Below are 110,826 nucleotides of genomic sequence, written 5' to 3'. Positions count from 1 at the left end.
GATCTGGCTCCAATCAGTGCATCTGACTGAGGTTGACTCTGCACCCACAGGAAGGCCGAGCCCGAGGCCACAGCGGGGAAATCAAACCCATCTTTCTCAATTGTTCATTCCAGATATAAATATCTTTTGACAATGCAAAGACCCAGGCTAAAGGTGAGCCGTGTGCCACTCTGACCTCCCATTTGTATTTTTACCCTCATAGGTCAGAGATTACTGAGGATACATGTAAAAGTAAATGCACATACACACGTATCCACTGTAAATCATATGCAAATGCACGCACACACATGAATACACACACCTTCATGGCATGCATAGTGTCAACACCTGGATGCAAACACATACATGTGCATTGATCTCCCAATGCACATATGCATTCACACTTGCAACACAACTGCTGAATGCAAACATTCACACACCCCATGATAAATAAATGCAAGACACACAAATAAACACCTACACCTAAATGTGCTACAGGTACATACAGATGCACAAAAACAGACACATGCATGCACATACCAATGTTTCTTAAATTAAGCCAGATATTAACTGTAATAAGGCAGCAGTGAGGTGACTAGTTGTCTATGTAGTGCTGCTCAATCTGTGAGGAATGCTTTACGTGACAAGACAGAAAGACTTCAAAAGTCAATGTCTCATCCTCTTCCTCCCCCATGAACAGAAAAGAATGTGTGGCAAGGCGCAAATATAAAACACAAGTGTTTCTCTGAAAAAAAAATAAAAATCCTGCAACCCCCATGGACTGTGCTGCACTCTTGCCAGCACATGAAGTTATTCATTTTTCAGCTGAAACCATCTGACTTATCATGACTGAGCCAAGTTTGAAGCTGGCCTCCTACCAGAGCATTGTTTACCAGCATCCTATTTAATTGCACTGAGTAGATGAAATCGTGCTAAAAATACCCGAGCACAGCAGGCTTCAAGGAAGCGAGTCGGCAAGTCAGCAGAGTTCTTCTTTACAGGGTGAAAGGCCAAGTGCTTGATGAGGCGACGTCGAGGGTAACATTACCTGCACGCTCCTGTGTTATCATCCCTTCCCTAAATACACACCCTTTCTCTTCCTCCGGGACAAGTGTGTCATCAAAGCACAACTGAAGCTGCTATTTATGACCGCAGCGTAACACAACCTGCTTTGTTCTCCTGTCAAAAAGAAGAGATATGATTCAAAGGAGGGAATGGCACCTCATCTTAACTGCCATGATCCTCCTACAGTAAAGACACCAGGCCTCCACTTCCACACTTCCCTTTTATTGGCTTTGTCAAATTACCACAATTCATCTTGAAAATCATTCTGAGTTCAATGTGACTCCCTAAAATGGTGGATAATAAATGATTCATAATTCTTTAGACAATTTGAGAGTTTTAGTAATGAGACACACCCACTAACATTATAAATCCTTTTCAGACCCGTGCCTCATTGCGCAAATGTGATGTCAATGTGACATGTTGCTCTTATGTCTGGATAGTCCTTCAAATAACTCATCTCGAGTCTGGTAACATTTCCAGAACTATTTAAGTTTACTGAAGACGAAAGATTTGAGAGAGCATAAATCAAATTCTGAGCGTGCAATCTCAATCATGCTTGCCCTCGTCTGCTCTCCAGTTTTCTCCAGCTGTTTTGGATGATTCTGAGCACTTGATAGCACAAGAGGTCGCTTAACAACTATTTTTGACTTGCAACAACAGGACACACCCACATCCGGATGGATTTATCCATTGTTTGGAAATATTTTGGATTTAGGGCAAGTGATGTTAAGCAAGAACGACTCATATGCAAAAAGTGTGTCTACGCTGTAACACAACTAACTTGTTCAACCACCTGAAAAAAATCACCACAAACTGCAGTACGCCGAACGCATGATGGCCAAGAAAAACAACAATGCTAACACTGCCTTGCTGATTCCTCGTCAAACATCAACTCAGACATTCGTAACAGTGTCGCTGTACAGCGCGACATCATATTTATGCAGTGGAACATGAAAGTAAAAACAGTTACGTTTTGTCCCTAAAATCTATGAATAATTGCGATGAATAATGAAGATCTCAATATTGATCAAAATAATGGTTATCATTTTGGCCATAACCGTGCAACCCTACCTTACAGCATGTTAGCAGTTAAAAATGACTCCCTGCTAAATGTCTCGCCACAGAACGTTTGTGTACTTTTGGATTAGATAGAACCATGACAGTCAGAAAAGGGCTGCAAGTAATGATTATTTGCTTTGTCAATACATCAATTACTTGTTCAATTAATCGATTAATTAATCACGTCACAAACTTGTCAGTTGAAAACAGGCCCTATAACATGTTTGGATCTATTTTTAAAGTCTCTCCTGTGATGATTATTTTCACTGTCAACTAATCTGTTAATCATTTTCTCAATTAATCAAGTAGTTTGGTCCATAAAATGTAAGAAAATTGTGAAATGGTCTATCAGTGTTTCCCAAAGGCAAAGATGACATCCTCAAATGTCCTATTTTGTCCATAACCCAAAGATTTTTTAATTTACCATCAGAGTTAAGAAGAGACTGACTCAAAACAATTAATCAATAATCAAAATAGTTTGCAATTAATTTAATACAATTAATCACTGCAGCTGTAAATCAGAGGCTAATCAATTAGTCTATTGACAAGTATTTTAATATGAATTCATTATTCAAGCAAAACTTCAAAAGAAAATGATGTTCACCTTGAACTCTACCAGGATGTTATTATGGACATTTTTTGCAGTTTTCTGATTTTCTTTAGATCAAACAATTAACTGAGAAACTAATCTACAGATTAATTGCTCTCCACAATCATTAGTAACGGCCCTATTTCAGACATTATAATTTAGGTGGCAGTATCCACATGTCCTGTCTTGTCTGCATTAAGCCATGAGGAACATTTACATAAGAGACAAAGATACCGGAACAACAAAAATCCCTCACTTTAAGAGATATATAAACATATTCCGTGTCTGAAAGGGGCTCAACAAACCATCAGAACCACTAAAATGAGAGAGGTGAGGTATTATTTAAAAGAGCGTGTCTAAAAAAAGTAAAATTCCTCAAGTTACCTAATCAATCTCACCACATAATCAGAAAGTGATGAAACATGCCTTAAACTAAAACGCTGTAATGAGTACAATGTGACAGTAATCCTTTGGCTCCAAAACTGGTGATAAACTCCCACATTCTAATGAAGTGTTATACCATTATTTAGCACACACACAAATCCCAGGGACACATTTCAAAGGGCCTGAATCACTCAGTGGGGAGACCGGGGTGAGTGATGGTGAGTGATACTGGCCAGATTTAGTTTTTTTTATTATTATCAACAATCAACGCAGCATCAGACAAAGACTGTGGCCTTTCAGCATGCGATTCCTCCGTGACAGCAGATGACTCACGGCAGCAGAATGTGATGGAGCAGGAAACATCACTTGCAATTACAACTGTTAACATCCCCGGGATAACTATAGTAAACATGCTATTTTCGAAACACTTTTATGGGCCACTCGAGGGACATCCATCTGCTGGAATTGGAGAAGACAAGGTGGAATAAAACCTCAAATCATCTTGGAAATGTGATCTACATTTGCTCTCCTTGTTGCCCTAGTACAAAAATAAAAAGGATAAACAACTGTAGACAGTGACTTGGGATGCATGGTATTGGATTTTTGGTGATATGCTGATACTTTACTAATTGTTTTGGACACTAACTGATACAGATAAACGCACATTTCTTCCACCTAACTGTACAGAACTTCATGTCTCTCTTGTAGTGGAATAAACATATTATTATGCCTATTTATGATGATGGCCTATTGGCAGGTGCAGACATAAAATACACTGCTTCTCAACAAATACACATTTACTGAGCAAAATAAGAAAAGTGCTGCTTTGCTGGTGTCCGTATCTGTTTGTTCCTCACTACTTCGTATGAATGATTGGATTACATGACGATGCTGAGCATTCACTGCATATAGCAACCACCAGACTTCCACACCACAGACACAGTCATGACATGTGTGCATGATTTAAGCACCATCTTATCGGCCTGTCATATCAGGAGAAATATTGGGCCGAGCCAAGATTTGATTTGAAAGCCTTTATCTGCTGATACCCATGACATGCCCATAATATTCCAATAATATCCCTAACAGTAAGCAATGTATCTTTGCAGATATACTGAGTATTTGTGTGTGTGTTGGAATACAGTTGGTTAAATTAGCAAAGGAAAGGAAATTATTGCTCTTTGATGCCCCTATAAATGTACACAAAGTGAGAAGGAGTTTAAACAAGAAGACACTCACAACTGCATGATGCAAGTGTTTTTGTATAGTTTCTTTTTTCTTGAAGATGCATAGAGTAGTGTAATGTTATTGTAACTAAGCGTCCTGGATTCACCTAACTGTATAAACTTGATAAGGAAACAATAAACAGGATGAAAAGTCCAGACATCTCAATTTAAACATATATACATAATTTTTTTAAATGTATATTTAAAGCATTAGAAGCACTGAGGTGGCTGTACAACAATATAACAGATAAAGAAATCTGAAATAAATAAATAAATAAATGCATTTGATAGGGCTGGGTGCCAACACGGCACCGGTTCCAACATGACCAATACCTACTGGACTGAATCACAATTTAGATTACAAGTCCTCACTTCAGTGCCACACGCCTGCGCTGTCAGTATAATAGTTGTCCTCTGGTGCAGATGTTACAGATACATCACCAAAAGTGCCTAGTTAACATGAAAACAACCCTCACACTACACAGTTTTGGCAGCAGGTAGCCTTCTGCTAGGTAGTAGCTACGGTAAACATGGTGAAAATGCCGAGCTAAACAGTCTGAAGTGCATCTGTATTTCACTCCAAATGATTTCAATACCAGTCTGGATGTCCAACAAACAACTGCTGTGTTGTGTAAATGAGAGAAGCATCTGGTGACCCACGGGACATAACTTCACCATCCTGGGAAAATAAAGTAGACACAAACAAGTAGAGAGATGGCCCCAGACAAGGGAGCAAACACTAGATGAGACGTGTCTTGCCATTTCTATCCATGAATGGGAGACCACTGATGATGATGACAGCAGCCTTCATCAGGCTAGAAAATATGATCATATTCTTCAAAGGAGTAGCTGAAAGTTGAAGCTGGAAGTTTTATTTATTTTGCTCTTATTAGCACTATAGCAGTTATGTGGTGTTATCATGTTAATTTGTCATGTGTTAAGTATGTATTTATATCTATACATTTAAGTATACTTTAAACTGTTAACAGTTGATATATTGTACAATTTCAAATTAAAATTTACCTCAGCAGTGACAAACGCTGCTTTTTCATGTCATCAGCTATCAGTTTTTTGCATCCTTTTCCAAAAAGTTATTGGTTCAGGCACCATTTAGGCACTGGTACCATTTTAAAAGCATTGTTTTAGTACCGATATTGGATAAAAGTAAAGAGTAGCATGTTCAATTTTTCCCGTTTATAACAAACCAAATTTCATGAAAATTGGGTTGGACTTAAGCAGCTGCCAGTGAGGTACAGTAAAGATGGTGGGGATTTATTCAACTCATACTGTGCCTAACTTTAGTGGATCATAGAATCAGGTACAGAATTAATCTGCAGATGTAACAATGTAACATGACACTAAACTTTTCTATAGGTGTCGGTTTTTGAGCCACAACTGAGCCCGAAAACTGGCCTGCAACAGACCAGGTAAGCCTTGTTTTTAGTAGTCAATAAAATCGTTTTTTCAAAAATTGTGAGTCACTGCAACCATGAGACCTCCTTGAGAATACAATCATGTTGTGCACAAAACATATGAGGCTGATGTGTCCAGTATTAAGCGAGAATAGCTACAGACAAGCTCCAGCCCTGTTGATCACACACACGACTCCTTACATGATCTCCTCCAAGCTTGGAGATGATTATGAATAGTCATAAACACTACAGGTACAAAAAGATCGGGAAAAAAAGCTGAATTTAATGAGTGTACAAGAATGTAGGTGGGGAAACTGAATAATTAATATTGACCCACCCTACACACCACATCCTGTCAATGTGCCCTCAAAGAAGATAAGAAGCCAAAGTGTGAGGCGCCTCTGTGATTATCATTAGAGTACTGGTTGTGCTGGCCAGCTAACGCGTGTAAATCTATAAATCAGAGTGAATGTGACGCAGGGCGTCGCTGGAAAACAGCAAACACACGTGACTTTTCATGAATAAAATGGCAGACTGTTTTCATATAATTAGGCTTCAGAAGCCAATTTGTTACATAAGCATTTTTCTGCGTGTCATTGTTTATTAGCGTGCCTCGCACAGAGGTGTTTTGAAACCAAGTCAAAGCACAACACCCACTCTGAGAACAGATTGTAGAGGGAGATTTCTATAAATATTCAAAGGAGCAAGAAGTAAGATATTTATTGGCCTATAGCACAAAATGACCAATATATCTGTGGTTGGTTGACAGTGTTGATCAATATCAATGACTTCACTGCCAGGTGCTGAGTTCTGGCTCTCAAAGTCCATTTTCCATCCTGCACCCCACCCACTGGAATTTCAGGACTCTCCAAATCGATCCCTGACGTATTTTCACTTTCAACGCAACTATGAAAGACAAGTGAGAAACCAATATCACGAGGCACGTCAGCTATAAAACAGAAATACGTGTCAGATGCAGGTCAAAAAGCAAATTTGACATGCTGATATATTACCCTCTTCTACTCTTCTATACAAGTAATTGACTAGGGGATTTCGCTCCATTTAGAAAGCGTGTGTCATGGGGTTGTTAAAGCTGTGTCTAATGATTGCTGAAAAATAAATACAATGCACACAACTGTTCTGGGCCCTCACGCACAGGAAACACAACTTGTGTTAATGGACAAAACAGAGTACATACTTTGCAACCTTGGCAATTCTCCATAGAAAAATTCACCATCCCACCCTGCTTTTAGTGGCATACTTCATTTCAACAACCGCACGACCTTTGTTTACAATTTACAAAAACTGAATGCAACTAAAAAGTAGCAATTTGTTAATTAATCAACAGGAAATTAATCTGTAAAACTGTACTAAATAATGAATTGTTTGTGTAGTCCAAGCCATTCTGACACACAAAAGATAAGTTCTGCCATGAGGGGTCTCTCACATTAAAAAAAAAAACAAAAGAAATAGTTTGATGACATCTGAAGTAGCGTGGGATAATGGGAGCGGTTTGTTGTTTGCTTGTTGTATGGAGCACTCAGCTTTTTTACTGAACTCAGACGAGCTTAATTGGCTCATTAAGTCCTTGTAAAATCTATATAAATATATAGCAAATGTTAACACATAATGAGAATTGACATGCTAACAGAAATTAGCATCACATTAGCATCACGTTTGCCATGTTTACCGCCATTTTATCTTAACACAGTGTTTCCCAAACCATCACGACCTAATTAAGGCTCTAACAATAAATCTTGGGAAGTGTTTGTGCATAAATAAATATTTACAGCGATTTCTGCACCTATTTGTATTGTCTTTGTGTTTTATCAAAATCATACACACTTTAAATACTTCAGAAATGACAAATACATTAATTTAGGCCGAGTTTTATTATTGTCATTTCCTCTCGTCAGGAAAAAACAATATAGGACTGTTTAGCCTGCTTCATAAATGAGACAAAATAAGTACATTTGGCAGAATTAACAGACTCTTATTTTCCCCTCATCAGTAAAACAATATACGCATTTTAAATCTTAAATTTGATGAATTTCCTCCACAGACTTGTATTCATTCGGTGACCCAAATAAAATCTCACATAAGTTATAGCAACTAGTGGCTAGTAGGGAATGACCAGCTTTAATAAAATTAGGCATTTCTCTGGGTTTGACCATTGTTGAAAACATTTGTTATATTACACACTATTTATAGATTGATCCATAATGAAAGTTATCAAGTTAAGTTGGGTGAGTTTGTGAAATAATCTGGTTTATGACCCAGTGTTTGCAAAACTGATGATATTCATTCACTCAGCTGTTCTTTGTGTTTAGTGCCAACTAGTAAATGTTTGCATTCTGACACACTAACATAAGATGGCGAACATGGTAACCGTTTACTTGCTAAACATCAACATGGCAGCATTGTCATTGTGGGCATGTTAGCGTGCTGATGTCAGCATTTAGCCCAAAGCACCACTGTGCCAAAGTACAGCCTCACAGAATGGCTAACAAGGCTGTGGACTTGTCTTGTTAACACAATATCAGCTGGATAATTAAGATCATTCCTGGGTAACCCCTTAAAAATAAAGACAAATGAAACATCTGATGCTCAGCGACTCGTTAAAAACAACAATAACGGTAAAACTCCTCTGACTTCTGAGAAATGTCTTACAACTTTGCGAAATTTCTGATGCTCTCTGAACATCTGGAGTATGATTAAGGCAAAAGGTATGAAAATGGGTACAATATAAACCACTGAAATCACAACTATTTGTCATCTGTGTTGATATCTGTTTAATTCATGAGACACGGAGGAGCAGCACCATGGCAACACACAGACCCCACGCTATTGAGAAATACTGACAGTGCTTTTACGTGGAACAGATCAAAAGCGGTTACAAAATAGTCAGAATATCAGACTATCAACTAACATCTGTGGCTTAACACGGTTGAGATTTCTGGCCTTTGAAAGTCACTTTCTGGTTTGTTTTGGAACAAATCTCACCGCCAACCCCACTGATATTCTGACACGCTACTCACTCACATTTTTAACTGCTTAATAATGGAAAACTGTGCTACAGTGCAGCTACTGGCAAATCATTTGAGCTCTGAATGATTTTAGAGTTAATTTTTTTTTTATAGTGTCAGCTCTCATGCAGCTTCTTTTTCAAAATGTAAACACTGCGCGTTATCTTGGGGAGACTGACAACAAATAAGAAATTCAGTACCTTAAGATAATTTAACATGACAGCTCTGGTAAATCAAAGAGTCAAATGAGGTAAAAGACACCTTTGAGGCAAGTGCGGGCACTCAGACATTTATGTGGTTTTCAAGTTTACAGTTTGGCACCTGGAGACTCATCTCTGCCACCGCTCAGTTTTGTGATGAAGGATGATAAAACTGATTTATGTTTAGGTAAAAATCTACAGCAGCTTTAAAGTAGCACAGTCAAATACCAATCTAATTCAGTAATCACTCTCATAAAACAGAAAGAACAAGACTGCTGGTTTGACATCCATTTAATGTTTGGCACAGCATGATGGAGTAATGCTGAAGCCTAAAATTCATGAAGTCTGTCTAGCCACCATATAACTTGCAGCAGTTTCCTGTTGCGAGTATTTATTTGTGAGTGTACATGTAGTACGTATGCCTGAGGGTATGTATTACTGAACACTCAGATTGAAAACAGCACTACATTCAAGAAAGAAACACAATGGGCTGCACTGGTGGAGTGTGTCACATTTCAGTTATTAGAGAAACATGATCCAGTAACCATACTGGATCATACTGAGAGACGGATTAATTAATTTGAAGGCTTATCAGAAACAGTAATTTTACACAGTGTGAGTGAAAGAAACAAAAAAAGATTCTTAAGTCTCATATCGATTTTTGGATTTCTTCTTTGTAAAATAAACAAGCATTTAATCTGTCAGCTCAATGCTAACACATAATGGGAATTCTCATTAACACCCTTTCATAAATTAGCATTACAGTAACATCTTAGCAAATGGATCCATTTTACTTCACGTGCTCAATACAAAACCAATTGTGTGTTCATACTTTCATGCATATACATGTCCTATGCTCTGTGGAAACACACTCATAGCTGCTGACATCACATTGCTAACTCAATCTGCTACTCTGTCTTCAACACTTCACACCAAAGAGCTACAGCAGCCTCAGAGGGTCAAAACTCACTTTTGTGCTGTGTGCCATTTTGGGGGGCTTTATTCATTTTGGCCTAAATCTTATCTATCATCTTATTATTCCTATGGTACTACTTCCATGTAAAGGGACTAGGGCTGAACAATTAATCGAAAAATAATTGAAATCACAATGTGGCCAAGTGCAATATCCACATTTCAGAACCAGAGCCAAATCACAAAAATTTGATAAAGGAAAAAGAAGTAATGACTTTTAATAGTTTTTAAATTTATGATACTAAAATGACCATTCCCACTAATCGTATCACATATCACATTTTCAGTAAAAATATTCGCAATATGACTTTTTTACCATATCATGCAGTCCTAGCAGGAACATATAAAGCTTCCTTCAAAACTTTTTTTGTATCACTTTAACATGCAGTGTAGCAATGCTGCTGCTGAAATAAAACTCAAAAACTGACTGACATGATGTTCATTGTTTTTAGTATTATGACTCATTGTATACAGTCTCTACTCTCTCTCTAAAAGCAAACAAAAACTGCAATAAATCATTATGCCGAATAGCAACACTTAACAATTGCAATTCATATCAAATCGGCACTCAAGGCTCATGATAGCATTGAATTGGGAGATGAGCATATGGTCTCAGCCCTACTTCACAGTGGTTTATAATGCTACGAGACAACTTGGAAAGTTATCATGGGGGACTATCGTTTTATCCTCTGTTTTGACAAGTGTGAAGTAAACAGCAGAAATACAGCGTTCACGTTCCAAAATAATGTATCATATCACTTGCACATATTTGCTAATACAGTGCATTGCAAAATAACACTGCAGGGTGTTAAGTCAAAGTCACTTAACCGCAATAGCCTTTTTTTTTTTGTGGTAACAGAACATTAGAATATCAAACTTGTTACCCAAGAGTTGCAACCTCACATATCCAGCAATAGAGCAACACTGTCATTCATTTGGAGCTTTTAGCTTTTTAGCTTTTATATCTGTCTTTTTAGCTGTTGCTGGAGTCCTCTGTGTCAACAACTGCTTTGTCAACCAACTGCATTTAGAGAAATGAATAGATCAGAATCACTTTGTCAACGTCTTTCAATGTCTGTCAGCTACTCCTGCACAACCCTGAAACTTTTCAAGACGAGATGGGATCTGGAATCTCTATATTGTCTCCCGGAGTCCGTCAAAGGCGTCACCTTCAAGTGGAGGCCCCACAAGTCCACAATGAAGCATCTAGTTGGCACTCTGGTCAGTTGTCGATACTACTTCAACTGGCTTCTTTAAACCAAAAGGAGCAGCAGCTTTATTCAGAGTAGGGCTGAACAACCAATTGAAATATTACTAAAACTGCAGTATCGCCTAGTGCAACATTCAAATCACAGGAGCTACAATTTTTTTGAAGGAGGTGAAATGTGTCACATCATAACTTTATAAATGTAGGATTGTAGTCCTACAGAGATAACCTGGCCTACAAATTATATTCTCCAGATTTAAGGCAACATGTTTGTTTGGTACAGACCCCAGCAAAAATCATGAGAAAATGTGAAACATTTGCTGGTTCTACCTTCTTAAATGCAAGGATCTGCTGCTTTTCTTTGTTTTTCTTGATATTAAATGAAGAGTCTTTGGGCTTTGGACAAAAAAAAGTAATTTCAAGACAAAACTTTGGTCACTGGGAAATTTTGATAAGCATTTCTCAATTTTTTAGTAATAGAGGAAATAACTGGCTCAATCAATAATCAAAAGAATCATTATATTGCAGCTCTAAAAATCACATCAGTGAAAATGAAATGCAAAAATGACCATTCCCAGTAAAATCTTAATTCATATCACCACATCATAAACAACACACTGTGGCCACACTGGAGCAGCACATACACATACATGGCCTTTCTATCCATCTGGTCACACTTTCGATATGGGCAGCAGAGACTTGCCGTGTGCCATTCTTCTTCTGAGACTGCAGGACTAAGTTACACTGGAGTTACTAAATAATAAAGCGAACAAGAAAATGTGGGTATTTCCTACCATCCTCAACATTACAAAACACAAACATGTTCTGTAAAGTCATGAGAGGAATGATGAACTCAGTCAGTACTGACAAAAAACTGGACTCTGTGTATATCCATCAGTTGAAAAGATTTACTTTATATTCTGACTAAAGGTTCTGCCCTGCCCCATTCGACTCTAATGGACTAGTCTCTCAGGGCAGCTGCTGAGACATTGCTTTCTGACTTTATGTGCTGGAATTCCCATGGCAAACTTCTCAGGACCCACAGGTCCCACATGGTGTAAATCTAAAATGGACAGTAATAAGCCAGGATCTCACTGGGCAGGAACAGCAATATTTAGATGACATCTTGAGAAAACTTGAGGATTAAAGGGCCGTTGTGCGCACAAAGAATGACAACTTTGACTATAACTATAAATATAGTTATAAATATCATTCCAACTCAAGTGGACAGTGGAGTCCACATCACAACTATAGAGACAATAAGACTGGTATCGTTTAAAAAGTACCGATATCAGTACCAATACCTTAAAGTGATACAGATGCCAACGGCCTACTCTATTTGATACCATTTTTACATGGTGCAGCTGACCACCCTGAAATTTTGCTTGATGATGTGCTTCATCATGTTAGTTTTTCTTGAAATAATCCTTCCACATTCTATGCATTTAGTTTTATCTGACACCACAGGTGTGCAGTATAGCTATACTTTCAAACATTTCGTGGCAAAAAGTCTTCTGAGTACAAAAAGGATCGAATGCAAGTATGGTGTGACTGGAGAAGTTTCAATACTACTTGGTAATGGGTTATTTTAATCAGTGGCTTTAAAGGTACTGAGTGCTGATACCCACCCTAAAATACAATAACAGCTGAAGAATATTTTCACATGTAACTTGGTGAATGATGTGTTTATTTCAACCAAACCAGAGTTGGTGAGTGTTATAACAGCGGAAAAACAAACCAGGGCTGTTTTGATTAGTTTTATTTTGTTTCGGTCTGTTGAGCTCGAAGTGTGTTTTGCAATAAGTTACCAAGGCAAAACAAGCTTTTCTTAGTTAGATAAAAGACAAACTTCTGATTGATAAGAAAAATATCTTGACATTTTATGAGGTTATTTCTGGATGTAGTGGACGTACGTAGCAAACTTGCGGTTCGCGCACATCTCCAAGATGAAACCAAGGGCAATGAGAGACACACTTGAGCCACTGTGCTGGGCCGACAGCGACCAACTGGAAAATTATAACATATTGCCCAACTCTATTGTACTATCATTTGCGGGCTCTATTGTGGTCAATATCTGTTGCTCTTGCCATATCTTGTCTATTCATGTGCTACATAATGATGATAAATTTTATTTGTGTTGCACCTCTCATACATACAACACAGCTTTACATCATTGTGTGTGTATGTTATATTTATATAGGCTACATGTGTTGCACGGCTGCATACATGTGTCTTTCTGACAAAGTGGCAGTGGCACTGACACCACCAGTGAACCTCGCCACAGCCAGATCCTATTAGTTGCTGGCAGTGGAATACAATGACAATGACTGTCTGAGCCTGGTAAACACTGCATAAACAGCCACAGATCAAATTGTTCTGTTATTTCTCTCTAACCATATCCGCCAGGAATATGTGGAACATTGTCTTTCCCCTGGGCAAATTGGTATTTTCCACCTGTAAATACTAAATATCTGATCTTGTATTTTTCCACACAAAAACAACACATACTGTGATTTTCCATTGTTTGGAAAGGAAGTGCAAGGAATGTTTAGGCCTCACATTTATACAAGTGCATATCACTCAGTACTGAGAGAGGGAATATTCTCTTTCAGACCCATAAAGAGCGCCATGGTATTACATACCAGACGAGCAGAGTTAATAAAATCCGTATAAATCCTGCTCTTCTATCTCAGTTGGTAATAAAAACACGGAATGAAATGTGGAACTATAAATAGACATTGAATATCTAATAATATCCCATAATGGGTTCCTGCCAATATTGAGCTCACATTGTGCTCTACTGACCCCTGACTGTGGAAATCAATCACAGCTTCATCCGTCCCCTAACCAAAGACCATATTGTCTTGATTTCTTGTACATGTAATGTAAAAGCTATTCTTGCTGCAACAATTCAAGGGGAAATAGAAGATCTTACACCACTGATATGGATGTAATGATATAATTCAAAGCGTTGTCAGATGGATTTTGATCTATCTGGTTTGGAATTATTAAATTCTGCAGCACGAGGCGCATCATGCAAAGCAGACACAAGGCAGCTAATTTAAGAACTGGAAAGGATCATGTTAAAACACAGATCACTGAATCACCCTTTTTGGCCTGCATGAAGCGTGCCGTGTTGTTGCCATGACAGCACTGTGTGTATCTATTCAAGGCATCCAAACGCATGACTCATGTGCTTATAGACGCATAAAACCTCTACGTGTCAGTGGATTTGTAAAGTCATAACAAAAGAGACCTGAAATTGGCACCATTTCTTATAGAAATGCAGCCTACAGACATGATGAAGATGATGGTTGTGGGGGTGGCAGTGGTTGAAATGTGGCCTGGGATTGCATCAGCTGTATGCAGGTCAACACAAGTTGGAAGTAAAAGATTCTGTGTAAACTGGGAAGGTCTACCATTACTTCTAATCTGTCAACTGTCAGTTCAGTTTGTCAAAACACCAGGACGTTAACTTTAAATTCATAAGGGTTCTATAATCTCAGGTGATTTGGTAGTGCACTGTCAAACCCGTAGTTCAGTTCATTTGGTCTGATCCAAGGAAAAATACACTGTTGTCCTTTAGTTCTGGTTCTGGTGGGGGTTTTATTTGTTTTGTTTTTTTAACAAACAAATACTTAAGACTTTCTTGGCTGCTCTGAAGTTGATTATTGGCTGACTCAAAAAGTTGTAAGTTCTGCCACTATGGGGTCTCTCTTACATTAAAACAGTAACAAAAGATGCAGATGCAAAAACAACCATTGCCCGTGAAAATCTATCTGACATGATTCAGGCAGAAATCATATTCATGAAACAGCCTGTTACCTTGACCATTGTTGGGAACATTTGGAGTTATGCAAGTACACAGCCCAACTAAATATAGAACATAGCTCTAGTTGTTAACATTTTAATGTGGAGTATATCTTTGTCAAGTCTAGTTAAATTTTATTTGTATATAGCAATATCCTATATCACAATTTGGCTCAGGGGGGTTACAATCTGAATGACACTCTCTGTCCTTAGACCTTCAGTCTTGAGGAAAAATTTCCCCCCAAAAAAAACCTTTAACAAGGAAAAAATGGAAGAAACTTCAGGAACTGCCACAGAGGAGGAATCCCTTTCCCAGAGACGGACAGACACACGTTATACTGTATGTCACAACAAAAATTAATGAATCGTTGCATTGCATTGTAGCCTCACTCTGAACTCCACATATCTTAAATATAATATCTCCATCTAACAGCTCAAACTACCTGGCTCCTGTTTTACAAAGACAGACTATAACGCAGGCTTAGATCTAATTAATAATCAGATATCTCAACTCAACTCTGTTGCACAAACGTCTGGGTAAATTAAGACTTTTTCTGCCTCCACACTGGCGACTTGAGGAAATTTCTTCAAATGTGGTACAAACATCCACTTGGACTCAAGATGGACTGATTAGATTTGGTGGTCAAAGGTCACTGTGATTTCTAGTCCACCCCATCCTCGTCAACATGACATCTCAGGAACACCTGGTGAGAGTTTCTTCAGATTTGGCACAAATGTCCACTTCGACTCAAGGATGAACTGATTAGATGGTGGTCAAAGATAAAGGTCACTGTGACCTCACAAAACACATTTTAGGCCATAATTCAAGAAATCATATGGTGATTATTATAAAATATCACACAAATGTCTAATAGGATAAAATGATGAGCTGATGACATCTTATACACAACAGGCTAAAGATCAACTTTGCTGTGACGTTATAATGTTCAGCACAGATACTGATTTTACAGAAAATTGACTGGTTGATGGAGGCATAAAACCGCGAGGCAATACTTCTAGTTTCAAACTTTAAAAAAGCCAAAACAAGGGAGGCTGAGCAGCCTGTGTCCATCTTCTTTGCTCTGTTCACTCCAGTAGAAAATGCTATTACAACAACGCACCAGTAGCATAAAATCTCACTGTAGCACAGGCTTGAGATACTGTACCTTCTTAATGTGCGTTACTGCAGTCTCTACAAACTTTACAAACTTTTCATTACTTGCACCAAAACAGTGTTAACAAGTCACAAATTTTGAGCAATGTTTTTTTTCTTTCAGCAGGTGTCACTGACTGTTTTCAGGGAAACACTAGTGCTGAGTTTGTCTGAGGGTGGGCTGGCTAGCTTTTTAGGATTCAAATAAACCAGTCTTTATTTCTGTGAAACTGTCCAACTTGCATTAGACGAGTTTAAGAGCCACATTAAGTCCTAACAATCCAAGCCAGTCCGAAGTTTATGAGACTGGCCCGTGGGCAGAGATGAGATCAACCTTGACTCTTGAGATGAACTTTAGAACCAATTGAAGCACTGATCTTTAAAAATGTATTTTTTAAAACAGTTTTACTTTAGTTTGGAAACACTTTGAACACAATGTGCGGTCCGGTTTGAAGGTAATGCTCAAACTTCACTTGAAATTTAATATTAATTTTCAATAAATTTCTAAAACATGGAGCCTTTTGAACTTTTGACTTGTAATTTCTCAAATGTCAGTGGAAATTATTCTGTAGCTAACTAGAAAAACCTTATTGCATGTTAATCTTCACACATGCAGAACACACTGCCCTTGTTTATAATGCTTGGAAGTAACTACCGGTGCGTGTTAGTAGCACTCAGAATGATTAAAGTGGTCATCTGGAGGTTCACAAGTTCAGTATAAAGCACATGTTCCTTTCTTAAACTTTCCCAGTGCATGCAGTTGTCTTAACAACACAGTCCTAATTTAAATACACTTGGACTTTTGTAGTGATTTTAAATCACAGATGGCTAACTCGGACTACAAAGAGCCATCCAAAAACACACGTCCTTTAGATTTAATGTAGCCATTAACATGTGCACCCAATTTAACCGCCTTAAAGCGCGCATGGTCAAAAAAACACTCTTCTAACTTACCAAAACAACCAGCCTCAAGACCAATATTGAAAAAGAGGACAAAAATATATATTTAAATGGACTTGGTGCACATAAGTCTCCCATTTGCAAAGCCAAAAATAAACATTTGAGAGAGAGCAAAAAACCAAGTCTTTCAACACTTTCTCAAACAAAAGGGGTGCATTAAACCAGAATTAAGATTTGCACAAACTAATAAGCACTAGTCACGCCATTTTGGGGATTGCTGACTCAATTATAATCTCTATCTGCATGTTTTTTGTCTGACTGTCTACATGTGGGGTGGATGGGTTGACATGAACTGTCCCACAGTCCCTCCCACTGGGTCTGGCATTCAGGTACAGCTCCCTCCCTCCTTCTATAAAGCCTCCCATGTTAGCAGTGTAAACTTCAGACTTCAACTCATGGTAAACTCTTTACAGCCTTGGAAAACACCTAACTCTGATAAACAGTGCACAACACACTTGGATGTGTGTCAGAAATTTTCTACATCACATTACAAGCTAGAGCCTGAGGTAAGTGACTTTTTACACAGTTTTAATTCAAGTTTAACATTATTCTTAAGAGATTGCTAAAGGATTCTTCCGGTGTCTAAGAATGTAAATTGATGGCCTGTCAAATTTGGGAGAGGAGTTAGGAGCAAGTTAGGAGAACTTGGAGTTGAGCAAGGACTGGATTTTTTATTTAGTGATTTTGCATGAACTGATGACTGGATGTTTCATCAATAACTTACCTTGCAAATCCATTAATACTGACTTGTAATTGACATAGCAACTATGATTCTCAATCATCCTGTTGTGCAGCTATAAAGTTTATTTAATGCTGTCCTAAACTAATCAAACACACGTGGCAGCAGTTCAGAGCTAATCTCCTAATGTAATTTCTATCTTTACCCACTGACAGCTCCCAGCCAAAATGAGATTAGCCCTGCACACTGTCATCTGCTGCTGTGTTTTCACCACTGTCCTGCCACTGGTTAAAGGTGCCACAGGGGAGCTCAACACCAGTGTGAAAAAAAGGTGAGCTGCCTGATCATGATGCCTACCACGATGAGAACATTGTGTTCATTCTGAGAAAAAAGCCTCATCCTTCTGTACTTAAGCATTCAAATCAGGTGTTCACCACCAATAACTCAGAGATAGTCATATCAAGTCATGTATGTTAGTTAATGAGAAAGAATAAATTAAATAAAAATATCCAGATAAAGGCAGAGAATTTCAGTTTTGCTGTGGCTCTGCAGACACTGGATTTTAAAAGCCAATGTTCTAAAGTTTCGATATATCTATAGGCCAGTGTCTGAAAACATAGAAATTGTTTGATAAGGATCACCAAGTTGGTTACTACAGAAGAGTCATAAACATGTGTTGTGAGAGGGGAATTTTACAATTTAAAAATAAACTTGTCAGTGTTCTCCAGTGGACAAACTATGTAATAGTAGTAACTGTCTCTACTTCAAACATGCTTTAACATTCTGTGCTTTCTTGTTACTCTCAATAGACCTATAACTGATTCAGTACATCTTTGCTAAACAAATATCAGCCGATATGTCAGCCTGGAAGATTAATGAATCAGACATTTTTGCTAGACAATAATGGAATTATAATATTCTATTTATTGGAAACAAGTAAAGGTTGACCGTTCTTCATGATAATGTTAATTTGCACAAGAAAATTCTGTAAATTCTTGAGCTACATTGGCATCAAATTAAATAATGTTATATTTTTGGATGTGTGATGCTGTGTCACATAACACTTTATGTCTGTACCCTATGATTTGTCTCTGTGAATTAGAGTCAGCTTTCGCTATCACAATCTATTCTGTTCTCTATGGCAGGTTTAAAATATGGCTGCAGGGCCGTATGAAAAGAGACCTGCGCAACTTAGAGGCAGCCAATGAGGAGTGTTCTGAAATCCATGTTGGACCACAGCAGGACGACAATGCAAAAGTGGTCTCATCTCTAGCAAGGTAACAGGAAAAACTGCATTTTAATGGCTGACAGATTAGAAAAGGGTATGAAATGCAACAAATGTCCATAGCTGGAAACAAACCAGAGGCAGTTTAGGGCTCCAACCAAACTGCCATTATTGATCAATCTGCAGAATATTTTCACCATTATTCAAATCAAAGCGATGTCTTCAAATTGATTCTTTTGTCACTTTGTTAGTTCAAAACCCACTGACTTTCATTTATTGTCATAAATGACAAAGAAAAGCCTCAAATCCTTTCATGTAAGAAGCTGGAATGAGCAAGTACTTGAAATTTTTCTTGGAAAATGACTGAAACGATCAATCAATTAACAAAACAGTTGGCAGGCAACTTTTCTTTTAATTGACTAATCGGTTAATCAACTAATCGGTGCAGCTCTAGTCCAGTTATATGTTGGCCCTCTTAATAAATGCAGTGCTATGGGAGCCTCATGGTAGCCTATTGATTAAGTGTTTGATGGTGTCGCAGATGCTCTCTGGAATTTCAAATGAAATGTCCCCCATGTGGAAAATGATAAACTGTGTCACTAAAGACAGAGGATGATCTATCCTCTGTTGCACTGATAAATTTATGTGACTTCAGATCTTGATGACAATTTAAAATTAACAACCTGTCAACGTGTTTTGCCAGGTCAGAACAACTCTGGAAAGCTGTCTGAAAATGGAACATAAATATCTCTTTTCCTTTTCCAGCTTTGGCCTAAATATCAGACGCAGGAGGTCAACCTCATCAAAATCATCTGGCTGCTTCCTAGTCACATGTTCCTACCAAGACCTGCTCCACCGACTGCACCAGATTAACAACAGGCTAAAAGAGGTCAAGGCCCCTGAGATAAAGATTGGCTCGACAGGCTACGGACGCCGACGCCGCTCACTCCAGGATGTCACTCAGCTTGCCCTCCAGACAGGAAGACAAAGCACTGAAGCTGGTCAGCGACTCTGCAGACACTCAAGCACATGCACAGTGGCCTAAGACAGGAATGGAAAGGCAAAGGAGAATCCTTGTTGGGGTTATTTGATCACAGCAGATGAAGATAAGTCCCCTCAGAGGTTTTATTCCACAAATTTACAACTAAATATCCAAAAAGAACGGCTGCTACTTGTGTACAGTCCGTCAGAGGAAGATGTGCTCAGGTCACTCTGGATGAAAATGAGATTCCAATAACAGATACTGTTTGTGCATGCTTAGATGCAGGTTTCAGTGTGTCTGAACAAGTGTGTGATTTATGGAAGAATTCAAGTCAGACCTGTGCGACTTGACAAGAATGTGTGTCTCTTCTTCAGCGTCCAAAGTGAGCTTGGCAGCTGAGATAGAAGACAATCCCTGAAGATCCTCTCTGACATATCCATGAACTGAGGAGGAACCAAGCCTGGGATGGGGAGGACTTTTTCTCAAGAAACTGACAGTACTGGACCCCAAACTGCGACAAACAGGATTCTTTCACAACTGAACTGAATGTAGGGAACTACTTGTGAGGGGCAAATTTATACAATATGTACTAGTTATATACATAGCTAAAAATATGTAATTATCAGCATGTATATAAGGATTTATATAAAGCTACCTTATATTTAAGCATACAACTATATTTTTATACAGCCAAAATACTTATTAAACATGTCTCTTTTTGTATTTTAACTTCAATGAAGTATGTATCTTAACTGTAAATAATTATCTTGTCCTGTATTCCTCATGTGAATTATGTCTCTTATCACAGAGTTATGTGTTATATCAATTGCCTCAACATTTTTGCGGTGATTATACATTATTGGAAATGAATCATATTAGGGATGTTTTGCAGACATTTGTTTGGATGGTGAAAGTCATACATGACAACTTAAAAACATCTGCAAATTAGTCACAGTTTTTGGCTGGACTGAAGCTTTGGAAGGTGATGGAGAGCCTCTTTTTGCTATGAAGGACTGATGGGCTGATAAAAGTGTTGTGCTGCCATCTAGCTTTACAGTAGGAAACATTTAACAAATGCCAGCCCAACTGTTTTAAAATCACTGCTGCGTCAACATGGCACTCATTGTGGTTATGCTAATTGTTTAATCTTAAAAGCCTTTATCTGCTTCTTTATTTGAATGTAATAAACCTTAATTTACTCATACTTCAGCTGAAATTACTTGACATGGTATTAGGCAACATGATTTATGTCTTGTTGTGGTGAACATGGCACAACCTGTTTTTTAAATAAATGACTGCAACAATGAACAGAACCCAAAGTAACTTTGTCATTATTTGTTGAAGGGTTGTCACAAGAGCAGAATTTTAAACATGAATATAGTGTACCACTATAAAAAAAAATACCTAATGCCTCTTTCAACATTATGACAAAAAGAAAAATGTCCAAAGGCAAACAAAATATTGAGGCATAAAAATAAATACTAAATTGATTTGAAGTCTTTACTGAGCACTTTGATCGTTTCCATACTTTGATATGATCAAATGTTAGTATTGTATTGTTTAAAACATGTAGTATTAAAAAAATCTAAGTATCGATAGTTTTGACAACCTTATTTTGCTGACCACAAATATTCTGCTTGTGCATGCGCAGTACATGAACCATATCATTTTATGATGTTATGTATGAGTTTTACAAAGTCCAAAATACGTGACCCAACGGGGTGCATTCCATTCTATAAATAATACACGGTTTATCAGCTGCACTGTCTCAAAGTAATGCATGCACTTAAAATAAATTTGTCTTGGTTCGAGATGTTCCGAAAATTGTGTAAACATGGCATTTCAACAAAATGAATTATCTTTTGGCCAAGACAATCCAAGTTTTGATGAATGGAGAGAAGGAAGCAGCGTGCTCTTCTTCAAACCAGGAACACTCAAATGAGCACTAAGAAGAGATATTAATCATTCAGGAATTTGACCCCACTGATAGTATGAAGAGTGGTCACACTGTTCTGAAATTACAAACAATTTCACCATAAATCTGGTTATATTTCACAAAAACATTGAAATCTCCTACCACGGAATAAACAGACCAGATTAAGAAATAAAATTAATGGTTTAAGTCTCTACGACTCTGCAAACGTTTGTCTTTTAAATGAACTTTTTTTTGTCTCATTACTGATTGTATTTGTAATAAAATGCAGTTTTCTCTGAGACTTCTCATCCATAAATTCAACTTTAATGGCATTTTTTAATAACGTCTTGCACAGAAAATTGAAACAACATGACTGTAACTCTTCAGAATTATTTGGGTCAACTGAAGAGTTCACTATACACATATACAGTCATCCACAAGGCAATACGATTTCAACATCAACACTTTTTTTTGTGCCAAGTGGGAGATACTGCAGCCTTCAGAAATTCCTGACATCTCCCACTCCTCGTAAGACACAAGCTGATATTGGCTTATTGCAGATATATCACTATCAGTATATATGTCAACCAATAAGTAACAAGAGACAGTAGTAAAGAAATGAAAAGAAGGTCTGAGTTAGCTTAGAAACTCTCCATTACATAGTTTGTCCACCAGAGAGCACCGACACAATGTTTGTTCAGCTACAGAGCATCCTGCTGAGTATGTATCACAATTCTTTAAAAAGAAAAAAACAAACTGAAGGGATCAATGTCAAGATTGATTATGTTATGTGCTTATATTACAATAATGACAATGACCATACATATCATCATGATTTTTGTTTTTAAACTGTCAAAATTATCTTCTAAGTGTGACATAAATATTTTTACCGAGTTGTTGGCATGACAAGTACTGAACAACAAGAGAAATCCCTGCTGTGATCTTAAGTGGCATTCCTTTACTTTGAAAACTGTACTTTTGTAAAAATCAACACAGCCAGGGAAGGGCATACGAAGTGCATAACGGTATGCACTCAAGTGGCAAGTCTTAAACAAATCACATCTCACAAGAGTATAACGCAATGTAAAAATGTTTGTGCCTCTATTGGACAGCCGGTAGAAAGCAACAACAACTGGTTTTGGACCACGAGGACACCAAAACCCTTTTCAAATACATTATGTTTAAATCAGTCACTTCAGCAAAATTTCATTTACAAATCCTTACACCAAAAAAGTTGGGAAACAAAATGCAATGATTTGCAAATACTTTTCAACTTCTATTGAACTGAACACAATACAAAGACAAGATACTTCACATTCAAGCTCATTAACTATATTGTTTTCTGTAAATATACACTCATTCTGAATTTGATGTCTGCATCAGGACAGTTTAGTGCCTGAACTCTTTGACTTCGAAGCCACACTGTTCTAACACGTGGAGAAGGTGTCTTGGCATCGTCATCATCACTGCTGAAATAAACAGAAACGTCTCCAAAAAAAAAAAAAAAAAAAAAAAGAGGTCACCTGGATGGCAGCAAATGTTGCTCCAAAACCTCTCTGTACCTTTCAGCATTAATGAGGCCTTCACAGAGGTGACGGTTACCCATGATGCCATGGTGACTAACACATCCCCATACCATCACAGCTGCAGGCTTTTGAAGTTGGCACTGGTAACAATCTGGATGGTCCCTCTCCTCTTTGTGTCCCAGAACCCATCTAGTACCCTTTAATCATGTTGGTATTGCTGCCTGAGGGGTCAAAGGTCACAGGCGTTCAGTGTTGGTTTTTGGCCTTGCCCATTTTGTGTAGAATTTCTGCAGATTCTCTGAATCTTTTTTTAATGACATTAGGGATTGCAGGTGGTGAAATCCTCTGATACTATCACCTCTTAGTAATTCACCTGTTACCTGTCAAACATTTCAAACAGGTGATTTTTGAGCAGTCCGCATCTTTCTCAGTCTTTTGTTGCACCTATCCCATGTATTTGGAAACACAGTGCAGTGTCAAATTCAGAATGAGTGTTTATTTACAAAAAAACAATAAAGTTTATCAGGTCAAACATTAAATAGCTTCTTAAATGTCTTTTACTATATTTAATTTAATATAGGCAAATCACTGTGTTCTGTTTTTAATTTATGTTTCTGACAATGACCCAATTTTGTTGGAACTGGGATTTGTAATTTGACCAGTGTCTTTATTAAAATATATAAAATACTGTCTCTTTTTTCCCCCCAAGAAATACTGTATCAACGTTGAGCTATCCAGAGGCCATGACAGGAACAGAAATGTTTCCTTCACTGTCCAGATGGTGGTGCTGTCAGCCTTACTCCACCACTCTGAAACCACCAAAGCCTCACAATGCATAGGTAGTCCACAGGCAGATTTGTACCACTTATGTTCATTAGCATCCATTACATTAACTTTGCCTAAACAAATTTCAGCAAAAGTAGTCTTCATACATTTTTCTCTTTGAATAATGACCCCCTGCTTATCATATCATAATAATCATCATTTGTTTATAATCAGTGATGTAACCAGGCATCACTGGGTGACTGTGGTCTTTGACCCAGCCAAGGTCAATCAGACCCTGACCTGTGTCAAAGAAGCACAAAGGGCAAGGCTTTTTTTTTTTCAGTGATTGTCAAAACTTCCTTCTCTATGGCCGAGGAGGAAGTAAGTCACACATGCGCAAGTCACTAGCAAGTCACAAGTAAAAATCATACAAAATTCTGATGACTCCCTCCACTTTCTACATTAAAATAAGTTAAAACACTGTAGTCCTGAAAAGTTAAGTTCTGTTTGCAACATCAATGAAAACTGCTGAAGCATTATATCTTTTACTCACTTGCTGTGTAAAGGAGGAAAGTTGTATTACCCTTTAAGAAAACTTAATCTTCTTGCCAGCAGGGCTGGCAATAATAATGTAATTATCCTTGTTCGGAGCAAAATACCTGTAATGCAGAACAAAACCAAAACATATGTGCTAAGATGCGTGGTGAAAGCTTACATCCAATGCAGGCGGGGCTGACACCTGGATAAATTGTGGCTAGATTAGAGTTTGTTATATGGAGTTTATATAGGATCTTACCTTGGATAAGTTCATGTCTAGCACATGGAAAGGCACACAGAGTGTACTCTTTCAAGTATATCCGGATATTTTCAGGCTGCGCTGAAATATACGCTATAGATCACATTTTTCCTACAAAAAAACAAACAAAAAAACCCAACAACAACTAGGGCTGGACAAAGTCAAATATCACAATATTTATGACCAAATATCTTGACAAAATATTAATACAATGAGATTTTTGATAAACAATCCTCTCTAATGTGGATATAATGACTAATAGGCAAATAATAGAACAGCTAGAACAACTCTCTTAAGTACAGAAAATGACTTTACTGTTTTGTTTTTACTGTTATGCCACCTTTAAAACCAGGAAATGACAAAATTTATGCCACATCACAATATAATAATTGAAAATTAAAGACATCATCTTGACTCGTGTTACCATATCAACATAATATCAATACTTTGGCAAGCCCCAACTCCAGTTAAGTCATGTGGCTTGAGGCTGCTTCCCTCTGTAAAATGGGTAGGAAAAACTCTCATCATTTAAAAAAAAGCCTCCACCTTACATTAAGAGAAAGCATGCTATTTATCTGAAAGTACTAGCTGACACAGGTATTTTACATGTTCTTTATGCAAACATATCCTCTAAAAAGAGGGATTTTGCCTGCACAATGAGCTACACATCCACCCTGAACAAACAAGGAGGGGTGTGGTCTAAAGTTAAATATAGTTTCCATGCTCTTGAAAAAGTGACAGGAGTACTGATATGAAAACAGGCTTCCTACAGCACTTCCTCTACTGCGCTGAGCAACAGTGATGCCAATCATTTCCTCAAACTCATTTTGAGCGCTGTGAACTTTTTAACTTTAAATCGGGCCCCTTTTACATCTGTTCAGACTGGCAGTGAAAGAGTGAACCGGCTGAGTCTCTGAATGCTAAAAGAAGCTGCAAGACTTGTCTTCTGTCCTGTGATGCCTAATAAGGGTTTCCACATTCCCAAGAGGTGCTGACATTGTCCACAACCCTGCTAACAGTAAGTACACTGCTGTCACAATGATTCTTTGTGGGCAAACTTAAAACTTTTTTCTGTCTCTGCTCTTGTTTCTCTTAGTCACATCTTATCATTTTCATCACTCTTGCATTCTTTCTTGCACTTGCCCTACTTTGTATGTTAGTATCTGTTCATAGAAATACAACTGCTGCATTTTACCTTGGGAGGTTAAAACAGATCAAACATTTTAAAGTAAAGTTGCACATTTCTGAAAAGTTGTAAATGCTTTGTTTTCCAGATCAGAGCGCATCTGCGCATCTATAACCAATTATGAATTAGAATATTTCAAGCAGTTTCATTTTAAAGACTACAAAATTAAGAGTTAATCATACTGTGATTAACACTTTACTATCTCACACAATAAAGTTGCTGGGTTTTTATTTCTCAGCCTCAGCTCTTCTTCTGTGTGCTCCTCTTTTTTGAACAATATACTCTACATGTTTGTGCATGTATAGTCTTGTTAACAAAGACGAGCCAGCTCAAATAGGTTAATCAGAGACCTTCCCAGACACCCCGCAAGTGTGTGATGCAAATTATTTGTTGTACAGATAAATTATGTGAAAACTGTTAGCCAAAATGCAGAATCATATTAAATTAACATAATTTTTACTTGATAACTACATTAAACTAGTAGCTGACACTTGTTGACATGTTTATGCAAATGCAATAACAGCAGGTAACTGAAATAATTTGATTACAGACAGGGAAACAGTTATGGTAATATGAGTAATAGAGAAAAAAAGACTCAGAAACTCAATTTACTGTACCTATCTTCAGGCAAATACATATATTCTCTTTTTTTTTCCCACCACTCATTTCCACCATAAGTCTGCAGTTTTTACTGCTTGTTGTGAACCCTTTGTCTTTTTGTTAGTCCATGGGAGCGCATATTTGTATTTTAAAAGAATTACAAAGAATTTTTAATGATGACAGACCCTCTCTGTTTCTTTCAAGTAAAGAAAATACATGACAGCTTAAACTGCACAAAAAGAAAGTTAAGCACTGTAGCTAGATAAATTATTTTATGCTGTTCACTGCAATAAAGTGACTATAAAAAACTGAAACAGGAAGACTGATATTCAGAGTCTAATGCACCTGTGTTTGTTTAAGATCATTCTGCATAACAGTCAGTCTGCACCGAAGTAAATGATTAAGTTGGGTGAACACTATGACTAAGTTGGGAGGATAATAACAGTCTACCTGGAAAGGTACAAAACACAATCCGACACTGAAACTTGAAATTTCTATTCCACTTAAAACAATCAGTTGATTTGTAAATCAGTCACTTATTTCTGTGGTCTCAATGGCTGGTATTTATTTGTACATGAGCACTTTTCAGTTATCTTGCACAAGCAATTGTTAAGTTGGGGTCATGTTGAGCCCTCTTACTGCATGGACATGTAGTGAAATGCAGACAGCAGCTTTATGCAACACAGTATGCAGCATAACAAGAATAAGACTCTTCAGCCATGCTAGTGGCTCTGTGAGGCCATACTTGGTCATGCTAACATGCAAAAACTGACTGACAATGCTAAAACTGATAATAACGTTAGGAAGGTTTAACACAACACTGACCAATATTTTAGCCTTGAAATTAAACTATTACAACTGCAACAGAGGGTGAAATTAATTGCATTTTAATTAAGTTTAGATCTTGCACTGTAACATCAGTAGCAATGCATTTTACATCAGCCAGTAATGATTGTTTGGCAGAGGTGAAGGGTAAGGGTGAGAGTAGGATACAACTAAGAGTATGGAGGAGCCTATGGTGGAAAATAGGCTACATTTCTGGTATAGCTAATTACCCCGATGTCTCCATCATTTAATGTCTTTTCCCCTTTGCCTTAATTTGCACAGGAAGATGTGAACAAAAGTTCCACACAGCAGGTTAAAAATACACAAAGTCGTCCTTAAGGGGCCTTCACATGATAAGAAATTTATCCTGGGCTCACCTCCAGGTAGGGTGCCTCGAGACAAAGCACAACCAGCACGTCTGCCTTGTATACACGGGGCAAACCTAACTGGATGGATTTAGCTAATTTCACAAACAATATAATTCAAAAATCCCATAGCCCAGTCTGACTGTTCAGATTTCGCCATGGATTACATTTTCTAGTGAGATCGTAGTCTGCTTTTAATGTTGTGTTACAGCGTTTGGGGAGCCCTGAAAAAGTTTTTCTTTTGTCCGATTGTAACATACAGTGCAATTGTTAACAGACACATGTACCCTTGGCCCTAATTTAGGTTGCCAAATAAATGGCAATATGGCCAAGTGCAATATCCAAATCCCCCCATTTTTTTAATAAAGGAAAACAACACAGCATTATAAAGAAGTACTATAGTGCTGAAGAAAATGTCCTGGCCTACAAATCTTGCTCTTCAGGTGTAAGAAAACATGTTTATTTGATACAGACCCCAAATAAACAACTTTAACTTTGTATGCCTTAGATGCCTTATAGCTGGCAAATAGAGTGCATTCCATTATAAGGCGGGGACTTGCTGTGCAGACCTTTCCCCAGAGATACAACAAGCTTTAGCATGCCTTTTAAAGAAAAGTTCTGTTTTTACATGGCAAGAGCTGCCTGAGACTGGTTGCCTCAAATTCATGAGATTGACTACTGCCCTAACGGGTGGAGAAGTCATATCAGAAAGGCATTATGAAAACCCCCACTTGTGTTGCCAGGATCTTCAAATATCTTCATGTTTACACATCTGTGACATCTTATGATAAGAAATGACTCATCTTAAGATTAAGACATGCCCGATTAAGCTTCAAAATCCTCACACTACCTCTGCTGTCACTGTTGCTTCCAGAGTTTTACATACATTTTAGGAAATTTTGAATATCTGAATGTACACACACCTATTCACACTGATGTCAGAACACTGACACTGTATGACAGTGCAGAGAGCAGTGTGACTCAGTACTGCAGTGTTTGGTTATGTATACATTCTTCTGACAGGAAAAACATAACAGGAAATTCCAAAACCAACAAAGCATTTCATGTGAAACTTTCTCAACCAACTGCCATTCTGGGTTTCTCTTTTCTACTTCTTTCACTGTCATATGTATCAGCCAAACTGTGCGTCTAGGACTCACTTCCTGAAGATCAGCCTAAAAAAGCAGCATAATTATGCCATTTAGAATAAAGTCATGCTATGATTCTATGAACCTGTTCTTTCCAGGGCAGCTCCTTAATCTAGGTGACAATCTGATTCTTCCTGATATTCCAGTTTTTAACAATAAAGTGTTACAACAAAGGAGGGAATTGTGAAACATTCCCTGAGCCCTCTGGGACTTATTGTGAATGTGCTTTAAAGGCTTTAAGCCAATATGGGTGGATTCTGCGAGTGGGACAGGGTGCAAAAATGAACTTTTGTTGCCCACAGTGAATGTTAAAATTTTACCAACCACTCAATAGATTACCATTGGTTTTTTTAGCTGTTGAGTGAAGCAAATCTACCAGACATGTCATATTTTGTGCTCAAGTGAGGAGATAATGGTGTGTGAGATGGGCCAGAGAATCGGAGCAGTGGTATTGCACCCGCTCTACCACACCATTGTGATGAAAAAAAGAGCTGAGCCAGAAGGCAATGCTCTTGATATACTGGTCAATCTTCATTCCTACACTCACCTATGGTCATGGCGGATGGGTTATGACCGAAAGAACAAGTTCACAGATACAAGTGGGCATCCACATGGGTAGAAAGGAGCGAGATGAGGTAGTTCAGGCATCTCATAAGGATGTCACCTGAACGCCTCCTAGGGAAGTGTTCCAGGCACGTCCAGCTGGGAGGAGGCCATGGGGCAGACTGAGGACTAGGTGGAGGGTTTATATCTGCACACGGACCTGGGAACACTTCAGGATCCCCCAGTTAGTCTTGGTTAATGGGACAGGGAAGTCTGGGGTCCCCCTCCTGGAACTGCTACCTCTAAGACCCAATTTCAGTACTACAACTAATGATTATTTTCACTGTCACTTAATCAAATTATTTTGTGAAGCAATCAATTAGAGTTTGGTCTATCAAGTGTCAGGACGTCCTCAAATGTCTTGTCTTTTGTCCACAACACAAAGATATTATTTTTAGATATTGTATATAAAAATGGATTTATCTCTTTCTATTCTTGTATTCCAAAAATTTGAAATTCCAATATGTATCAAACATTTCAACCTGATTTTAAGGAAAAATGATTCTGATAAATGACTGGGTAAAATTTATACTTATTTTCTGAATGTGTGACACTGAATGTGCAGAAAATGTACTAGAAAATGTGCTGTTGATTTTGGAGAGTGGTCAGAGTGTCTTGGGGGGACCTGAACTGCACTTAAATGTCCTTAACTCCACTGACCTCCCAGCAGGTCTATCATTATAAACACATGTTGCGTGGGCAAGAGCTGTATAAAGCCTCAGAAATATGGCAGTTAAGTAAGCATTCTGGCAACTTAACACTGCTGCAACACCAAACATTTCTCACTTGCACTTTCCACCTGCACTGAATAAATCTGTTCTTTACTTGGCTGCATTCTGCTCACGCTCTACATTTTATTTTTTTTTCTCAATCTGAATCTTCTCGCAACCTCAGCCCTAGCAAAACTTGATCTAAACAAGAAGCTGAGAATTCACTTCCTGTTTGAAACTTCAGGTACATTACATCTTCCATTGATGATTTATTTTTCGTGCATTTCCTGGAAGCTAAAATATGATACATGGGTTTTAAGGTCAGCGTTTGTGCGTTGCAGTATAAACTTTCACAAAACCCATGAAAAACAATTATTGACAATGAACCTACTAGTCTCATTATTTAGCTGACGTGAAATGAGGCCTAACATTCAAACACTTTCTTTTGACTGTCCCACAGTATTACAACATTGCCCCAGCCTGTGGTAGTAGCCACCTAATTGCGCAAGATGATAATACCAAGTTAAACAGGTTAACTTACAAAGTAAACAGTAAAACAACATAAAACCATTACTGGGCCCTCATAGTGCTTGTCACATTTTTAAAGCAATGATTCTTTCATTTAACTGCTGGGTTCAATGTGAATTTTTATTTTTACTTGCCCAGTCAGGCAAAGCAAAGTCAATTTTTATTTGTCACAGTACAAACTGGTTTATTTATTAGTGGTTAAATAACAACAAGACTAAAGTTAATAGTCATGTTTAATTTAGCGCTTCAGTGTCTATAAAATGTATACTAAAATAGTGAAAAATGTCCATCCCAGTATTTCAAAGTCCAAAATGATGTCTTTAAATGTCTCCTTTTGTTAGTCCAAAACCCAAAGATAGTCAGTTTAATGCAGTAAATTAAGAAGAGTGGGAAATATTTTATTTTTATTTTATTATATTTTAGATGCAGAAAGCAGTGCCAGCGGTCAGGCAAGTGAGTTACCTGACATGGCATTTTAACTGCCCCAGGCAAATGGGCAGTCTTTACTGTTGAGCCCTGAACAGGTATTGAAGTGTAAAACAAAAAGGACCAAAGAGAAAACATCGTTGCCATCCTCTGTGGCTGGCTTGTCAATAGTATTTCAAAGTTGCAGTTATTGCAAAAGCCAACACCTACAATTAACATCAATGTTATCCATAGGCACACTATCAAAACCTCAGAAACGACTCATTTCAAGATTAACAATAGAGCATCATTGTTAATTAAAATGTTGTTTCTCTGGGCCAATGCAGGTCAAAATGAAGAAAAGGGACACGCCCCTTTGTAAGCAGCAGTCTACGCCATGCTTTGGCAAAGGTGAGTAAAAACTCCAGTTTAGTATTTTGACAGTATACATAGGCACGTACACATTCACACAGAACAACAAACAGTGGTCACACTACAGTAATACATGAAGTAATACAAGCACAACTTTCACTTCTACGTGCTCATGCCACAGTTCACTATGCATCTGTTCACCGTGTTTACAAATCAAAGTGACAAACATATCCATGTCTATCACTGGTGCTGGTCTAGGCTTTAACTGGATCTTGTTCCACTGTCTTATTATAGTGCTACAGACTGTGCAGCAAAATGTTTGAGTGTCATCAGTTGGCAACATGTTATGAAGAGCCACAATGTCTTTAAATTACATGTACTGTAGTCTGTAAACAACTCTATTAAAGAGTTATACATTCAAGCAACAACTGTACTTCTACACTAACCGACAGCACACTTCAAAGTAGGTGTGTGACAGAGCTGTAACCAAAGTCCAGACCGATGGCTTTATGAACATATGGTTTTGTGCCACCCATACGTGCAGGTTCAACTAATTTTCTCTATGATGTATTTTCATAACAAGCACTACTAATGTGAGAGTATGTACTTTATAAATAGATGCCGTGCTGTTTTTCAACAGAAACAAACGAATTTCTGCATATTTTGCTTTCACTTTTTGTCAAACTTTGGACTGAGTTATTTTGGTTGTAAAAGGACACACAGTTATGCATATTGTCGGATCTTTTCAGCAGTTCAGATGAGAGAAATACTCTCAATATCCAGGCTTTGCCAGACACCAGGATTTGGCTACTTAACCACATTATACACATTAGAGTTAAGCATTTACTGTGCATGGCTTAATTAGGTTTAATTAGCTGTAGAGATTGTTTACTTTAGATAAAAGAAAAAAAGAATATAAAATCCAAATAACTGCCTCAGTAAAAAATGTTTACATTCAGTAAATGGCTTTACTGTCTGGCCAGCAGCCAAAGCTTTGCTGAACTCTGTAATCTGGGAAAAATTAAGGGTTTATGTTCTAGGGGTGTGTTATTCCATTTCTTCCTACAACCCCATCTAACAGGTCGCCACTCATGTTAGCAACCAGTTGTGACATACCAGCTTGGATTAGCAACCCCTGTTGCCATGACGCTCCCTACACCCTAAAATAGAGATAGAGAGGGATACTCAAGACCGCAACAACTAGCAGCTGCATTATACATACAGGCACCGGACTACATAAACAGCAGAGCCAAGCCTGACTCAGGCAGTCGGAGTGAAAACCCAGAAGAGACGCATCGTAGATACAAGACCTGAGGACAGCCTTGACAGTGTCAAGAGGTCTCAGCAACACTTAAAAGTGTTCTGAGACACGACAACAAGTGGCAGTGGCATATGAAAACAGTGGTGCCACACACTAAGAGCTAGCAAGTCTAGAAGAAACAGACGCAGTCACATGAAAGCTGAAACACTTGACTCAACAGGCAGACACTGAAAGAGTCAAACATGGCCAAAATCACATCAGAAGGTAAGAGACAGATAGAGTTTCCTCTACTGATTATGGAGCTGTATAGTCACACTAAGATGCAACTAACAGTTATTTTTAATGTTGATTAATCAGTTGATTATTTTCTCTCCATCTCTGTTTCTATTAATCAAGTGGTTTTGGGGTCTATAAAATGTCAAACAATGGTGAAAAACACTGATTAGTGTTTCTCAAAGCCCACATGTGGTATTCAAATGTCATGTTTTGCCACAACCCAAAAACATTCATTCATTTACTGTCATAGAAGACTTAAGAAACAAGAAAATATTCACATTTAAGAAGATGAATCAGAAAAAATTTATTTTCTTTCTTAAAAAATTACCTAAAAGCATTAATCGATTATCAAAATAGTTAGACTAATTTAGTAATCAACTCATAATCTACTAATCATTGAAACTCTAACACAATTACCAGCTATTAAGAGGTTCTTTCAATGTCTATGTTCTAAGGGTGAGATGAGATGTGATTGATGTTTCACTTCCCAGCTTTTAGGTAAAAGTAGCAACTGAAGTGAGAGCTGTGCACTACTGATTGATTTTTTTTACTGATTTAAGAAGCTCTATTGTATTGTAGATCTATTTCCCCTAAAAACAGATACCAAATTAATTGAAATTTTATTACATATGTTAAAAGACCCTCACAACATACCTAGACTGCTTTATGTAGGTCAGGTTTCTATAATGGGGGATATAGGTCAAGGTCATCCTAGAGGCTGCTCAGCTGTTCCAGTAGGGAGAGTGTGCACATGCAGAGAGACTCGTCAGGAATGACAGCTTTGGAAATGTGCTAGCCAAGGAACAGGCAGAACATCAAGCCAACATGAGGGCAAATGTCAATGGTGTCATCTGGAAAGACGCCAAGATTGTTCCAAGTTTTCAGATGGATAGAGTTGCATGTGAACCACACAGGACGATGAGTCTGCAGCAGAGAAGTTTGCTATTTGATACAGTGGTGCTGCATATCCTGCTCGATTCAAATACCTCCACAGGGATTGATGCTGGGACAGGCCGAGTGACCGACATTGGCTGCAACATAATATTATTAGCAACGGTGATGACATGCTGATCAGAATAGCCAAACGTCTCCACTACTGATGGGATGTTGGATAGCAACAGTATTTTCACACCCAGGGGGATTAAACAAGCGGACAAAGCTATCCAAAAGCCAACTCTGCGGTCCCATCGTCAAGTCTGATCAAAACATATATTCACATGATCTCAAGTTTAAAAATAGTACCCTAGTTCATGTATGGGTATGGGTATGTAGATGAAGCGGGTCAATACAAATAAACATTAATGTTTTCCAACCAAAAAGTCCAGGGACCTAAGATGATGGTATGCTTTTAACCGCAGTTCTAACAACACAAAGGTCAGACATTCCTTTTCTATTTAGAGTACAAGCGATAAAAATCATGTCAGTTATTTCAATACTTATTTAAAGAATTCTTTGAGAATGTTTACTTAGTTTGCTGTTCCCAAGCTGATCTGGTTCAGAATTTCTGCAAAAACAACTCATAGATTGAGTTGCGGGGAAAAAATATTACCACTATCAACCAACAATGAAAAGCATTAAAAATCAATATAAACTCATCTGGCAGTCAAATGTTAACCAGGCTTCCATAAAGCATTCTTCCCATTAGAGCGGACAGTAGGCCTAAAGAGCAACTCCATCTGCGCTCTTTTCCATGTTTTACAAATGGAAACTCTCACTCAGCCTTTAGCAACAAGCAGTAATAGGGGTCACAGGGTTGATGCCGGCCCCTCCTCTCCTCAACCTAAGGTGTTTATGTGTAGAGATGCATAATTGCCTTTTTTTCAGTTCCAATCCAATTCACAGAGGGACAGTTAAAATCTCATCTCCCGTTTTGGCTGAAGAATAAACAACCCGTGTTGATGCATCTCTTCAAACATTTTCTTGTCCAGACTCGTTTAACTTCTACTTCTGTTTTTCTCACTGCAAAAGTGTACTGAAGCAAACTGGAGCACCACGTCAGTCTCTGGCTTGTTTACATCTGCTTCCACATGAGATCACATGAAACTGCGTCCCACAAAATCCCATGAGATTCCAAGAGATCTCACAAGATCCTGTTCCCTTTAGTATATAGTCTTAATATAATAATATAATAAGGCCTGGCTGTAACCTGGAGGACTTTTGGAGAATATGTGAAATAGTATTTAATGAATATTTAATAGTCAGTGTTTTATTATGAACATCAAATTAAATTTTACAAGAACATTTGTGGAAAAAAAATGTTTGTTAATGCTGACAATTATAGTTCTTAGAAAGACTGAAAATCAAAATCTGCCAAAATCGGTATCGGCAGGTCAGACCCTTAAAAAATCATAAATCGGAATTGGCCAAGAAAATTGGAATCGGTGCATCTCTACATAACACATCACAAGTTGCTCTCTTGCCCTTTAATACAGATAAGTTATGAATTAACACTTTATATAGCACCTACACAGCATGATTATGTTATTCTATTGGATTCAAAGCAACTAGATTGACTTCAAAGTCATGACACTACGTTCAAACATCACACAAACTAAACAGTGACGCACCGACAGACTATGAAGCAAGATGTTCTCTGTTTTCTCTGTACTGCATACCATTCCCAGTGCTATGTAATCGCAGAAGGGCTTACCCTCCCCCGGGGGGTTGAGAGGTCACATTGCCAGCCTCGGACACCCAGAACAGTGATTGACTGTGTTTACTGTAACTTGCCTTAACACGTTGGCAAAACCTGGAGCCAGCACTGAAACACAAGCCAGGCACTGAAAACATGTTTACTGGTGTGACTTAAGAGGAAGTATTGCAAAATGTGCCAAGTTCATCCCTTGACCTAACCACCCCTTACCTCAAACTCATATTCTCAGGTCTCATGTTTATCTTGCTGCTATTTGTATTTACTGCCACCACTAATGTTATTTTTCCTGTAAGAGCTGCCATCTTTCATCACATTTATGAGATGAAATACAGCATGTCAGCAAGGTGCCAAGATTCTAAAACATTGAAACTGTAAACCCAGTTTCAAGTATACAAACATTCAGTAACTACTCCTAATGACAGCTATGAGACATTAGTTCCCTAATTACCACAATTACAAGAATGGAACAAGTCTTAATTATTGAAATAGAGCAAATTATTAAATATAATAGGTGAGATGCCTTTTTAAAGCCAACCTTTTTTGGCAACACAAAAAAAAAAAACATTCACTAAACCTCATCAATCACCAATCCTTTTCAACTCCCTCAGAAATGCCACGGCATTTCCCAAAAATGTCAATGAGCGACGTGGATGAGAAGGTACGTCTGCTAGCAGAGAAGGTGTTCGCCTCTGCCCTGAAAGAGGAAGATACCAAAGATGCTATGGCACTGTTCACCGTGCCGGAAGACTGTCCCATCGGTCTGCACGAGAACAGGGAAAGAGAGCTGCAGAAGGAGCTGGCTGAGCAGCAGTCCCAGGAGTCTGCTCAGAGGTAGGAAATTAACATATTCTTGTAAAATATGTCTTTTTGCACAATCTCTGTATCCTAAATCTCCATCCAAACAAAAGAAAACTCCCTATTTTTTTAGAGTGTAACTTTGGCAGATGTAAGCTTTTAGTTTGTCAGAAGGGTAATGTTTGACCCTCTCTCTCATGTGTCACTAGGAAGAAGAATTTCATGTTGAAGCGTTCGCAGTCGATGTCTTTGCAGATACCTGTCAGTGGTGAATGGGCCCAGTCCTCAGTTCTCTCCCCGATCACACCTGAACCTAGTCTCCCAGAAGGCTTTCCAGACTTCCAGAGAGTAACCATCAGTGGAGATTATTGTGCTGGGGTAAACAGGGCTTCTCACATCTGCCTGTATTCAGAAAATGAAACCATCATTAAAAGAAGTGGCTGTACAATAGCAACAAATACAAAAGTTACAACCAGACGAGAGAAGAAGAATTAAACTCTAATGGTATGGTAGAGATGCACTGCTTAATTCACACCAGAAAACAAATTGGATGATGTTTTTTGGATTCTTACCTATATTAGAGGCAAGAACACTTTGGCCTAAGGGTTTCAAAGTAAAGGTCAAGTTTTCACCCAAATTTTAAAGGGTTTATCTTATGAACATTGGCAACTGTAGGACAATATTAATAAATGTAAAAACAGATTTCACTCAAAAAATGAATTCAAAATCGCTGAGACTGCTGGTTGTATGGTTGTTGAAATGCAATCTGCTGTTAAGAGCAGTGTTGCCCATCAGCTGAAAACCAGACCAGGCAACACCAGAAAGAGCATGCATTTAACTGTGTACCAGTTCCAATTAATTATTACAATTCTAAAAGAGTATCTTTCCTCCATGACCTTTGCAGATCACAGTTGAGGACTATGAGCAGGCAACCAAAAGCCTCCTTGGGGCACTGTTCATCAGAGAGAAATATTCCAGGTTGGCGTACCACCACTTCCCCAGGACCACTGCCCGGTTCCTCCGCAATGCCGAAAATGAGAAATGGAGGGAGGAGGATGAGGTCATGCCAGGTATTTAGAGAACTTTCTCTTTTGCTTATTGTAAAAACTTTACAGGTAAGTCTTGAAATCTTGAGTCCCGTTTTTTCTCCCATTGACAAAGTGACACAAACAGTTGGAGCACTTCTACAGCTTGGATGGACATTAGACACTCTGGGTTAATCATCAGCACAAAAGACTAAAAACTGATTTTAAAAACATCCGTGTCTTTGATAAAAAGTCAAAGATACAAGCCCATGTACATAAATACTTTAAGGTAGATGTTGACTACAACTCCCAAGGTGCATTTCCACAAGAAACACATCACTTTAAATTCTACTGCATGGCTAACGTTGGGCTGAAGCTTGAGAGAAGAGAAAACTGAAAACAAAAACAGAAGCTTAAACTAATTTACTTTTAACAATTCATTCAATGCAATGGGTGTCCTAGAATGAATAGTGGTAACAAGTGACACTATTGCAACATTAATATGAAGTTAAGGGTTAGAACAAATGTATGGTGGTGGTGATTAACCTGGATGGGTATCAGATATTCTATTTTTAAAACCTCTCTCTCTGTGTATTGGAGTTGGTGTGAATGTGAGTGTGTGAGTCAAGGTCAGTCAAGCTATTCCTGACTAAAGATAGGAACAAGCATCCAGAAGCTTCTCCTGAGTGCAATCCAACAAGGAGAGGTAGAGAAAGAAAATGTATTGTATGTTAAAACTACATCAGAATTAGTCTTTCAATCATTTTTTCGCAAATATCAGCAACAGTCATATATTTGTGACAGAATGAAATTTTGGTTGGATTAGGGTAAAATGTAGTAACTAAGCTTAATGAACTCAAATGGTTAGATGTAGCGATGTAATGATACATTCAACTCATGATTCAATACGATTTCCAGTACTGGCTTCACGATACCATTTTTTTCACAATTTTTTTTAACAGAATGAGCTTGCAGACAAATTATGACTGGAAAATATTCCTGTCTTTATTTCTCAGACAAAAAACACAACATGTCTGAGGTAGGGTGTAGCTGCAAAACACAAACTATGCAATGAATGTATATTTTAATATATATACAGGTATATATATATATATATTTAAATATATAAAAACTATAACATATATTTTTTCTTATCTTTAACAAATTGAGGAGAATCACTTTTAATTTGTTTTGTTTTTTTTATCTCTGAGGTAGAATAAACCATACAAAACAATCCATGTGTTCTCTTCTTAAAAGTGCAACTGAAATTATATCTTATCTTAAATAACAAAAACTAAAATTAAAATTGGATTTTTAAAACAAATCCCAAATCAATATAACTAAATGAATAATACAAATAAATGGAATCTCTTCAAATAAACAAAGGCTTGCATGTTTTCCTAGTTTGAAAATCTGCTTGTCAGCGTGGACTGACCTTTTAACATTTTCTTTGCTCAGGCGGTGTTGACTTGAGCTTCTCACTATGCTGACAGGTGACATGCTGCTTCATGTTGGTTGTGCATCATTGCCTTCTTGCAATATTTGCACGCAGCCTCAATCTTGTCTGTGATCTTCTTGCCCTCTTCACTTTTGAACACAGGGGGCCTATCTTACGCTGATCTTAAGTCCAAGTGGAGGCATAATGGATTAAATTTATTCAAGTGCTATCTTGTGCTAGAGGTGCAGGGGTATCCTGCCCTATCCTGCCCCTTGCACCACCAGTGCACAGTGGGATACACCTATCAGATGTGCCCAAGTGCCCTCATTAATTCATTGGCAAGTTTAGGCCAAACATGCAACCACAAAGTCGGCTCTCATCACCTTGAAAAAAAGCAGGTACACCAGGAGCACAAGCGATAGCAACATGATGGCAGATTTACCAGGAGGAAACCAAGAGAAAAGATTTTCAAAGCAAGGAGACAGATCTCCTGGTTTGAGGAGTGAAAGCCTGAGAGCGCACAATCATCCTCATCTCCTCCTTCCATCCTCACTCCTCCGTCCCACTAACACTACTGTGGGTGTGGGAAACAGAATTCGAAAGTGTTTAAGTTTGAAGTGTGCAAAATTACGCACGGTATATCCAACCAGCTCTGTCAGAAGCACGCATACCGTTTTCTCTCTGGGTCGGGCTGGTCTCGCGCAGGCTTACGCACTCTGCTCTTAAAAATGGCATCATTCATTTTTCATCTAAACCGATTTCAGTCATCACACATTTGTATCGATTTTTAACTCTCACGAAGCATCATAACATCCCTAGTTAGAGGAAATAGTTTACAAAGAACACTGTGTTTACACAAAGTGCTGCAAAACACTGTGGACAACTCCTCTCCAAGAGAATAGAGGAACTGCTTTGCTCCTCAGTCCTTACCATGCATAATAAAAAGTGAAACCACTGCAAGTGTTGTTTGTTTAGAATAAACAGATGACTGGATAATTATTAACAACAGGGTCGCCATTTCAATGACCAAATTAACAAAACCAACAGGGATTCCATTTCAGCTACATTATCAGGTACTTTACTGGCAGGTGATGTCAGGAAAGTACAGTGCAAAACACCACCATAATCTTCCCTCAGCAACAAACTTCATAGTAATACAACAATACTCAAATGACACTAAACTTATGACATGTCCTTGTGCAATACAATTACTGAGTGCAATACATAATGACTTGTGTTTGTATTGAAGAAGAAATATGCAGAAATTGCCAGTATTGGGCAAGCTACTTGGAAAATGTAGTGAGCTAAGCTACAAGTTATTCTACATTAAATGAAGCTTCACTGCACTGAAGCTACCAACCAGAGAAATGTAGCAAACTAAGCTACAAAAAAATCACAAAAGTAGCTTAACTACATCAAAGCTATTGTTTTTTTTTCAAGTAAAAGCAAAGTATCTATGTATCTGTCTGTGTTTAGTAGTATGTTTATTAGCCCACTTTTGTACTAAGAGCCATCTACACAAATATCAAATTATTTATTTAAATTGACCACAACAATTTGGTTTTGCAGTGTGTAATAAAGAAACAAAAAAAACCTGCACAAGTAATATTTCTGAGTAACATAACCCAAATTTATACTTTTCAGCTTCTCCTGTCTTCTCATTTTTCCTACCTCTTCTTGCCTAAATTCTCTTCACACACATGCACACAGTTTTATTCTTGTGCTATCAAAGGACATGTTGCTAGCTAGCGCCATCTTAGCTGTTGGTGTTTGCTGACTGAGTTGTGATGATTAGCTTAGCTAGCGACTGTTGTGTTAACTTCGGGAAATACCTGAATGTGTGTCCTTAAATTTGTGTTGGACGTCTTGGATGTTGACAGGAGCTTCCTTTTGGGGTTGCACAGTAAACACCGGAACGTGTAACTGTTCTGTGAGGACTCGATAAGTAACATGAACTTGTTAAGGCTTGGCCATGGAGCGCGTTCCATCCCGCCCCGCTGCGACAACTCGCGGCCATTTTTTTCTACGGCTGGAGGGCAGGTACGTGACGTCAACAGGGAAGAGACGCATTTAAGGTTTAGAAATGCGTGGGGAAATGTAGTTTCTGTGGACGTTACCGCGTTATTTGATCACTAAAGTAGCGTCACTACTGAAAAGCTATTTGATGGAGAAAACAGCGACGTTACGACCACGTTACTGAGAAATGTAGTTAAACTAGTAACGCCGCTACTTGTAACGCTGCTACTGTCCAACACTGGCAATTGCACATCCAAAAATAAGCACTGTAGTCCAAATAGTGAGTTGGAGCCAAAGACAGTAAATTAAATAGGTTTAATCATAATTAAGTAAGTCCACATAGCATTTTTTTCTCCTGCTCCTTCTAAAAAGATTATTAATGATTTCATATGACTCATAAACAGACACTCATTCAGCAAACATTCAACATTAATTGAACTCTAATTAACGTGAAGCAGGCAAACTAAAACAGTTATTCCAGCCCAAAATAGAAATTTCAAAGGCAGAGCACACCAGCTTTAGCATTGACGTCAGAGAAGCGTGTTTCAACTTAGCATGTTTCCTCACTCTCTGATGACATATCATGGTTATTTTGTGATAAATTACAGTAAATATAAGACAGATTTCTCCTTTAATTGATTCCATTTATTTATTGTGTGATTATCTGTAAGGAATGACTGGGATACAGTATTGTTGCAAACTGTCTTAATTTTATGATGGTAAAATATTGATTATGATACACAATTTATAGAGCCTTTGAATATTTCTCATGATATTATGATACTGCTTCTGTCCATATAACTGATTGTAAATCATTCTTTATAGTTTAAATGAACTTTATTATTCCGCATTTATTGTTTTGTTCATTTGCTTGTTGTGTAGACATCTGGCCTACTCCTCATGAAGGGGAGGACCCATACTCCATGGAGGGTATTCCTGAGGACCTGAACTACGAACTGCTGATGAAAGATGGCATAGTTCATGTTTACGACAATGCAGAGGACCTGAAACAAGAGAGGCCTCACAGCCTCCCTTATCCAGACATTGAGACCTTTGCCATAGACCTGAGTCACGTCCTCGCAATGATAGGTGATGGCCCAACGTGAGTAAACATATGTTTTAAAATATTCTTAACCACAACAGTTCAAATAGACATTTTAGCCAGTTTTAACTGATATTTCACAAGATATTCTGAATAGTCCCTGAACTGTCAGGACAGTACACCTGCAGCAGATAACTAATCAACAGGGTGGCTCTGAAAACTAGTTTCTAAAAATGACATCTTCTTTTTCCCCCAGTATGAAATGCTTTGCTGATCTCATGTTGTGTTGCCTAACAGGAAAACCTACTGTCACAGACGGTTGAACTTCTTGGCCTCTAAATTCTACCTTCATGAAATGCTGAATGAAATGGCAGAGCTGAAAGAGCTGAAAAGTGTTGCACACAGAGATTTCTACAACGTCAGAAAGGTCAGTTTGAAATTTTCCATCTAGTTCAGGATGCAACTAATAACTGAATAGAAACTCGCCATTAAAAATTAATCTGGCTAGTACAATTCATGTGGCAGACACTGCTTGAGCTGTTGAGCTGAAGAGCTGTCTCACTACAGCAGAAGCCGTTTCAAACTTTAGTGCCCTCAATCTAAATAAACTTAAGTTTATGGACCTACTGTAACTTGTCCAATAAAGTCATGCACCTTGTTTGCTTTATGTCAAACACAGGTGGACACACATATACACGCTGCTGCTTGCATGAACCAGAAGCATCTGCTGAAGTTTATAAAGACCACATACCAGACAGAGGCAGATCGTGTGATCTTGGAGAAGGACGGTAGGAAGATCACACTCAAGGAAGTCTTCAACAACCTTCATATGGATCCCTACGACCTCACCGTAGACTCTCTGGACGTGCACGCTGTAAGAAAAAAGTCATTAATTTGCCTTTAGCTAATCAAATAGCTACAGCTCATTTCAGCACCTTTGCTTATTGACACAAGGATACAATTACGGGTGTTCATACATTTCATATGGCGTTATGCAATCCTTTTCCATGTTTCATGCAAGGTCTTCTTAATGTGTAATCTGAAAATAATCAAGAGTCACTTTGTTGGAATGAGAATGTGCTCATCAGTACATCAAGATTCACTCTCTCTCACGATTTACTCTCCTAGGGAAGACAAACATTTCATCGGTTTGACAAGTTCAACTCCAAATACAACCCTGTGGGAGCAAGTGAACTGCGAGAGATTTACTTGAAAACAGACAACTACATCAAAGGAGAATACTTTGCACGTCTCATCAAGGTGTAGTATGAGTAAAAGCACTAATATCACCCCAAACACCAGTGTTTTCATTTATCTGGTCTAATCAGAGTTCAGCTCAGATTGAAGTTGGATGTAGCTAAAATGGAATTATGAGAAGCCAACAAACTCAATGAACCAACAGGGATGATAATAAGGGTCAGGGGGAAATCAATGAAGTACCGTCTTAACAAGAAGCCTAATCTATTTTTTTCCACTATAGACATTTTGACATGTCACAGTGGTTTAATTCTATTTAGCTGCTTCGGTTTTAGGGTTCTGGTATTGTGCATGCTGGCTAAATGTCACAGTGCTATAGCTCACCAGGACACTTGAACACAACTGAACTACTGCGGTTGCCATTTCCTTTCAAAATGTCGCCAATGAAAAAGGCCTATTAGAAAAAATGTGTGAATATAACACTGTCACTGTGCCAAGTTAATGCACTTGTCATGAACCATAAACAATTACAGTGGAGATCTTTTTTTTTCTCTTTGTTAGGAACACAAAAAACAACTAAACAAATTCAGTAAGACTCAAAACTCATTACTGTGTTTGTGCATTAAAAAACAGATTGCAATACACGATCTCTGCACAGCAAAGGTGTGTAGAGCCGTTTGCTCTAACTTTTTTGCCTTTTATTCATAATTTCTCTTACTCCTCAAAACTAGTGGTTGATCGATTTATCAGTCAGTATCTGCCAAAGCCTGAGCCCACAAGGCCAATAAACACAAACACATCTGCAGGCAGCCTTGACAGTGTGTTTTCTATGGAACAATGTTAACATCCCTACTTGTTGTGTTACAACAATGATGGCAATATGACTTTTTTTTAACATGTCATGCAGCCCTAATGTCTATAATGTTTCTTAGGAGCATAATATACACTTGCTTTATTGGTATTAAGAAATAGCACAGATGTGACAGGATTATATGAGCGAGTAGTTACCAATGATCACTTCTGCATTATCAAGAAACATCACCAACTTCCTGTTGTTTGATGTCTATTTCAGGAAGTAGCCGCAGAGCTGGAGGAGAGCAAGTACCAGCATGCTGAGCCCCGTCTGTCGATTTACGGCCGCTCTGCCAGCGAGTGGGAGAGCCTAGCAAACTGGTTCATCCAGCATAAGGTCCACTCACCCAACATGAGGTGGATGATCCAAATTCCCAGGATCTAGTAAGTGCTCAGTGACAGCAGAGACAGGCAGACACATTCCTTACAAAACCAACAAGGTTCTCTTTACACGAAAGGGCCTGAGTCCATTTAAATGTGATTATAAGAAAGATATTTGGAAAAAAAAAAAGCATGACACCAACTGTTGCAAAATTATTGTGGCTCTGACTACAGGCCAAGGTTACTAATAAAACAATGATTCATCCTCAAAATTGTTACATTGTTTCCTCAAGTAGTTTACTTAGGATTGGTGTTTTTTAATTAAAACTTTTTCCCTCTGCGTCAAATTCTGTCAGTGTTGCCAAGGCCTTGGGTCTAAACTTAAGTTCACACTCCACAGTCAAGTTAGGAATAATTACATTACTCAACAGGCTGTTTTGTATAAGCAAACACATACTAAAATGTTTGTGTTGTTTGTATGGGAAGATGAGCTGATTTGATTCCTTTTGTCTTGTAGTGACATCTTCAGGTCGAAGAAATTAATACCAAACTACGCCAAGATGCTGGAGAACGTTTTCCTGCCCCTCTTCGAGGCAACAGTCAACCCGCGGAAGCACAAAGCAATACATATATTCTTGAAATACGTAAGTGCTTTTTACCAAACATGAAACTTTGCTCTTCTTTGAGAACAAACTGAGCACACAAACAGATAAAGAAACATGCATGGTTGTGCAACATTTGTTTTGCAAATGTGCTGACATAGTCTTTGCTGTCCTGTAGGTAACAGGATTTGACAGCGTGGATGACGAATCCAAACACAGCGACCACATGTTCTCTTACAAAAGCCCAAAGCCTGAGGCCTGGACCGCAGATGACAACCCTCCCTACACCTACTACCTGTTCTACATGTACGCCAACATCATGGTGCTCAACAACCTGCGCAAGTAAGTCTTAAATGTGTGTGCATGCAACAAAATTGCCATGTGGTTTAGTGAAATTAAATGCCAATCTAACACCTCAGAGTCACGTTACTTGCCAAGTGCAAGAACGTTACGCACCAAGGTAATGTACAATGTTTACCAGGCACATATGGGTGGGGAATGGGTGTCGGAGTGACCTGCAGGCTGCATGTCACAGGCCTGACAAACAGAAAATTGATAGTTTTCAGTCTGATCTGCATATCTTTTACATCTGTAATAAAGCCTGCCATATATTGCTGTAAAGGTTTTTTTGCCACAGTGAAAAAAATGATGTATCTATGAAAAGATGAAACCACAAAGGCAGACTGATTTATCTTTCTTACATTAATCTTCATGTTGTGTAATTCCAGGAGTGCAGACACAGTATCGCGTTTACAGCCACAGCTGAATGACTCCACCAGAGAACCCAAACAATAAAAAAGTGCTCCACACAAAAATGTCACATTATGTATGTGACTACAAAAATTAAGAGTTTGTTGCATGAATGCTCTCCTAGAGGTGGAAGGAACAATGGAAATGATTTATGCAGGCCTACTGGTGCTCTTTAGTTGATGGAAACACAAACCAATGCAGTTACATTTTTTAGTGCTGGTCTTATAATATCATTATTTATCTCTCCATAGGGAGAGAGGACTGAACACTTTCCAGTTTCGTCCCCACTGCGGCGAGGCCGGCTCCATCACCCACCTGGTTTCCGCCTTCCTCACAGCTGACAACATCTCCCATGGACTCAACCTCAAGAAGGTGCAGTCCTGAATTCATGAAGGGTTTGATACTCAAGGTCTTTTGAAAGCTGATATGATAACGGAGACACCAAATAAGAGAGTGCTGACCCACAAGGGTTGCCTGTTTAACCTTTACACTTGTGAGAAGCCAGCATTGCTTTGGCTTCTAAAAATGAATGCCATCGCTGGCCGAAAATGATGATGACAGAGAGACAAAGAAACAAAATCAAATCCCTAGTCACTAAATTCTGAGTTTGGAGAAAGCTGCATTAATTTATACACATGCTTAAATGTGATATGCATTTCTGTGTCCAGCTGTGGTGAATGACTATGCAAAATGTACATACTATTGCTTAAGCAGTGACTTATAGACATTATTCACATTACTTTGGTGTCTGCACGTCCTCCTCCCCAGAGTCCAGTGCTGCAGTACCTGTACTACCTGGCCCAGGTCCCGATCGCCATGTCCCCACTGAGCAACAACAGCCTGTTCCTGGAGTACTCCAAGAACCCTTTACGAGAGTTCCTGCAGAAAGGCCTGTGTGTGTCCCTGTCCACCGATGACCCCATGCAGTTCCACTACACCAAGGTCAGAACCACTGGAACAAAAATGGATCATGTTTATTTGATCTTATTTTCCGAATGTACGCCGTAAATAAGAGTTTTGCGTATCATCACAGTAGAAACCATGGTAAAATGATAATAAAAAGTATTTACATTCCTTTAAAGGCCCAAAATTGTTTCAGTGGTTAACTAATCAAAAATGGCAAAAAAGAGATTTAACTATTTGAGTTAAGCTACTGCAAAATGTAACTAAACTATGTCTTTAATTACTTGTAGTTCACTATCCCCTAACAAAGCATATCAATATTATACAGTTTATTATGAATTTATTGTTTGGTGAAAGAAAGTGACAATTGTTTAGAGCCCAAGATAATATCTGTAAATGTGCTGTTTTGTCTTATCAAAAATCCAATAAACAAATTACTCTCATACAGATTTGCCAGTGTGTGAAAAATGTGAAAATAATGTGTAGTGTAATTATAAAACACCTGAAATGGTTTTGGTAACAATTTCTCACGAATGTTTCTTTGAACCCTTTCAGGAGGCCTTGATGGAGGAGTACGCCATTGCAGCCCAGCTGTGGAAGCTGAGCACCTGTGATTTGTGTGAGATTGCCAGAAACAGTGTGTTGCAGAGCGGACTCTCACATCAGGTAAAGTCCAGGTTTTTTTGCTAAAATTAGTTGGAGAAAGTGAAGAAAGAGGACACTGTTCCACTCCTAACATATTTTCCCATCACCCTTTTTGTTATTTCCATTTCTGTTGGCTGAAAAGACTAACTTCATTAGAATCACCAAGAAAAAAAAACAGCAACAAAAACTAACATTTCCATTATTGTTTTCTTATTTTTTTTACATGCACATATAACAGAGAAATATAGTATATTTTCTTAAGATTTTTGAAAAGATATGTACTGAGAGAGACATTTTACAGTTGAAAAGTAAACTTGTCAGTGGCGGACAAACTAAACTCTTCTACACTGAGTACATTATATTAGCCTCACTCGCGTTAAGCCTAAATTGAGAAGCACTTTGTCATCGAAAAAGGTCCTTAAAATCCTGTCTCCTTCTCTTGAACTGCGTTTTGCTATGTCACGATAATAGATTTATTAGTTTATGGAAGGGTCCAAAATGAAACCATGCCAGAGAACACATTGTTACTGTGTCCTAATTACTGAAAATTATTCAGTAACCATACAAGATGACAAGGTTGGGCACTTGTGCACAAAGAGAAAGTTTAACAATTCAACCATACAGTTGTTACCATCAGCCACGTCCTATGCTGAAGTCACTGAACCCCTACCTGAAAAAGAGCTCAAGAATTTCACACCTGTGCAATATCTTTTTTTACCTCTTCACCCACAGGAGAAGAAACACTTCCTTGGTTCCAATTACCTAGAGGATGGACCAGAGGGCAACGACATTCAGCGGACAAACGTGGCACAAATCCGCATGTCCTACCGCCATGAGACACTGCGCAATGAGCTCAGTTTTCTGGTGGATGCAGTGAAGGCGGATGTTGGCACGAGCCCAACTGAGTGATTGAACACGGCAGCTTAGCCTGAGCATGTCCTCCGGGACGAAGGGGTACAGGCTAAATGGCACATACATTTTTTTTATTCTGTTTCCTTTTTTTACATTATAAAAGTCCCTGACCCAAATATGAAAATCTGACATGGCCTTCTTGCAGCATGATAAAAACTTGATCTTTAGACCATATTCAGTGCTGTATTCTATGAACTTTTCCAATGACTGTGTGCCTTATTTTGTTGGTATAGAGGTTTATTTTATTTCAAAGAGTGTGAAGTGTACTTGTAGATTTGGATATATGAAATGGAATTAGCCACAAAGCCTTCTGTAGAATTGACATATTCAGAAGGAGAATTCAAAATAATTTTCACTCACAATAGTGTTTCTTAGTGTAAAGTTGAAAATGCTTGGTGATTTTTTTTTCTGTCACTTGCATATGTGCATGTTACAGTTTATTTTATAATAATAATAATTAATAATTTTATCTGGACTACAGCTCTGAAGTGAAGTGTAAAAACAGAAAAAAAAAAATACTAATCTAAATCTATGGTCAGATTTGCCTTTTAACACTGATTTCCGTCAACTGCATGATTTTGTCAGAAGTAAATGGAAGTGAGAGGTCAAGACATCTGAAAGTGTCTGAAGCTGACTGAAGCTTTTGTGAGAGAAATCCCTGTTTTATCCACTAATATATAACTGTGAGAAGATTTATTTTTTCTTTTTTATGTTTGTAATTTTTTCATAGTTTTTCATATGTAAATAAAGGCTGCACAACAGTCAATAATGCTTTTGCACAGCTTTTTTTTTTTTTTTTTTTTACTTGAGTATGTCTATGAGATTACATGAATTCATGTAAAATTAGTCTGAAAGTTAGCAGAACTTCTCAAAACCAAAACTTAAAGTAAGAATGACCAAAAAAAAAAATGAAAATGAGAAAAACCATGTTTTGAATCTTATAAACTACTAACAATGAATCAATGATTTTCATTTACAACTATCAGGTAAGGAAAATGCACAAAATTTGTAACCCTAGTTTGGAGAGGTGACTTTGACCACTGAGCAGAACAGAACCAGAGTAACTCAGACTGAAGATCTAGATTGTGGAATTAATTTATTTTAGACAAATAATGCATCACATTGCCTGTAAGCTACTGAAAAAAACAGCCAGTATTTTCAATTAAATTAATTATATAAAATAAATGAATTACACATTAGTAAGTTTTAATGTCCCAAAAATGGCCAAACCAGCATAAATGATGAAAGAAACATTGCCATTGATTCATTTACATTTTATTATGTGATGTGTAAATTGCAATTATACAGTACTGGGCTCAAATTATGGATGAGCTAAAATCAAAAAAGCTCTATAGTACATAGGCTTTAGTGTTACATTATTGATGCATGACAGTATAAATTTTTATTGCTTAATATTTTTCTTTGCATGTTGCAAAATGAGATGGATAAATGGATTTTTATGATTAGTACTATAACTCGTTTTAAATAAATTCAAGACACAAAAGACACTGGGAGGTGATTTCAATCTTATTTCATTCCAACAAAACATAAAGTCATAAAGTGCAAAAAGTGAGTATCTTTTTTATTAAGGATAATAGAATACGAATCAATGCATTTTAATACATCTTTTTCCATTCAGTACATTTACAGACAATGTGCATATATAGGATCAGATGCGTTATAGTAATCTATCTTGAAAAGCGGTCTAGGAACCAAATTGAACATCTTATATTTAAAAAAAATATTATGTAATAATGATAATAATAATAATAATAATAATAATAATAATAATAATAATAATAATAATAATAATAATAATAACTGTGTTTTATAAGACCACGCAGTAACGTGACCACTACATCAGACATTTCATGAAGAAAATTTCTTTCTGCTGCACATTTTTGTGTTGCTCCTGGTCTCAACGGCTGTCAAAGGGTTACAGCATCAGATAATATTTCCCACCACAGAGATAAAATCATCTGTTGTTGCAGCGCACAAACACCACCGAGCTACAGTGAAGTTTCAAAGAGCGATTCATCAGCATCGACAACCAAAAATGACTTTTGGTCAAACATAAATTCACATGTTTTGGTAAATTAAATGAACATAAATCAAATATCTATTCAGGAAATGGCTACACTGTGAAATTAAAGGCTTATCATGTTAGTCTTGAATAAATGTGGAGTTATTGTCTTGTATTTGGAAAAAGATGTTTAATTATCTACGTGATCAAATGCAAAACTTATTAACAAAAAATGCTAAATTAGCATTCCAACTTTAAATAATGAATTATATTTCAGTTAATTCAAAATTCATCACTCTAATGAAAATTAAGCTTAATACTTTTCACATTTTCTGAAATACTCCAGCGTGTATCGAGACCTCATAAATCACAGCCGCGTCCTCTTTAATGAAAAGTGCTACCTGTGATTCATGTGATCTGGAATCCAGGCCAGAAATACTTATTTAAAATAAAACTAGTTTGTGACTTTAAATTCTACTTTTAATTCTACACTACTTCATTTGTAACTGAAAAGCTGCCTAATTTCAATAAATCTGTTATCTTCAATCATAGGCATGACAAAGCAGAGCAAAGCAAAGACAGGACTGGTTGTTTTGGGAGTGTAAATTACAGCACTTCTACAGCAATCAGATTAAAATAATCTTAATAAAATTACAGTAAATTGAAAAAAATATCTATAAGTAAAAAAGATGAGAACAGCATGGATGACAAATAGTGGTTATTTCAAACAGTGAAGAATACACCACAGCAAGCCGTGTCAATAAAATCATGTAAAACTATTTAGTCCTGTACACTCCAAAGACCATCAGCCACTATGTCGTGTTCTGAGCCTGATCAGAACATCAGTTTATAACAGGTTCACATAACACAGCTCATAAGGCATGTCATGTGGGATATAAACATGCAGGGTTACATTGCACAAACTACAGAACAGCTTTACATGTGAAAAATAAATTTGGTTTCACAGTTTCACCAGAAACTGTGTTTTAGATTTGCACTTAAAGCAGAAGTGTAACATTTTGGGAAATACACTTTTGGAAAACAACTTGTCTGAATCTGACCAAAGATAACAAAATCATCCTACCAGCACCTCTAAAGCTCAGTGATTATCACATTATATCTTGTCTTGTTTGACCATACCAGAGCCAAATTGTGCAAATAAATGCCCATACAGTGAGCTGAAGCGTAAGGAGTGAGAAAAAAACAAAAGACATAATATGAGCAATATCGCAGTGATGACACTTGCCATTACTCCCACTGTAAACGAATAACTAACTAACTAACTAATGTAATTTTCTTATGACAGCCTCATTTCTGTGCAGTAGGGCTGCATGATTTGGTTAAAAAAGTCATATTGCTATCATTTTGAATGAAATTGCAATTACAATATGTGACACGATAAGTGGAAATGATCAGTTTTGCATTACAATTTCAAAACTATTCAGCTTGTGATGATGTCACTTACGTGATGTGATTTATTCAGGTCTTTACCAAACAAACATGTTGTCTTTCATCTGGAGAACATTGCTATCAGCACTACAGTAACTCATTACAATGCTGTTTTGTCACACATTTTGCAATTTGGCTCTGGTTCTGCAATTTGGATGTTGCACTTGGCTATATTGCGATTTTATTGCCATTGCCATTAATTGTGCAGCCCTACAATACAGTTTTCTTATTCATATCTCCCAGCAGCTCCCCGATATCTTTGTAAAAACAGTGCTATAGTTCATATAACATGTACCGCTCTCTCAAACCCATAAAATGACTCTCAACCTTCATGTTGACTCCTGACTGGAGCGGATATAGAAATGTCAAAGACATCAGGTCATTTTGACCAGAAAAAAACTGGTTGGAGGTGAAGCAAGTGCAGAAACTTCACAAAAATAGAACCATGGTGAGTGATTTTGCAAACAAGCGGCATGTTGCTCAGCCTGTTCGCTGATGGATGGAGGTTGTGACATTGCGATGTGCTCATTCGCATCGCTTCCACTAAGGAAGCAGTGTGACGTGTTAATTATTGAGCTTTAGAATGGGTGTGTGGATTTTGTTATGTTTGAGCAGAGCGTGACCACCCTTTGTGCTAAGCTAAGCTAATCAGCTGGAGGCTGTAGCCTTAGCTCACAGACAGACACAATTCTTTCTAACAGAAAGAATAGGCTTATTTTTCCAAAATGTCCAACTACTCATTTAAATTTTACAATTATGAATATATGAGTCATACTTAACAACCCTCTCTGGAGGACAGGACAGTCCCTACTTCACCCTCTTTGTCTCTGCTTCAGTCCCACTCACATTAACATGAAAGGCAACTTCAACTTGGATCTTCTTCTCCCATGTTGGTTAAATAACTCCAAAATTACTGCAAGACCTGTACTTTTGGTTATTCTGTGTGTTAAATTAATAGATTATAATTATTACATATACTGAACATATTATCACACACAGTTCCCATAAAGCACCACATCTACAATACTTGGGTTACAAAGAGCATCCTGGGATTTTTTTAGGGCTTAAAGGAGCTAGAAACTTTTATGGTTTCCTCTGCATTGCTAGCATTGTAGGAGGAAAAAAAAATCTCCTCCTCAGTGAAAGTGACGTTTTGTGTTGCGACATTTAAAGTCTACTTGGTACAGGTCGATTTCCCTCGTCAGCTAAGTGTCTCAGTGTTAAGTGTGTTAAGGCCTGTGTGGGTGGCCCGCCTCATCAGCCAAGTTGAGGATGTAGCCGGCTATGTCGTCCTCCGTGGGAAAATCAGACATTACCCATGATTCATTGGCAGCAGTCACCTGCAGGCGGCATATCGGACAATTTCGGCTCTGCCCGCTCCTGCAGAAACAGAAAAAAGAGTGTAATAATCACTGACTACATTTACATGCACACTAATTTTCCACTATTATTCAAAATATGATAACATTATGAACTTGATACAGGTCATGTGAACAGCTAATTCCATTTAGATATTCCAGATTAAACCTTAATCCAAATGTAGCAGGGATTTACTAATATTATTTGGGTTTTAGGAGCATTCTTTGGCATGTATACAGCACAATCAGAATAAGTGTCTCAAGTGGGGTTTTTGCTGCAGTTTGTGAAACACATTCTCTTGTCTTGCGTGTTTAAAGTCAGCTGTGTGTGTTGTAAACAAACCAAACAGAAGATAGATTGCAAAGCTAGAATAGAGATGCATGCACAATTTCAGTCAGCAGGAGAAACACACCTACTCTTAAACATCAGGCCTGCAACTAATGATTATTTTTATCATCGCTTTATCTGTTGATAATTTCCTCAATTAATCAATTAGTTGTTTGGTCTATAAAATGTCAGAAAATTGTGAAAAATGTTGATCAGTGTTTCCCAAAGTCTAAAATGTCTTGTTTTGTCCACAACACAAAGATATCCAGTTTACTAACAGAGAGGATGAAAGAAATCAGAAAATATTCACACGTGAGAGGCTGGAAGACTGTTGACTTGATTTTCTTAAAAGAAACTGCTCAACTGATTAATCATTTATCAAAACAGCTGTTGATTTATTTAAAAGTTGACAAACATTAACTATTAAGCATTATGAAAGACTTGGATATCAACAGGTTTTTGTAAATGCACAAATATTGCAACCATGACCTTTTCAAGACGGTAGCTGAATGAATAAAAGATGGAGGTGATGGAGGTGTTCTGAACAAATTGTTGAACAAATCCGTCACCAGTGGAAAACTGAAAAAATCTGCTTCAACTTGGATCTTCTTTTCCCATGTTGGTTAAAATAACCCTGAAATTACTTTAAGACCTGCACTTTTGGTTATTCGGTGTGTTAAATTAATAGGTCATAATTCAGATCAATAGATTATAGATAATAATTTGGTGTAAAATGGTTCAAGTGCTTCCAGCCATTCCATTTTTCCATAATCAGAATATGCACTGCATGTTAAACAGGAATATTAGTGGGATATTAATTTTAATTAGCCATGTAAAAAGCTTAGTGAAAATATTGTTTTTTTGGAATAAGGTAAAAAACCTGAATACTTTGTTCATGTGAACGTAATCACTCTGTGTTTGCTCTTATCATAGGTGGCTAAAACTTTTCCGTGACAAGACAAATTATTGAAATGAATTCCAGCTTGATCCATAATCTTACCATTTATCAATGCATTTCTGACAGAAGCTGTGTGCGCAGGGCAGAATGAGGTCGGCCTTTCCGTCCATGCAGATACAGCACTCCTCCTCATCAGTCAGTTGCTTCACTCTGCATGGGCACACAAACAGAAAAGAGATTAAGTTTTAATTATTTTCTAAGGAGGAGGGCACAGCTTTTTCTAGAAGTCTTATTTTGCCTGATGTCGGGTGAATCTTGATGGTTTCCAGTCAGAGGATTTGCCTGAGAAAATTATCCCTCAGTGTTATAAAAATGAATGAAAATTTAAAAATGATCCCTGCAGCTTCCCTGGCTCCTCCTATGGATGGAAATTCATCCAGGGGGATAAACAGCCAATCTACTGCAAAATAAGTTGTAAAATCCATCAGTTAAGCAGCCTGTGGGACATTTAAGAACCCCTGACACTGACACTGACAAACATGGTGAGCAGGAACAAAACTTTGAACTGCACTGATGGATTTTTTTGGCCACTTGGGGACTGAGGCTGAACATACACCGACATATTGTCACCTATTTAAAGTTGTTGTATGGAAACTTCTGTGGTAGCTTGCTGCAATCGGTGTGTGAGTGTGTGTATAAATTAGTAAATCAGAGGCAAATTCTGAAGTGCTTTGGATTAAAGTGATATATAAACATAGCCTGCTACCATTTAGCAAATAACAGGGAAAACACAGGGAAAACCTGTGTAAGCAGAATTGATAACAGCATTGTTATCAACACAGTCTTATCAATTTCCAATCCCTAGAACTATCAGCTATGGCTGTATACAGGCTGAAAGAACAAAAAAAGAGCTAAAACTAAAAGAGGCTATAAAGCTCAATAATTATCTTTAGGTTTGTCACTATGAATAACACATTACGCACTACACATGATCATTAATCAATAAAAATACTGATTAGTCCAAGGTAAAAACTGTATAAGTCATCACATCTTTGACTGTTTGAAGGATCGCTTCATGTGCACCTACCTGCCCATCCACATGCTGGCCTGGCAGGAGTCTGTGGAGGGGAGCTGTGCAGACGAGCACTCAGTGGCGCCCTCTGCAGACAGAACCTCAGCAGCCTGGCTGGTGATGTCACGGTAAAGCTGTATAAACTGGTACAGGTTCATGATGCGTGATGCTTCCACCATACCATTCTCCTTGTTGATCTAGGTGGAGGCAAATGCAAACACGACTCATATGTCACACTGGTATAACAACCTGTATTCATGTATGCAATAGTTGGGTTCCACCAATGTGGACTTTTGACATTTAAACACTATTTTATTTTATTTAAGGAGTAAATGAGTGAGAGAAGGGTAGGGAACAAGGAAACAGGAGAGTTTATGGAAGATGAGGATAAATGAATATAAATGAAAATGAGCATTGACACAACAATAACCTGTATGTATAATTTTTCTTGGCTTTGTTAAACATATCTGAAACTAAATGTGGTGATGCCTATGACTTATCATCCTTGTGGAACCACCGTCAGTGAAAGCATCTGAAATAGCGTTTGATCACTCTGAGACAGTAAAACATGGCTTTGTTGTAGCAGCCATGTAAATTATCCTTCAGTCCTTTGCAGCACAAACTCAACAGTGTGTTCCTATTCAAATTAAATTGCAGAATGACTCGACCACAATGGAGTGCAGGTGGATTACTGAGGGAACAATATGCAATATTTCTGCCTGCAATAACTTCATACCTCCCCTGTCCTCCAGGAAGAAAAATACTGACCGAGAAGTGTGACATACAAAAAGAAAATATTAGATACGGCTGCTTATCTTTTGAAACAGTGCCCTAAAGGATTTGGTTATATTTTTTAGCAGACATGGGTAATCACATTTTTATAGGCACAACACACCAGCTTTATTGCTGCATTTTCTTTTATTTTATGGATTCCTTTTTTAAGAGAAGATCTGAAAATTAAACTAGATAAGACGAGCAAAGTCAAGCTCAACACATAAAAAAATTCTGTATTAAAAACTCTGTTTCTTGTTCTCTTCTGTTGCTGATAAAACTCCCCTGTTAATGACTGGTGCTGTTGGAGGAGAGAGTGAACAAATCGGTGGTGTAGGGAAGGAGAGAAAAGCAACACATAAAGGAGAGGGACTGTTAAATTAAGAACAAGCACCAGTGAAACAATGAACACTCTCATTTGTTAATGAGGGATAGAGGCAGTTAATGAACTGCTTGCTGATCTAATGAAGAGAGAGAGATCTAATGGGTATGCAGCTGACAATGTTTCATGCACAAGATTTTAACCGTGAGGTTGGTTCTTACCAAACAGTCCAGATTTGTTTTGAAACTAATTTCCACTTACTCTTACTGATAAATAGGGCTGCACAAATGATCAAATATTAATCTTGTTCATGACTTTGCCTTCCTACTATTACATTAACATGATTGACTGTAGGGCTGCAACTAACAATTATTTTCATAATCGATTAAAAAAAAACGCTGCTTTCACCTCCATGTTGTTCTGCATTGCTGCTAATGTACAAATCTGTACTAATTAAAGGTGAAGGTGCAATAAAAATATTTTATACCTAAAGTCAATAAATAATCATGATCTTAATATTGATCAAAATAATCTTGATTATCATTTTGCCCATAATCGTGCAGCCTTAGTGATAAATTTGTGTAACAAAAAGACACATACATACTCAATAATCTCCCTGACCACACTTTCTCCCACACATAAATACGTTACAGTTTCATTTACAGTTTCGTTTTTCATTGCCTCCAACCGCATCCATCGTTCTCTATCTCTCTCTCGCTCTCTGATGCTCAAACACAGAATCAAAGGTGTGGGCAGATGCTGTTTTTGGCATGTGATGTGTGCACAGAAGTTCTTTGGTCTCACCTTGGTACAGAGCACCCTGACAGCCACCTTCCACAAGGCCGTGGCATCGGATCCTGGCTGCACCTCAAACAGCAGGTGCTTCTGCTGTCCAGCAGCTAGCTTGCCCGTACTGAGAGAGATCCAGCAGGAGGGAGAGGGTATGTTCAACTCAGTAAACTGTTTTGCATCATTTTTACAGCAGTAAAAAGTACAGTGTATGAACACATTTACAAAAAGGAATGGAACCAGAATCCATTTTAGATGATGATTCACATGCACACCTTATTCTACTTTGTTTCTACACTGTGTTCAGACTAAAAGGTAACAGAACAGCTGTTCATGCTGAAAACCTGCATAGGCTGACGTTTTTCCACATAGGAAATTGATCAGAAATCAATAAAGAATTACATCAATAAGCAGAATCCATAATGGCATCGGTATCAATTGAGTCTCATCACTTTCCATCCCTAGCTACACACACACATAGTAGGGATGAACAATTAATCAAAATCAACATATGACCTACTGCAATTTTCAAATTGTAGGAGGCGCAATTTTTGTTACAGACGAAATGTGTATCAAAATACAATTTTAAATATAAATATATATATATATATATATATATATATATATATATATATATATATATTATATGCAATATAAAATTAGACAATACAGCTATTGCTACAGACTTTGCAAAACTATAGAACACAGAATAATGATTTAAAAAATATAATTTTCTCTAATATCACAAATCATATCACAATTTCAGTATCTGCCATATTAAACACAATTAGATGTTTTTTTCAAAATCGTTCAGCCTTAATGCAAATTCACACAAAGTAATGTCCAAGCCTCGAAACATTTAAGGAACACATACACATACATTTAGCTGGGAGTTTTTCCTGAATTTAAATCGTATTTCTGGCCATGGATGATGACAGCAAAACAGCTATATGTAGTTTACTGTGTGCACTCTGCAATTAAGGTGTTCAGATCAATCCAAAAATTAAACAAAAACTCAATACAAAAATTAAACAAAACAGTCTACATTAATACTGTATCATTAACTTTCTTTTGTCATAACTTAAAATACTTTAACTATGTTATCCTGCCTCTCAGTTAGCACCTCTGAGAGCGGCTAAGCTAAAATTAAATTGACAGAATAAAGGCTTCATGCCTGGGAAGTAAGATGGGTCAAAACCTAGATGGTAGAATAGCACTGAAGCTAACAGTGCAGTGTTTCACAATAAACTGGACTAAAAGCCAAAAAGAAAATTATTTGAAAATCCATAGCATTCAGGTATAATCTGTGAAATAACTCAAGTCAGCATTCCTCACAGTCATTTACTTAAAACGTGTCTGAAGTGTCCACAGTTTGTGTCCAGAATGGACTGTGACTTACACGTCGTTAAGTTCAGCCACTCTTGCCAGAAACTCTTCATAGGTCAGATATCCACTGTCACGTACCAGTCCAACATGTTTCACCAGCTTCTCAGGCAGATGGTTCATCACCGCCTGACCTGAGAGCTGCTGGCCCATCACGGCAGCAGCAGCACTTACAAAGCAGCACCGGCAGAAGGATCATTCAGTTCTGCAGAGCCTGGTGGGAAACAGTTAAAAGTCATTTTTGTTCATATTAGGGGTGTCACAATTTCAATATTAAATTGAAAATCAATCAAAATGAGCTTTCAGTTTCAATAACCGAAATCAAAACCAGAGCCTGAGATTCTCCCAGATTTTTTTTCCCTCTTCACTCCCACCTACTTGCAGTGTCCAGCCCATGTCCAAAGAAAAAAGCAACACTTCAAAGACCACACAGCATAGCTTACTGGCCATTACATCACACTTGATACCATAGAGACCATCTTTTCAAAAGGTAGTTGTCAGTGCAACAGAAAATAAAGTTCAAAATCCAAAAATTTATTTGAATAAAAACCTTAAAATCAAAAGTTAAATCTAACTGTAGATTTCAAGAATCAGGAGCTTTAGTTTACAAGTAATGTTTATATGTTTTATGTTTTATGTCTTTCTTTCTCTGATATAATTTAGCCTTTACTCATTCCACAATACCACAATTTCACATGTATGACATTTACATTAATTTACTTTTAAAGCCCTGACAGAAGAAAAAGAAACAAAAGAGACAAATATACAGCCAGCATGAGACACAGTATTGTATTAAAAATATAATAAGTGTCAATATTTACTGATGATGTGTGGTTTGAGACATTCAAAGCTTAATATGTCAAATAATATTAATACATCTGCTGACTTCAATTAGCATTTCATTAGCACAGTAAACTGGAAAACAAATTTGATAAACCAAAACCAATTATTTATTTACCCTTTTTCTGAGAGAAATCAATAAACTGAACTTTTACATTATAGACAATTATGTTGCCTAGTAACACACTACATGACCCAAGTTATGTGGAAACAAATATGTGATTGTTGAGTATAAAATAAAAGCAAGAGCATTAATATGCTAATGTTACAGCCTCCACTCCTGGGAAAGTTTTTTTCCTTTGGTACCTGGCTGCAGGGATTTGCTCCCTTTCAACCAAAAGAACATCAGTAAGGTTCAACACTGATGTTGGGCAAGAAGTGCAATCTATGTTCCACTTTATCCCGAAGGTGTTGGATGAAGCTGAGATATGGGGTCTCATTGAGAAGTCTGAAATCTTATTTTACCTCAGTTTAGGATGTCATTTACAAATGTGGGTGTTACAAAAACATGCTACCAAAATGCATTTAGGACAAAATCCCACTGTATCTTAAATGAGGAATTACAAAACTGTCTTAAGAATGTGGCCCTGTCCTAAATTCAAAATAGCTGTCAAAAATGCAGCATCACTGCTTTGTCATCTGTATGGAAATGACAATGAAGGAATCAACATGACAATAGAGATATTATGACTGAAAGGCAACTCAAACCATTATGCCCCTTTAAGTTTCCCAGACCATGTATTAATTTATATATTGATGGCCAAGATAATTAGTTTTGTATTTGGTAATTTTAATTCAGATCTTTATTTTGGGCCAAGGTGAGGTTTCCTCTGCTCCACCAACATGATTAATGCCTCAGACTTATCAAAACAAAAATTGGATACTCATCTTTCCTTGTCCATAGTAGCCAGCTATCCAGCCAGTTACAAATGAAGTGTTACAGGTAGTCTCATGCACATTCTAAGCACAGATACAGGTATGACAGGATGAGTGCTGATTGAAGAATTGAGTTCACAGTTCTAATGAGGATATGAGGTGTGGCGTTTCTGAGCGTTTTGTTTTTCTTTTGTTTGTTCGTTTCTTTTCTGGTGCTTTGAGCCTCACAAGCAGAGTGCCATCTAGTCCCATTATATTGGAGAGAAGGCCGTCATCTCTACAGCCGATATTTCCAAAACTCTGCAATTCACACAAAAACAATATAATTGGATAAATAGCACTACAGGCCTTTTGGAGTGAAATCTCCCTTTAAGATAAGACAACCAGTTAGCTGGAATGAGGCCTCAGGTGTTTGTACAGCCCAGTTAAGTTCTTCCATATCAAACAAGAAGAACTACTTCTTTATGGATCAGGCTTTGTGCATGGGGAACTGTCATGTTAAAACAGAATGGGGTGGACAAATGGCCACATTATTGCCTAAAATACCCTTTGAATGGCATTAGAATTTCCAATTGGAGCTTAGTGGCCTACTCTAAAACCATGACAACCAGCCCTAGACTAAAAGTGCACAGAACTCTGTGGACATGGGTGTCCACATACTGTATATATGGGCATATAGCTTCTGTAATATGCATCTTGATGCGGTGGGTTCAGTTAATCTGAACCAGCTGGGGTTTTTAAACTACAATTAATTGGGTTTAACTGAATCCGTGCTAAACTGAAATAGCTAGTCAAGTGTCACTTAAAAGTGAAAGGAACTAACGTTGGCTTGATAAGATACATCCTGCTACATCAGCAAATATTAACCACAATAATATTTCACGTAGCAGCTGAGCCTATACATTTCAATTGCAATGAAGAATCAAATGTCAGTAAAAACATAACCATGATTTATAAATTATTTGCAAATGGAAATTGAGCTAAACAAACAAGAACTGCACCTTAGCTGAATTAGCTAACTAAGCCAGCATCATGTGATAAGGTGCAACTGTCAGTAGGTTAATGGTCACTTACGTCAAGTGCAGCAATATTCTTGATTAAAAACACGTAAACGAGTTGTTTAAGACACCATTATTTAGATATAACCCACCAACGAACCTCCTGCTAATGTTAGCAACAGCGGAACACTTCTAAACAGCAGTTTGCTAACGAGAAGTAGCATTACTCTGCACGAACTAGCTAACCATTCAACAAGCCATGGGTGAAAAAGCTAAAACTCTCACAAAGTATGAAAGATAAATATGGCTCTCTGTTGTAATCTGAAACAAACAAGCTTCTGTTCTTACCAGAAAGTGAAACTCAATATTAAGAGGCAGGTGTTGTCGTCCAAACTTCACGACAAGCTCCGCTGTTGGGTTTCTGTTTGTGTTGACATAACACGGTCGCCGGATGATGACGTTGAATTGTGCTGCACAGTTTTGTCCAGCGCCGTACATGAAGGGAACCTCAGATCTGCGAAAAATTTCGCGAGAATGGTCAACTTAACCCAAACTACGATCTTTTCATGAACCTCACTAAGTGTTTTTGTCCGTAAACATACCTAGATGCTAATCACGGTGCTGTCACCTTAGAAAACATGACAATGAAGACACAACGCGTACAAATCTCACGAGACTTTCGCAAATCAAGGATTCTCCTTTGAAAACGACACAATTTTCATTCAAACAGCACTTTACCGTTCATATGGGATATACCTAATAGTGATTTTGCTTTAGACTTTAAGAATTTGTAAAACAACAAATGAATATCATTGAGGTGAAAAAACTGCGTTTATTTTTAATGTTAGGATAACAAGATTAGAATTAGGATTAGGTTAGGATAACAATTGTCCTTACTTCTGCAATGTTTTGTTATAATTATCCCATTAAAAAAGGTCAAAACCTTTTGAAGCACATGAAATCTGCGCCACCAAAGGAAACACAAAGTCTATGTAGCATTTTTTATCTTTATTATTATTCTTTATTTATTTTTTAAACTTTATTTCATAGTTGTTATTTATTTTATTGTCATTGCTGTATTGTATTTTATCATGTATTTATAAGTATTTTATCATTTAATGTACTCTTTAAATGGTGTTTGATCGTGGCAGACTAGTTTAATTTTGTTAACAAAGATGTTCCAAAGCTGTTCCAAAATGCCCCATCACACTGAAATACACATTGAAATAACAAGTTTTAAAGTAGATTATGAATCACTGTTGTGGACTTACCTTTACAAATATTTTTCAGATTGTCACCTGAATTTTATTAAACTGGATTGTAGAATTTTGTAGATTTGTTTGTAATGCATAATGAAGACACCATATTTATGATTTATTTTTCTAATCAAATTAAATTTGCCAAATTAAGTTTCATCTAAACCTAAAACTCTAGTACGCTACAGCACAATCTATTCCATTGTCAAGATGAGCAGCCAGTCAAGACTGCAGGTTTTTTGACCTAATCACCATAATATTTTGCTACTTTTTTTTTTTTTCAAATGCAACCGATCGTCAAACCATCCAAACCGTGATCCATCAACAGAATCAAAACACAGGAATATAGTATCTGAGATAAAACTTATATCAGTGGTATCAAATCGACACACAAGATATAAGAATGAGAACACAAATCAATGTTTTTCAAAAATAGTGTTTTTATGGTCTTTTTTCTCCATGCCATGATACTCTCTGACTGGAGAGAATTAAGTTCACTATCCTTTTTTTAACTGCAGGGGGAAGATAATGGGAAATTGATTCAGATTACAAATGGCTGCAGGAGATCAAGGAGGCAGCAGGTGGTAAAAAAACAAGACAATATAATGAGTAGAGAAATAGGATGAGAGAAATTGGATTGACTGCAAGGCAGGAGAGCAGAACAGACCGCCTGGGGACAGATAGAAGGAGGATAATATAAGATTCGGAAGGAAGACATCAGAGAGTAAGAGAAAAAAACTTGTGAGATGGATGCATGTGAGGGGATTGAAAAGTGAAGGAAAATCCAAGAGAGTGGTCACTGAAAATAAGGCTGAGGGTGTTGATATGATGGTAAAAGCCAGATTAACTGTGATCTATCCAGATGAAATGTCATTATAACAGAGTTAGAGAAGTTGGTGAACTTAGTTCTCTGGCAAAAAAAATCTGTTTTTGACCCAAAAACTTGTTTTGGGCTTGGCACTATCTGCAGCCAGGCCATCTGTTCTATACTGGCAATTACCAGTACCTGAAGGGGACTCACACGGAGAGGTGGCTGCAGCACAAATGACACCTGTAACTCTCTGACTCATGAGGAGAAGAGGGACACAATCTTCTCCACATTCATATTCTTCATATACTGCATGTTTGCACTTTGTTTAGTTACCTAATATCCTCATCCCGTATCTCCATGGTGTAATTTTACTGCTGTTATTACTGTTTACTCTTTATACACTTCTGTTGCATGTGTTTTCATCCTGGAGGAGAAATCTGCCCTCTGTTGTTTTTCTTTTTTCTTTACTCTTTTCATTGAAGGTTTTGTTGGGGAGAGTTTTCCTTATGCCAGTGAAGAAGCAAATGTGTGATTTTGGGCTATATAATAAATCAAGACATTTCTGCAGCACTGCAGTACTTCATTATAATGCTGTTTTGTCACATTTTTCCTTTATCCAAAAAAAAATGCAGGTTTCTGCAATTTGGATATTGCATTCGGCCATATTGTGTAATTTGTGTCATTTCAATTATTTGAAATGATTATTGTATGTTATTTTTTTTCAGACGATTTATGTCAAATTATATGAGGTTTTGATACATGTTAAAACTAAGACTTGGAACGTTTGATCTGATTTAAAGAAACAGAAGGCTCTCTTTGTTCAACAGTTGATGAAGAACAATCACTTTGTGTTACATGTTTTGATTTTACCAGCAGATGGCAGCAGAGGACACCAAACAAAATGAAGCTTGAGCTGAAATCAAAGATTTTATAATACATTCATGGTCAGAGCCCATACCAATTCTGTATAGTACATATACACACATAAGACATTATATTGCATTCGAAAGGCTTTACAGGACTCTTAATAAATGCTCATAATCATGAATGACAACTTATGGTGAGGGTTATAAAATATTATAGGTGGTGGACATAATGCTTTATAAGTTCAGCAGTCATAATGCTTTATACCTCCATGCCAAAGTGACAACAGTGTTCAAAATAAGAATTTATTATTTGTTATGATGCATTATAGCAATTTTCTATGTGTCTTATATATGGCCAAAGTTATGGCAGTTATAATATGCTGTGAAACCAGATTCTTCTTTCACTGTTGTCACTGTGGCACAGAACTATAAAGCATTAAGAATGCTGAACTTATAATACATTATGTTCAGCACTTACAATAAACCTTGTTAAAAACTGTCATGCATGATTATATACATTTGTAAAGAGTTTCATAAAGCCTTGTACCGGCATTGTAAATATTTCTGAATTGATTATATATTATATTTGAAGAAGACACAAGAAGACGAAGATGAAGACGAAGAAGAAGAAGAAGAAGAAGAAGATGCCTTACAAACTGGCTGATTAGCTTTCTCTGTCGTGTTTGAATCAGGGATGCAGTTTTTACTTTGATATCATTATCGGGTCCTCAAGCTTGTTCTGGCAGTTGTATGTCAGCAACTCACAAAGCATGACACACTGTCACATTAATGCAGCTGTATGAGTTATTAAAACTGAGCCTTTTTTCTTTAATTTCTTCCTTTCTTCCTGTCCTTTTTCAGATTGTGTTTAATGTTAGATGTAGGAAACAGCTTTTTGGTGCAGCACTGAACTCATCCTCATTCATTTTCAGACTGTGTGAAAGGCAGCTATTGATTGATTTCGGGAGCACGGCGACCTAGAAATGCTAACCTGATAATGAGACTGAATTACTGTTTCATTTCACTTTATTACTCTATTTTACAAAATGAAATGTGGGCATTCAAGACATCTGTAACCAGGCTATAAAAATGTCTGTCTGAAGTAAGAAAACAGCAAATTTACAAGTTCAACATCTTGAAGCTTGGATTCTGTGGAATGGCCCTTTAGGTATGGATTCTTAGGAGTGCCATAAAAATGAATAGAAAGAAGAAAGAAGAAGAAAGTTTGGAGAATAAAAAAGACAAATTAATAGGCTAAGTAAATAAATACAAGGAAAAAGAAAGGGAAATAAATAAAATAACAAATAAATGTGGAAATATAAAAACAAATGACTAAATTATATGCATTTTCATTTATTTATGTATTTATTTAATATATTTATTTATATATTTAAAAAATATCTATTAATGGGAGGGGTTGCATATAATTTAGTCAATTTTTCAGTACATTCAAGATTTTGTTTTTACTGCATATAATGGCATTTTAGCTGATTAATTTTTTAGCGCTTTTGATTTCTTTTTTTCACTATTGCTTTTGCATGAATGAACATCCTGATAGGATTTGTTTGTGCAGGAAATAAAAAAAAATATGCAGAGAAAACAGATTAATTTAAGTGTACAAAATAAAGAAATATATATATTTTTAGAAAAATATAAATAGATATATACAGAAATTAACAGTGAAATAAATAGGAAAATAAATGAAATTGCTTATAATCATTCATTTCATAGATATATACAGAAAAAATGAACAAATAAAAATAAAAAAAATAAAATAGCTTTTATTTATTCATTTGTATTTTCACATATATTTTCTTATTCTTTTACAGATGACTTTATCTGGCACTCCTATGACTCCATATCAAGATGTTACGACAAAAGAAAACACAATCGCAGTCAAGTATGAACAATTTTATATACAGATTTTCAGTTTAGGAAAATGAAAGTAAGTATAAAGGCTCCATACTGTACAGATTGGTCATTTTATTACATCACACTGAAAACATAATGCAGATCTCTGAACAACCCAAGAAAATATGGATTGTTTTCAATCCCAAAAACACTTATAGTATTTCCCAGAATTAGTCCAAACTGAATTTATAGAAACTGCATCCAAAATGAATATTGTACATACAGACGATCATTTAAAAACGTCCTCAGTTACTTTTTAAACTGACTCACAGGCTGCGTCGTCCATAAACTGATAGTCCTTATGATGAGCCACTCTTTCTGACTGGCAGTGACGACTATTCTTACGCACTCGATGTCAAAGCCGATCTTGTGGTCCACATTATGAACCTCAATACTTCCGCCTTTAAACTCTCCTAATGTGATGTAGGATGAACACTGCCTCCCCTGTTTAGTTTCCACAGACTTCTGTCCTACTTCCAGAGCTCCGTGGTGAAGAATGTCATTTTGTCTGTCCTCTGTGCCCGTCACAATTTTAATTCTGCTGATTTTAGTTGATTTATTAAAGATTATGACAAAGAAGTCTCCAGTGCACGGAGGCTTCCCCCAGAAATATTCATCAACGATGCTACTGTAAGCCTTGGTGGCATCATAGTTCTCAAAGACGTTGATGTTTGTGTAAAGGCTGGCAGGAGGGTTGTCAGGAATGTCTATGGAGTCTTCTTCAAAGTCATCATCCTTCAGTTTGTTCTCTGCTCCTTTGTACGAGGAGTAGTAGCCCATGTGCTGGAACAGCGAGGGCTTGAAGCGGATCACGTCCTTCTGGGCCAGCAGACCCCTGAAGTGGATGAGGAGCCAGTCGCAGGGCATTTCCTGGTAGAACATGAGGAGGAAATGAGCCAGACGTGGCAGGTCTTTGGAGTGGTACAGCTTCCCGATGTAGCCCAGCTTGGAGAACTCCAGCATGACCCAGTAGGAACCTTCTCTGGAGGTGATCACCTTCTTCAGCGCTGTAAGGAAGTTCCTAGAGCAGCGCACATCATCCTCTAACATCATGTAGAAGTGAGACAGGTTTGTGCAGAAGTTCAGGAGGAAAGCGTAGTCCACGTTCTGCTTAGAGCGGAAACGGACCCGGTCCTCCGGGTCATTATAGTTCCTTTTCAACCCATCCAGAGATGGATAGTACTCCTCCGGAGTGTGGATCACCAGGAGGCGTCCAGCTATGATGTGGTGAGCAAACTTCCTGCTGATTTCCTGCACCAGGTTCTCACACCAGACCAGGTCAAAGTCTGCCAGGTGGACCACAACCACAATCTCTTTAAGTTCCTCATAACTAGACTGATCAAAGATGGATTTGATAGTCTCCAGGAGGTAATTCCCCTTTTTCCTCTTGACAGAAGACAAACCAATGGTGAGATACTCTGTGAACAGAAAACAATTTAGTTATTTCATTATGGAAGAAAATCCTAAAGGGACAGTTCACCCCAAAATCAAGTGTAGATATATTTTCTTCTGGCCTGTAGTGCTATTTAGTTATCTAGATCCTGGATTCTAAAACCATGGTTTGAGTATCAGTAGTGGTTCATGAGCTCCTTCTAGTGGTACATGAAGAAATGTCAGAAACCTGTTTTAAAAATTAAATAAAAATGAAGAAAATGAAGAGACTGAAAATGAATGCTTCAAAATCACTGCAATCATGGCTTCAAACAGGAATGATAATGAAGTGCAGATCTGGAGGAGAATATTTTGAGCAGCCGTGCTGAAAATGAAGTGGATGATAGTGTACTGAGCACAACTGCTTGCTGCTTTATAAGAAGTGCCTGTGAAATGTCTGTAGCACCTGCTGGCACCAAATGGCACAAAACAGCAAGGTGGTACCCGGAGAGTTTAATATAATTTAGGTAGTATATGGTGTAAAAAGTATGAAAAATGCTGATCAAGATTATCCATGAGAGCTAAAGATGTCCATTAGAGCTGCATTCGAGCAATTTACTTTGAAGAGACTGGGTTCAGGTTGGACTTGGGTCCCTCTCCCCTTTCTTCAATGACATATTATTCTATTGATTATATCTTAAATATTATCAGTATTATACATATGCATCACATGCATTACATGTGACAGTACATGGTAACCATGCAGAGCATCAAGGTGGAGTTGGAGCTTGGGGAGCTCCCAAAGGTTTCTAATGCTTCTGTAAAAATTAGTTTTTGCAGGAGTCTTGATTTGATTACCACTACAAACAACAAGGGTCATGTGCAGTGCAAAGAAAAGTAGGCATTAATGGATCATGTTGCTTGGCTAGATTCTCTACTGCATCTCTGTAATGTAACGGTTGGTATTAATATTTGTGGGCACTGGTAGTTAAATTGTTTCTTCGTAGCCTGTCTGTCTGTCTTCTTGCACATATTAGAAGGAGCTTAAAGTTGACAGTCTTTGGCTGGAGCAAGCTCAGGTTGAAAAATTGCAGATTTTATTTTGGCTAGGACTGGAGTTTTTGGCCCATGCAGGTCTTTGCTGGTTAGTCAAAATAAGCCACAGACCTCATTGTGAGCAGTTTCTACTGTCTAGTACGGTCTATTAGACCTGAAACTACTCACAAGAAGATTTGTGGATTATATTGAGCAGCCAGGTCATTATTTCTGGAAAGAGACATTGTTGGTGAGTTTTTCAAATTGATTTTTTTGACGTTTTGAGCACCACAAGCCCAGTGACACTAGTCCCATTATATTCGAGAGAAAGCAGACGTCTCTACAGTAAATATCTCCAAAACTCTGCAACTCCACCCAAACAACCTAGATGGCAAATAGCACTACAGGTAAGACGAAAAATACGTATTTTTGACTTTGGGATCATCTGTCCCCTTAAAATACTTGTTGTTGCTAGTGATTATATGTGTTCAGTCAAAACATCAAAATAGTATCAGCTTGGTGGAAATACCTACTTTTACGTGGCAAAGGAATTCCTGCAAGGTAGCGATACGTCACATTAATAGTCCCAGAGAAATTAGACAGATCTCTGAATGTGTGGACGTATCTTTCAGAGTTTGCAGGATGCATCAGCGTCTCTCCAAGCTGTCTTTTTTCTGCCTCCTAAAATCACAAATACAAGAACACACTGAGTAAAAGCAAAATTCCAAACACACAGAAATAACTGGACAGAAGCATTTAAAGAGCATCATCACAATATGTCAGTAACAAACTTTTACCAGCACATATCCATCGTCCATGTAAAGGTTGAAAAAGAGCAGAAAGGTGATGAGGAAGCCGAGGAAGGGGAACATGGATCGTTTCCTGAAACACCGCATCTTGTCCACGGACTTCCACATTAGCCTCAGGATCACGCCTCTCACTGCAGGAAGTCAAAGATAAAACAGAAATCTTGTCATCAAAAGTGAATAAAGATGGATGAGAGCATGTACACATGGCTAGCTACATATTCTTTAATTTAATCCTTGTGGACATTTGGGTAATGAGATTGATATTAAAGATTAGTCCTCTGTGGATGGAGTAACACGGAGCTCATCACCTGCTTTAATCAAAAAGTATAAATCAGGATTGATTTAGTTATCAGAGCAGAACTCATATTTTACTGAAAAGTGATAAAAGATGCCACGAAGATAACAATGAAACAATTATTTTAACCTTAACCACAACCACGTTTGAGCCTCAGTTGATGAGTCTGTCATGCACCAAAATCAGTGATTAGCAGACATATCAGAATAAGTAAGTAAGTTAGCATCTTTTATTTGTTTATTATGCTGTTCGTTAGCTTCTAACTGGCTGAAGTTGACACCGCTAATGCTTTTCTCTTGCTTTCTGTTTGCTCTGTGCTTGAGGTTTCAGGTTCCTTTGCCTGCATCACAGCGACTGGCTTTCAAATTTGTGAATTTAGCTTGCATGTTTGAATCTCAGATTTTAGAGAAGTGCACAGGCATTTCCCCCTTCAGTAGATGAATGTGACGACATTTCTCTGGTGACAAACTTTGCACAGATACAAGTCAGTATAGTCAAGCTCATACATTTTAGGGGACATAAACACATTTTTGATTTTCAACATTTACTCGGAATCATGTGTCTTGCCTTGTGATGAATAGAAATCCAATAGTCACTCTCCTTTTATCTCTGTTTTGGTCTCAACAAACTGCTGAGGTGCTTGATGAGAGCAGTGAGACTGAACCAAAACAATAAAGTTTTGGGTTGTAAAACTAAAACAATAAGTTAAAATATGCTAAAATGTTCCATAGAGCTGAGAGGAACTACAGAGTTGGGTAATAATTCTTTTTGTGCGGGTAAAAGCCATACTTTTTCACATTACAGCACACCTGATCCATTGTTAATATAAAAATATTGATTTGTGCCACTTTAATTAAAACAATCATTAGTTGAAGCCCTGCGGTATCAGTCAGAAAGCTGGATGGATATTCATCTTTAATTGGGTTATGATGAGGTACTCAGCATGACAGATGTGGCCAACGGCGCTGACACAGAGATACAGAAGGCTGATTTCAGGGTTTATCATTGGATTAGGCAAAATGGATCTAATAATGGATCGTTTTGGTCGTTAATCTAAGCGCTCACGAGGGGAAACGTCAGTCATCTGTTCAGTGTCTGTGCAGCAGTCATATGTGCCAGATGATGGTTCAAAACTCAATAAACACTGGTGACACCTCTTGATAGAAAACAAACACCCCGTTCATTGTGATATTTACTCTTAGTGTTGACATTCTTTTGAATAGGAAGATTTACCCTGCTCGCTATCTGTCCTATTTGGCACCTCATCTAAAAAAGTATTGATCCCATGACACCCTCCCTAATTCTGATGTTGCAAATAAACGCAGCCTTCGATGTGAGAAGCCGCAAGCTCCCCGGTGACAGGGACAATTTTGGCATAGGCCTGTGCGTGTGCCGCTGGGCCCCATAACTCTAATAAACAACTTATTATTCATTGTGTTATTCATTGCTCAAGTTCCATTTTGGGGGGGGGGGGGGGGGGGGTCGTCTGCCATCTGCCCGTGAAGTGAGCCATTTTGTGTTTCTGTCACGAAAAAAAGCCCCACCTGAGAGATGCAGGAGCAAGAATAAGTGGAAACACAATGACAGCTGTGAGTCAATATTATGAAAGTCCTCACAAAAAAAAAACACCTACACACAGACACACGCCATTATTTGAGATAGCAGCCTGTGAAATCAGATATAGAGACGGCGAAAGAATACCTAACAAGGCAAAATAATGGCCACACACTTTCTCCACGAGAGAAAATACAGCTAAGAAATTAGAGTTTTGTTTGCTTTCTCTGAGTGAATCTAAACAACAAACAAGCTTCCCATAGGTCACGTACATTTATATGGAAATGAAGGTACGTCTATGAATAAATAAGCACCATTTGTAGGGTCTATTTGCTTTTGTTTACAATGCTTCTCTGCCAAGTTGTTTTTTTTTTTTTTTCCTCAGCAAATTATCAGCGTGTGTGCCCGGTGAGCTCATTTCTACGACTGAAGTCATTTTAGATTAGAGCCAGTAAAATAATAACAGGTGGAGGAGAATACCAATGAGTTTTAGCATTAAAAAATGTTATATGTCCCATAGGAGGGTTTATCTTTACTAGTGCACATTAACAGAGTCTCGTCAGAATAGAGAGGAAATTTGTTCTTCCCACTAATCTTTTGTTTTAGAAATGTGAACGGGGAATTACAACAGTACTTAATATTTGTACAAGCATGGCTCTCGTGGCTTACAGGTTAATATTCTGGATGGAAATTAAAGTTAGTAAAATGAAGGTGAACTGTGATGCAAACAAGCCATTTCTAATTAATATTTCCAGGATTTACATCTGAGCAGCTTCAACACTAGCCTTGTTTATAGATACAGGTTAAACTGCCCTACAACACTGGAGTGCTGCAGCAATTGATTGATTAAATTAGCGGTTACAGCTCTCTTAAATTGCATATTAAGGCTTCAGCAGCCACACGCTCTGTTTATACGGCTGCTGAGAAGTTCTTGATTCTTTTCTCCTTCCATATGACACAAACATGATTTTTTTTCAAATCAGTCTGAAGAGCAAAAAGCTCACATCATCCAAGGAAGAGACACATTAAATAATTTGTCCAATCAGCTTAGCCACCTAGTCAGCTACATCACTCTATACTACTGGTTTGTTCACATAGTGTGGATCCACTTGCCAATGATGTTACTTGAAGATCTGACGCATAAGTAAGAGAACATTAAATACTGCAGTCTCTACATTTGGCCTGAAAAGTAGACTGTGAAAGCCTTTGATCACAGATCAACAGAATTGATCTGAAATCATAAGACTGCCCACCTTAACCTGAACCATACCTTATTTACCTTAACCATATCCATTCTTTATCCATAGCTTGCTGATAGGAATTTTACTAGTTTTGCAGGTATTTGGTCGTAAACTTGGGCAACGGACAGCTCAAAATTTTGGCTGATGATGTCACTAGATGAAAATCAGAGCTTCATAAAGTCATAACTCATCCTGAGGCAAACAAACTTGTGCAACAAAATTTATAGCAATCCAACAGATATTTCTCGAGATATTTCAGGTTGGACCTGACTGGTGGACCGAACCACTCTGCTAAAAACAGGCTGCCGCTGTTGACTCCTAAGTCCCTGCGCAGCACAACTTTGTGAAATTTAGCAAAGATTCATCTTCAAATAAATGTCACCTGCTGGGTGGAATCCATCCACAAGACAGAGGCAGCATAGTTGTTTTTTCACTCAACTGCACAAAAGTACTTAAAACTAAATCCAGGAAAAGCTGATCATCACCATAAATCACTTCCCTCTTCTGTGATACAATATACAACTAGCTATTGGGAGTCTGGGCTGCATCCTTTTGGAAGTGAACTTTGTCATGAGCCAGTATACTGGCAACATGAGAAAATAACTGCCCAGTTGGAGCTGATGCAATTATGTGCTCAAGCAGAAACATGCCCGTTATGTTCTGGCTTGTGTCAGACAGGAGACCGTTTAGCTGATATACTTCTGCTCCGGTCTGCATGCAGACAAATGTGCACATGGTCTTTCAGAGACGTCAGCAGTGGTTTCAATTATACTTGTATAATTTCTATAATATTTCCATTTTGAACCTGCCTCCCAACAGCAGTGGACTCAACCAGTCAGCTTGCTTGACACACAGGTTTGTATGAAGTGTCCCTGCCCTGCAAACTCCCACATCCCTCAAACTTCACACCCCCAGGTTGTAACAACACTTGTCATGGGTGAGTTCTGGACCCAAATGCAGCACACAAACATGGAAAACAAGGATAGCTGGTAATAACCTTTATTAATTCGCAGGCAAAACACAAACTTGGGAAAACAAAGAAGTACAGGCAACAGTCTGTTGTTCAGGCTTGAAGGCCACACACAGTCACTTAAGTTCAGGCTCAGGACATGAGTCAAGCTGAACCCAGAAGCAGGAAGAGGGTGAGGATGTGGGTGATCAGACCCAAACAGTTCCGTTATTTGCTGGGAGAAGTGACAGAAAGGGGCTTACAGGAGGCAAGGAATGCGGAACCAGAAGAGCAGGCAGACAAAGCAGCAAAGCAGACAAGGGACAAGCAGCAAGGAAGTCGGGACCAGGTGGAGAAGTCGGGACCAGGTGAGCATAGCGTCCAAGCAGACAATCCAGCGAGGAGCAGACAGAAGGTGGGTAAGGAGCAGAGTCAGGGATCTAATGGAGGTGAGAAGATTCACTTCACTGGTACACAGGCAGGGAACAGGAGAGCTCGCTCTGTAACATCATCACAGGGAAACACCAAACAGCCACAGGAACAGGCAGACAGGAAGCAGGAATACTGAAGTACATCTCATAGTCAGGGACAGAAGGCTGTGGTGATAAACCAGGATTCAGAGGCAAGTGAGTCAGAGACAGGCAGGGCTGGCAACAGGGAAACAGTCCAATAAAGAGCGCTGGAGAGTCTTGCATGGAAATGCTGAAGAACAATCTGGCAAGGAGGGAGAGTGCTGGAGAGACTTTATGACCTTATGAAACTGATTGTTGAACTGAGTGCCATAATCTGCAACTGGATGCTGGACTTCCTCACAAACAGACCCCAGACGGTTTGGATTAGTGGTTCCACTCTAGTTTGCAGACGACACCACCATCATCAGCTGGATTTCAAAAAACAATGACTTCATATTGGGAGGAAATCAACAGTCTTGCAGAGCACAGAAAACAACCTACTGCTCAGTGTCAGCAAAACCATGGAGCTGATTGCTGATTTTCAGAGAAAAGAGCAAAGGACTCACACCCCTGTCTACATCAGTGAAGCTGAGGTGGAGCAGGTGAACAGTTTTAAGTGTCTGGGAATCAACATCACAGTGAACCTCTTCTAAGAAAACAGCTGTATTTCTTAAGAAAACTCAAAAAGGTAAAATTGCTAAGCCTAGTTAGCAATAGAAAGCACCCTGGAAACATCACAAACTAGCACTGGATATGCACTGCCCAGACAGGAGATGCAGAGGTATTTACTGCTGTACCACAAGACTGAGGAGCAGCTTCTTCCCTCAGGCTGTAAGACTGCTTAACTCATCTCTGGTACTCCACCGTGTAAAATAGCTTGTTTTTAAAATAGCTTCCATTTTTTTCCTCTTTATTTTATCTATTCAGTGAATCTAATCAATCAATTAAACAGGGAACTGAGTGAAATATATACATGATATACAACCTTGTTGTAAATGATAAATAAATCTCCTTAAATCCTTTTAAAAAGCTTCAGAAAGACTTAAGAGAGCTCCTTCAAAGCCACAAAACACATTATATAACTGGTCTCACAAGCTGAGTGGTGCTACTTGTGATGAGCAAACTGATCTTCATTTATAAAAATTGGTGAATTGTCCTTTTAAAGGCTTTAGAGGAATTAGACATAATTCAGGGTTTTATAGGATCATCCAATATTGATGTTTTCAGCACATCAAAATATAAACCTCACATTAGAGAAAGTTGTGACGATGCAAGAGCAGCAAGATGCAGCAAAGACAGAAACCACTGCTGAAATGTGGTCGAAACAAGCATCAGATTGTGCTTGTGTGATTCTCCACATTTATGGATTGTTTTTTCAACATCTCTGTCAGTATGAATTGGAAACATCCTGAAATAAAGATTAACAGTCAAAAATGTCTGATTTGAGCAGTAATTTGGAAAATTGACGGCCCACAGCCTGAGTTAGAGGAGAAAGCTCATGGCTTCAGGGTTTCAGAGTCAATAACTGGACCGGCTGAGAGAGTATGATTGTGGAAAATGAACGAGTCATGCTTTAAATTCAACAACTTCCATCAAGGTGCCCTTCAGCAAGGCACTTAATCCCCATTTGCGTCAGCAGCAAATTCTCCACCAGTAAGGAGACTGTGGTGGTCGTACTGGGGGGCTCCCAAGTGGGAACGTGTGTAACTGTGTGAATTGCTGAAACATGGTCTGCTGTCTCAGCAAAAGCATCTTCCCTGAATAAATTAAGAAATAAAAAAGATGGATGGGATACTTGTTGCTGCAGAGATGAAGCACCACGAGGCTCCGCAGTGATGAATCTATATGACAGCTGCCTCACATCATTGACTCAGTGAACTCACATGATTTCAAGTAGTTAATGCATTTACTTTAGATGGACCATGTGGCGACTGTACTTTTTGCTCTATAAGGAAAGAAACAGTGGTTTCCAACCTTTCTTCATTGGAGCACTCCCTAACACTTGTATTTAAAAAAAAGCTGAGCACTGTCAGCCCGCATACATGAGCAGTAAAAGACTAAATAAATAATTCCAAAGCTTTTCTGTCATAAATGAACATAAATTATGATTGATTCAATTCTTACAGCCTCTACCTTTGGTAAATGTCTCTTTGGGTATAAGCGCAACATTTTTTTCTTTTAACAACCCAACAGAGGAGGCTTACACACTTATCCTCACCAAAGGAATAATAATGATTCATTATCACAGAGCCTGAGAGATCACACAGGTGTGGCCTACTTAGTAGCCTGCTATTTTTGACTGAGGGAAAAAAAAATGTATCTTTGTATACAGCCTTTTGTAAAACATGGAGGCCCATTTCTACCAGTGAAAGAAAAAGATATCCCCATGGTAAGTCATAATTATGAGTTTATGACTTTTTATGTCATAATTATTCATTTTCATCTCATATTTTTGACTTTTTAATCTCATCATTTTGATTTCATTTTATAATTATGATTTACCGTGGGGATATTTTTTTTCTTTCACTGGCGGAAATGGGCTTAATAGTATAAGCTGTGATTTCAGCTAACATGTTCAAATCTAATTTTGCCAACCTCAGAGCAGACAAAGCCTTTGGGACACCCTGTGATTTTTGCCACCTCCATAAGGGGGGCCCCGGACCCCAGGGTGGGAACCAATGCTTTAAAAACACCGAAGTCACACAAGAACACAGATGATCGAGGCAGCAGTAGATGGGCAATTCCTGTCTTTTGCTAAGTAAAAGTAAAATGACTGAATTTGCCAAAGGAGTCTGGTTGGTTTAGTGAGAGTTATACTTGGCTTATATAAAAGCAGTTTCCTATCAGAAAAGGCTGCCTGACAGCGGGGTAAAACAGTGAAAATATCTTAAATGTAGGATACACTTTAATTGATGAGGATTACAAAAAACAAGAACCTTAAAATACCTTTTGTTGCTTATCCTGTCCACAGCAGTACATTGCTTAGCTTTCTATACTGCTACTTCTGCTGCTGATACAAACTGTAGGCGTGTCAACAGCTATCTACTGTAGGTAATACACTGACCATGTATAACTACCTCATATAACCCCACTTCAAAAACCCTGAACCACCCCTTTGAAGTGTGATCTTTTTGTAGTATGCTTATAATGTTAAAAAGCTTCCAGAGTCCATACCCACGTTACCTTCCCTCTTTGATTGTGAAGTCTCTCTCTCACTTGTCTCTACCACTTGTGCATTTTGTTTTTATAGCGAAGGAAATATCCATCAAAACTTCCCTTTTAAACAGGACACATGCTTTTCAAAAGATAAATGTAAACAGTCTCTGCACAAACTCAGAAGGCTGTTATGGGTTACTGTAGGTCGCAGAGGCTCACACATCTCAAATCTCATCTATGACTTGTGCGGACCTGCACATCAAAGAAGTTTATTGGTCCATTGGTTCATTATTGATTCCACTCCTGTCAGGTGGCGTGTTTTGAAACCATTTTGAAACAGCTCTTTTTCATAGAGGAATAACACTGCATTCATAGAGTGGCAGAATAATCTGAATGATGAGTTCATGGCTGGTGAAAGTCAAGTCAGAACAACAATCCAGACAGTTTGGTACATGTTTGTTACACGACTTGCAGAGTTTTTGTCTCTTGTCATATACGCAGAAACAGGGCAGATTTATACCTGATGCATCTGTATGACTCATACAAGCAAATAAGACCATCAGTGAATCATAAAGCTATCATAAAGTTATTTGTTAATGCCTACCACATGACAGATTCTCCTTGGGTCAGATTTAACAAGACTGCAAATACATTTTCTCTGGCAAAGTTACAGCGAGTAGTACTTTAAAGAAAGCAGGAGGATTTTTTTTTTCTTTTTGACAGTATATTTTGTGGTTATGGCAGTGGAAACTAAAATCAAAACAATATGAAAGTTCCTTCCTAGCTTTAATTCGCATATTGCATATTAATTTTTGCTCACATGTAATTTGTAATATAGTATTAGGTTTTAACTGTTAGTTGCTGTCCACTTAGAGGGACTTAGATCAGTTACAAAAGTTATTCTTTATCATTAAGCCTGATTACAGGTCAGGTAAAGTCAATATTTTAGAGGTTTTAGTGAATGCACTGGTCCGGCAACAAGTATCAGACAAATTCACTTATAAAACTTCAAACTGTCTCAGCAGACTTGAATAGTAACACGAATTGTTCCTGGGATGCTAGTTTCAACAAACCCATCACTCAAACACGTGTTGTTTCCACACTGCAACTTTAAAGCTCATGAACACACCAGAATGACTACCCAGCTTGGAAAATATGAGCAAGTGAATGCACCATCAGACATGTCAGGCTTTGAACAGACAAGCAATACTCTTTAGGATCAATTTATTGCTGGTTTTGGTCTTATCATGGCATTTGCTTACAATAAAAACATGTAAAATATTGCCAGCTGTCTCCTTTTAACATTTTAAAGCAAATGTGTCACTTTATTTTTGCTTTTATCTAGTCTGTTTTTATATTTTTTGACTCTTCATTCACGTTTTAACCTTTTTTTCTCCTAGAGCAAATACCAGCAGAATGAATGAGTGATATTCCTTCAAATTTCTTGAAAGTTCAGAGTCCACTGCAACCTAAACAATAGGACTGATAATTCCTCTGCAGTAAGATTCAGTTTGGTTTTAGAGTCGGGAGATGTACTCGGGAATCTGTGCCAAGGGCTTTTATTGGCTTTTTTTAAAATCCCCCTCTAGTTTATGAACTTCACACAGTCTTGTGGAACTCTGTGAATATAATTTAATATACAATGCGCGTCTTAGAGACTATATCCAGCTATTATTCTCCATCTCCATCCTGCCTCAGTGGGCCTCGGGCAGAGAGCTAATGTGGGTCAAAGCACTGACTACTGAGGAGAGCCCATCCTCATTACAGTCACCACCACTGGGACTGCAAAAGCCTTTCATGTTCGTCTTTGACCTGAAAGGTAAATACACTCCAGATGCAATTTACATGTACTGCAGACCTGCTGCTGCACACAAAGTGCCATGCTTCAGAAGTAGAGAATTATGTCTGCTTAGGGCTAAAGCCTCCTTTAATCATGAGTACTGTGCAGCTGCACTTTGCAGACAACCGTGATAATTGATTACAGAGATCTGATAATTTTAAACAATGGTAATTATAATGATAATCAAATATCAAAAAGAGGTTTCTGGGACTAATGCACCAATAATATATTGCAACTGTTTTGATTCTAACTTTGACTTTTAAGAGGCTAGAATTTTTTCTTAGCTCACAGGAAACAAAGAGCATGACTAATACATACATGTCTCCTGATAAGTATAACAACAAATTGAAGTACATTAATGCCAAAGATATAATTAAAAGAACAGTCCACCGATTTTGCATCACACTACTAGAGTGTTGTTTTCATGATGGACAATTTTTAAAAAGTATAAAAATTGATACAGCAAAACCAGAGATAGTTTCTTCTTTATTCTACACATTCTTCTTTTTTGTCAAAACACTAAATTACCCATAATACAACTCAGCTACTAACAGATCAGCCTGAGATTTGGATGTGTTATGTTAGGTGCAGCTAATGTAGCTTTGAGTCGCTAGCTTCTAGCAGAGCTGAGTAGTAGATTATTGAAAAGTATCGGGGCCAGGCAAGAGGAAAAATGAGGCAAAAGAGATTTTTAGTGGTCAATTGGCAGTAAATTTATAGTGGAGGTTGCAATTTGCTCATGAATAAACAGTGCAGAAGATTAAGAAGTTCCCAGAGATATGGACAGAAATGAAATGTACAGAAGAATATTTAGTTAGTACTTTTTATCAGGCATGTGCATAAGCAGAAAACAACAGACTTGAAGCATAAACAAATGCTTCAGGTTATGTTTATGCCTGTGAGATGCAGTAAGATGCATGGAGCTTGTGCAGACAGCTGCACCAATTGAAAAGAGAGCATGTCTGTTGCATATGTGCTAATGATGTTCCTGACGACTAATTTCCCTGTTGATTAAACGAAAATTTTAATTTACACTAGTCAACCTGTCTAACAGTAAAAGAGCACCCAGAAAACAGTCAAAGTTGAGCACAGTTTTTTAAAATGATCATGTTAAACACAACAAACACAACAAAAAATACTGTGTATATTAAGAGCCATTTGAATCCATTAATCACATTAATGCTAACAACCAAAGCCTTCACTCCTTACAGGTTAACGTCCATGTCTCTGTGTTGAATATGGGCGTGCACTGCCTATATGCTAGTTTATTCTGACACAGCTTCCATTCAACCTTATTTTCATTTTTTAGATCAAAATACTGACAAACCGCACAACATCTGGGTCGCCATCAGCCCCAGATTTTTTTTCTCTTTTCATAATTTTAGTTTTCAGCTCTAACTTTTTGTTCATCACATTTCGAGCAGCTCACTGTGGAGCAACAAAAGGCCTCACAAAACCTGTTTCACATGTGGAGTCGTACTCCCCAACACCTCTAAACAGACTTTGTTGAGTAAAATTGGTGGCACTGCTCTTTATCACATCTGATAATTTATCGCAAATTGTCCACCAAAACAGCACAAACATTTTTATTTTTCATCTGTAAAATGGCCACACATCAAGCAAATGGACAGTGGAAGACATACTGTTGGACATGTAATCAATTTAGCAGGAAACACATGAGCCTGTTGTTACATCCAAAGCAGAAAAGCCTGTGTTTGAAATTCAGTGTTGGTCTGTTCACCAACACGGCTCCGCCTTTGGCTCATTTCCCAACCATTTCTAAGCTTCCTGTAATATGAATATGTAGGGCTGTTACGGTCACAGCGAATCCATATGCAACACGGAATAATAATGAAGAGAAAATGCTTTCAAAAAACGCAATTAATCTCCTATAAAATGGCTACTCAGGGCCTCTAATGAGATGCCATTTTAATAAGCCTGTGTGTAGAACAACAAAGCCATTTGGTAAACACCATTGTTCATTTGCCTGTTGACATCCGAGCAGTGTACAAACCCACATGGACTCTGCAGAGCTGAGGTGTCCTTGTGTTTGTGTGGGGAAGTGTGTGGGTGTGGCAGGAACACAGGCAGCAGGAAAGCTTCTGATGAAGAGTCGCTGGTGAGAATGTTTTGGTGCTGTTTCTTTCAGTGTTTTTCAGTGATTGTCTTTGAATGAGCTTTTAAAATCAATTCACTTTTACTGACCTGAACATGATGAATATCCACACCTTTCAGTGGTAGGGTCCATCTTTAGCCTTGAGTCTTTATTTTCTGTGGTGTCTGTTTGCACTGTATTTGCTGTGATTTAATCTCTTAATAAATAAGAAGGAAATGAAACCGGACAGACTCATTTATTGTAGGATTTATGCAACACTGTCCAAATAATATTAGTTAATCATTTGAAAAATTACAGACTTTAACTATGATTTGATTGGAATATTTGGAATATTTGTTTTAGAGCTAGATAAAATAACACTCTCAGGTCCACAAGCTTTTTCCAGAGCTTTTAGTCAAATAATAACAAGTGGCTCAGGTTATGATTCCCCCTCACATGTCCAACCACCTGTAATTACACAACCCAAGTACCTAATTTCACTTCACTTCACTTCACTAAAAACCGAATCAACTCAATGAAGTTGTCAGAAAAAAAAACACACCACAACAAGAAATCAAAGCGATCTTTTTACAGACTGCCAAAAACTAAAGAAAAAAGAAGCAGATGGATTCAATTTACAGAAACGACTGGAATCCAGGCACAAATGTCGACGTGCAGTAATGTATTCTGATACAGTTACTAAATCCCCGTTAAAAAATGTTGTCAGTCACCTAAATTGAGTATCACAATGTTATAGTAATAAAGTAAAAAATAAAAGTAAATACAAAATATGGTGAAATTGTTAAGCCTGATATAGTGTTTAGTCCTGCAGCTAACAACAATCATCATGGAACAATTGATGGATTATATTTGTCCATTAATCAATTTAATTTTTGATCCATAAAATGTCAGAAAAAATGAAAAATGTCAAATGCCTCAAATCTTGTTTTGTCCACAACTTCAAAAGATTCAGTATGCTGTGAGGAAGGAACCAGGAAATATTCCTGTAATGATTATTTTTTCGTTATTGATTAATCTGTCAATTAAATTCTATATTAATCAATTAGTTGTTTGGTTCATAGAATGTCAGAAAATGGTGAGAAATGTTGATCAGTGTAGTAAAGAAGTAAAGACACCAGAAAACGCATTTCATTTGAGCTTAAAACAGAGAATTTGTACTTTTTTTCCCCCAAAAAAAACAAAAAAAAACCCCTCAAAAACAATTAATTGATGATCACAATAGATGCACATTAATTTAATAGTTGATCAATAATAGATTAATAATTGCAGCTCAAAATGTTTTATGTTTGCTGATGAGTTCATTAGTTTTTCCAGCTGTTCCTACCTTTGTTGTGTGCCATGTCATAAACTGTCAGCTATATGTGCACTATGCATGGTAAGATATCATTCTTTATTTCGAAATTGTTATCAACTAATAATTTACTAGATGTATCTTATTATGTATTTTTTTTATCTGTAACTGTAATGGAATACAGTTACCTTCTTTTTGTATCCAAGTTGTGTAATCCTGCTACATGCAATCAGTTAGTCTCTAAGCCTGATGGGAGTGTTACATATGTGTGTATGTAACTAATATCTAATGTAATATGTGTGTCACTTGTCTATTTGACATATACTTCTGTCCAGCACCTAGTGTTTATCACGTCTGGATGTGCATGCATTTGTAAGCTTTCTGCATGACAAAACCCCTGTCATATCATTTGATCAACTCAGCCCTGCCCACTTCAAACAAACAACACACACTGAACACTAATACCGAAATCTCATATGAAATATGCAACACTGATCTATAGTGAACATGAACTGTAATCATGTGTTCCTCTGTTGCTAAATGAGACAACAGGTTTTGAGGGTTTTTTATTAAAAATCATTTCGCGTAAAAAAAATATTTAATTAAAGAGGAAAAAATGATGCCTCTAAAAATCACAGTGTTCACAGCCAGATATCAAGGCAGAGGCAAGATTTTTTTTTTTGTACTTTAATAAGGGATGCTGCGAGTGTGATTGAGGCACCGAAATGCAATCTCCTGGCCAGAATTAAAGTTGATGCATGGATCCAGATTCAGAGGAAAATGTTAATAGGGTTCAGAGGGAGTGAGCTGTGGAATCATCATCGAGTAAACAGCATTTCTTCCAGAAGAAAGCAAATCTTTTTGCTTCCAGCTGGGGGTTTTACAGACTGCATCTCTGCCTGGTTCAATGTGTTTATTTATTCATCAAGGTGGAGGGGGCCGGCTAGTTTCTCCGACTCTGGGCTCCTGCAGTTACCCTTTTCCTGCTGTTGGACAAGAGGGGCAGACCTGATTAAAAATGCATGGGAACAGGCACAGCTACAAGTCCTGTGCCAAATATTCATGCACCCACGCTGCATGTTTGGTTGTCAGCATGCAGAGTTGATGCGACTCTCTCAGCAGAGAGGACATTCACGTTGATGCAACATTTCGCCTTGGTTGCAAAGGTTCTTCCGAAATCAACGTTTTTAAACCCAACATTTTTAACCACAGGCACAAAAGAAAAGGACGTGAACATTTTTCAAAAGGAAAGAGGAGCAGAGAGGGTGTATTAACAAAATGAAAGTTAAATAAAAAACTACAAAAGTAAAACTCCATTCCTTCCCGCTAAATTGTCACCAGGTTGGATTCAGTGATTCACCAGAGCCCTAATTACTGGGTAATTCTGTCCAGCTCTATATATAGGCAGGCTGCTGCAACTCAGTCATGCATCTCTATCTCCTCATGAAGCATGGCTTCTAGGTTGGTGGGGTGGTCCACAGGTTGGCGTGCCTGGTTTTGATGCCATGTTGTTTGGCAATCAGGCGTATGAGGGTCCAACGACCCCAGTCCTGAAGCTTTAAAAAAGACTAATAAATAAAATTTTCATTTAATAGGACCACAAATAAGCTATAAATGTAGCATAAACTATATTATTCTTTATATTTAATTCACATGATGAGGTGCAGTGTGTTCTGTATTATTGGTTGAGCCCCCCCTTTAAGGAAGGTGTGGGTAACCTGTGTGTGATGCTGTCTAGTAGGTTTGTTGTGGGAAGAGTAATTAAGAGAAGCACCAGCACATGGCTGCAGAAAAGTGCTTTTGGCTATAGTTAGTCAGTGTGACTTGAGTCAGCTGTAAAATGTGTAAATGACAGTCCTAATGACAGTTCCAAGCTACAGATCTGGAAGAGCAATGTGCAATCTTATTAATAACTGAATCAGACATCATGGGTACAAAGAAACGCTCTCACAGACTATCACCAATGTTTAACCCATGAAGGTATGCATTTTTACAGTTTTGTGTACTGCACGTTCATAGTGTGTCACTGGGCTCATACCTGCCTCGGCTCAGGCCAGGCCCAGAGTGATGTTATCCTGACAGGAGACTTTGGACAGGGGGTGGTAGCTTTCAACATTTTTTTTAAATTTGGGCAATCAGAAGATTATAATTTCAGACCTTGTTGTGAGCAGTTTCATTTAGGAACTATGTAGAAATTAGAAAGCACGTGGTTCTGGTAGTCTGCTGCAGAAAGAAAGGAATTCCTACATGAAACTGCACACAACAAGGTTTGGAGCAGGCTGATGGCTTGGCGCCTGGAAAATACTGCCTGTAGGGTTGTTGAGAGCCACTCATCCGATCAACTTCATACTAAACACTGACCCTTGGGTCCTTTACAACACACCCGTCAAGTGTGAAGCTGAGCGCATGAACAGTTCTCAAGATGTGCATAGGACAGTTATACACACAAACAAAGACAGATGCCTCTGTTCCCAAAATTTGAGTGTTGTTTTTCCTCTGTTTCAGGCATCCATTGGTTTTCAGTTAATGTCCATGCAATGTAAATGTATATATTAGTTAGATTAATAAAATTTGACTTTTGCAGTCTACCACAATGAATATCAGTGGGCATACATTCTTGATCAATGATTGCCAAGAACAGTAAAAACTGTGTTGTAGGTGATTGAAAATGACAGCAGAAAAGTAGAGCCTACATGATGTGTAGTCAATTAACAGATTGGGATGGTCCTTTAAGGAAAGATGAAAGAAATATTTCCTTTTGTTAATATAAGGCTGTAGAAATCAGCAGTAAGGAGAGGGAAGAAAAAAATTAATTGAAGTCATGAGTCTTTTCAGTGGCAGCAGTGATTTCTTTTGTAGCCGGGGGAAGACAAGGAATCACAGCGGGGAGGCAGTGATGCAAGTTTCAGTTCTAACGTTTGATATCAGTGAAAAACAGCGATCAAAACAAGACTCGTGACAACCCGCATGGCACCAACGTTCAACTGTAGGGGTCTGATTTGTATAAGTAAGTGGAAAATGATATCATATCAGCAGGGAAGAGCAGCAAGTCCCTCACACATACAGTATGCTTTTTTTTCCAGCAGCATTTACAGCTACAACCCATAACAATGGTCTAGAGCGGTGTTAGCTACTGAGCTTCTCCACCAAAACTGTGAAGAGCCTTCAAAGGTTCGAGGGTGATCCAGTGGGATGTACTGCAGCTGCTGAGGGGAAGGAGAGTGAAATGTACTTACAGCTTGTTGATTTTGCCTCCAGGTTTATGAGCGCTTACAGTAATAATCTGCATCATTTTCATGCTTAGTGAGGAGCTCCCATCAGTGATTTATGTAACTCAGCACTGATTCAACCTGCAGCTTGTGAAGCTTTTCCATTTGCTGCTCTAAACACAAAAATATCTTTTCTGGGAAAACGGTGCAGGAATAAACAGAAGTTGACTGTACATGAAGCAAAACAGGCACCACAGAAAAAGAGCAAAGCAAAGAGCACTACTGTTAATAAACTAAAAAATGATCAACATAAACTATGAGTAAAATGATGAGTTACACTATTTAAAGGGTGCATCTGACATCTTTAAAATGTCAGGAATTTGCCTTGGTATTTTTGTGCATAATGACAACAATAAACCATCCACCTCTCTTATTTCGTGCAGTGCATTTTGCATGCAGGTGATACACTAGTCCCTCCCATGTTCAGTGGAGAGCAGATACATAATCAGGTGACCTTTGTCATCATGATAAAAAAAGATAAACACGCGGTTAAAGTTGTGAAATGGTCACAGTTTGGTTAGCTTTAGGCAACAAAACTACCTGGTTATGTCACAGTGAAACCATAAAAATAGGTGTGTTACACAAGTCACGTAATGTTATGTAACTTAAAACTTTACATAAAGGGGTTTTTTTTGGTTTTACAAAGGGACAAAAACAATGGCCTCCTGGGTGAAATTCCTTTTTGGTCGAGCCATCAACCCACCTCACCTCCTCCATCCCTTCTCACTCTTTATATTACATCACCTGATCATTTTTAATGGGACAGAATGACCTACATGCAACATTGGACTTTAGTGTAAGTGTTTATTGTTACAGTGATGAACAAAAGTACCAAGGCAAATTCCTTACATGTGAAGACCTATTTGGGAATAAACAGACTCTGACTCTGATTTTTCAGTCTGAACTAAAGTCGTCGGCAGGCCAACACTGCCATCCATATATCCATGCTACCACCACTGAAAAATATATGATAGCAGTGACCATAGTGCTGTTTTTTAAAAACTTGATTTGAAAATGTCAAGCCATAAAAATATACATGCCAGTGTAATATCTATGAGATCTGCCCATGATATTGCCATCAGTCGGCGTGTTCTGAATCATTTCATGCAGGATGTCAATTGGTTGATGTGTAGACGTAGTTTCTAGCAGAAGTCTCATTCAGGAGTTGATTGTAAACTTCTAAAACTGTCAAACTTTGGTGTTTTTGGTGTCCAAAGGTATAAATCTTGCGGCAGTGTCTCACAGTACGACGAACGCGATGTAACACAACGCAGCACAACGTAACACAACGCAACAGTCACATAGTGTAAAAGTCTAAAGGCGTGAAGCATGCCGTCTGTGAAGACTCTTAAACAGTGGTTTAGTTGATTTGATTAAGTGTCTTAGCTGATCGTGGCATTGATCAAATCAGTGTAAAGATTTAAAATGTTGTCTGCAAAGTGTTTACACCACTGATGTCAACATCTGTGTGCACTGCCATGGGCCAAAACATATTTCACACTAAATCTTTTTACATCATTATATAATATTTAAAAAAAAAAAATCATTTGCAGGAACTCTGACTTGCTTTATTCATTGCTAACAAACTGCAACAACATTCCAACATCTGCTTCTAAACTTGCAGCAAAACACAGATACAAATAGAGTTTAGACAGGAGGAGAAAGGTTTCACAGTAAATCAATGAATTCATTGTTAAATCCTCCTTTGCTTTGATCGTTCATCGGCCAGCACAACATGGCTGATAATATTTCAAATGTAAGCGATGCAGAGAGGGGTTTCAGCAGAGAAAGAAAATCTGTGCTTCTGTGTTAGAGCAGAAATATGTTGATTATAATAGTATATGTGGTTTAAAAAGGTCAAGTCTTTAACTGCTTTGTCACTTTGGTTTTAAGTACGGCACATTAATGGTACTCACAAGATTAAAATGTTCTCTCTGAGATGAAAATGTTCTCTCTGATGCAGAAAGAGGCTTGATTGTCACAGTATTTGACTTCATGTGTCACTCTGTCTATTTGAGGCAGCTTGTCTGATTACTATGTAGTGTTCAGGATCAGCGGAGGGGCTCGATGACTAACTCAGTCAGCTTTTTTTGTCCAGCTGTGTGACGTCAAAGCTGAGCTGAATGGCGGAAAATGACTGATTTGGGTGAGAAGTGGTGGACGGGAGGTGGGTGGTGTTGCGCTGGTCGTGAAGGGGGACATTTTGAGGAACACGGTCACCTTGGAAACATTAATAGCCTCTGATAAACTTTGATAACATTTTCTCCTTGGGTTGATTTATCCAGGGAAAGTTGGCTGGCATACTTGAGACATTTTCTGGGACCTGCCCAAAGTGACCAGTGACTTGAGTCAGGTGCTCACATCAGAACATTTCAAATCTGTCAGAAGTGTCAGACGGAGAGAGAAAACGAGTTTTTTCTCTCTGCTGTTTCAGCTCCATTAAGTTTTACTGGTGCTGGTTTCAGTCGGCGAGCTCTGACAGACAGTAAAAGGTTGTTTATATGTCACAGTGACACTGCAACTAAGTGTTAGCCAGCAGTGGAAGAAGCACTGGAATACTTTACTTAAAAGAAGGAAGTCCTGTATCTGTTTTTCCCACTCAACACCCTCAGAAATAAAGGTGCTAACTAGAACAATTTTCTTCAGCCTTGCCTCATAGGTCTTGGAAGAACCTTTCATAAAGGTTTCAGCTTGAACCCTTTCACAGGGTACTAGATACCAACATAAAGGAGTTCGCTTAGAACAATCTGTGAAGGGTTCCACCCCTTGAGAGGTTCTGCAGAGAAACCTTTATGGTGTAATGTTTCCACCAAGAGCCTTCTCTGTGGGTTCTGTCCGGAACCCAATCCAACCCACGTTTCCACCAATTTTGAGGGAAACTGTTGTAATCAAGGATGTCATTAACAGAGGGCGATGCACAATGCAGAGAGACGTTGACTTCCATTCTCATGGAAAACCTGCTATTTTTTGGGTCCTGCTGAGAATCAGTTTTTCGGGTTCTGAAACACTTAAAAAACAGTATTAAATCATAGTTAAAAAATACCATCTAAAAATTTGATAAATATTTGAAGGGAAACCCATGCTTTTAATTGCCCTTGAAGAACTCTTTGTCCTAAATAAGGGTAAAATGTCAAAAATAAAATCACAGATAGTGAAGAATTCTGCCAGTGTTCAATTATTGCCACATACATATGTAGATAGTGCGAAGAAATGCTGAAAATACCCAAAACTGGAGATAAGACAGCTCCAGTATCGGAGGAAAGAGGGTAAAAAAATGTATATTTAAAACTCTGGAGATGTTAATTACTTCATAAAAGTTGAAGAACAAAAGAAGAGATTTATTCTGATGTGTAGGTGTGGATTCTCTGTTATATGGGTTCAGGGACTGGAGGGTTTACCAGTACAGCTACATTTCCACTGCTGCAGAAAAAAGTTCTCATTTTATTTCCCTTTGTTACATGACACAGACAAAGGTCTTACAGTGCAGCATAAGCAGAAAAATCAACAACAGTAAATCTGATCTTTTGGGTCCCACAGACCCAACTGTGATAACAGACTGACCTGTCAGATTTTATGTCTCCATGAGACACATCGCTGTGTACATTTCAATACTTGACCAGAAAAACAAGGACTCTGACTTGAGAAGCATGTGGTAAAGCTGCGAGTTTGTTTATTTGGGAATTTTAGTCTATTTTTCACTAACAGATTTCATGGGTAGTTTTTTTTTAAAGGTTTTGATTTGCTACCATGATATCTTCTTCTTAATGGAGTCATTTCAAGAAGGAGGTCTCATTAAAAGCCTTGACTGTAAAATATTAATCAGTTATGCCAATACTGTTCATTCAGTTAAACTCTGAGATGAGGTTAGGGAAAAATCTCGTACACTCGCTTCGCCTCTAACCTGTTTTCTTTGGTCAAAATTGACACTGACGTCCTTGACGTTTCTGTTGCTCCTCCAGTCAGCAGTCAACATGGATGATGAGAGACTTATTTATTAGGTTGAGAGAGGGCACATCTTCTGTTATCCACAACATACTCTTCACAAGCATATTCTCAAAATAGAAGAGGTTTGAAAATAAATAGGGCTGCTGTTGGGCTGTTATTTACAATTTAACTGTCCCCCAACTATATAGAAACAAGGCTGGTTTAAGAAAATTAAGTTATGAATAAATAATTTCTGCGACATTGCTCACAGTATATCTGGAAAGTTTTTTGCACTCCTGCCTCAAGTCTTCTTGCTCACTGTATGTTAGGAAGACATATGAATGTCAAATCGCCTGATGTATAAGAGAAATAAAATGTGGCTTAAAATATGGCTTAAAATATGGCATTGACCTGGCCTGCTCAATTTAAACGCAATAAACATCTTCTCTGTCTAAAAGATAATTAATAATTTCTAACGACTCATATTTTGTTTAGTTATTATTAGTTTGAACTCTAATTAACGTAAAATGGGCTTCCAGACAGAGTAGTGAGTATTACAACTTGTTTCCTTAATCTCTGATGATATACGTGTGCATACAAGTGGTCCTTTTAAGACTTATTACAGTAAATATTTAAGATTTCTCATTTAAAAATCTATAGGGTATTAAAAAAATGTGGTCCAAAAGTACATTTATGCAAAAATAAGTTAATAAATAAATGAATCAGTGTGTCATATGAGCAGAATATTTGAATCAAGTATAAATTGTATGAATGCATCTTACACATATTGTCATGGTCACAGGTACTCATTTGTCAGTTCTGACTGGTTGCCAATTTTCAAGAAGGCAGGTCTAACCCAATAGAGACACAGACACAGAGAGCAGAGATGTACACATGAAGGCGGAGTATTTTGGTTTGGCTCCTGTCTGCATCTCTTTGTTAACCTGCATGAGCTGAGACCAGTGCTGAGCTCAGTGCATGGTTGGCTATTTTCCCAGCGAGTCCAGAGATTTGAACTAACAACCCTCTTCTTTCAGATTTAATTCTCTGCACATAAGTTCCTGCATTTGCCTTTTTGTTGCCAAAGGATTGACACACTGCTGATGTACCTGGGTGGATTTTTGTTTGTGAGGGCAGTTATGGAGGCACACTGACTCATTAATCATTCATCGGGCAGAAGAGCGTCTGCTGAGAGCTGATTCTTGGCATTTAGACGGCAGAGACTACAGTAAACACATTTTCTGAGTGCTGCTCTGTGGTACACATATAATCAATTCTCCTGTTATTGCGTTTCACTTGCTGTGGGGCAATAGGGTGAAGGGATATGATATCACCCAGGACTCGCCAATAATAAAATTCTATCAGCCAGAAAGTACCACAGGGGTAACTGGAAAGTGTCAGACTAGTCTGAACCACATTTTCAATAACAAACAGCTCTCCTGTGAGAAGTCAACAATGCCCCAAGGTGAGATGCGTGCTATTTGTCACTCTGGACGCATGACATTGTGTGCTGCATAAATGCAAAATACATGCTATCAGCCCACAGGGGGAACTGAGATTTCACATCTGAAATGAAACTGCCTGAGAGGGAAATACAGAAGTCATTAAGTATTCTCAAAGCCCATCACTTTCTCTCAGCTCTGCAGGAACAGGGGAAATCCGTGTTGAAGCAGACAGCAGTAAAAAGGGCGCAGTTTCATTGCCACTAGTTTTGGGAGGCACATATATGGGAAACAGAGGGATTTGCTGTAGAGATGCAATGGAATATGGGGGGGAGAAGATGTTGGTCTCCATGGCGACAAGTGTAATGGAAACATCAGTGTGAGCTCAGTGGCAGAGTGGCATTGAGACGCCCAGAATCTTTGTGACTCTGAAACGATACTGCTCGCTGTAAAATCATCCCACAGCTCAGCTCTGCAGAGAGAGAGAGGAGGAGAGGAGGAGGAGGAGGAGGAGGAGGGAGAGGTGTCAGAGCGCACAAAGCTCGGCTCTGAAGCTCAATCAGATGCTTAAAATTTTCCCAATGTTTCCCATGAAGATGATAATTCGGAGATAATTAAAGAAAGCTGAGATTCACACTTAAGCTGAATGTGTCCCAAATCAGATATCTTTCCTGTAATAAGTGTTGGAGAAGGTGATAATTTGAGACAGCATGTGAACAGCATGACGATATACAAGGAAGCGTGTCATCAACATGTGATGTGTAGATGAATGGTCAGAGGTCAAACTGAAAAGTCTCTTTATGTCTTAATATATAAAAATACTTTAAAATACTTAAAAAAAATAAATAAAAATAAAAACAGTGCTGAAAGGCTTTTTATTTTCATAGCTTTGGCCATCATTATTATTGAGTATAATGTTGAGTATAATTGCTGCGAAGCTGAACTTTTACTGTTAAAATTTGTTTGATCAAATAACTGATAGATTATTTAGAACTTCTTAGATCGTCTGTGTTTGTGTTTCTTGTCCGATCAGACTTTTCAATTTTTAGAAGGAATGATCCTTCTATATTACTTTGAACAGTAGCAGAATAAAGTTTCTTCTATTATTATAACACACTGCATACTGAAGCACTGTGAAGAACCTTGGGATGCTGCCTGCTTTCATTTGGCACCAGTGTTAATCAACTGGGCTGAACATACAGACTGTGCTGCTACGTGGAACTCTGCAGATCTGCAGCGATACTTTCAGTGTCTGTTCAATTTTTTCTGTGTTCTGTGAGCAAATCTGACTTGAAAACACACTGATAATCTACTATAAACAATATAAATTATATACGTGATATAAATTATCTGATTAAAATGATGAACGATGAAATACGCAGCCCATGCTTCTCAACTCTTTTCATTTTTCTCCTCTCTCCCTCATGGTCCCCTAGAAGTTCAGTTACCCCGATTTTTTCCTCCAAATGATAAAATATAACAATCTGCCATCCACTATGTTTATTAGAAATAGTATCAGTGCTGTTTGCAGTTGTATTTTTTTTTAAATATGTACTTATTCTATATATTTGTCAGTTGTTTTAACAGACAGAGAGACAAGTAGAGCAAACCGGCAGAAGGGAAGGAGAAAGGGAAAGGGACGGTCCACTTTTCATACCGGAGCTGAATCAAGTGTTGACCAATGCTAAGAAGCACACTTCTTGTGTGTTCAGGCAGGCCGCTATTCACTCCAGAACTGACATATTGCAGCACTTAAGTGGGCAGTATGTTTTTCCTGGTATTTCAACGATTAGAATTTCAATTTACTGCCCTTTAAGTTTTATTTTTATGTGAAAAGCTTTCAAAGGCACAGATCACTGTATGATTTATGGGGGGTTACTGGCAGAATATGGCAGAAATTGAATATAATATTCATATGTATGTTTTCAATAGTGTGTAATGAAGTCGTCTTCCAATGAGCCGCCATGTTTCGCCCAGAACGTACAAAACAAACACTGGTTCTAAAGCAGACCTTTCGTGTTTTTCATGAATTTCACAGCCACCATAGGTTCCACTTACACACTTGGAAGAGGAGAGTGAGATGATGTGATGGCAATCTGCTCACTGCTAGATGCCATAAAATCCTACACACCAGTCCTTTAAGTTGGTGATTCATGCCCCCCTGCCTTGGAGTAATTATAGAGTATGTTACTGCCTTGATTTAAGAAGAATACGTAAAGAGAAACTAGCTTGCTTATTACCTACAGCCCAGAGTGACTGGGGAACATTCCCCTATCAAATCTGAGATTAAGTTGCATAAACTGCTTACAAAAGAAACTTTACATAACAGAGAAAGGCGGAAATTGCGTGGAGTCAAAGAAATGCAGTCCCCTTGATAAAAAAGTAGTTGCACCTTGCTCATGTTTTGGCAACACAGAGACTTCATCAGCACACATGACAATGGCCAAATACTGTATATGTATCCTGGTAGATAACTTTGTAACTTGAACAGTGTAAGTCTATTGTATACTTTGCCAATTCTGGAGGATAAAATGATTGCAAGTGATAAGTTACCAGTGTTTAAATATCCAGTCTTGTAGTCACTGTACAGTAAGTTGGTATTTGATAAAGCTACACCCAAACCAACATAGCCTCTTGCATTTGGAACACAGTGTTGAATGCTGTCTGATTCATGCTAATATCTTTCAGTTTTCATATAATTTGCCCACAACATGTTGTCTGTACTTCAGAGTTCATGTTCATTTCACTCTGTTACTCATCCATCTTTCACTTGACATACAGTCATAATTTTGGTTATCACCAACTTGGGTGTAAATTTGGCAGCGAGTGAAAGCGTGGAGGCTTTTTCTTACTCTCCGAGTGCTTCGTGACATTGCTGTCAGCTCATATTGATACAAGATTATTTTATTACAGCCAAGCAGAGACGTGAACAGTGATCCAAAAAATCACATAGGAGCAGAAATTTGGAACTGAGCCGAAAAACCCATGTTGTGAATGTAGCCTGAGAGCGCAGAGCAACAAAACCATCATTACTCAGGTGCCTGCCAAGAGTGTACCAGAGAAGCTGCTACTATAAGATGAACATAATAGGATGCTAATAAATCCTCTGGAGATCACCGGGAGTTCAAAATGATGTTTCCCAGAATACTCATCAATCAGACAGCGAGAGGCTGACTCGCTCTTGGAAAGCATCCTGTTTCAGCACAGCTTCGCTTCGTCTAGAGTACAACCCACACTTGTGTTTTTCTCTAATATCTCAGTTTGATGTAAATAACTAACGTGATGTCTAATGTTACAATCTTTTACTGCTTCACTGTTACTAGAAGCACTTTATCACTCCAATGTGTCACAGTCTGATCGCACTGTCCTGCTTTCTCCTGTTTTGTTTTGTTGTGTCTGACAAGTTTAGGTTTATAAATTAATTGTTTTTCTGTTAAATGTTCAATAGTTCAATAGTTCACTTTGATGCAAATTACTTGACAACTTGGTCATTTACCTTTTTACATCACTTCACTTCTTTCTTTCAATGCAGGCTCTTATCAAACTCAGGAAAGTGATTAGATTATGCTGTAGGTAGGCTGTTTTTTATTGAATATGGAAAATCCATTTTTTTCACATTGCACACTTGGAGCATGGAACAACATGCAGAACGTATTGTATTGTATGTATTTCCAAGTTAAAATTAAGGTTGACAAATAAATGAATGAACTGTAGGGCTCTACCATGGCCTGATGGCCTGTGGCCACAACAAATTGCTCTGGGGCCACCAAATAGTCCATGTAAGTGGCCACCAAGTTTTATCCCCATACATCCCCAAACTTAGCGCCTTTTGGTTCGACTTTCTACGAAAACAGCGAACAATACTTGTTGCCGGCTGGCTACTGATACACTGGTGCAACTGAAAAAAGCAGACTCTACAGCCTGGTCACATTCCCACCCTGTCACACACCAACGATTTGTCACCACCCCTCAGCGACTCACACAGATGTGCATGGTACTCATCTGCGGCTGTATGAGTTGCATCAGGCTTCTGCAGTGACTTGAATGTAAACCCATCCATGACTGTATGAGGCGCACTGGACTTCTGACATGAAAGCAGCACCTGGAGGAGGTGAGGTGGATGGATGACTCAAACAGACACAGGAGACCGGGGCTCAGGTCTGATGTCAAACCAAAATGCTATTTAAAGTTGTAAGGAACATAACTTTACGTGCATCACATGACTTTCATCGTGTGACTTTTGTCTCAAGAGTTGCTTCACATAATGTGAATGTTACATATGAAATGTAATGTAATTATTGTAACTCAGTACTTGTGCCTAAACCTACCTCACAGCATTAAGCATGTGTTGAAAAGGCTTTCTGGCCATGTCTGATACAGCTGCTAAAGCCTTGTGCTTCCAATGTCAAGGGGTGGTGACAAATCATGGATTAGAATGAGAACGAATTGGACTCAAACTGATTACACGATCCTTACAGAACAACCAGAAATACAAAAGGTGGATGATGAAAAAACAAGAGTGAATGGAAGCAGGAGTTTAATTGGCTAGAATACAACACATCTAAGGACATAATGTACTGTGGTGCGTGGCGCCACGTTTATTGAACTAGGGGAGAAGTCCAAGTCATTTTTCATCAGAAACAGCGCCTTCAGGAAATGCCACTTTACAAGCTGTGTTAAACTGGCTTTTTCTGTTTTTTTGTCCACATTTTAGCATTGTCGCTGTGAGTATTCTACCATGTTGCTATTTGCACTGCTGTGCCTGTTGACTTTGAGCCTTGGATGGAAATATGGATGATGTTGTTCTTGATAGCTACCTGCTGTATCCTTTTAAAGCATCTTTTGTAACTGGATTATTATTTTGATTATGAAAGTTCATTCTTGACTGTAGGAAATCTTCATTTAAGGGACCAGTGTGAAGGATTTAGTGGCATCTAGCTTGACCTTGTTTCATTCTCCTCTTCCATGCATGTAAGAAAATCTACAGGGAGCAATGAAATTCATGCAAAAAGCGAAAGGCCAGTGTTTGGTTTGCCTGTTCTCAGCTAATATAGAATAATAGCAGTTCAACATGGCAGACTCCATGGAAGAGGACCTGCATCCTCTGTAGATATAAACAATTTATTCTAGAAAAACACAAGGTCTTATTTTCAGGTGATTACACCCTAATGGAGACTATATTCCATTTCTGTCATATTCTGCCAATAAATCTCCATAAATCTTACACACTGGACCGTTAAAGTCCTCTTACTAGCTTTGCCTGGAGCTTTCAAACTTTTTCTTCAGCAGGGGAAGTTTGCTCAATTGTCAGTCTGTTGAAAGCCCTGCAAAAAGCTAGTAAGTAGACGCTGAGTGAACATTTTCTGAGGTCGAGAATGAACTTTTGTGCTCAATTTAACTTTTTATGTTTTGAAACCATTAAGTCAAAATTATCAGTAACCACAGATTATATTTATTAAAAATGGGGTAAGAAGTCCTGTTAAACTATATAATGTCATAACTTGTCAAAAGTCACCTTTAATGCATGAAATTGACTGAATTGAACTGGATAGGATTATATTGCTTTAGACAGAACTGGAGTACACTGGATCGGATTAGATTGGATTAGACTTACTTATTGAATTAGATTAAATTGGACTCAAAAAAACAAAGAATATAACTTAAACCTGTGAGAAAAAACAATGGTAATCCGATTTTATCAAAGAGGATAAACTGGAAAACTACCATTGTTTTCACTTTGGTCCTCAAAGGCCAAAACGTGACATGACACAAAGCAAGAAAAACACTGAAAGAGGATGGCACAATATAGAAAGTGCTGGCTAAATTCTATTTTTTGAATTAATAACAGAATAATGTAACCTTTAGTCAATTATTTTATAATGTATCAGTATTGAGTTGGTATTCAATTATGTGGAAAACACTGCATTAACACTGCACTAACTCATTTAGACACATTTTAATTTGGACAACTCATTACATTATCTGTGAATTAATGCATAGTCTGTCTGCCAGAAAACAAATGGAAGTTATGCAATTAAAGAATTTAATGTACATTAAAACTGCGTTTTTTTTCTGGATGGGATTTTGTTTTTGTGTTCTTGAAAGGATTAACTGAGGACAGTGCTCAGTCTCACAGTTTATCTTTCAGCCTTTAAAGTGGAGATATGGATGTGCTGGAAGAAAACATTTTGTTTGTTGAATTTCTGTCTTGGCTGAGAGCAGCAGCAGCAGCAGCAGCAGCTCTCTCCGTGACTGTTTTTCTTTACTGAGAAGCTGTTTTGATGAGACGAGAATGTGCGAGCAGAGAAGGACCTCCACACCAACCTCAGCTTCATCAATTAAGATTTTTAAGCCATCTGAAGTCACTTTCATTTCCAATCGGAGGCCTGCATGCCTGCCTGGAAGAATAATGAGAGGCCGACTGTGCCAGAGGTTTACTCCGACTACCAGCATAACAATCCACTGCAGGAAGTGTAAACAATCTTCCCTCTGCTCTTTGGATCAATTCTAATTTTGTTCTTGAAGTCAATATGCTTCTCATATCCCTCTTTTTCTACAGCTACCATATTTATTGGACTTTTGCCTGTATGAAGAACGTTAAATCAAATCTCATTTTCTAACTGAGATCATAACGTGTGATGTACATTGTTTCATAAAGGCTTTTTTTTTCACTTCCATTGTGGGATTGGAGCTGACACCTTTCTGGTTCACAAACACAGTTATGATTCACCGTGACTATTCCTCTCATCTCTTACTGAGGCATTAACGCACACACTGATTTGTCTCTTTTCAGGAGCCCTTGCTTTGACAAACACTGCTGTAGACTGCACAAAGAAATTCAGCAGATGAAAACCCAAAATCTCACACTACATTCAAGACAAGCCGAGTCATAGGGTGTGTTTTCATCCACCTGCACATATAAAAAACTGAGTGGAAATGCTCCAAAATTTGACGAAAACAACAAAGGTGCAATGGAAAATTGAAAGACTCAACAAATAAATCATGACGTATGTGAAGAACAAAAACGAAAGAAGCAAATAATTGCAGAAGAAGAAAACATCAGATCTGTGTGGAGCAGTGAAGAGACTGTCCTCAAATAAATGCCATATTTCCATGATGTTTTCTACATGGTTTTTGACTAGTTTTCTATTAATTATGTCATCTTGTTGTGCCCTCTTCTTCTGCAATGGTTAAAAGGATGAACATATGCATTAACTTACATTTTCTTTCATTGATTTTCTGGAGATTTGGTTAAACGTTTGCCTATATTTGAATGGAAACCTTACAGCAGATTATTAGGGTAAGTCATGAGGAAGAAAATATGAAGGGAGGAAGAATTTGTTTTTAATTTTCCATTTTGAGAATAAAGTCTAAATGGTATTTCAACAGTATTCTCAAAAAACAGAAAAAAATATTACCCCAATTATTACAAAATAAATTTGTATCATCTGCAAATAATATCATTTTTAATGTGATCTCACATAGTATATTCTAAATATACAAAATAAATAATGGGCCTGACACTGGGCCTTGAGGAACCCCATAAAAAATAGTTGTAAATCATGGCTATTTATTGGTTCATATTGAAACCTATTCTCCAAGTAACTGTTTAACCAAGAAAACGTTACCCCTCTAATGCCATATTTGTGGAGTTTCTTCAAAATGAATAATGATCAACCGTATCATCTTTTTCCTATTGCTGTTCAGATTTCCTCCACAAATCCCATAATTGCAAAAAAGTTGTCCTGTTGGGTCTAAAAACATATTGCTGCTCACACAGCACCTTGTGTTTTGTGATGAATCCATCAAGGCTTTTACAGAATATTTTTTCCCACATTTTAGAGAACTGTGCGAGCAAGGAAACTGGTCTGAAAATTGAGCATGCATGTCTATAATCAGCCTGATATATAAGTATTACTTTAGCTATTTTCATTTTGTTAGGGATACGCCAGTTTGTAAAGATTGATCCTAAATATATGTCAGTGGTTTTACTAGACACCTGTACAGCTTTCAATACAACCTTACATTATTAGTCTGGAAACATGACAGACAGCCATGCACTACCTCTGATTGGAGGTCTTCATGGGTCAAAAATAGTCTGAAGGCCAATGTGTATGAATTCATTTTCAAAAAGAGAGTCTTGATTCAAAAGGGGCTGGAGGACAGTGAGAATCAGTCCTGAGGATAATTAGACTGTGTTCAAGATGGTGAAAAGCCAACCAGAACTAGAGTGAGAAACCAACACTGACAGCAGTGTGGCGCTCCACCACTTAACAAGCAGCTACCTCGACACCACGACGTGGTGCGTCATTATCATCACAGGAGAAAACTGTATTCAGAGCTGATAGCAAGTCTGATTGGATCCACCTGGGTATTAGACATACTGAAAGACAGACCTGGAGAAATAGATTGGGACCCTACCTGGACCCAATTAGGCTTACTATAATTTGGACCGGGTTTGACTCAGGTCCCCGGTCGGGTGTCAGTTAAAAGAAAGAGAATGGGCCAGTGAAAACCTTCTACCTCTGATACAGCTTCACTGAGAACACACAGTGCATGCAGAGATTAATGATATCTGAGAGATCAGCCTTGACTGCAGACAAGTGGAAGACACGAGCACAAGCCAATGAAGAAATCCCTCACCAGCCTCCCACCTGCAAACACTCTTAATTGGGATGTGGGGCCCAATCGAGAGACCACTCTGCTCGGAACTGAAGCATGGGTCTTTTACAATAGCAGGTAAGTGTTCCAGTGCCACCCATTCTCCACTAAACAAAGCTGTTAATTTCACGTGTTATTTACCCTATCCACAAACTGTAAATGTCAACAAGAGCATGTGAATGTTGTGACAACAGAAGACCTACTTTGGATTGATAATATATTACATTACGTCAGTCTGGCAGACCTTTTTGTCCAAAGCAACTGACAATAAGTGCATTCATCTTGCACAGGAACAAGAGCTAGATGTCATCAAAAACACTGAGTGAAACCCAAGGCGACATTCACAAAGCAAGCCCTACTGCTCAGTTTGTATTTATTCCTCAGATCTGTCTTTTAGGTTGGCTGTTCACATATTTTAATGTGGCCCATATCAGACTCCAGTGTGAAGTGGTCTTGAACTGACTCGCATGCGAAAAAGAACAATAAGAAAGACGCAGCACGCTGTCATATGGACGTGAACATGGGGGCCACTGAAGTCAGCATTTATGGTCTCATTTATAAGTTGATTTGCAGTGGAAGCCAGAGACTTTGTGAGCAGAGGATGGGGATAAGCATGAGGATGAGGATTTTATTTTTTTGGAGGAATGGCTGCTGTTTCTGGACAGAGGAGTGTGTGGATGCGGAGTCAGAGCAAGGAGTGGTGGAATCTTGATGTGAGTGGCTTCAAGAAAAACAGATTTCATCCAGAATTTCAGGATGTCAAGGGCTACTTGACAACACTTCTTCAAAAGGCTCTCACGGAAAAGACACTCGGTCCAGGAGACCTATTTTTCCTGAGAAAACGTGTAGGAGTTTGGTTATATTGGCTGTCAACATGCATTGGTTAGCACATGTTGTCTAACTTGTTTGACATTGTTACGCCTTTCAGTGTGACATAAAAGTCACATGAATTGTGACATAACTGTTCAGATGCATTCTGGTCACCCACATCAGAATGATAAAGATCAGAGTTCATGTGATTTGTGCTGTCAAGAAACACACATATAAGAAAAAAAAGGCTGGGTGACTTTGCCTCCAGTCTGAATGTAGCTGAGCAAGTTCAGTGCTACAATACAAGTGCTTATAAAGTAATTTCTCCTACAATAATAGCAAAATAATGTAATAAATATGATTTTCTAAATGGGTTCTAAATGAACAATTTAGAAATATATGCTGTTTTATTTAGTGTCTCTTACATAAAGTATATTAATAGTCATATATTTCCCCTTTATTACCCATTTCTGGCCTTAAAATTACTGTTTAGGTGGTCACATGGAGACATTTTCTTGGCTCTGTTGGCTCTGACCTTGGCTTAAAGACAACTGGATCCCCACCAACAGATCTGGCACAAGAAAAATAATTTTAAAGAACTATTCTCATCGTAATCCCTTTAAAGTCCGTTGGGAGTTTTATTTCTTCCACATTCAAGTTGTTCCAAGAATGAGGTGAGCCGGAGACTCTGCTGGTAGAAAATAACATGCTTTTTGTCGCTTGGTGCCGCCTTCTGCGATGATCAAAAGGTTCTGTCAGGAATCTCTGAAACTGGGTCCTCCAAAGGTGGGGACGCCTGGCAAGCCTGCCGCTTTTCGCGGAGACAAGCTCAGCTTATTAAGACTTGAGGAGCTGTGCACTGTACGTAGCTGCCTGCTGGGACATTTTTAACATAGCAGTGGCTTATACATCGCATCATCTTACAAAGAATAACTCAAAGAGATTTTGAACAAAGCTCTAAAAAAGTCACTGAGCAATTACCAAACCTGCAGTCCCCATCAATTTGAGTATAATCTACTTTATATTATTCATGCCTGCTAAAGCTGACAGATGAAAACTGTCTGCTGCTGTAATATGTCTATTTGAAACTGTACTGTACTGTTTGCTTTCATGTTTTACCTTTTTTGCTCGGTTTGTTGAGTTAGTTATGTAATGGAGTGGTAGAAAAGCTCCACATATTTATTCACCTTTAAAAGACTCCCAGGAGGAATCGTCATTGCCACATTAAAAATCTAAAAATGCTGCTGTCTATTTAGTCTGAATTACAAAGTGGGTCTGAAATGATGCAGACTGTCCCACCCATTCACAGATAAAATAGTTTGTCCAAATGAAATTATGGTGTCAGGTAAAGTCCCTGATAGGAAATTGTCTCTTGAAACTACAGTGTGAAAAACAAATTATCTCCAAACAGTGGACACAAAAAGTTTCACCTTCGACCTTTTTCCTCCCTCATCTCTTTGGTATAAAAACATCAGAGACGGGCTCAAAGGTTAACATGAGTGCTGCTGTTTGCAGTTGACTTACAGCTACAGTTGTGAACTAATTCAGAGACTGAATTCACAGAAGGATACAGTCCTTGAAAGCTGTTTTCTTCAAGGAAACTGAGGGACAGGTGAAACAACTTCAGAGACAATGAAACTAAAGGTGCTTTCAGGCGCTCCACACAGATGTGTATAGTCAAACATTTCAACATTTATCACCATGCCAGGCCCTGAAGCAGATCCATGATACTTGTAGAGGTTCACTGCAACACGTGATGGACATTTGTTAAACAGTGCACAGGTTAGAGGTAAATAGTCTATAACTTCTGCTTAACGGTGTTAATATGTTTATATCCAGTGCCGTTTTGCCCTCTTGGCTGTCGCAATCATGACAGGAGCAAAGGAGGAAGTCAGGTGACATTATCATCGAGCACCAAAGTCCGTAGAGGGTCAGATGGATGGATCAAGAAAACATCATTGGGCTTTAATATGGGAGAATACTGTTAGTTTCCTGTTTACAAACATTTTCTTTTTTCAGTGACCATGATCATTCTTTTCGCTTAACCACGTGTTTCTCTTATTCCTGTAACCATGACAAGATAGCTTCCCTAGCCTTAGTTAGTAGTAGTCATTTTAAACCAAACCAAGGCATCTCTGTAAACATAACTAAGTTGTTTTTATGTGTAACAGATTTATTTTTCAGCAGTGATTTGTAACTGGCACAGACAAATTATGTCGTCCTGCCAATGGAGGTGTTAAATCAGAAAAAGCTTCTATTTATCATCGGGAAAGGCATGAACAAACAATGTATTTTGTTGAGGACTTGTTGATTTTTCAGTGATGCTGGGAAGAAAAACATTTCCAAGCTGCTAACGAGAGTTAAGGTCTTTAAATCCCAATAAGCCATGACAGTGTGACAGTGAGCCAGCACGAACAATGCCAGGACCATAAAAGTAAAGCAGCTAGGCCTGGTAAAACCACAGTCAGTGGATTTGCTGGTGGGGATGAAATAGAGCAGAGCAGAGCAGAGTAGGTTAGGGTAAGATAGAGTAGAGTAGATTAGCATAGGGTAGGGCAGGATAGAGTAGAGTAGAGTAAACTTTGCTGTCCCTGAGGGGAAAGTTCTTTTGGATACAGTGCTATAGTCTTTTGCTAATCCATATATGCTAGACAGTTACATCACTTGAAAACATCTTCAAAATAAAGATACATTTGACACTGATGAGACAACAGCTGAAAAAAAGAAAGGAAAAAAACTGTAAGAATTTAATGCCTTAAGTGTTAAGCCAAGTGTTAAGTGTTAAAATGCTTGCATATTTTTGTACTGAGGGAAAGTGCAATGTGCTAAAGTAATGAATAAATCTGCACAAAATTTTCACCTCAAGTTCAATTTTGGTGAACTTTGACCCCTGAATAGTGATCTGCCTTGACAGCGTGGGCTTTCGAGGGGATGGAGAGCCAGAGAATCCAAAATTGCAAACCATTTCAGTAATCAATTGATTGTTTTAGTGATTTTTCAAGAGAAACTTCAAACATTTGTTGGTTTCAGCTTATTAAATGTAAGAAATTGCTGTTTTTCTTTGACACAATGATGCCTGATGTACATTAATTATCATATTTGCACCATCATTTTAATACCTGTCTGACATACAATCAATAATTCCAAAAAAGGCTGAATGTACGATAATTTTGGCATTTCCATAAACCCACAACAAAAGTTTGTTTCAGACCAACCAGTCACATCAGCACTTGACTGATCAAGCAGCTGGAGCTGTGCGATTTAAAAATGTTTTGTTACGATTTCAAGATTGAACGACATGTTTCCTCAAAACGGTAAAAAGGCAGTTAAGCGCGGCACATTTGCGTACACAACAAGGTGTTCAACGCAGCAACATTTCTGTTTAAACAAATGCTACATTGCTAGGTTTTGTCAGGGGCTTTTATTTTGACAGGTTGAAACAGAAGGAGTGGTTGTGTGATGGACTGCCATCGTTTCTGTGTGAAGTGATAAAATGTTGCCATCTTGTTCAGATGACTGAGCCTCCCTGTAATATGGTTGCACAAGGTATACTTTTGCCATTTGGTGCAGTATCCTGGCCCCTTCCCAGGTTGTTGTTAAAATACGATTGTTGTTGTTGTTGTTAAGATCATTTTAAAGTTGCAGTACAATATTGCTGGATTTTGCATCTGGCAACACTGCAATGGAAAACAAAAGTGTGATGATGGCACTGTACCATAACCACCGTTGGACCACACAGTACAAGTGCAGGGTAGAAATGCAAATAAAGAAGATTGAATTTGAGAGCTCAGTTGCAGGCAGGCCGAGGTCTGTGATGAAATCCTCTCTGGGATTTGCAAAACAAGGTAAAAACGAGTTCTGAATGTCAAACACTTATCTGATCCAATCACTGACGGGCTTCGGTTTGTGTCAAAGAAGAGGAGCATATCCCCACTAATTAGTGAAATAATCCCTGATCTGAGTCACCGTCATAAGCGCAGCACAGAGCATGTGTTGGGAATTTGACTCGTGTGCTCTTCATGGATCACCAAGTTGCTGATATGAATGGAGGATTGATAAGCTCCCATCTGATTGTCCTTCTGGCTCCAAATTGATGACACACTCAGAGATTACTGAACTGTTAAGCGCCTGATTTGGTTATTCCCCATTAAGTACCATGATATCATTGCTCATTATTTTTTATATGAATTTGTGTTGGTACATGTTAACAGATACATTATTTTGTGGGGATTCTTTCCTGGCACCTATGTACATCTTCTCGATGATTGTCATTATTATTAGTATTATTATTGTTAGTAGTAACTGTATTGTTGTATTGATGATAACATTATTAGTAGTAACACTGGTGCAATGCAAGCACTTTACTCAACTGTTTCAATCAATCATGCAATTAATCAACAGGAACTACATCAAAATCTCATTTTAGAACCTTGTTGTCCATGATAAATAAATCACCTTGTATCTTTGTAATTTTTAAGTACTTGTATGTATGTAAATATTTCCCTTTTCTGCTACTATATACTTGACAACATTTCAGTGGAAAACAGTATATATTATAATAATTAGAATAATTATATTACAGATTAAGATTTGACATACAAAACATGTTATCATCCCTTTAAAATGAGGCATTGTTATTAATTAAATTACCCACAAATATAGTAAGTATTAAGTAGTTAAATTAGCTTCACTATAACCAGCATTACACCTACATTAAAATGCTTTTTACATAGTCATGCAACATTAATAATATATAATAATAATAATATAATAATACATTAATGATAATAATAAGCATAACTGAAATGATAGAAGATAATTGTCATCAAAAAGGAATTTACACTGCTGCCAAAACAAAGAATGACTGTTCTCTGAAGGCTCATACATTCATACTGCTCTTCTTTTGGGATTGTCTTTCCATCAGGGATGGGGAACCAGAGATCTGAAGTGAATTTGTTTTACAGCCTGCCACACAACAGCTTTTCTGCATTTTCCTGTGTCTCTCATTATGTGAAAATGCAATTCTTTCACCCAAAAGGGAGCACAGGCTTGGTGCTTAATGACATGATGCCAGTCTGATGTATAAAAAAAAATCTCTGCAGGTCTTTGAAAACAACAGTCACTTGAGTTTGAGCAGGAGCTGCAGATGGATGGTGTGTTTTTCCTCTGACGCTGGGACTCGTCCACTCGTCCTCTTCCAGCCCCACATGACTTTGTCATAATTACTTTTGCCAACAGAGGTGAAAGTGGATATTTGAATCATTAGACACGGACACTCAGCTCACCTCTTCTCATATCTGATATCATCATATATCATCATTTGATATAGTCTCTAAAAGTTAACCTTCAGTGTGGAGGTGGATCATATCATAGAAATTACTGTGTCTTCTGGTGGGAACCCATTCACAATGTCTAAAGGCCAGGGATATCAACTGTGACAATATAATAACTGAAGGTTATTATTTGATTATATCACAACATTATAAGTAGATGCCTTTTTGGGATCAGATTAGTGCTGACAACTGCAAATAGCTGCCTTTTCTGTCTGTTAAGCAGCTTAGCACTATGACATCTCCGTTAAATGACAAAGTTGCTGTTTTCCAATCCAGAACTTGTAGAAGTGATGTTTCCCCTGATTTGTATTTCTACACAAAACAACATCACAGAGACCACTCTGCTGTGGCTCCTCACTGGTATTAAATGTGACTGTCATTTAGGCCTTTAAAAAACAGGAAAAATGCTGTTTTACAGGATGCTAAAAGCACACTCAAACATATCTATATATTCCAGCCATAATAAGAGGGTTGCAAACCATATGTTCCATCAGGCTTTATTGAATATTCTTGGCTACATCTATGCCACCAGCAGGGAAAAAAACACTCAATAAGACCTGATGGCAAGCATAGTTTGTGATCTTTTTTTCAATAGAGGACATAAAGACATGTCTGATTGGACAGTGAGAATTTATTATCAGTTTTGAAGACCTTTTGATTGGCCCCATTAGGCTGTTTTCAGTAAGAAGTTGCAGCAGCAGAGTGATTTTTCTCGCTTTCACAAGGTTCAGGTGTCTTCAACATTAACCACGTGTCTGTTCCTCTCTGCATTTGCATCGGCTCTTCACAGATTGAAACACCCTCAACAATAAACCTCTTTTTTGTTCATCTTTTCTGATGACTTCAAGACAAAGTAAGAAACCTGGATTCATTTTGCCTGCAAAAGAAATCATGTAGTGTTTTACTTGAGCAATAAATTAGGATCTTCTTTTTTAAATAATCAACATAAACCGTCACTTGTGGCCACAAAAAGTTATTCTGTGGCCACCACATATTCCTTAAAAAAGTTTTATCACCATTCTCTGAGCCTTCACCAACACAAAGTTATAGTTCCACATATGTGCTGATTTCTTTGTGCTTTTTAGTCAATATTCTACAAAACATTACCAGTACTCAAGGCAACAAGCGACCGATACGATACGTGTGGTCTACTGAAGTCTGGGCTTACTTGGCCTGCTGAAACTGCTAATGCAATCCTTACACAAGAACCAGAATCAACGGCTAGCTGGGAATCTAGCTCTAATAGGAATCATCACAACACAAATCATGGGGAAAATGGACATATCGTGTGTCACAGTTAGGGCTGAGTATCAGTACTCAATACATTTAAGGTATTGATTGAAAAAATCAAGTGCCAAGTAGTATTAATACTGCTTCAGTCAAACAATACCTGCATTAAATCTTTTGGTACCCCCATCTAGAAGAAAAAAATACTATGTATATGCCTTTGCATGCAGCCAATCACTGCAAGAACCTTCAAAAAAGGTACTGAAATAAATACTCTACTGGTATCGGTATCTCTTTAAAGGTAATGGTATTGGTGCTGGTATCGTAATCTTTTTAATGATACAAAGCCCTAGTCATGGTTAAGGAAGGCTGTGTTAAGTTTGATCAAATTGCCTTTTCTACATTGTTTTGGACCAGAGAAAATGCGCTTTGGCAGCCTAATTTAAAGGTTCTGTGGCATGTGGGGAAAGGATCTAACCCTGCTAGATAACAGGACTTTGAAATTTACTCAATCATGACAAAAGGATATACAAGTACCACCATACAAGCACCTAAAAATGATCCACATTTCTGTCGTAGTTTTGTCATTTTATCACTTCACTCTTTGTTGGTCCTTTTTTTCCCACAAAATGTTCAAATGTCCTTGAGCAAATATCCTACAAACAATTCAGAGAACTTTGAGCAGTACTTCAGAAGAGAAAAAGATAATGATGAAAGAAATAACTCTCCAGAATGGGTGCCTCTATGGGCTATCCGCAGAGAATATGGCTGAACTTGAGCTTAGAAAAATGCAAAAAGAAACTAGAAATGTAGGACTGCTGCAAAAATATATCCTGCTTCAGAACTGTGAGGCTGGCACCTTGACCTGTGCTATTTGATGAAAGCTGTAATGTAATTCACACTCAGATATGTATTTACAGTAGTATGAGTGGCCGGTCAGTCATGTCTTGCTTCACATTGAACTACACAGCACCAGCAGTTTTGGCTTCGACAAGAGAAATCGGGAGGATTATGTGCTCCGCCTGCCAACACAGTCTTTTGATCAGAGGCCAGGTAATATCAGGCAATCTACATTAATCCTACCATCTCTATCTCCTCTTAGTTCCTGTTCTCCTCTCGGTCTCCCTTCTTACCAGGTTGTTATCAGTCTGAGGGATAATTAAGCCTTGTGGGAGTGCTGTAGGCTTTCCTCTTCTAAGTTGTCAAAAGTTAGAGGGAGGCAGATCAAACGCCTTTGAAACACAAGAGAAAATAAAAAGCTAATCTACCAAAGACAACAGACGTATTGCTGGAGATGTGTTGCTCTCCTCTGACTCTCGTCTTGCACGGCGGGATCAAAGTTCACTCGAACTCTGGGCAGAGTTTGAAATCGTGGCCTTCTCAAAAAAAATGAACAACAAGCAGGAAGACACATCAGAGTTTGATACTTTGACCTCTAAAAGAAAGTTGGTTCCATAAGTCAGAGTTTTAATTTACAATATCAGACAAAAATTAAAACAGGCTTGAATCAAAGACGTGCTCAAGATTCCTTTTGTCTTATTTTTGCTGTTGTGGCTGTCAGCAACCTTTACTCTTGAAAGAGCTCCTTAGTTGTGACCATTACATTATGTATGCATTCTGTAGAGATATAGGGATCTGATGGATCTGACTGACAGCTGAATTATACTAGATTGGATTTTCTTTACAGTCAGTATGAAGCAATGTGTCGTGGTCAACCCAGATCAACCTAACACCATGTTAGCATGCCTTGGCAGGCCAAATGCCCATGCTAGTTTCATTCTAGCTTATGACATGACTTCCTGGCTATGTTCTTGAACACACTTCATTCAGGTTGTGTTGGGTTTTCAAGCAACAAGCAGCTGCAGCTGATAGAAGCCACCTTATTTTGACCTATTTCCAGGTTAGAGCACCATCCCCATAAAATTTCTGCTCATGTTCCTGCCTGGAATCCACAAATTTCAGCAGCAACACTATATTTCCCCCCCTCAGTAGCATAAATTCAAATGCACTGATGTTAGGAGGTTCTCCCCTTTATCGAAGTTAAAATAGCCAGAGATGTTTATCAAAGAACTGCCTGTGATTTTTCCTGCTCAGAGACGCAGTTTGGAGTTGAACACATGCTGTCCTGATCCTGGAGCAGCTGTTTAGATGAATGTTTAATGCACACGAACGTTGGGGTCTCTCCACAGCAGATCGGTGTACCAAACCATGGGAAACTTTTGAATTGCTGAAGTTGCTGTCATTTAGAATTAGTGAGCTCTACTAAGTAATTAATGCCATGAACTTAACACAAGTGATTTGTCTAATTTTACAAGAAATCTGAGGGGACTTGGACTTTTGTTTATGTTCTCTGTAACATTCCTCTTAGGGAGTAATTTTGAACGAAGTGTTTGGTCTTTTTACCTCAGTTTGAAAGAATAAATAAATCTCTGCTGCTCTTTCTTCCCAATTATTCTGATGCCTAAATCACCATCTCAACACAAGGAGTGTTTATAGATTTTGCATACAATTAAAGCTAAAAACTGTCACACTTGGATGAAATGTTTACACAGACTGACAAGTGGCACTACTGTTGTTCTGGTGACGTGTGTGTGTGTGTGTGTGTGTGTGTGTGTGTGTGTGTGTGTGTGTGTGTATGTGGCAACAAGTAAAACATGCCATCACAGCTAATTCGACAAAAATGTGAGAAAATATGAATACATTATCACTTTAAAAATAGTCCTGGACAACAAACTACAATCTCTGAGAATCTTAAACTCTTACCTGCCTGCTGATGTGGTCAGGTTGTGTGTATTTTGTGGGAGGCTTCTGTGGACTGGCATGGATCCTTAATCCTAAACTGAGACAGTCTGAAAAAGACACAGAAGGAGTAAGAAAACACAATATATGCTGACGCATTTTGTTTTATAACTCAAAAGACTGTAATGCAATTTCACCCACACACCCTCTAATGAACTGTCTGGCCATTTGATGCATCAGACTCTCATAAACAGAGCCTCCTCCAATGAAAGGAAGTGCTCTTCTCTAAAAACACTACATCTGTCTTTAGACAGAGAAATATGGGCTCATTATCGACCATCTCCAAACCAGTGCTCGCTTATTAATTCCTAATTTGAGCCACTTTACATCATCTAAAACCATGCACATTTGTATGTTTGTGCTTGAAATTCAAAACTCTTAAAAAATGTTATAGTATAGTGTGTCTTCCATAGGTGCATTTTACCGTTTTATATGCTGAGAAATTGCTTCTCCCACATATAGACCAGGCTGATAACCAGAGCCTGGAGGTATTTTTTTTTGGGAGGTATTTCTACTTTTATATGTAGTATTTTTTCAAGTCTGTAATTTTAGTTGTACTTATTCTTATACTATGTAATCTACTTAGTTACTTTTGAAATTATAATTAAGTACTGATCAGGCCTACAATTTTTCTGCATTCAAGGCTATCTGATCACAAACAGGCAGATGAAAACTATCATATACTGATGGGGAAAAAATGCTCCAACTAATACTGAGTTATTTTTTGAAGAACACTTTCTACTTTCATGTGAGTATTTATTTAATGACTGTACTTTCAGTTGTCACTGACTAATATTTCAGTAATGTAACAGTGCTTGTACTTGAGTACAAATTCCCAGTACTCTTTCCACCACTGACAGAAAAACTAATAATCCCAAAGACCAGACAGGGGCCATAATCAAAGCAATATTATTGGAGGGGAAACAAAAAATAGAAAGGGT

At 38.0% G+C, this 110,826-nt stretch overlaps 4 protein-coding genes across 5 annotated transcripts; 2 read left to right on the top strand and 2 right to left on the bottom strand.

Moving 5' to 3' along the window:
- Positions 1-17,428: 17,428 nt before the first annotated feature.
- On the top strand, positions 17,429-21,241 carry LOC146316526 (pro-adrenomedullin-like). The gene is made up of 4 exons (XM_084734257.1): positions 17,429-17,548; positions 17,937-18,052; positions 18,867-18,998; positions 19,712-21,241. Exons 1-4 carry the CDS (start codon positions 17,438-17,440, stop codon positions 19,989-19,991), a joined length of 639 nt encoding a protein of 212 aa, XP_084590383.1. The 5' UTR covers positions 17,429-17,437; the 3' UTR covers positions 19,992-21,241.
- Positions 21,242-25,804: 4,563 nt separating this feature from the next.
- ampd3b (adenosine monophosphate deaminase 3b) lies at positions 25,805-49,129 on the top strand. Of its 2 annotated transcripts, XM_084733501.1 has the most exons (16): positions 25,805-25,948; positions 31,648-31,711; positions 36,471-36,693; positions 36,867-37,035; positions 37,562-37,727; positions 42,019-42,238; positions 42,476-42,605; positions 42,858-43,052; positions 43,307-43,438; positions 44,448-44,611; positions 45,066-45,192; positions 45,329-45,492; positions 46,152-46,272; positions 46,669-46,842; positions 47,359-47,469; positions 48,181-49,129. In XM_084733501.1, the coding sequence occupies exons 2-16, from the start codon at positions 31,654-31,656 to the stop codon at positions 48,355-48,357; spliced, it is 2,331 nt and encodes a 776-aa protein (XP_084589627.1). In that variant the 5' UTR covers positions 25,805-25,948; positions 31,648-31,653; the 3' UTR covers positions 48,358-49,129. The 2 variants fall into 2 exon arrangements, with proteins under 2 accessions (XP_084589627.1, XP_084589628.1); XM_084733502.1 differs by lacking the exons at positions 25,805-25,948; positions 31,648-31,711 and adding an exon at positions 32,897-33,197.
- Positions 49,130-52,526: 3,397 nt separating this feature from the next.
- Positions 52,527-61,947, bottom strand: rnf141 (ring finger protein 141). The gene is made up of 6 exons (XM_084735050.1): positions 61,816-61,947; positions 58,770-58,967; positions 57,386-57,494; positions 55,504-55,685; positions 54,519-54,626; positions 52,527-53,212 (listed from the first exon to the last, which is right to left on the bottom strand). The coding sequence occupies exons 2-6, from the start codon at positions 58,904-58,906 to the stop codon at positions 53,062-53,064; spliced, it is 687 nt and encodes a 228-aa protein (XP_084591176.1). The 5' UTR covers positions 58,907-58,967; positions 61,816-61,947; the 3' UTR covers positions 52,527-53,061.
- Positions 61,948-66,517: 4,570 nt separating this feature from the next.
- On the bottom strand, positions 66,518-109,938 carry LOC146316523 (alpha-1,3-mannosyl-glycoprotein 4-beta-N-acetylglucosaminyltransferase C-like). The gene is made up of 4 exons (XM_084734339.1): positions 109,850-109,938; positions 69,515-69,657; positions 69,251-69,398; positions 66,518-67,729 (listed from the first exon to the last, which is right to left on the bottom strand). Exons 2-4 carry the CDS (start codon positions 69,632-69,634, stop codon positions 66,561-66,563), a joined length of 1,437 nt encoding a protein of 478 aa, XP_084590465.1. The 5' UTR covers positions 69,635-69,657; positions 109,850-109,938; the 3' UTR covers positions 66,518-66,560.
- Positions 109,939-110,826: the final 888 nt, after the last annotated feature.

The sequence above is a fragment of the Lutjanus erythropterus genome, chromosome 13, assembly GCF_056507025.1.
Source record: "Lutjanus erythropterus isolate fLutEry1 chromosome 13, fLutEry1.hap2, whole genome shotgun sequence".
Lineage (NCBI taxonomy): Eukaryota > Metazoa > Chordata > Actinopteri > Lutjaniformes > Lutjanidae > Lutjanus > Lutjanus erythropterus.
Note: the sequence above shows the minus strand (reverse complement) of the source record. Positions and strands in the feature narration are given on the sequence as shown.

Coding starts and splice junctions, on each gene's coding strand:
- ampd3b (XM_084733501.1), top strand. CDS start 31,654: ATGAAGAAAAGGGACACGCCCCTTTGTAAGCAGCAGTCTACGCCATGC. Junction 45,193..45,328: donor TACATATATTCTTGAAATAC/GTAAGTGCTTTT, acceptor GCTGTCCTGTAG/GTAACAGGATTTGACAGCGT. Junction 45,493..46,151: donor GTGCTCAACAACCTGCGCAA/GTAAGTCTTAAA, acceptor ATCTCTCCATAG/GGAGAGAGGACTGAACACTT.
- LOC146316523 (XM_084734339.1), bottom strand. CDS start 69,634: ATGTGGAAGTCCGTGGACAAGATGCGGTGTTTCAGGAAACGATCCATG. Junction 69,399..69,514: donor TGGACGATGGATATGTGCTG/GTAAAAGTTTGT, acceptor TTGTGATTTTAG/GAGGCAGAAAAAAGACAGCT. Junction 67,730..69,250: donor AATTCCTTTGCCACGTAAAA/GTAGGTATTTCC, acceptor TTCTGTTCACAG/AGTATCTCACCATTGGTTTG.
- rnf141 (XM_084735050.1), bottom strand. CDS start 58,906: ATGGGCCAGCAGCTCTCAGGTCAGGCGGTGATGAACCATCTGCCTGAG. Junction 57,495..58,769: donor GTGGCTGAACTTAACGACGT/GTAAGTCACAGT, acceptor GATCTCTCTCAG/TACGGGCAAGCTAGCTGCTG. Junction 53,213..54,518: donor CAGAAATGCATTGATAAATG/GTAAGATTATGG, acceptor CTGTTTCTGCAG/GAGCGGGCAGAGCCGAAATT.
- LOC146316526 (XM_084734257.1), top strand. CDS start 17,438: ATGGTAAACTCTTTACAGCCTTGGAAAACACCTAACTCTGATAAACAG. Junction 17,549..17,936: donor ATTACAAGCTAGAGCCTGAG/GTAAGTGACTTT, acceptor ACCCACTGACAG/CTCCCAGCCAAAATGAGATT. Junction 18,053..18,866: donor AACACCAGTGTGAAAAAAAG/GTGAGCTGCCTG, acceptor TCTCTATGGCAG/GTTTAAAATATGGCTGCAGG.